The sequence below is a fragment of the Coffea arabica genome, chromosome 8c, assembly GCF_036785885.1.
Source record: "Coffea arabica cultivar ET-39 chromosome 8c, Coffea Arabica ET-39 HiFi, whole genome shotgun sequence".
NCBI classification, from domain to species: domain Eukaryota; kingdom Viridiplantae; phylum Streptophyta; class Magnoliopsida; order Gentianales; family Rubiaceae; genus Coffea; species Coffea arabica.
Window position 1 is genome coordinate 33,925,965 of NC_092325.1, and position 144,179 is coordinate 34,070,143.

A 144,179-nucleotide genomic window follows, 5' to 3' on the forward strand; every position below is an offset into this window, starting at 1 on the left:
GTTCATCACAAGGTGGTTGAACCTTAGATGTCCTAGTTCTGTAGGCTTTGAAGGAAAGAAAGATGAAGTAGAATAAATAAGTTAAGTCCCTGATTTAGTTGAATTATCATATCTCTGCCAAATAAAAATAACATAAAAGAGCAAGTAAGCATTATATAATGCTTTTAAGTTGTGATCCTGTTCTAAGATCTCATTATTGCATCATTGGATTTACCCTGTAGAGAAGAAATAGTACTTGAATTCGGGCATTAAATTACCCCACCTAGTTGGTATTTGTAATCAGTGTTGGTAGCAATGCCAGCAGTAAAAGCTCAGTGAATGAAATCAAAAGAGAGAAGGCTTCTTGGGTTATGAAATGATGATCATGCTATTTTCATGTTTTCTTCTCTATAACTAAACCCATTTTCCTATTTTTTGGAGGCTCTTGTTGTGGGGGGTTAATAGTTAATGGACCACTTCCGGAAAGTTTTTGAACTCCCCACTTGCAATAGAACTGAAATTATCTCCTATATGCACATAGTAGTAACCGCTAGAAATAAAAAAGCAACAATTAGATGCCCAGAGTGACATTTGATATTTAAGTTTGATTTAGTACTTGGGAATTAATAATTTTGTGCCTTCATTTATACCATCACCTTAAAATTTTTGTCAAATTGTAACTTGTTAATTTTTGGAAGGATTTGTGCTGGATGAAGAAGATAAGAGTGTTACACGATCTGATTCATACTTCAAGGAGCTGTTCAATCAATGTGGATTGCATATTTGGAAAATGAAGGTATTATCTGAATTGTGAACTTTAATGTGTGGTATGTTCTTTTCTGTGCAATATCCACACAAATCGTCAGAAATATACAGTTGACTGAGGTTTCTAATTTGTCTAACTAATATTCTGGATCAGAAGGTCATTTCCTGCATTAATTTATTAAGTTTTAAGAAGTTGCTGGACCACAATGCAATCCCTTTCTTGCACGTCAACCTATGGTTGATGCTGTTTAATCAATGAGTTCAACTAGAATTGAAGAAAGAGTTTGTTTGTGCAGCTTAAATTACCTGCAAGAAAATTAGTTTGAAGGGAGCCCTCTAAATTGGAAGAGTGAAATTTTGTTGAATGCATTTCTTACACTGGTGCAGGATCAGAAAGGATTTCCTGATGAATTATTTGCTGTGAAGATGTATGCGTTAACAACTGAAATACCAAAGATAGTTAATCCATCCAAAACGAGGAGGCAGTCAAAAAACAGGCCTGGCGTGATCAAATGAGGAGCATCATGGACCATGGGTTTCATTTTTGTCTTTTTGAGTTCTCAAGTTAGTTTCTCCAATGTATTTTAGAAATCATTTTTCCTTCCTCCCACACCTTCCCAACTGAAATTGTTAGGCTTAAGATTAGAACCTTGGACCTAACAGCGGGGAGCTATGTTACCCAGGATCAGCTATGGGAGACACGGCTACTCTAGTACAAAATGAAAAGTCAGACACAGGTACAGCAGGACAAAATGAAGAGTTTGGTTAACATTGCTGGAGAGGACTCTTAAGAGCCCTCTCCTCTCTCGGCAACTCTAGTTGTTGTTTCTTAGAATTTTTGACGACTTTTTATTTTTTCCCCATTACATTCATGCAACTCTTTTTCCTTTTTCGTTGTCCTGTGCTTAGTATAAATCAGAGAACATTTTTTGTAGCTTTTGAGTGCTTGGTTTACAAAATTCTGATTACTATCTGTGCTATTCACGTGTATATCTTCCATTTTTGTATACTGAATCATCTGTCTGAAACTTACTTTTGACTATGCTTTCATTATCCTCAGTTTTAAATCCTAATGTTGGGACTGCTCCTTCTCCTATTCTTTTTTTTTTTTTTTAAATCCTATTTGATTTGGTGAGTACATGTAAGATGTGCTAAGAAATTCTCTGAGTTGGTGAGTGCCAAGATGTGCCAGAAAGTTCGAGTTTGTGAGTGCAATGTAAGATATACTACTGCTAAAATGATATGGACATGAAGAAGAATTCAGAGTTCTATCAATTGCTTGCTTGTAAGTATCAAATCCCTTTAAGATCCAGAAAATAGAAATGAAGACTAAGATCCTAGTTGATAGTTAAACTTACTGGATTCAGATTTTAATATATTTAGACGCATTTGATAATAAAAATTGAATATTTGAATTAATTTTTAAGTGATATTGAATTTTCTAGGTAAAATTTGTTTTAAAAAATAAGTGAAAAATTATTCACTTATCGGTTAATGTGATATACATTTAAATGTATCAAATTCAGTACTTATTAATTCAATAATTTACTAGATTTATATTTCAATTTTCGAACTTCAATTTATTGAACGCGCCATAAGATCCTAGAGGCGTTGATACTTGGCCTTTCTAATGACAATAGTGGCACTACTTATTAGGTTACATAAGGGACACTTTCGCCTAATTAAGTGAAAATGCTTACCATTGATGGAGGGACTAGTTTCTGCTTTAAAATAGGTTCAGTAAGACTATGAAAATCTTCGATGACCCATGTGGAAATCTATCTTCTAAAACTTTTATAGAAAAACATACTGTACCAATTTGATATATGTAAGATAAAAAGGTGATTTAAAAATGCATTCATGAAAAATGTAAATATTTTTTGGAAAAAAAATTTGCAATGCAAACAAGGAAATCTGCTTTAAAATAGACTCGTTAAGACTGCTATAAAGAATATTTGATGGAGGGTCAGTGTTCTCCCAAATATTACAAAAGACGCTTTCCTCCGTTTAAGTAACAATGACTGTCACTGTTGGAGGAATTAATGTCTTTTCTAAAGTTTTGTAGGAATGTATAGAATTATGGAACTATAAAGAATAATATCCTCGACAGTACCCTAAAACTATAAGAATGATGGGACATGAGAACAATATTCTGATTACAATATATACCCTTGATATAGTATGGTGAAATAAAGAATGATAGGATCATAACATGATGTCTTTTTACATAAGGTTAGTCATCACAACCGCTTAATATATGCGATACTTTCACCATTAACAAGATTCAACACAAAATAATCTACTTGTAAGAGTCATCAATCTTTTGCCATTGACAAGATTTGACACAAGATAATCTATTAACTGGAGTCAGCAATACCATGCGTGTGATAGTACTTTGAAAAGTAACCTTCTCCAACTAATGTCAACAATGCTATGTGTATAACATCCAGTTATACGGGGCAAGGGACACCAAAATGAAAAAATAATGGTGGTTCTATTTGCTAATAAAAATTGACGTCCTTGAGAAGTTCGAAAAATATTTGATGTTTGCTAACAGGAGTTGATTCAATTAGCAAGGATAAATCACCTTTTTAATAAAAAGGTTGTTGCCACTGATGTGAAAATTATATTATGGGTAAGCACTCAATCAATAATCCCAACAATATGCCCCGTAATAGTAACTAGAGTAGAAACTAGGGTAAAAAATCGAAAAGCCTTCTGTGGTATATATAGTTATCCTATAGAAAACTCCCTTGTGATTTCGAATCATACGTGTCAGTACGTTATGATTTTAATTAATATGAAACATGAATGGAAATCATTAGAACAAACAATTTTGAGTGAAATGACAGAAATAGCCTAATAATATAAGTAAACAAGAGCTGAGGAGATTCATCAGTTTCATTCGAGCAAAACAAACGAGAGAGAGAGAGAGAGAGAGAGAGAGAGAGAGAGAGAGAGAGAGAGAGAGAGAGAGAGAGAGAGAGAGAGAGATCAGCCTTTATCTTGATCAAACAATAAGATCGTAGGGAAATAATAGGAAGTAAAAATTTGCTATGAAAAACTCAAAGAAAAATGGGTGCATATGTCATCTCTCATCAATTTCGATTAGGATTTTGGGATATTCATTATGATTTACTGATTTGGGATTCAATGTTGAGTTAATTATTTAATGAATTTTTAATGTACTGAGTATCATCTATGCCTTGAATTGCTATTTTGATTTTTGATTGTTAGATTTGTTAGGATTTTGTGTTTGGTTGATTGGTCCATGTCATATTTGTTTATGTTTGAATAATAATCAAGTAAGGAATATTTCTGTTTAAGTGGAACTCTCATGAAGTACTGAGTTTCACTATTAAGTTATTTAATGAGTAATTGGCACAAGTAATTTACTGTTAAATTTGTAGGCTTATCCATTTTCAGGAGATTAATATTGGTAGAGACGTTGTTTGTTGTACTTATGTTATGTTAGCTTTTTGTATCATTGTGAAAGATAAATTACTAAAAAAATGGTTACTTTATTGCTGCTCATGGAAAAGGAGGAGAAAGTCGAGTGTCGCGCCCCATTTTTTGGAAAAAACAAAATCTAAGTGGTTTTGTACTGGAGTGATCGAATGGTGGAAAAAACGGAAGACAAATGAGTGAAAAATGGCCAAGAAATGCTGCTGCAATTTGTACCAATACTCTTCTTCTTCAAAACCCGTGCAACTTTCCCCCCTTTTTTTTTATAAAAACTGATTTTGATTTTTGTTTTCTTCTCTTTTCTGCTTTCCTTTTCTTTTTCCGATTTTTCTAAAATGATTTTCCTCAAGAAATAGAAATGAAACAAAATAAATTAAAATAAAATAAAATATAACTAAAATGAACAAAAATATAGGAATAAAATGATAAAATTTTGGTGTCTCCATCGAGGAAAAAGTAGACATATTTAGATTTAAAGAAAAACCAACTCTTCACTACACAGGAATCCACATGGTCATTTTCAAGGAAAGAGTTGAAGACCAGTTATTCATAACAAACCTGTGCAGAATATTTAAAAACGTAGAAGAGCATGCAACTAGAGTTAGTTTTTGGTTTTGTACCCCAACAGTTAACTTAGATGGCGCCTACATCCAATTAGAGACATTGATGATATTAAATTAATGAATGTAGCTTATTGGAAGCTGCCAACAAGGCTAATTTATGCTTGTAGTAGGGATGAGCCATTTGAAAAAGATCCTGAAAATGATAGGGTAATTGTTAGTATAATTGCTACAAATGATGGTGGGGTAGGAACAGTTACAAGTGTTGGTAAGGTAAACGACACTAAAGGATCAACTAAATCAAGTTCTTAGACTCTCTAAAAATCCTCAATGAAGTCGTCAGCTGTCGCGCCCCATTGTTTGGAAAAAACAAAATCTAAATATTTAGGTGTTAGAAAAATAAATTTTTGATTATATTAGAGAATAAAAAAAAGAAAAAGGGTCTAAAATGGGATTTAAAAAGTGCGACGATTTTGATCTAAAATATTAGTTTAAAAAGGATTTTTAGGAAAAATAGGAGTCGTCACTTGGTATTGAATTAAGGTGTACCAAGTCACCCAAAATATGTATTTTTAATAAAAAAAATAGATAAAACCCTTTTTAGACGACTCAAGGTCTTTGAAAACAAGATAAATGAGTTCGGGAGTCACGGGAAAAAAGAGAAGGCAAAGATTTGATAGAATCAAATCTAAGGCATCTTTTCAACTTAACCAAGGCTAGTTGCGAGATTTAGTCGAAAATTTTCTTAATCTAACCTATAAAACTTGTCACATTTAGATGTTTCTACATGGATGCAAATCTAGAGTTAAAGGATATCGAGAGAGTCAAAATATCTCTTCAAAGTTTAATTGGTGCAAATCACATTAATTGTGATGCCCAAAAATGATTTTTAGAAGAGGTCACGAATATGCAAAAATAAGACTTAAAGAAAAGAAAATTTATAATATATAAATATTCGTGACCTAAAGGAGAGGAATGCAACATAACGGGTACGGGGAAATTAAGATTCATGACTTGATTTTCCTTTTTATAGAGGGGATACGAGCGTGCTAAGACTAAGAAGCCATATTCGTCCATTCATATTTAAAGGGTGATTCCCTTAACTTAATCAAGTAAATGAACTAACTTACTTCTAATTTTCAAAATGGAATGCAAATCTAAATGTCATGTTTCTTACACATAGAGGTAAGGGAGATAATATATAGAGAAAATATCATACAAGATGACAAAAGATCTTAAAAATGAAAAACATGCATGAAATACGATAAATGTCACGTAAAAAATGTGATTCTATCGCGGGACGGCCTAAAAGATCTAGCATTGAACTAACCCATTTCTATAAGTCTTCACTAACGTTGAACTAGTGAGAAATCGGAGAAAAATACCACAACTAACGTTGGACTAGTGTGGTAACGTCATGCATTTATTATAAACAAATAAATCATATAAAATATAATTAAAGCAAATAAATACATAATGCATATAAAACACATAACACATAAGCATAATTTCTAGATGCAAAACCCTAATGAAAGCAAAGAAACACGTAAACACATAAGCATACAAGCACACAAGTAAATAAATGCAAATAAAAACCTAACTATTACATTCGAGGTCCTAATTACAATCTAAGAGGGGAATTTTAAAAATAATAATCTAACTATTATATTTATCTAACTAAATACATTTTTAATAAAAATTAAAACCTATCTATTTCATAGGCTAGCTAGATACATGTCTTGAACACCTATCTATTACAATTTGGCATTTCAATGCCTCTCAGATAATCATCAAAATTAAATAAAATAAATGAAACTTAAAATGAATAATTAAAAGAAAAAGCACTCAAAACATGCAATTACACATAAAAAACACATTCGAGCACATAAAAGAATTTAAAATAATAAAAAAGGTTACCTCCTTTGAAGTTGTGGTTAAATGAGGTGAAATTTGCCCTATGTATACTCCAAAATCAACAAAACAATCAAGACACCAATTTAATTATAAAAAAATAAAAATAATTATGAAATCTACCAATTAAAACATTTAAATGAAGTATAATTAATAATTAAAGAAGATAGACAACTTATATTTAAGAAATCAAAACTACTAGGGATCTAATTGCAAAAATTAAGAAAGTTTCTATGGCCAAAGTATAATTATTATAAAAATTAGGGGCAAAATCAAAGAAAAATAAAATTTAGGGACCAAATTACAATTAAATTAGGAACCTAATTGAAAGAAATCAAAAGTATTTAGCGCCACAATAAAATTACTCAAAACTACGGGACCAAGTTGCAATTTTCGGATCTGGTTTCTTAAGGGAAAAACAGGCCATTGGGCCATTCTTTATTTCTTTGAGCCGAAGCTTCCTAAGCCCAATCACAAGTCCAAGACAAAATACATAGGGCAGCCCATAGTTTTACCCAAACAAACCCAACAGAAAAAGAATGGGCTTTGGCCTCATAGCCCAAGACAAAACCCAATTCGAAAAAACTAAACACTTCCAAAAAGCCAAACAAATAACATTACCCAAACTCCTAAACTAATTACTAAACCCAACAAGACAATAAATTACGCCAAAAAATTATTAAGGACTAATTATGCCCTACAACCTGGAAATAAAATGATTAAAAACATATTTAAAACATGAAAAGGAGGATAATGCTAAAAGGGGTAAAATTGCTTCATATTTTCCTGATTTTGTATCATAGTAGAATTATATAAAAATTCAGGGGGCAATATGCAAATTTTAGAAAATTTCCACGCAAACCCACGAAAGCTTTCTTCTTTTTCTTTCTTCTACAACCCTTTTTCTTTTGCATCTTATCAAACACAACAACACACCACAACCGATCCAAAATTTTAGGACAAAGCAGCAAGACCACACAACCACATCATCAAGATTCAATCTTGATACATTTAACATGAAATTGTGCAATAAAATGTGAACTATTATCCCATAAAATGAGCAAGAAAATGCAGCAAAAAGGAGAAGGAAAGTGCAGGCAGAATCCGGATGATTTTGGCACAAATTTAAGCTTAGATGAAAATGGGAAGAGATGAAAGACATTACCTTTGATGCTTCAAGAAGTCGAATAAATGCAGTAAACCTCAGGAAAAAGGGATCCAAGATCGGAAAGATGAAGTTGAAAATTTCTGAAAAACGGGTTTCAAGAGTTGATAGCGCTGCTATTTCGAACCCAGATTCGACGAGTTTAGAAATGTTTTCTCTGAAAATTTTCAACACAAAAGTTCTTCTCCTATATCTATAAAGTATCCAGAAATCAAGAATCGGTCCAAAAGAAGTCAAGAAGAAGAAGAAAATGGCCTCTGAATAGGGCCTCCCGCTCAACCCTGGCTCAAGAACTTTTCTTAAAAAATTCTGCTACTTTTCTATCTTTTTCCTCTTTGGTTTCTCTCTCTTTTGCTGTTTTTTCTTTCCCCCGCCGCTCTCTCTTGTTCTTGTTACCTAATGGCTGCATTTGGAGCCTTTTTATAGGAGCAAAAACGTCCTCCAACCCTAATGTCAATAGAGGAGATTTTGCTGCATTTTCTAGCCAATTTTTGGGCCATTAGATTGGCTTTTAATCCAGATTTTCTTGGTGTTTTAGATCAATGCCAAGTGGTTTTGTTCTGGAGGAAAAAACAGAAGAAAAATGAGTGGAAAATGGCCAAGAAATGCTGCTACAATTTGTACTGATACTCTTCTTCTTCAAAACCCAGCGCGCGTGCAACTTCCCCCCTTTTTTTTTTACAAAAACTGATTTTGATTTTTGTTTTCTTCTCTTTTCTGCTTTTCTTTTCTTTCTTTTCTTTCCTTTTCTTTTTCTGATTTTTCTAAAATGATTTTCCTCAAGAAATAGAAATTAAACAAAATAAATTAAAATAAAATAAAAATTAACTATAATGAACAAAAAAATAGGAATAAAAATGATCAAAGTTTGGTGTCAACATCAAGAAAAAAGTAGACATATTTATGCATTTCGATGGGAGATTCAAAAAAAAAAACCAACTCTTCATTACACAAGAATCCACATGGCCATTTTCAAGGAAAGAGTTGAAGATCAGTTATCCATAACAAACCTATGCAAAATATTTAAAAACGTAGAAGAGCATACAACTAGAGTTAGCTTTTGGTTTTGTGCCCCAACAATTGACTTAGATGGCGCCTATATCCAATTAGAGACAATGATGATATTAAATTGATGAATGCAGCTTATTGGAAGCTACCAACAAGGCTAATTTATGCTTGCAAAAGGGATGAGCCATTTGAAAAAGATCATGAAAATGATAGGGTAATTGTTAGTATAGTTGCTACAAATGATGGTGGGGTATGAACAGTTACAAGTGTTGGTAAGGTAAAGGACACTAAAGGGATATTTGATGATAATGAAGAGCCTGAATGATTAACGAAGGGTTTGAAAATAATAGAAGATGAAGAAATTTTTGCACCCAACAAAGATACTATAGGAGACATGGTTCGCCATCGCGAGTCGCGGTCGCGTCGCAATCTCGGTTGTTCCACATCCGTCGTAACATATCGATTGAATATCGGGTGATACGCACATTATAGCACATGAAATATTCCCAAAATTTTGAAAAAATTACTAAACTTAGAAAATATCAAATAAGGCACAATTTAAAAAAATATCCAAGTCGACTCCGAGTTGATTCGAATATATCGGCCGATATCATGCATCACAGATTCGAATCGGCCAATATCGGCCGATTCAGAGCGACTCGTTGTGGGTGTGGTAATATCCGCGATTTGAAGATCGGTATCGTATTGGTTCCTTCCGTTCCAGTTATGACTCTGCCGATACATATCGGTATCGGCCAATATGGCGAACCATGAAAGGAGACAACCAAAATTTTGATGGAGATAAGGAGAAATCTGATGGCATTAAACCTACCTAAAATTGTCTCTGCACATATTTTCATTTGTTGGGAAAAAAGATGAAAAGAGTCTTCCTAAGAATGGGGTTGCAAAGAAGAAAAAGGCTAGTAAAACCATTGTATGTAGAGGGCCTAATGTGATTCAACAAATTCCATCTCAAATTTTAGCTCAAAAGCTATCTCAAGTTTCATCACAAGATGAAGCATTAAGCACTGCCATAGCTCAAGGTAACTAAAAAGTTGAATGAGAAAAGGCAATAGTAGAAGAACTAGCTTTGGGAGAAAATAGAAAAAGGCTAGTGAATGACAAAGTGATTGAAGAGAATTGGCAAGAACCTGTGATTCCAGATAAAGAGTTGTCAGACAAGAATTAGATATGATGGCGGAGAAGAGAATGATTGTCTTGACTTTAATCTTGATGGTTGTGTAAGGATTCATATTTTTATTTTTAATTTAGTCTATTTTAAAATTATTTGCATTGGTGTTATTTCATTTTATTATTTTAGCATGAATTTTACTTAAATTATATTTTTATCGTTTACGCATCAAAATTTTTCAAAATTCGCACCGGCGCGACTAATCGGAGATTTGGAGAATTAATTTTAAACTAGTAAGAATGAGTATTTGTAGTGTTAGAGGAACTACCTTGGAGAATTAGTATTTAAGTGTAGCAAACAAGAAGGAAATTGGTAGTGCAGGGCACTATTACACCACTATTCAAAGTTGACTTTCTCACCAAACAAAAGATTAGCTTTTCTTCTTACCTTTACACCACAAATCAAAACCTCATCTTCCCTCATTCTCTCTCTCTCTTGGCCGAACTTGGAGCTCAAGAAGAAGGAAGAAAAAGCTTCAACTTTTGGCCTTAATCTTGCTCAAAAATTCATACCCAAACCTCAAGACCTTTGGATATTGCTCTAGCTAGAGGAAAGTTGTTGCCTTGTGGAGGTTTTTGGTGGATTGTTGGTGAAACAAAAACTTGTCTCCAACTAGGGTTCAAGAAGCTTGAAGAGGTAACAAGCTCATCTCTTTTGATCTTTAATTTTTACAAGAATTAGTAATGGTTAGTAGTTGTTTTGCATGGATTTGAAAACCCTAACAAAAAATCTAAGTTAGAGGATTTGAGGAAACTCTTGTTTCTTACTTTATATCCTAGGTAGTGGCCTTGAGGTAAACTTCTAGGTAGAGGACTTGAGAATTCTTGCTTGTTGGTTGCTAATCTTGTGAGTTATGGCTTGATATTTGGCTTGGTAGAGGAGAGAAAACTTGAAGAAATCAAGGGGAGGGGATGACCGAAATTTTGTTGTCTTGTTCCCTTGCTTTAATTTCGAATTTTGTTGCTCAAATGGCTGCAAAAATGCTTGTTGTATTGTGCATGTAAAAATTATCTTTCAAAAATTGTTTCCATTGGTTGGGTAAAACTTGAGTTTTGAGAAAAGAAAGAAAACTAAAAAGGTTGCCAGGCCAGCCGACCAGGGGCTCTTTGACTGCACATAAATCTTTGTACAAAAGTTAAAATCAAGTGTCATTTGCTGCATTTGAAACTAGACACCAAGAGCTTTCCAACGGTATAAAATTCCCCTAATAATTCATTTTGAGTGAGCCGTAGCGAACCGGCAAAGTGGACTGATTTGCTTCACCTGTTTACTCGAGAAAATTATACAGCTGCATCTTGTGGCTCAATTTCATCCCTCTTGTGAAAAGAATTTGAACACCATTTCTTCTGATGATTTATAGCATTTTGAATCTAGTTTTCAATTCCATAAACCATTCCCAATTTGGATTTGTGTAGCGTCAGTTATGGCCTGATTTTGAAATTGTGCTGAAGCTTTATGACTGAAAATCTGCGGAACAGGTTGCAAAAACTAGTTTTCTTAAAACTGTTATATCTTGGTGTTGAAAAATCCAAATTGAGTTCCTCTTGTTGCGTTTGAAACTTGATTTGAAGTTTTTTCTGTGTTATAAATTTCAGAGATTAATTCAATTCCTGTGAATTTTTCCGCATTTTCAAACTTTACTGAAAATCAAGACTGTTTCTGACCGGTTTTAATAAAACAACAAGTTTGAGCTGAGATTTGAATGATTTCTGATTGGAATCTGGGAAAAGTGTCTTCTGGAAAGTTTAAATACTTTGAATCTAGTTTCCAATGGTATTTTCCAATTTTTGGATTTACCAAACTCAAGATATGATTTTTCAAGTGTTGTCGCATAAAGCTGGAAATTTTTGGTTTCTAACAAAATGAACTTTTAAGAACTTCCAACTTTCTTATGAGATTGATAGTCCGTTTCAAACTTGATTTCATGGATGATACAAGTTTTCTTGTGACTTTAAACTTTCATTTTTAAATCCGATTTTTGATGAATTAAAACACTTTTGAAGCGTTGTCCTAAGTTCTAAGCAATTGAATTTTCTTTCTTGTATACCAAGTGACCTAGGATACCTGTGAGTGATGGTTGGTTAATATTGTCGCGCCCCATTTTTTGAAAATAAAGAAAAATGAATAAAGTCGTTTGGAAATCATGATGTGTAGTGTGTGTGAAATATGTGAAGGATGTGAATGTGAGAAATGAAGGAAAAGGCCATGGGACTTTTAAATGCGACGGTTTGGCCAAAATAATAATCTAAAAAGGTTTTTAAACGGAAAAAGCAGGAGTTGCCACTTGATATTGAGTTGGGGTGTACCAAGTCACCCAAAAAGTAATTTTTGAAAAAAGTGAAGTAAAAACCTTTTTAGATGACTCCTAACTTACGAAAATCAGAGAGACAAGTTCGGGGGTCACGGTTGATAAAAGGGAAGGCAAAGACAAAATTTAAGGCACCCTTTTACCCTAACCTAAGCTAGTTGCGTGATTTAGTCATAATTTTCCTTAATTTCTAACCAAAAAATGTATTGTATTTGGATGTAACTAATATGAATGCAATCCTAAATCTAATGAGTGGTTCGAATGGGATAAAATGTCTCTTTTGAGGCTCGATTGGTCCTAATCACATAAATTGTGATAGTTAATGGTGAAACCTCAAAGAGGTCACGAATAAATGCAAATGAATGCTCAAGAAATAATAAAAAAAAATGAGAGTCTGAAAATGTCTTTTAAGTGTAAAACGAGTGCCAGGTGCGAAAATGTGCAAAGTACAAGTGTGTAAAGTGCGAGGGTGCAAAAAGTGCACGTGTACAAATGAGAGAGAGTGTAAAGTGAAGTGAGAGTGTACAAAATGAGAATTTTTTTTAAGTGAAAGTGCAAAGTGATAGTGGGTAACGTGATAGTGTGCAAAGTGAGAATTTATAAGGTGATGGTGTGTGAAGTGTAGAGTGAGGGTGCCAAATGATAGTGGGTAAAGTGTGTAAAGTGATAATATGTAGAAAGTGAAAGTGTGTGAAGTGATAGTGGTAAAAAGTGGTAGTGTATAGAAAGTGAGAGTGTGTGAAGTGATAGTGGTCAAAAATGGTAGTGTGTATATGATAATATGAAATGCATGAGCCCTAAAGGAATGCAAAGCAAGACGGGTACGGGGAGACCCTAAAGTCGTGACTATTAATTTACCTTTTGATTAGAAAGGAAACAAGCGTGCTAAGGCTATGTGTAGCCATACTCGTCTATTTCCCTTACCAAAAGGATGACTCCCTAACCTATGCAAGCAAATGAGCTAGTCTAAAATGAGAATGCAACCCTAAATGTGTAGGGAAAAGGGTTAGGGGAGCATGTAAAAATGTAAAGTACTATAAGGAAAAATGAATGAAATGTAGTGAAGGCATGCGAGTATGTACTAGCGAGGGACGGTCCTATTGGGTCTAGCATTGGACTAGCCCTTTACTAACGCTCTCTCACAAGCATTGGACTTGTGAGCTCGAGGGGAAGACCATGACTAGCATTGGACTAGCCACGGTAACGTGCATTCCATCCACATAATCAGGTATAATACTAAAGCAAATAGACATGCAAAGCACATAGTTTCACATAGCACGTAGCACATAAGCATGCTTATCTAGATGCAGAAACCTAGGGAAAGCAATTGAACACATAGGCATATAGGCATACACAAGCACATAGCACACAAGCCCTATCTATTACACTTGAGAATGCTTACTACAATCTAAAGAGGGAGAGGAATAAAAAAACAAATAAATAAACTCCTAACTATTACAACTCTGGCATTCAAATGCCTTTCAAATGATTGAAATAAATACACAAAACTAAAGCCAATAAAGTGAATAAATAAATAAATGAAATAAATAAATAAATAATAAAAAAAACATTTAAGAGGCATGCAATTACACATAAAAAATCACATAGGAGCACGTAGGGAGATTTAAAATAACACGAGAATATACCTCCCTTGACGTAGTAACTAATTGGGGTGTGGATTTGCCCTATTTAACTCCAAAATTAACAAAAATCATTAAGGCACCAATTTAATTAACACATAATTCAAAAAAATAGAAATACGCATGAAATCAATCAATTGAAGTGTTCAAATGGAGCGTAATTCATAATTAAGAATGAAAAGCTACTTCTATTTAAGACAACAATTCTGTCAGGGATCTAATTGCAAAAATAAGAAAGTTTTAGGGGCCAATTAGTAATTATCATAAAGATTAGGGGTTAAAATTAAATAAAATAAAGTTTAGGGACCTGTTTGTAATTAAATTAGGGACCTAATTGAAGAAAATTAAAAGTTTTCAGGGCTGTAATGAAAATACTTAAAAGTATAGGGACCTATTTGCAAATTTATTTTCTGATTCCTTAAGAACATCAGGTCATTGGGCCATTTTTCTTTCTTTGGGCCAAAGGCTCCCTAAGCCGGATCAAAAAAACCAAGAAAAACGTACGGGCCAGACCATAATCTTACCCCAAACAAACCCAATTAGAAAGTGTAGGCTATTACCTCCTAAGCCCAAGCGAAAAACCCAAGTAAATTAAACCAAACCCATTTACTAAACCCAACCAGATTCTCAACATTAATCTGCCCCAAGAAACCCTAAGAAAGTATTAACCCAAGTCTTAATCTATTTTACTAATCCAAGAAAGTAATAAATCTAAAAAAAAAATGCTGGACCTTAATCATGCATTAAATCCCAAGATTAATCTACACAACAAGTCACATATCACAATCAGAAGAAGATTAAAATTTTAAAAGGGCAAAATTGGTGCAATTGTGAAAATATTTGGGCCATAGTGAAATTAATTAAATTTTGGGGGTCAAAATGTAATTTGAGAAAAAGAACATGCGGCCTGTACGAAGAAACTTTCTTCTTCAACATTTTTTCTTCTGCAACTTTCTTTTCACCATTTCTGGGTTTCATTTTCACCAAATGCACGAAACAAGTTCCCAAACAAGTTAGCTCTTATAACTTATGTACTTTATTTCACAACCCAATGCTAAACATAAACAGGAACAGGCCGTAATCACGAAAATAATCTGAAGTCAAGCATGGTAGAAGTATGAAACAAACCCAGCAGCAACAAAGTTCCAAACCCACGTCCAAAGGGTCTTGTTCTTCATAAAATGTGTTAAACCAAGCAAGAAAGAGAGTTATGGTTACCTAAGGAAGCCTTAGAACCAGATTTGAGCGGAAAAAACTCCGATGGAAGCAGATCTAACGGAGCTCTATACCAGGTTGCGGGTTGAGCCGCGTGTGTTGAAGCTGCAACTTTGGATCCGGATTCGAATAACTTACAGTCGTCTTTTCCACCGAGTCTCTGAACAAAAGTCGACCCTCTCACGTCGTAGATTTAGTAGAAATCAAAATTTTCTTAAACCGAGCTAAAATGGAGGAGATATTTGAGTCAAAAGATGGCTGAAAATCAGCTCTTTTTGCAAAAATTTTTCTGCAAAATTTTTTCTCTCTTTCTCCTACTCTTTTTCTTCTTTCTTTCTGTTTTTCTCTCTCAGTTCCTTGTTCCGCCGCCACTCTTACCTTCTGCGTTCTTTTTGGAGCCTTTTTATGGGCACTCAAATACCCCAAAACCTAGCACCTAAGGATGAGATTTAGAACTGCGTTTTTGGTCCATTTCAAGCCATTAGATGGCTTTTAATTTAGAAGCTTCTTGTCAATTGGGATTGGGTTATGTGGTTTGGTACTGAAGGGTTAAAAGGGAAATACAAATGCCCAAAAATGGGTGGAAAATGGCAGCTGGAAATCGGTACTATTTGCTGGTTTTTGTACCAGCTCCGTGAAGAAGGTGGTGCGCGCGTGGTGCACACGCGCACGTTTTTTTTTTTTTTGAATTTTCTAAAATGATTTTTCTCAAGAAATATAAAATGAAACAAAAATAAAATAAAAAGAAAAATATGAAAAGAATGAATAACTAAATAAATAAATAAAAACTGGTAAAATTTTGGTGTCTACAAATATTTCTTCAGGTGCTCAAGAGGGGTTCGAAAGGAATTCTGGCGAGGAACTTTAAAGGAATTTCTTGCTCACTTGCTTTTGAAATTGGTGAGTGTCAAGTGCATGACTTGTTGCATAATACTTGAACTACTTCTTGTTGAATATGTGAATTGGACTTGTCGAGACGAGTGTGTACTTTATCGCATTCGTTCTCTTTTACTTGACTTGATAATTGACCTGCTCGTACTTGACAATTATATTTGTGATTGAATCGGCGTCGATTTGAGAGCAATCTCGTCAACTTATACGTGAACTTGTGGAAACGCCTAAAACCAATGGCTAGCCATTCAACTCAAGCTAACAAGGGTTTGGTTGAGGAGTTTGGTGAACCTTGGACATATACTTGACTTGGATATACTTGAATAATATCAAAAAAACTTGTTTGACGTTCGGGCCCGGTAGGGGGTGTAACGGTGGACGGAAATTTGGTGAAAAGTGGGGTTCTACAGACTTGATACTTGCTTGGTTGACGGAGTGTCAATATTTGAAATTTTGGGATCATGACCTTGGCAAAGCAATGTGGAGTTAGCTCCTGAGAGCTTTCGTATCCTTTAATGACTGTGTCTTGTTTTCTTTTGTGAATTACATGAATATTATGACTGCCTTTCTTTTATAAGTTTAATACTTGTTGTACTTGCTTGCTTGCCTGTTTTTTTTTCTTGGCCTCACTGAGCGTTAACTCACCCTCGTAGTTTGTTTTTCTTAACAGAAACTGGGAGTGGAAAGATTTTGGAGAAGTTGGCTTGATTATATTTTGATTTGAATTTGGATGTAAATGATTTAGTCAACTTTGGGTAGTTGTATTTTTTTGGAAATTTGATGCATCTTTTGGAAACATTGTGATGTAAGAATTGAATGACAATTTGAAGGAAGCGACTTTTGTTTACATTGATTTTCTTATTGGTTGATTAACTTTAAGTTTAAATTCAACTTGTATCGAGTTCTAACGAGCGCTAGGCAGGCGGCCCGCCGAAATCCTAGGGTTCGCCCTAAGAAAAAGTGGGGTCGTTACAGGTTGGGCACAAGTTTACTAACTTTCGGGTGTTTAGGTTTGTGTTATGTGAATGGCTAGTTAGAGAGGGATATAAAGCTTTTGGGCGGAAAACTACTCCAAGAAAATTATTACCAAATATGCAAAGGGCTATAGCTGGAGGATTCGTGCAATACCAATTCAAAATGAATCAACCTTTCAAATAAATTTCTTGAAGGGTGACCATGTGTGCATTAGAGAATATAAAACGAGCATGCAACAGCAACATATCTGAGCAACAAGTGTCAAGATAAGATCAGGGATAATAAAAAAATTGATTTGATGGGGCTGAAGACTAACATCAGAAGAGATTTAATGATCAATGTATCAATTGCTAGGGTTGGTAGAGCGAAGAGAAAGGCAAAAGATTTCATGCTTGGCACGGACATGGAACAATATCAACAGTTGTGGAGTTATGTAGCCACTATTTGAGACATAAATCCTGGAAGCACTGTAAAAATTTAGATTGACAAACTAGCTGATGGTGTAAAAGGGACATTTAAAAGGTTATATTAGTACTTACATGCATGCAAACAGGGTTTCCTTGATGGTTGTATACCAATAATTGGTCTAGATTGCTATTTACTAAATACTGCTGGTGGCCAATTACTGACCACACTTGGCAGAGATGGCAATGACAACATGATACCTATAGCAGTTCTAGTGGTAGAGATAGAGAGATACAACTCATGAAAATGGTTTTTGGAGTTGCTACTGGCTGATTTGGGCCTAGGAAGGGATAACATCCCTCAGATAGACAGAAAAGGCTTGTACATGCCATGAATGAATTGTTTCTAGATTTTGAACATAGGTTTTGCTTGAGGCATATGTACCAAAATTTCAATGAAAAGTTTCAAAGGAAAGGAAATGAAAGACATGTTCTGGACTACTGCAAATGTTGGCAATGAAATGGACTGGAAAGTGACAATGAATGAACTGCATAGGCACATGCTTCTATTGTTACACATGCATGGGCATAAGAATAACTTGTTAATTGAAAATAACCATAGGTACATCTATTCCTACAAATCAACAACTACATATTTTCTTGGACCACAGTCAACCTCACACTTGTGACCACCATCCCATGTCACAACAAAAGGTCCTGCTCAACTTTTGATTTTTGTTAATCTTTTCTGCAATGTTAGGACAAATTTCTCCTTGAAACTTTTGCATTCCATATCTCTTCTTCTGAATCATGAGCATCAACCTCCTCCTTATCTATTCAAGCATTCCAATTCTTTTGCTTCTAAAATGTAGTTGTTGAATGACTTATTTAGGTTGTTCACCAAAATGTCACATTTACAACTTCCTTTAAAATGTGCTCTAGATAAAAAAGTTGGTAGAATTCTACTCAACCACCCAACAGCATCTTTGTTGGCTTTTTCCAGTTTATTCATTGCCACTTGCTGGTCCATTTCGTTGCCAGCACTTGCAACAGCCTAGAACATGCCTTTCATTTCTTTTCCTTTGAACTTTTAGTTGAAATCTTGATACATAAGCCTCAAGCAAAACATATGTTCACAATCTGGAAACAATTCATTCATAGCATGTACAAGCCGTTTCTGTCTATCTGAGGTGAATGTTCAAGGGATGTTATCCCTCCCCAGGCCCAGATCAGCAAGTAGCAAATCCATAAACTATTTCCATGAGTAGTACCTCTCTACCTCTGCCACTACAACTGCTATAGGCACTATGTTGTCATTGCCATCTTTGTCAAGTGCTAACAGTAATTGGCCACTGAATGCAGTCTTCGGAAAATAGCTATCCAGACCAATTATTGGTCTACAACTATCAAGGATACCCTGCTTGCATGCATGTAAGTAATAATACAACCCTTCAAATGTCCCTCTTACACCATCAGTTGACTGTCAATCTGAATTTTTACAATGCCTCGAGGATTAGTGTCTCAAATAGTGGTTGCATAACTCCACAACTTTCGATATTGTTCCATTTCCGTGTCAAGCATCACATCTTTTGCCTTAATTGATACATTGATCATTGAATCTCTTTTGATGTCAATGTTCAACACCATCAAATCAAATTTTGGATTATCCTTGATCTTATCTTAATACTTGTTTTTTAGATATGTTGCTGTTACATGCTGTAGACACCAAATTTTTGTCAATTTTTAATGTTTTCCTGAAATTTTATCTATTTGATAAGTTATTATTATTATTATTATTATATATATTAATGTGTGATTTTCTCATTTTTGTAGGTTTGTTTTTGGAAAAAGAAAAAAAAAACACAAAACAAAAGAGAAAAATCAAGAAAATCAAAAATCATTTTCATCATTTTCCCTACCAAAACAACTATTAACCCATTCCACACTCAATTGTCATGGACCTTTCTTTTCATTAGTTAAGAAATCATCATTTTTGGCAAATCCAACACACAAACTCCTCTCCTTCTCTCCTAATACTCACTCTCTCGGCTCTCTCGGGGCTAAAAAACAGAACAGACAAGAAGAAAAAAAAGGCACTCAATCTCCCTCACTCTAACTCTCGGCTCTCTCCCTCAAAAGAGGAAATAAACAAAAGAAGCATTCTCCACTCCCCACTCTCGGCCCTTTCTTTGGTTCCCAACACACTCACACACAACTTCAAACAAGAACAAAAAAAAGGGGGACAGCTATCGGTTGGACAATTAGAGCTTGGAACTTCCTCAAATTTTGGTCAAGGGACCATAACCCTCATTGAGGTATTTTTTCCAGCTTTTCTTTTTTTAATTAATTAGATTAAATACATTTTTGGTTACCTATTTGTCTATTTCTTTCACTGATTTTGTTGTTATTGTGGTGTTGTTGAAGTTTTTGGGACAAGCCTGCATAAAATTAAGGGAAAAAAAAGCGGTGCTGTGAATGCATGCCAAATATTTGAAAAAATGTCTTAATGAAAAAACGAATCAAAGGAGTGAATTTGGCGTGTATGTTTTGCTCAAATGGATGACCATTAGCTAGCAAAGATCTGAAAATGTTGGGTTATCTAAATATTTTGGAGTTTTGAGCTTTAAAGGCATTGAAGTATTTTTCTTCATTTAGGGGCTGTTTTTTGCTTTAATTTACCCTTTTTATGTTGTTTCTTGTCAAAAAAAAATCATAGTTGTATTGTAGAAGTTGTAAGAGTGTTGTAGTATAATTTTCATGATTTTTGGTGAAGGTTTAAGGGGTTAAAAAAAAAATAAAACCGTGACTATTTTTTGGCCATTTGACAACTTTTCTTTCTTTTTTTGTAAAAAATAACTCCGGAAATGAAACCTATGCGAAAAATCGAGTGAGGGGGTGTATTTTGAGAAAATTTGGTGATCGGAGAGGTCGCTGGCGGCGGTTCAGTGGTGGCGCCGCTGGAGGCAACCATGGCCGCCAGCAGGGAGAAGCTTCAGCTTCTCGGTAGAAGAAGAAGAAAGAAAAGAAGAAAAAGAGGAGAAAGAAAAGAAAGAAAAATGGTTTGGGCTAATGTTTTATTTTCGGTTGGGCCAAGAGTTAGTTTTGGTTGGGTTTTGAAAATGGATTTTGGTTTATTTCTTTTGGGTTTCGATTTGGGTTAGAAGGTCAGACCCATGCTTTATTTTTGGTTGGGTTTGAGTGATAGTAGACGTGCTGGCCTGTGTGTTTTGGCTTGGACTTTCGGCTGGGCTTAGGTAGTTTTCGGTCCAAAGAAATAAATAATGGCCCAGTGGCCTGTTTTCTTAAGAAGATCTGGTTACGATTTGTGCTTTAGCCCCTGATCTTTGGAGTAGTTTTACTGCGACCCAGAACATTTTAAATTTCTTTCATGTAGGTCCTTATAGTAATTGTACTTTGGTCCCTAAATTTTTATCTTTCATTTAATTTTGACCTCTAAACTTTGGAAAATATAATTTTTATCCCCAAAAGTTTTTTCAATTTTTTGCAATTCAGTCACTGATGAATTTTGACTCTCTTTATTATGATTGTTTCTTTTCTTTAATAGCTAATTATGCTACTTTTGAATATACTTAACTTGTAATTTTTAGATTTGCTTAAATTTCTTTACGTCTGACATATTAGTGTGAATTTAGTACTTGTAATATTATTTTCTTTTTCAATTAAATTGGTGTCATAATCCTTTTGTTTATTGTGAGTATAAATAAGACAATTTGACCCCATTTAGTCACCACTTCAAACGGGAGGTACTCTTATTTTTATTATTTCAATGTCAATTACGTGCTCTTATGCGTTCCTATGTGTTCCTATGTGTTTATATATTTTTATATACTTTATTTATTTGATTTAAATATTCATTCAAATTTTCTTATAAATGTTTTAGTTAATTTTTATAATGATTCGAGAGGCATTTAAATACCTCAAAAATGTAATAGATAAGATAATTAGATTTGTTTTATTATATTTTTCCCTTCTAGATTGTAGTTAGGCGCTCCCCGATATAATAGATAGGTTGCATGTTTATGTGGCTTATGTGTTATGTGTTTTATCCGCTTTTCTTAGAATTTTGGCATCTAGATATTATGTGTACGTGTTATGTGCTACGTGCTCTTATGTGTTTATTTGTTTTAATTTATGCTTTATTTGTTTCACTATGAATTGTTAATGCATGACGTCACCACACTAGTCCAACACAAGTTGTGGCTTCTCCCTCCGCTTACTTGCTAGTCCAACGCTAGTAAAGATTTTTAGAAATGGGCTAGTCCAATGCTAGACCCTTTAGGTTGTCTTGCCCTAGATTCATCTTTGTGTGCTATTCACTACATTTTCATGCATATTTTCATTTTTAGGATTTTTTCTCATTTGCATGATATTCTCAATTATATTATTCTTTATCCTCTATAGGTGCTAATCATGTCATTTATAATTGCATCTCATTTAAGCTAGTTCATTTGCTTGTTCATGTTAGGATAATTATTTTTCAAACATGGATATAGGTGATTATAACTTTTCAGTTTAAATATCCCATTAATCCCTGTATAAGAAAATTATGTCACGAGTTTTTGCCTCCCGTACCCTTTATGTTGCATTTCCTTTTTCTTTGCTCACTTATATCTATGTATATAATTTAATTTCTTTTCTTTACTTTTAATTTCATCATCTGCATACTCGTGACACCTTCAAGAAATTATTTTGGCCTTCGCAATTAATGTGATTGGTTCAATTAAACCCTTGAATGAACATTTTGTCCCTTTCGATATTTTTAAATTTGCATCCATGTAGGAAACATCCAAATATGATAAAATTAGGGGTTAGATTAGGAAAATTTTAACTAAACCTTACAACTAGCTTAGATTAGGTTGAAAGGGTGCCTTAGCTTTGAATCAATTGAACATTTGCCTTCCCAATCTTCAACCGTGACTCCCAAACCCATTTTCTCTTGTTTTCAAAGACCTGGAGTTGTCAAAAAGGGTTTTGATTTATTTTATTTTTGTCAAAATATTTTTTGGGTGACTTTGCACACCAAAACTCCATACCAAGTGGTGACTCCTATTTTTTCTAAAAAAGCCCTTTTAAACTAAATTTTTGGACCCAAATTGTCGCATTTTTTAAAGTCCCATTTTAGGTCCCTTTTAACTTGTTTTAAAATAAAATCACATCTTTTATAAACCTCACACTTTATTGTTATTTTCATCGCGAAAAATGGAACTCGACAACTTGGCGACTCCACTGGGGACGCTAGAGAGTCCAAGCACTTGGTTTAGTTGTCTTTTCTCTTTTTAACACTTTTTATCAAATTTTGATGTTTTAGGTTGCATTTTTCTTTTTTTAGGATGTTTTGCATTTCACACTCGTATTCGTTCCTCATATTTCGTGTATGTGATGAATGGTTTATTTATTTGCTTATTCGTATCACGCTTTGGATTTGGGATAGGAAATTTTACCTTAGAGCCTTCACGTGCATTTAATGTTAATCCCTCCACTCAAAAGGAAGCACCTCATACGTGCATGCATTGCTTTTTACCGTATTTTTATTTTCTTGTGGGTGCCATCCCACATTTCCTTGTAGGATTAGAATCGATTTCCTTAGGTATGCGGATGGTGTACGCTGCTGCGCCCATAGCGGTACCTAAGGGATCACTCAAGCCACCGATCGAAGGCCTTGAAATTGATGACCCTCCGCCCTTTTGTCTGAAGGTTTGGGAGTCTGAAAACTTATTAAGTTTAGATGCATTAGTAAGCCAAATCTCATGCATCCATATTAGAAATTACCTAAGATAGAGTCAACCTTACCCGATTAATAACACTAGACACGAGGGGAGGGATTCCACCCCTTTCTCTTTGCTTTTCATTCTTGTATCATTTATTGTCCCAACGTGTTATATGTTACTTGTTGAGTTAACATCTTCTTGTTTTTTCTTTTTCTACATACACAAATTTTAGAAATAAGAGTCCTGGCATGATACTCATTTAGGATAAGACCGCCTTCTATATCAAGCATGTTTAAATTTTAGTTAATTACATACGTATATGTACTGCACATCATTTTAGGCTTACCTCGGCATTTAAATGGGGCACTTTTAGGTCATATTTCAATTATTTCATTGTATATTTAATATGCTTTAATAAATTGTCATCATGCATTAACCATAGAAAGAACGCCGCACGGGAAATCCCCCGTTAGGAACAAGCCACCTTTTGTCTCGGATATATAATCCAATGAGACTTATACGTTTATATTTTGTACCATCCAAAGGGGTAGTGCACAAGGTAAGGTAGGATCTGGTCATTTCCATGTTGATAGCATTGAAGATGATGAAACAATTTTGTGTATTAGAATATGAGTCTCTAATAATCATTCTTTGGCTATTTTGTCAAAGTTGATAAAATTCCTTGCATAAAGGACATTAAATTGAAGAAATTCACAAATAATTCCTCATTATTGAGATGATAAATATGTCAAAGCCAAATCTTGACTTTAGAAGGCTCATAGACTAATGTATCACAATGAATTTTTTGAAACTACCAATGGGTTGACAATCTAGTCAACTTTCAAATAAACCATCAATTCCATTCACCCCCTTTTTTCCATCTAAGATGATTAAGTTGATTTTTTGGATAGACTATCCACTCCATACAATTTTGCTCATTTTTAATTTCATTTTTTGAGTAAATCATCAATTTTATTCAATTCATTTGACCAGTTTACCCCATTTTAGGGGTGATCAAATCAATTTTGAATAAACCATCAATTTCATTCGATCCGTTTCACTAAAAAAAAAAAAAACTAGTCGGGACATTTCAATTCTTAAAAAATAAGTTTTTCACACTAAATTGATTTTGATATCATTTTATGTGTCAATCAAAGCAATCAATCCATTCGGACTTTGTCCTCATTTTGTTAGGACAAATTGTCTCTTGTCACTCCAATTATCCAGTTTTTTTTAAAATTGTCTCTAATTGAATCTCAATAAGTCGATCGGACCCATCAGGTATTGTATGGTGCCTACCCCAGAGGATTGCATTTTTTATACTTGGTCAACCCTTGGCATAAAAGGGCTCCCCTATAGGACATGCATACCGATTTACAGTTTTGCTTATTAACTCTGGGTATTTTTCTTTTATTTTTCCCTCTCCCCTGCATTTATAAAAGTTGCTTCAACAAGGTAAAAATATTTTTCTTATATCTGATAATATTTTTGGGTCTGAAAAATTTTGAAAATTACAAGTGTTACTTGATTCTTGGGCAGATCCTACAATGTAAAAAAAAGAATGAAAAATCCATCTGAAAATGCCAGTCTAGAGCATTTTAAAAATCTTTTGATTCATTGTTTCTAATACATTTTGTCTCAAAAGATAGAAAGAGAAAAGTGTTTATATATTTGAAAGTGTATTCTTTAAAGATTTTTATTTTCTTACATGTATTATATTTGAGAAAAAAAAATTTCAAACATTTGAATAATAAAGTTTTTATTTAAACAATTATTGTTTTGTATATATTCATTCTTTATTTGCTCATTGGGAGATTTCATGATAGATTTTAAGAAATAAGGCTAAATTGAAATTTTTCGATCTCTTGTTTGAAAATTCATGAGTGTATGTCCAATCCCCAAAATTCTTTGCATACACTAGATTTGTGGTCTAAACTATTCAATGAGGGTAGTCGGAAATAAAAGGGGTCATTCAAATTTGATAGTTTGTCATAAAAAATCGATCCCAACACTTTTCTTTTTCATTTTTTGTTCACTTTTATTGAACCTCCAAGGTCAGTCGCATTGGTTGACTAACTTTAAAGTGAGACAATTTTTTATTGTGAAAATGTCCAGTGTATCTAATTAGATTAAATCCATATCTGACGGAAAGCAAAAATGTACATTACTTTTTATTTGATTTGAAAATTTGGAATGATACTTTAGGTTTTCGTTCCTCTATCCATACAGATTTTATCATTTGTTTTCCCATTTTAGACTTTAAAAAATAGAATTTCGTTTCAAATAAAAGCTTCAATGATCATGACCCTCCATGGAAAAATTTTCGAATGTCAAAAGGAAATGAATTTTTCCAACGGGTTATTCTTTACTTTGATTGTCATGAGAAATAAGAATGATACTTTGGCCATCGTTTCTACCATCTAAACACTTTTATCATTTGCATCCTTATTTGAGCCTAAATTGGTGGTTCGTTTCAAAAGCACTTATGATCGCACCCTCACTGGGGAAGGAGATTGAAAAAAAAAAGGGGGGGAAGAAAGGAGAAAAAGCTACAAGTTGGGGGAATTTGACTCTACCATTGATATTTGGTCTTCAATATTGAAAAGAAAGAAGGGCCATCTATACTCTAAAAAATAAGGAGTTTTCAATTCTATCATTTGACATTTGGGATCTTAGTATTGGTAAAAATAAAAGAGAGAGAGAGAGAGAGAGAGAGAGAGAGAGAGAGAGAGAGAGAGAGAAACAAAGAAAAATGAAAAAAATGATGAAGTGAAAAGAAAAATACAAAGACATCCAATGCTGCATTCCCCTTAGTGATTTAAAAAAAAAAAAAAGAAGAGGATTGATAAGAAAAGGGAGTCAAGATAGAGTCCCGAGTTTTAAGTCCAAAACTGGGGCAATTTTTGGGAAGGAATGCGATTTTAAGTGCGTTGTCCTTGAAAATTTTATTTCTTTTAACTATCGTTGTCAAGCCACATTACAAGCTCATAAAGTCTATTGCTGACTTATCTTTCATGACAATTTGAAGTGAAAATCTTGTCTCTAAGGAATCTACCAATCACTCATGATCATAAGGCCATAACTTGTTTTCATATGTTTAGCTATCGTTTCTACCCATATATTATAAGCCTATACATCTTATATGTTGATTGAGTTTTCTCAAAAAAATAAGAGTGATAAGCTATTTGCTTTCACCAAAATGTGATATTGAATGTGTTGGATACAATTTGGGGAAAAAAAAAAAAGAGACAGATCCTGACATACCATTCCCCTGAGCCATCTTAAAATCCTGAATAATATCCATTTGATTGGTCCTAAAAGATGAGTTCATAAGAAAAGTGATCCTTTTCCCTCAACACCAATCCTAAAACAAGGAAGAGATCTTTTTCAATTTGGTCTTATTTTGAGGGATTTATCATGGAATCTTCTACATGAGTTTGGATATGATATTTAAATCCTTCATTTGAAAAATGTAGTTTCTATTCACATTGTATGTGATTATTTTGCAACTAAAATAAGCCCAAATCAGGGCAATTTTTTTTTTTTGTAATATCTGTGAGATTTCACCAAATAAGTTCAAATTGAGGCAAAAAATGTAAAATACATTTGTAGGGTATATTCAAGATCAAGTATATATTTTTAAAATCTTGATAAGTCAATACTTTGCATGAATCTTAATTGTTACATCATTGCTCAAAAAAAAACCAAAAAAATAATTAAAAAATTGAAAAATTCAAGTGTTTTGAAAAATTCCCCTTATGCAGGTGTTTATGGTTGAGATCGAGGGAAAAGTGCAATTCAAAACTTGTAACTTTGGAGATTAATCACGAATAAAAATGGAGCAATAATGCTACATTGCAAAGTGTAGGGTCGGCTATTTGCTCAAAAGGAGTACATACTTCAACAGCCAACTTGAAAAAAAAAAGAGAAAAGAAAAAGGGGGAATAAAAAAAAAAGAGAAAACGAGGGGGGAATAAAATAAAAGAGAAAAGAAAAGAAAGGGGGAATGAAAAAAAAAAAGAGAATAATAAAAAGGGAGGAAAAAAACGGAAAAATGAAAAAAATGAAAAAAAGAGAGAAAAGAAAATTAAAAAAAGAAAAAAGAAAAAGAGAGTTTTTCCTTCGATTTTGCAAATTTTGCAATTGAACTCTGGGAGCATTTCATTGGAGATTACATTTCTAAGTTGGGGCAATACCTTGCCCTCTTATGCTGAAATGGAAATGGTAATACATGCCAAAACCGAGATCCCGTCCTTGCACATTTTGACAAAGGCTTAGGCAGAAGAAATCAAATGGATTAAGGAGCACAATGAGTTGTTATCTCTAATTGATAAAAAAGAGGTTGAATGTTTGTCATGGACAGTGCTATCATCAAAGGATGGTTCGTTAGTTATGACAAGAAAGACAAATCTCGCTTATTTGAAGTGAGGGATAAGGTTTTGAAGTAAATTCTTCCGATTCAAGAGGAGGTTAAAAAAAAGTTTGCTCCAACTTGACAAGGGCCATTTATTGTTCAAAGAGTGCTATCCGGAGGAACATCCATTCTTACAGAACTGGATGGACAGGTCTTTCCTCTGTCAATCAATTAGATATGTGTAATAAATTCTTTATCTGATTATGTGATTTTTCTTTTTGAAATACTATCTATGGCGGATCAAAGGCGAGTCTTATTCTTTTCTCTTTGAACATCTTACCCCTAGTTTTCCCCATTAAACCTCCAGAATAATTTAACCCTTCATTTGATAGCCCTCCTAAAGATTGCAAACCCCATACTGGGGTAAATTTTTATCTCCTATTTGTCATGAAAAAATAGAAAAAAGAAAAAAAGGTCAAAAGCCAAACTGGGGCAATTTTTTCGATTTTAATACCCTCATACTGGGGCAAATATTGATAGAATGCGGTCTTAGGGTTTTTGAAATCTCTTTGAAGCCTTAACACTTTTTCTACACCCCACATGGCCCCATCATAAAAATCATAAAGTCTCGACCTCCGCTTTAGTGATATTTCTAATAAAAATCACTTAATCAAATGGCAATTGATGTTAATACACCTTCACCATTTTTACATGGGAAGGGTTGTCGCGCTAATGCCATCCTTTCTTTAAATACATTTCTGAATTGATAAAGGTCGTTGACAAGATTTATTCATTAGGTGAAAACCTGAAAGAATGTCTTCTCAAAAAAAAAAGAGAGGAAAAAAAAGAACAAAAAAAAAAGAAGAAGAAAGAAAAAAAAGAGAAGAAAAAGAAGAAAGAAAAAAAGAGAAGGAAAACAAAAGGAAAAAATAGAAAATGAAAACAAAAATAAAATAAAAGGTGTGACCTTTGTGAAAATCCGAAAGGTTAAGGTCATCAAGGTGAGATTTTGGAGCACAAGAGAATCATGAACGAAAAGCAAGATGCCGACACTTCAAATACTGGCCATTCATTCAAATCTGATCATTAGAAAAGTTGATTTGTGGTACAAAGTGAGGTATGACTGACTGATGCTAGAAAATTGAGAAGACTCAAAACAAGTTGCAACACAACTCTTGAGGAGCAATTTTGACATCGAAAGATCATGCTTGCATGGTTTTCAGGGCCAAAAGGAGCACAAGGAATCACATGATATTGGTATTATATGATCACTCTTTCGGCCTCTCGAAGGCAAGAAAATGTGGCATTTGCTAAACATGATTTACATTGATGCAAGTATCAAAAAAGAGTGAGCTCCAAATTTGGAAATGTATTTCAAATCTGCTTTTGAAAAAAAAAAAAAAAGATGCCCTACACTGGGGCAAATTTTGAAAAATTGCAATTTAAAAAGTTATTTCAAAACCATTTTTTTATTCTCGGCAGGCTCGGGTTTTATTCCACTGACCATTTTTATTTTCGTTGGGCATGGGTTGTATCCCTCCAACCATTTTTATTTTCGTTGGGCATGAGTTTTATCCCTCCAACTTCGGCAGGCTCGGGTTTTATCTCACTAATAGTTTTTATTTTCGTTAGGTTTGGGTTTTATCCCACCAACCTCGGCAGGCTCGGGTTTTATCCCACTGACCGTTTTTATTTTCGTTGAGCATGGGTTTTATCCCTCCAACCTCGGCAGGTTTGGGTTTTATCCCACTGACCGTTTTTTTTTTTTAATTTTCATTGGGCAAGAGTTTTATCCCTCCAATCTCGGCAGGCTCGGATTTTATCCCACTGACCGTCTTTATTTTCGTTGGGCATGGGTTTTATCCCTCCAACCTCGGCAGGCTTGGGTTTTATCCCACTGACCGTTTTATTTTCGATGGGTTTGGGTTTTATTCCACCAACCTCGGCAGGTTCGGGTTTTATCCCACTGACCGTTTTTATTTTCGTTGGGCGTGGGTTTTATCTCTCCAATCGTTTTTATTTTCGTTGGGCATGAGTTTTATCCCTCCAATCTCGGCAGGCTCGGGTTTTATCTCACTAACCGTTTTTATTTTCGTTGGATTTGGGTTTTATCTCACCAACCTCGCCAAGTTCAGATTTTATCCCACCGACCGTTTTTATTTTCGTTGGGCATGAGTTTTATTCCTCCAACCTCGGCAGGCTCGGGTTTTATCCCACTGACCGTTTTTTTTTTATTTTCGTTGGGCAAGGGTTTTATCTCTCCAATCTCGACAGGCTCGGGTTTTATCCCACTGATCGTTTTTATTTTCGTTGGGCGTGGGTTTTATCCCTCAAACCGTTTTTATTTTCGTTGGGCATGAATTTTATTCCTCCAACTTCGGCAGGCTCGGGTTTTATCCCACTGACCGTTTTTATTTTCGTTGGACATGGGTTTTATCCCTCCAACCCCGGCAGGTTCGGGTTTTATCCCACTGATCGTTTTTATTTTCGTTGGGCATGAGTTTTATCCCTCCAACCCCGGCAGGCTCGGGTTTTATCATACTGACCGTTTTTATTTTCGTTGGGTATGAGTTTTATCCCTCCAACCTCAGCAGGCTCGGATTTTATCCCACTGACCGTTTTTATTTTCGTTGGGCATGGATTTTATCTCTCCAATCTCGGCAGGCTCTGGTTTTATCACACTGACCGTTGTTATTTTCGTTGGATTTGGATTTTTATCCCACCAATCTCGGCAAGTTTGGGTCGTATCCCACTGACCGTTTTTCTTGATTGTTTGATTAATAATTGTGTTTTATCATTCATTTTGTATTTCATGTTTAGAAGTTCTGAGAGTTCAGATTTTTTTCTATTTTTGTAAAGATCACGGATGGTCAATGTACTTGTTTTATTGGGGTTCATTTGTACTCGAACTACGTTTGACCTGATTCCCATGGCGGGATACGTATGCAACTCTACATGAGTTCGGTCACGTTTTCTGCAATTTTACTGCGTCCTTTTGCTCAATAATTATAGCCAAGTGTTGGCTTGTTGTTTTAGCTCAGGTGCAGCTAGGAGAGACAGGTAAGCAATTTGGTGTCTACGTCTTTGTCTTGAGTTTCTTTGAAACTCTAGACAAAGAAGGGTAAGCTGTAGACACCAAATTTTTGTCAATTTTTAATGTTTTCCTGAAATTTTATCTATTTGATAAGTTATTTTTATTATTATTATTTTTAATATATATTAATGTGTGATTTTCTCATTTTTGTAGGTTTATTTTTGGAAAAAGAAAAAAAAACACAAAACAAAAGAGAAAAATCAAGAAAATCAAAAATCATTTTCATCATTTTCCCTACCAAAACAACTATTAACCCATTCCACACTCAATTGTCATGGACCTTTCTTTTCATTAGCTAAGAAATCATCATTTTTGGCAAATGCAACACACAAACTCCTCTTCTTCTCTCCCAATACTCACTCTCTCGGCTCTCTCGGGGCTAAAAAACGGAACAGACAAGAAGAAAAAAAAGGCACTCAATCTCCCTCACTCTGACTCTCGGCTCTCTCCATCATCAGAGAAGCCACAAAAAAAAAAAAAGAAAATCTCCATTCATCTCGGCTCTCTCCCTCAAAAGAGGAAATAAACAAAAGAAGCATTCTCCACTCCCCACTCTCGGGCCTTTCTTTGGTTCCCAACACACTCACACACAACTTCAAACAAGAACAAAAAAAAGGGGACAGCTATCGGTTGGACAATTAGAGCTTGGAACTTCCTCAAATTTTGGTCAAGGGACCATAACCCTCATTGAGGTATTTTTTCCAGTTTTTCTTTTTTTAATTAATTAGATTAAATGCATGTTTGGTTACTTATTTGTCTCTTTCTTTCACTGATTTTGTTATTGTGGTGTTATTGAAGTTTTTGGGACAAGCCTGCATAAAATTAAGGAAAAAAGAAGCGGAGCTGGGAATGCATGCCAAATGTTTGAAAAAATGTCTAAATGAAAAAACGAATCAAAGGAGTGAATTTGGCGTGTATGTTTTGCTCAAATGGATGACCATTAGCTAGCAAAGATCTGAAAATGTTGGGTTATCTAAATATTTTGGAGTTTTGAGCTTTAAAGGCATGGAAGTATTTTTCTTCATTTAGGGGCTGTTTTTTGCTTTAATTTTGCCTTTTTATGTTGTTTCTTGTCAAATAAAAATCATAGTTGTATTGTAGAAGTTGTAAGAGTGTTGTAGTATAATTTTCAAGATTTTTTGTGAAGGTTTAAGGGGTTAAAAAAAAATAAAACCGTGACTGTTTTTTGGTCATTTGACCACTTTTCTTTCCTTTTTTGTAAAAAATAACTCCGAAAATGGAACCTACGCGAAAAATCGAGTTAGGAGGTGTATTTTGAGAAAATTTGGTGACCGGAGAGGTCGCCAGCGGCGGTCCGGTGATGGCGCCGCCAGCAAGGAGAAGCTTCAGCTTGTCGGTGGAAGAAGAAGAAAGAAAAGAAGAAGAAGAGGAGAAAGAAAAGAAAGAAAAGAAAAGAAAGAAAAATGGTTTGGGCTAATGTTTTATCTTCGGTTGGGCCAAGAGTTAGTTTTGATTGGGTTTTGGAAATGGGTTTTGGTTTATTTCTTTTGTGTTTCGATTTGGGCTAGAAGGTCAGACCCATGCTTTATTTTTGGTTGGGTTTGAGTGATAGAAGACGGGCTGGCCTGTGTGTTTTGGCTTGGACTTTCGGCTGGGCTTAGGTAGTTTTCGGTCCAAAGAAATAAATAATGGCCCAGTGGCCTGTTTTCTTAAGAAGATCTGGTTACGATTTGTGCTTTAGCCCCTGATCTTTGGAGTAGTTTTACTGCGACCCAAAACATTTTAAATTTCTTTCATGTAGGTCCTTATAGTAATTGCACTTTGGTCCCTGAAATTTTATCTTTCATTTAATTTTGACCTCTAAACTTTAGAAAATATAATTTTTGTCCCCAAAAGTTTTTTCAATTTTTTGCAATTCAGTCCCTGATGAATTTTGACTCTCTTTATTATGATTGTTTCTTTTTTTTAATAGCTAATTATGCTACTTTTGAATATACTTAACTTGTAATTTTTAGATTTGCTTAAATTTCTTTACGTCTGACATATTAGTGCGAATTTAGTACTTGTATTATTATTATTTTCTTTTTCAATTAAATTGGTGCCATGATCCTTTTGTTCATTGTGAGTATAAATAGGACAATTTGACTCTATTTAGTCACCACTTCAAACGGGAGGTACTCCTATTTTTATTATTTCAATGTCAATTACGTGCTCTTATGTGCTCCTATGTGTTCCTATGTATTTATATATTTTTATATGCTTTATTTATTTGATTTAAATATTCATTCAAATTTTCTTATATATGTTTTAGTTAATTTTTAGGGTAAAATACAAGAAACCCCCTTATGGTTTCGCGAAAAGACATCTTACCCCCTTATTGTTTAAAAACCTCCACATAAACACCCTAAATTTCATAATTAAATTGGAAATTACCTTCTGAACCGGCTGAGTTACTGGCTGACTTTGTCAAAATCCTATCTTTTTTATCTGTGAACTCCTTTGGCATCGATGCAATGTTCAACTCTCTCAGCATTTTAACGAATCTCAATCCATTCGGAACCATCTCCAGCTTTGGGCAATATACAATTGTCAATACCGAAAGGTTGGGCATGGCTCCTTCATCAACATTCCACTTCTCTAAGTTGTGTAGACATTTAAAACGAAGAAATCTAAGTTGGCCAAAACTTGTTGCCTTGTACCTCATCTCTTTCCCGAGAATATTTAGGTTTCGCAAGTGAAGTGACTGGAGATTAGGAAGCCTTTCCGGAGTTTCCACGGAATATTCCTCTATCCCCATTGTGGTTAGTTTCAATTTAAGAAGGCTTGCATACATGTATTGGGCTTCGTACTTGGGGAAATTGGCCAGTGGACTGTGTACCTCCAAGACTTGAAGATTGCGACTAGAGAAACATTGACCAATAGTATCTGACAATTTTTTCTTGGTTAAGGCGGCTTCAGGTTGTTTCGGGCCTTAGTTCAGAACTCGTAAATGTCAAGAAAGCTGCTGCTATGGATTTTGAAGTGCTTAATAGTGATGTCTTGAAGCTGTCGAAAGGAATTGGAAATATTGCTAAGGTTGTACGATCAATTGAAGCAGCAGGGTTAGCGGGGGGCAGCAGCCAGGAATTTTTAGAATCAATGAGTGGTTTCATGAAGATGGTTGAGGAGCTTATAAGAATTCAAGCTCAAGAAAGTGTTGCACTGACGCTGGTGAAGGAGATCACAGAATATTTTCACGGAAACTCAGTGAAGGAAGAGGCTTATCCTTTCAGAGAATATTCATGGTTGTGAGAGACTTTCTATCAATTCTTGATCGGGTATGCAAGGAAGTCGGAATGATAAATGAGCGAACAATAGTTAGTTCCACTCACAAATTTCCAATTCCAGTGAATGTGAATCCTAATCTGCAGCCAATTTCCAGTGCTTTTCCCGAAAGGCAACGGTATAGTTCTTCAGATGATGAGTGTTCTTCACTTAGTTCTTCGAGGAAGATGATGGCTTCTACTTGCTATCAGCGTCAAAATGCTAAGGTTTCTGGTCGATGAAATTCTTGTTGCTGCCTTATCAGAGGCATTGTTGGCTACTATGCTAATTAACAAGAACCATAAGGCAGCAGCAAACACAACAGCTCCAACTGTAGCCCGCAAAGCCTTCATGAAGGGTAGCTTGGGAATGAAATATAGCAATTGAAGGGTAGCTTGGGAATGAAACTCAATGTCTTTTCAAAGAAATCTTGCATATCCATCGTCACTAGGTCACACGCCCGGTTACAGGTCAATTTCCACTTTAGTTATGAAGTTTAGGGTGTTTATGTGGAGGTTTCTAAACGATAGGGGGTAAGGTGTCTTTTCGCGAAATCACAAGGGGGTTTCTTGTATTTTACCCTAATTTTTATAATGATTCGAGAGGCATTTAAATACCTCAAAAATATAATAGATAGGATAATTAGATTTGTTTTATTATATTTTTCCCTTCTAGATTGTAGTTAGGCGCTCCCCGATGTAATAGATAGGTTGCGTGTTTATGTGGTTTATGTGTTATGTGTTTTATCCGCTTTTCTTAGGATTTTGGTATCTAGATATTATGTTTACGTGTTATGTGCTACGTGCCCTTATGTGTTTATTGTTTTAATTTATGCTTTATTTGTTTCACTATGAATTGTTAATGCATGACGTCATCACACTAGTCCAACGCTAGTTGTGGCTTCTCCCTCCGCTTACTTGCTAGTCCAACGCTAGTAAGGATTTTTAGAAATGGGCTAGTCTAACGCTAGACCCTTTAGGTTGTCTTGCCCTAAATTTATCTTTGTGTGCTATTCACTACATTCTCATGCATATTTTCATTTTTAGGATTTTTTCTCACTTGCATGATATTCCCTATTATATTATCCTTTGCCCTCTATAGGTGCTAATCATATCATTTATAATTGCATCTCATTTAAGTTAGTTCATTTGCTTGTTCATGTTAGGATAATTATTTTTCAAACATGGATATGGGTGATTATAACTTTTTAGTTTAAATATCCCATTAATTCCTGTATAAGAAAATTAGGTCACGAGTTTTTGCCTCCCGTACCCTTTATGTTGCATTCCCTTTTTCTTTGATTACTTATATCTATGTATATAATTTAATTTCTTTTCTTTACTTTTAATTTCATCATCTGCATACTCGTGACACCTTTAAGGAATTATTTTGGCCTTCGCAATTAATGCGATTGGTTCAATTAAACCCTTGAATGAACATTTTGTCCCTTTCGATATTTTTAAATTTGCATCCATGTAGGAAACATCCAAAAATGATAAAATTAAGGGTTAGATTAGGAAAATTTTGACTAAACCTCGCAACTAGCTTAGACTAGGTTGAAAAGGTGCCTTAGGTTTGAGTCAATTGAGCTTTTGCCTTCCCTTTTTTCAATCGTGACTCCCGAACCCATTTTCTCTTGTTTTCAAGGACCTGGAGTTGTCAAAAAGGGTTTTGATTTATTTTATTTTTGTCAAAAATATTTTTTGGGTGACTTGGTACACCAAAACTCCATACCAAGTGGTGACTCCTATATTTTTTTTTTAAAAAGCCCTTTTAGACTAAATTTTTGGACCCAAATTGTCGCATTTTTTAAAGTCCCATTTTAGGTCCCTTTTAACTTGTTTTAAAATAAAATCACATCTGTTATAAACCTCACACTTTATTTTTATTTTCATCTCGAAAAATGGGGTGCGACACATGCTATTTTTATATTTTCTAGCACAGACATGCTCACCCTTCAAGAACTTTATTTGAAAGGTTGATTCATCTTGAATAGGCTTGCACGAATCATCCAGCTACAGCCTTTTGCACATTTGGCAATAATTTTCTTGGAATAGTTTTTCACCCAAGAAGCTTCATATCCCTCTCTGACTAGCCATTCACATAACACAAACATGAACACCCAAAAGTTAGTAAACTTGTGCCCAACTTTTAGCTCAAAGTGTGACTTCCTAAACTCAACTACAGGATTAAAGTCAAGACAATCATTCTTTTTTCCACCATCATATCTAAATTTGTCCAGCAACTCTTCATCTGGAATCACATGTTTTTGTCGATTCTCTTCAGCCACCTAGTCATTTACTAGTCTTTCTCTATCTTCTTCCAAAGCTGGTTCTTCTACTGTTGCTTTTTCTCGTTCAACTTTTGAGTTTCCTTGAGCTGTGGTAGTGCTTCATGCTTCATCTTGTGATGGAATTTGAGATGTTTTTTGAGCTGAAACTTGAGATGGAATTTGCTGAATCACATTAGGCCCTTTGGATACAGTGGTTTTACTAGCCATTTTCTTCTTTACAACCCCACTTTTGGCAAGATTCTTTTCATCCTTTTTCCCAGCAAATGAGAATATGTGCAAAGGCAACTTTGAGGTAGGTTTGGTGCCATCAGCTTCTTCTCGTCGTAATCAGATTTTTGGTTGTCTCCGCAGCATTTTTCTTGAGTGATGCAATTTGCTGAATCATATCAGGCTCTCTGGATACAGTGGTTTTACTAGCCATTTTCTTCTTTGCAACGCCATTTTTAGCAAGATTCTTTTCATCTTTTTTCCCAGCAAATGAGAATACGTGCAGAGGCAACTTTGGGGTAGGTTTGGTGCCATCAGCTTTCTTTTTGTCTCAATCAGATTTTTGGTTGTCTCCGCAGCATCTTTCTTGGATGCATAAATATATTCATCTTCTATTGTTTCCCCCCTCCTTTAACCATTCAGGCTCTTCATCATCATCAAACGTCCCCATAGTGTCCTTTACCTTACCAACACTTACAACTGTTCCTACCATATCATCTTTTGTAGCAGTTATGCTAGCAATTACCCTATCATTTTTATGGTCTTTTTCAAATAGCTCATCCCCACTGCAAGTATAAATTAGCATTGTTGGCAGCTTCCAATAAACTGCATTCACCAATTTAATATCAACATTGTCTCTAATTGGTTGTAGGCCACCATCCAAGTCAATTGTTAGGGCACAAAACCAAAAACTAACTCTGGTTGCATGCTCATCTACTTTTTTAAACATTCTGCACAGGCTTATTATGGATAACTGATCTTCAACTCTTTCCTTGAAAATGGCTATGTGGGTTCTTGTGTAGTGGAGAGTTGGTTTTACTCTGAATCTCCCACCAAAATACATAAGTATGTCTATTTTTTTTTTCATTTTTTTTTAGTAATTTATCTTTCACAATGATACAAAAAGCTAACACAACATAAGTACAACAAACAAGGTCATTTTAGGTGGGATTGGGGACCACATTTGACTAAAATAGCTCTACTTTAACCCCATATTAAGATAAGCAACGGATAAGCATACAAATTTAGCAATAAGTTAGTCTTGTGCCAATTACTCATTAAATAACTTGACAGTGACACTAATACTTCATGAAAGTTCCACTCAAGCAGAAATATTACTTACTTGAGTATTATTCGAACACAACCACTGGGCCAATGGCTCAGTGGCCACCAGGGAGGGACTTAAGTCCCTCCTTGGGTTGTTGGTGAGGCTTCAAACTTCACCAGCAGCGAAAAAAATCTAAGAGTTGTGCCATAGCACTCCCTTGGTCTAGTTGGGTCTGTATACCAACTAACCTCTACAACAGCCTCCTTAGGCTCCCCCTCCCCCTAGATTAGGATAGAGTAGGTTATACCAATGTATCATTGCTGACAAAAAAAAAAGAGTATTATTCGAACACAAACAAATCTGACATGGATTAGTCAACCAATCACAAAAGCCTACAAATTGACATCAAAAATAAAAATTGCAAATTCAAGCCATAGATGATACTCAGTACATTGAAAACATTGTCTTCATTAAATAATTAATGCACCATGGAATCTGAAATCAATAGATCATAATGAATAACCCTAATCGAAATAGATGAGAGATGATATACGCACCTATTTTTCTTTGATTTTTTCGTAGCAAATCTTCACTTCCTCTTATTTCTCTTCAATCTTATTGTTTGATTGAGATAAATGCTGATCTCTCTCTCTCTCTCTGACACACACACACACACACAGTTTTTGTAACATAGTTATTAAAACCAACCCGGCAAGAGGATCGGGTTGGCAGATTAGTGGTTCAACTGGCGGGTCACGAGTTGAACTGTGGGTCACACTATATAATAAAAAAAATATAATATAATTAAATAAACATATAAATTATAACATAAGTACAGAAATTCTTAAATGTTAACAAGTCATAACCTATTCATATTTCATAGTTCATGCATACAAGCCATACCCATACGTGTTTCTTAGTTTATGAATTCATATTGATATTATACACAAATATAAATGATAAATATAAGTGTAAAGAAAGAAAGAAATCCTAATTCCCAAATCCCTTTTCAATTTTCTCATCTAATTGTCAAAAAGATGACAATGCCCATGCTGGTATGGCTAGTCAAATTAAAAAATTGGGTAAAAAGGTTATTTCAGAAAAATTTTCAAAACCGATTGGGTTAAAAAAAAATCATTGGATTTAGCGGGTAATCGGTTTGACCGTTTAAATCAAACGTTTCAAAGCGAATCATTTGCAACTCCGATCTAATTGCTAAATTGGTCAGGTTTCATGGTCGGTCTACTGATTTGACCGGTTCAACTGCCTAATTGGACCGGATTTAATAACTATGGTTTGTAAGCCCCCTCTCTCTATCTCTCTCTCTCTCTCTCTTTCTTCATTTGTTTTACTCAAATGAAACTGATGAATCTACGCAGATTTTGATGTTTCATATTAATTAAAACCATGAAATACCGGCACAGGGGTTTTTTTTTTTTTTTTTTTTTGTTGTAGAATAGCCATACCATACAAGGGGCATTTCTGTTTTTAATCCTGGAAACTACCCAAAATTTTCTTTGCCATCCCGATGATCAACTCCTTGGAAGAAAAAAAAGAAGAGGAAGAATAGCTATACCATACAAGGGGCATTTCTGTTTTTAATCCTGGAAACTACCAGACGGACTTTCAGCAATCGTTTTTATTGTCCCGTCGACTACGCATTTGAGCTTCACGTGCTTTACCAAATTGTGAAGGAAGCAAATAACCAATTGGTAGAATAGAGACATTCCTTTGCTTCCACCAGCTGATGCAGCAGGGCTGGCTCAATTATGAGACCAACTACCAGTATAGATTCTGCAACACTTCAGCTTGCTTTTTTTTGAAGTTTCTACTTGCATTGACAAGCTTGTAACTTGTACAATAAAATCTACTGGCCCCAAGGTGGCCTAATGAGAAATTCAGCACCAAGAATGCTAGCCAGAACCACCACCGCCACAGCTTACGTAGCTGACCTTTTGGAAAACTGCATCAATAACAAAGCCCACATTGCTGGGAAGATCCTTCACGCCCACATACTTCGTATTGGGGCCTTCGCAGATACTTTTCTTGCCAACCGCCTTGTTGAATTGTACTCAAAATGTGGTCAATTAGTTAGTGCTCGTTTGGTGTTTGATCGAATGCCTCAGAGAAATATTTACTCTTGCAATGCAATGTTAAGTTGTTATTGTAAAGAGAACCAATTAGAGGATGCCCATGAACTTTTTGTTAGAATGCTCGAGAGGAATAGTGTGTCGTGGAACACGATGATTAGTGCGTTGGTTCGGAATGGTTATGAAAGAAGAAGTTTGGAGTTATATCAAATGATGAGGTTAGGTGGTTTTGAGCCGACCCGTTTCACGTTGGCTAGTGTTTTGAGTGCTTGTGGTGGCTTGGGGGAAAGAATGTGTGGAAAAGAGTGTCATGGAGTTGCTATTAAACTTGGTTTAGACACGAATGTGTATGTGGGGAATGCTTCGTTGGGGATGTATGCAAAGTGTGGGATGGTGGGGGATGCAGTTAAGGCTTTCTGGGACTTGACGGAGCCCAATGAGATCTCGTTCACTGCATTGATGGGAGGGCTAGTTGAGGCTGATCGAATTGAGGAGGCATTTGACATGTTTAAATTGATGCACAGGAATGGGATTAGAATTGATTCTGTTTCATTGTCTAGTGTTCTGGGTGTTTGTGCCAAAGGTGGGAGTGGGGACTTTGGAGCAATTAGTGATGATGATTGCGAACTACATATTGTACCAGGCAAACAAATTCATGGCCTTACTGTAAAACTTGGCTTTGAAAACAATCTTCATCTGAGCAATTCGTTGCTTGACATGTATGCCAAAAATGGAGATATGGACAGTGCTGAAATGGCTTTCGCTAATTTATCCGAGGTTAGTGTTGTTTCTTGGAACATTATGATAGGAGGGTATGGACAAAAAGACAAAAAAGAGAAAGCAATGCAATATATGGAATGGATGCAGAGTAGTGGTTTTGAACCTGATGATGTCACTCACATCAACATGCTTGTAGCTTGTATTAAGTGTGGGGATGTTAAAACTGCACGTATGATATTTGACAGGTTGGAACATCAGAGCTTAAGCTCATGGAATGCTTTACTCTCAGGATATACACAAAATGGCTACCATAGGGAAACAGTGAATCTTTTCGGTGAAATGCAATTTCAAAATGTGCAACCTGATCGAACTACATTGGCAATACTATTGAGTTCCTGTGCTGCATTAGGTCATTTGGAGACTGGAAGGCAAGCCCATGCCCGCTTGATAAAACCTGGATTCCATACTGACACTTATGTTGGTAGTGGACTTATTGGCATGTACTTGAAGTGTGGTAGGGTTGCTGGTGCAAAACATGTTTTTAATGGGGTTCATCTGTTAGACACTGTCTGTTGGAATTCTATGATAGCAGGGTTATCCTTCAATTCAATGGATGGAGAAGCTTTTAGTATTTTTATTGAAATGCTTAGAAAGGGAACATTGCCCACTGAATTCTCTTATGCCACTGTGTTGAGCTGTTGTGCAAAACTATCTTCTTTGTCCCAGGGGAAGCCAGTTCATGGTCTAATAGTGAAGGATGGATATACAGATGATGTTTTTGTGGGCAGTGCACTTGTTGATATGTATTCTAAGTGTGGCAACATTTGTGAGGCCAGACAGTTTTTTAATTTGATGCCTTTCAAAAATACAGTTACTTGGAATGAGATGCTACATGGGTATGCACAGAATGGGTGTGGAGATGAAGCTGTTTGCGTTTATAGACAAATGATTCAATCAGGTGCCAGACCAGATGACATAACATTTGTTGCTGTTTTGACTGCGTGTAGCCATTCTGGATTGGTGGATCCTGGGATTACTATATTCAATTCAATGCAGAAAAAACATGGAGTGGCACCACTTCCAGATCATTACACTTGCATAATTGATTCACTTGGTCGGGCTGGACGGTTTAATGAACTAGAATCAATCATTAATAAGATGCCATACAAAGATGACCCAGTGGTTTGGGAAGTTCTGCTTAGTTCTTGCAGGGTTCATAGTAATGTAAGCTTAGCAAGAAGAGCAGCAGATGAACTTTTCCGCCTAGACCAAAAGAATTCTGCTCCTTATGTACTTTTGGCCAATATGTATGCATCATTAGGAAGGTGGGATGACGCAAATGATGTTAGGAGTGTGATGATCGAACAGCAAGTGCTTAAGGATCCAGGTTTTAGCTGGGTTGAACAGGAAAAGAGTGATGTGCGCAGACTTGGCTAAAATCTGTACTAAATGAGGAATCCGATGGTTCTACAATGCTGAATATCATGCTTCAGTTTAATATCTGCTTAAATTGCAGTCTGGCCTGACAGGATGCTCTTCTTTCTCATTTTAGGGTGTGGAATCTGAGTAGAAAGGAATGTAAGGGCTTAATGGTTTAACCCTTTCTATGAAGAACGATATTGCCTGAAATATCAAGGAAAATTATGAGTCATTGGCTAAGACGCTTTCTTGAGAGTTATCAGTAGGATGCTTGTTGTATGTCAATTGACATAAAGTCCGCCCAAAAAGCTGTGTCATTATTTTTCTACATACAAGAAGGCACAGTAGAGCTCCGATTGACAATGACAACTGACGTCGAGAGGATAACAAAAGCCACTTTGGTATGTTTGACCCTCTGAGCACAAATCCCAAATTTTGCTTCATAAATGATTCAGGTACTTGTTCTGCTCCCGTAGCCATATTATGGTCTACCTACAGTTATGTATGAAGCGCTGAATTGGAGAATTTAGAGTTAAGACGGTCTGCAGTCTTTGGCATAAAGATTAGGAAATCCTAAAATCCTCTTTGCTGCTTTTCTTGAACTCTGATAGAATGTTTATTAATCTCTACAGGCAAAACAAGACTTGCATGTACAAGTAAAAGTTGTTGAAGCTGCACATAAGGCGATGTAACTGTAATGGATACATGTCATTTAGTTTCCTGCGTGGCAGAGTACTGCATACTCAGCTGTCTCATCCATTCTCTGGTATTATACTTGCTGCTTGAAAATCTTTATATCATATAAAGCTAATAATTAATTCATTAACATTTTAGTTTCTTCTAATTCTGTCTCTTTGATGTGCTAATATCAGAAGTGGTTTGTCATTGGGTTTCTCCATATCAGCTGCTTGCGTATTACATTCTGAGATAGCTTCTGATTATAGCTTTTCTCCATTGCAATGACAGTTGTTAAGCATTGATTTAGGGACATAAAGTTAAGCCAGGGTCCTGGGATAAACTTTTTATAGATACATGTGTATGGTTGATCTATCGATGTTTTTGTTCAATCTATTGGCAATTGCATTTTCCTATCTAAAAGAGAAATCTCCAGATGCTGGTTGCAATACCTTAGTTGGTATTGTTAATATGTGATAGAAATTATGTATTCTCAAGCATTTAGAGATTAGAAAAGATTTAATAGTGTTTGAACATGCAAGTGTATATAGCTCTCTGGGTGCATCTACTAGATATAAGAGGAACTTCTTTCCTGCTACAGATAGTACGCCGGGCAGTATTTTAGCTTATGATTTTCGTCTTTGACTAACTGATGGGGTTTGTCAGAAGAGAATCATTGAGTACTATTACCGATAAAAAAAATAATAATAATACTAGTTGCTGCAAAAACAAAAATAAAATCATTCCCAGCATCTTATACCCAACCTAATGAGCTGAAGCTGTAACATCTCTTGTCCATAACAGCATGCAACTCTCTCAATAAATGACTGCTGCTGGGATATTTTATTTTAAATGCCTTGTACAATCTCCAAATTCTGGCTACATCTTCTTTCTGTCTATGGATGATACTACATTTCATGTCTGTAGTACATATTCTTCTCTTTGGTTTCTGAGCAATTAAAGTGTCACCCTCCCTCAATTGAGAAACCATGCAAGATCTTTTGTCAATTGATGTGATCCGTCCCAAGTTGCTTTTAGCATGGCCTGACATTGGTTAGGTTAATGAAGTTATATCTCACAAATTGTGTTGGTGCAAGCCGCTGTAGCCTATTACATTTTAATCATCTGACACTCTGTTTAAGTCACTATATATGCAGGACATAAATTAAGTTTTTTCTGTTAAGAACCTACTTTTGTGAGATTCTAACCAAGTTTTTTTAATTATCAAATTGTTTTTGTTGGTGGATAACAAATTGGAGCTTTTCTAGATCTAACTTGTAATTCAAGTAGCTGTTCAATCTGTGTCAATTGCATGCTTGTTAAGTGAAGGCATCTGGTGTTTCAGGGAGATCATGAGTGAGAGTGGGCTTCGGTTGATGCGCAATTAGCACTATGGACTAAATTCCTGGTCTTGTTTCCTATTAATCTATCAGCTTGGTCTGCTTCGTGTAGTCTATGTTTTATTTACTAGTACCAGTTACATAGCGAGTACAGTGCCTTGCCTCAACATTTATACTTCGGCTGGTGTGTCATCTGAAATGGTTTGCATATAGAAAGGATCTCCTGTTGTTGAGGTTCCATTAGTTTTCATTTCTTCTTTGAACTGTTATTGTTTGTTTCATCTTTTATGTTGTTTAATTTTTGCTGAAAGGAATTGATAAAGGGGTTTACGGTGTCATGGTTGGCGTGCAGTATGAGAGATTACTACCATTAATATTGTAGATTTAACAACTGTAGCAGTTACAAGGAAGAATTATTGGCAACATGTTACAAACAGAAGACTTTTAAAATGAATGTTTTGCCTATGTTAAGCTATGTGCTCTAACGTTTTTGTTTCTTGTTTTTAGGTGAAATTGCCTTGAGGTGACGTATGATTGTTTGTTGGCAAAACCTGATTATTTCCAATGCTGGGTTAGTCCAACGATTCTTTCCACTACCAGTTAAGATGTGCTAAAGAAAGACAAAAATGCTGAAGTTTTAATTGTGGCTTTCACACTTTTTAGTCAATAATCTGTTCAATTTTGTGCTGAACTATAAATAGGAGAGGCAAGTCAGCTATATTGTGCCTGCCTGAACCTGCTAAGAAGATAAAGTTCTAAATTTGAATTTTTAACCAGTGGCAAAAGTAAATTGCATTTCCTTTCGTTTCCAGATGGACTTCTAGGAAAATAAATCTATAGCTTTTATTGAACACTGTTTTCCATTTGTTTTCAGTGTTATTGTGATCACTCCAAGTTGTAACTTATGCTTCAAAAAGTTGACAAAGGGCACACTTAACCTAGTAGCATTATTCACAAAGTTTCAATGGATGTGTAGTGTTTCAGCCTAAAATGTATAAGAATAAAATGATCATGGAAAAAATTTCAGAGGCCTTTTCACCATTTGAGCCAAACTAAAGCAAACAAAACTGTTAGTGCTTTTATTAATACTATGACTCTAACATAACTACTAACATGACAAACAATTGTGCAATGATCATTCTATGTATAAAGAATTGTGATGTTGGCACTTCACTTTTGTTACTGGTACTTCATTCTTTCTGTGATAGTTTCGAAATGAAGAAGTGAAGTTCCACTAACAAAAGGTGGAGTAAGTAACAACATCTCCTCTGCAAAAGAAATATATAAATGTTCCAAATGTGAAAAGGCAAAAACAAGATTTACGGCAAGTAAATGCCTAACATGACAACCTGCAGACAGACTTGATCTCTTGTTATCTCACACATTATACTTTGACACAATCATCGACCTCTCAGGTTGACAGGCTCCAAATCAGACCGGAATGGGAAAACATCAGCAGCAAAACAGAGGCCATCAAGCAGCTCAATCTCATTGTAACTAGAATCTTGCAGCTTGTAGAATATCATTTTTCTGAAGGCCTTCAGAAGAGCTATATCTGCATTGTAGAAACCAGCTGGGGAGGGAAATGATACCTCCTTTGCAGGCAAATCAATATTCACTTCTTTTATCAATTTCCATCTGGGATGTTTCCGGTCTAAAACACCCCATAAGTGTATATGTCCTTCCGGTGTCTTGCAAATGAATCCAAGTTTTCCTTCATACTCTACAAGTTGCTTGCATGAGTACTCGCAATTCTTGCATACAAGCTCAGGCAATGGAAAGGTGTGGTAAGTTTCTTGTTCATGATTGAAGGCAAGGACGTTATCCTCAGTTGTGAGCCAGTATATCAATCCACTTGCATAAACAGACTGGTTATTGTCAAACATTTCCCCATGCGGCAACAAGATGTCCTCTGCTCTCCTCCATGACCATCTCTCTGAGTCAAAAATCTCGCAGTGGTAATTATAGAAATCTGGTCGCCTAAAACGTGGAAAATTGAAAGAAACCATGAGAATACGTAATCATTTTAGTTGATTACTGTGAGTGATGCATGAATTCTGATAGAGACTGAAAAAGTAACAAAACTTTTAAAGAGAGGGGAGAACAAAAATTTGCAGCTCATAGCTTATTTGCGCGTGGAAGTTTATCTGGAGATAGAAATCAACAACATCATCAGAGTATCACTTGGTTGTTGGAAGGAATATATAAGGATTATTAGTTGTTGGAAATTGTGTGACTTAAAATAGATAATGCAAGCAAATCTTCCCAATGTTATTATTTTTCATAAAATTTTACAGTTAACATATGGGAAAAAAAAAGTTATTTCACTATCCTAAAGCAAAGTGATATATGTGTTTCAAAATAATTAACGTTAAGGAAGTTAATCAGTAATGCTTGATATTTTTTCTTAATTTCAGAAAAGCAACAAACAATCGGAAAATATTTTATCGAACGAAATCTAAGAATGAGCTGATGAATTCATTCAAGTTTTTCAGAACTTCGATTATCTAGTCTACTACGGGGACAATTTTATTTTCTCTGACCCATGTACTTGACAGTTTGTCAATTACTAGTCAAATTCCTCCAAAAAAAAAAAAAAAAAAAAAATCCTAGTCAATCAACGGTAACAGATTATTAACATTAGTGTGACAGAAAAAATGGAAAGAATTCATCAATACTTACGAAACTCGTGGGCGTGAAATCCTGATAATTTTGTACCATAAAGGGTTGGAACGTAGCACCACCAAAGCAACTTTTAGAGTTGTTAGTCGCAGCTTTGGATTAGGTAAATCTTGCCATTGTTGTGTACTAGGTTTGTACACGTAGTATCGATATTGTTTACCTTTTCGTCTCACACAACACAAAATTCCTTGCTTCGAAGAAGCTTGAATATTCATATCATCATCCGGAGTTGGGGTTGATATTCTGATGCAGGTTTGATCATGCCCTTCTGGCGGCTGAGAATTGAACGACACAAACCGGAATTGATGCCGGTTTGCAACAAGATTTTGAATGAAGTAGCCATAGACATTGGAGGTATTTTTGCAGTAGCTAGGCATGAAATTTGACTCGTAAACAAGTCGATTCCAATCTTTGGATACCAATTTGCAAGTATCCAATGTGTTTAGTGAAGCTCGAGCAAGGATTTCGAATATTAAATCGGAATAAAGATTTGAAAAATCCATAATTGCAATGCCAAAGAACTTTTTCCCTGCCAGAATAGCCTGATTGTTGACGGTATTTATAGACTTGAGAAGCAGAAGCTTCAAGTTCAAGTAATAATAGACTATCTGCTAATTATTCTTTTTGCAGCCTCAGACCCCGCTTACGGTAATTTATATGGGTAGACTAGGTTCAATTGTTGTGTTTGAATCCACTTTGGAATGGGATCAATTATTTTCCAAATTAGAAACGCTATAAGCTTGCTTTTATTACTTTTGTTTGAATCCAGTTTAGAATTGGATGAAATATTTCCCAAGTTATTCCTAACCGCCGTAAGTTTCCCACGTTATTCCCAAGCTAACCCACTTTGCATATTACCAAATACAAATATGTGAAATTGTGTCAATTAGTATTACTGATCAATAATTTTATATTTACCACTCTTTACGATTAACACAATTTTATATTTATCACTCTTTAATTTGTTCTTGGAAAATAGCCTCTCTTTTTTTTATCCTCTCACCCCTCTCCGTACTCCTCCCCCCCAAATTGTCAAGCAGCCCTACCTTAACCACTCTTAACCCTAGCTACTGGAATCTACCTTAACTCCCCTCGCCTTGACTACTTCAAATCCTGAACCTAGTTGTGAGTGGAAAGGATTCTAAGACTTCTTCTGACTCTCAATTACCATGTTCATATATGATTCGAATTCTAAACTTAGTAGCGAGAAAGGTTTCAAGCGTCTCCTACCTTGGATAGTTCTATTGGACTACAAATAATCAATTGAATGAATCTTTGAGGCAACCATCAATCTCCAATTGTTCTTGCACCATCATCTATTCAGATAGTTGTTTTTTAGGTAATCTATATATATCAATTTTTGTTCAAAAACACACGTGATTATATTATACGAGGTATTTTCTGGAATCATGTTTATGAAAAATAGCTCTGGTCAGGTCAATTGGTGGAATATTGTTGATATTTTTTATGTACAAAATCGTTACGTGATTTATCAGAGAAAAGAGAAGGTTTTTTTTTTTTTTTGGGTGTAAGTATTATTGCCATTATAATCTCAAGAATTGCCAAATTCGAACTATTCGATATTTTATAACAGTGCCAAATAATTCAATCAAAGAATTTCCCAACCCCGAAAATGCAAAAAATAAAGAAAGGACAAAAAGGTTCTCAAATCAAATCAAATCAAAACAAGCCCCAAAAAAGCACAGCCCCCAAAGCAACCATAAACAAGCTGCCTTTGAACCCTGAAGCAGAGCTAGTAGGAGCCACAGCTGGACCTTGAAGAAATTCCTCCGCAGGAGAAGGAGCTGGAGAGATGAATTTTCTTGTATGCCTTTCAGATATAACCACCACAAGCAATTTCTGGCCCTTTTCGCAATGCCCCTGCGCTCCACTGATGAAATAGTATGGTCCAGAATGGTCTAGCTTAATTTTGGTATTCCCATCATTGTGTGCTTCAATTGGACTTGATGTGTTGCAGGTCACATAATCCTTCTTGTTCACCAGTAAAACAGAGTCTTTTGTTCCATCATAATTCCATACTGCACCAAATTAAAAGAAAAAAATGAATATGATGGGAAAAAAAAGAGAAGGGGTTCCTGTCCTTTTTTCTTTCTTTTTCAAAAAAAATTCAGTCTTTAATAAAAATCAGCAGGATAAAAATTCAATAAAACTACAAAAAGGGATGTTTTCTCTTTGTTTTTTTGCCAAAAAGGAATTTCAGTGTTGATAAATCAATATGACTAAAAAATAAGTAGGGTTGGGGTTGGTTTTTTTTTTTTTTTTTTTTTAAATTATCAGTCTTAATAAAAATCTATAGGATAAAATATTCAATAAAACTACAAAAAAAAATGCATGTTTTCTGTAGCCATTTTTGTCACACTGGAATTTCAGTGTTGATGAGAATCGAATAAAACTACAAAAGGGCTGTTTTTCTTTGTGCAATAGTAATATTACACGGCAATAAAAAATTCAAAACGATATAAAATTTCAGTGTCAGTAGATCCAGATCCGTAGGATGAGAAGTTGAATAAAACCATGAAAAGGGATGTGTCTTTATACTTTTAATATCTCAAGGAATTTGAAGAGAAATTGATTAATTACCTAGAGAATCACCAATGACGAAACGTGCTTTTTGAGACCAATTGTTGAGATGATCTGATTTGGAAGAAGGGATTTGCCAGGAATCTGGCTTGCCACCAACAAGAAGGTCTCTGTCAGCTTCAGAGAAGCTGAAGAAGAAGAAGCAGAGGAGGCAAGAACCGGCTAGTATAGTTGATGATGAAGAAGCCATTCTCAGAGTTCCTTTTTACTACTGCAGAAAAACACGCACAACACACACTAAAAAGAGACACAGCGAGAGAAAGAGATAGAGAGAAAGAAAGATGATTTTCTGAGGCAGATGGAGATGGCTGTGGTGGTGGGGCGGGGAGGGGCATCTGTTTAAATAGAGGAGAAGGAAATCTAGCCGTTAGGAGGATTGTGGAGTTTGCAGTCTTTTGTCGGTTATGCGTAACGGTAAAATTTGCAGTAATTCATTTCTCGGTTTTCAGGACATAACGGTAAGAAGTTGGAAGGACGATTACCGATTTTGCTGCACTTTGCAATAATGATGAAGAATAAAAAATTTGAAGCATGCTTGCAAAATTATGTGGTAAGATAAAATATTGAAAATGTCCTGTTCGACGAAGAGAAATATTATTTGTACTCGATTTTTTGTTATTTACATTCATACTATTTGTTTTATCAGATAGTTTAATAAATGAAAATTATATGATTAAAATAATATTGGAAGTGTGATTAATAAAAATGAGAGTACAAATACTTTAACGAAACACGTTAGTACTTTTTTTTTCCCACTTTTCTTGTAGTGTTTTACATGGCACTGCAATATTCTAATTACATCATCAAGCAAAGCAATATCTCGGTTTTGAAGTTAATTTAATACACTAAATGAGACGAGGTGTATAAAAGGTTAAGAAAAGGTTAATGAGGAAGGATATTGTAATTAACGTATTCTTGGGTAGGTTAGTGGATTCTTTTGAGGTCATCTTGTTTTCATCAGTTTCTCCATCAATCATTAAGGCTAATGATATTAGCAGTTCTTAGCTAAGGCATTTCATAATAAAATTTTTTAAAATATGATATATGTGAACGAAAAAGAAAATTGAAATTGTGTAAAAGGAATATTTACTAAAAAACATAAAAAATTTTCTCCTAAAAGATCATAATCCAAATAAGGTCTTAACTTTTAAAGGCTGCACCCCTGGATAGAGATTTCTTGTGTATAAAATACAAAGCTTCTGTTATATCAAATCCAATCTAAACTACTACAAAAGTGAGAGTTTGCAATTGGAAGCTCAGATTTCGTCCCCTTATTTCTATGGACTATGGTGTAATTTCATTTTGTTAGAGCAGGGGATTACTGGTAGGAATTTGGTTCCTTTCCAGTGAATTCTCTCTCTATTTCTTATGCATGATATGTGCCTTTACTAGAAAGCAAAGGAGCATGATTATTTTAAATTTGACTAATCCTAACTCTTATTTTTTATTAAATAAAGACACGTGTTACATATTTAGATACCCATTATAGAAAAATGGAGAGAGAATCCACTATGCAGTGGAGCCAAATCCCTACTGGTGGGTGTCAATGTTTTGTGTGTGTTAGGCAAGGGAGCGGTGGGGATGACTTTTGTATTTGTGTTCAATTACGATTTTGCCCCCAAGTTCATCTCTCAAGCTTTTTACACCCAGCCATGCTGTCTCCTCCTCCTCCTCTTGTGCATTTCTTTCTATTAATGAGGTCCTCTCTTTCCCAAAAGTATAGTAATTTTTTAAATGAAATTATATCTAAAAGTCTATTTTTTATGTACCGTAATGATTTAATATATACAAGATAAAAATATAATTAAAAATATAAAACTTTCTTTTAGGGAAAAATAGCTTTTCAAACAAGGCCTAGTGTCCATCTGCTCTCTTTCTTAAATTGTCTAGATATACCATAAACTCAAGTAATCGTCCGTGTGGTAATTAATTTCGTTTCTACTACCTTTGTTGATGAAATGGACTTTTTTATGCTTTCCTTTTCTTGGGGTTTTGGTTGGATTTGTCATTGTATTTGGGCTCCTTGTGTGCAGGTACGTTTACTAGAATATGGTGCGGAGATGGATGAATGAAAGTGTAACAGCCCCACCTTCCCCTAAGGCGAACCAAAGGGGTTAGCGGACTGCCTGCCCAACTCTCGCCAGGACTAACGGATCAGTTTATGTCGAACTCATACGTCCCGGAACATACCATTGCGCGCAAACAAGTCAAAATCACAAAATAAAAAAACGAAATTCGAAACCGAAGATGAACAGCGCTGGACACGTCAGAATCCAGACACTAGGCCGAGAGTAGCCAAAATTTTTCTTTTGCCGTTTGAAATACGAGTTGATCCGAAATTCAACCAAATATCCACCAAACATATGTACATTAAAATACAACGTTTACAAGCCAAACGGCATACCAAAATATCCAACTAGTCCATACATGTGCAAATAGCCAATTACAAACCAACCATTGGTGGGAAAACAAAACACTTAGGGTTTTCACTCTCAAGGAACTATTCAAAAATACATTTACAAGCTCAACTTGACAACCAACTAGCACAACCTTTCCCAAAATAGTCATTTTCCTGTAAGGAAAACAAATGGAACGGAGTGAGATAAATCTCAGTGAGTTACTACCACATAAGCATCTAAAATCACGTAAGTGTAACCGTTCAGTTCAAGCATGCAAATAAGAAGTAAATCAAATCAGTGAAAGGATACGGACGGCTCTCAAGAGCCCATTTCCACGCTTGCAATCTTGATCCAACCTCATTGACCCTCCGTCAATGTTTAAGAATACACGACCGTAGACCTCACTTCACTTCCATTCCTTCCACCCAACATGCCCCAACCGGGCCCGCACTCCAATTCAGTAGCTTTTGGTAATACTCGAGTATACCGAAACCAAGAGTCTCATTACTACAAGGTTCCCCAGTACAGTCCCCGTGGCAAGTCAATTTTCACGACCAATCCCTCGCCGGCTCGATTCAATTGACCACCAACGAGGTTGAGCTCAGTAATACAGTAAGGCCGTTGGATATTCGTCCAAACGACACCAAATCAGTTTTCATGGAAGGAATTCAATATCTCATATATCAATTGCAGTATTTCAGTAAACGGTAAACAGTCATGAATGAGATCACAAGGGGTGAGGGCGGTTAAGTACACCCTCACCTCTATCAATTCCAATAGCCAAGTAAGCCTTCAAGGCATCAAATTCACATATAACAAAGCCACATTGTAACAATTAAGTGAGTAGTATACTCACCAATCAATTAAGTGCTATTTCATGCACTTCCGTCAGGAGAATGTCGTGAACCACCGTCACGCCCTAGAACACGTAAGCAAGTACAATGAGACTCGATAACGAGTCATAAAGCAATGTCAATCACAACCCCAATAGGGTTTTACAAACATATACAAGCATTATAGCAAACCAGAAAATCAGGAAATGTAACTCATTTGACCCAACAACAAAAACAGTTTTGGCCTCCTAATGCGGTAATGACACAAAATGCTCTACGCTTATCGGATGATGGTGTAAGACCCACCATCTCGAAGCTAAAAGACAGGGCTACAACAATGTAGAAGGCCACTCAGTCCAAATCCTAGTACAACTAGGTCAAAAATGCAGAATACCAAACCAGAACTGTAATTGCAGGTTCACAAATCACACTATGCTGTAATTCGTACAACTCAGTCTATACAGGTCCAAATGCATTGATTCCAAAGGCATATGGTAGCTAAGACATCCAGCTACATTTCATCAGAAGACACCAACAACAAAATTCAAACCAATCCCAGCCAAAACAACCCATTTCAGACGCAGTTTGCGCATTCTGATCACCCAGAACAGCAACAGTAAAATCGACATATCTCACTCTACACTACTCCAAATGACCTGAAATTTTACAGGCACCTCAAACACATCCATACCTACAACTTTCATGTTTGAAGCAAAGGTCAATTCGGCCTCTAACCATATAATCCAAAACCGGACAGAAGAGGGGGTTATGATATCCTAACTTTTCTCATTTCAATCCAAACCCAAAATTGGCTGCAATTATCAATCATTTACATCCACTAGAGTCATAACCCCTCATTATCAACCATCATAAACAACCACAACACCATGATCACATTAAACTAGAAAATTCCTCAAAAAAATAAAAACTTCACCAATTCATTTCAAATCAAGAAATAAATCACACATTCCATCACTTTAGCCACCACTAAGCACGAATTAAACATCATTAGGTGTAGGAGGATGTTCAATCATCACTTACCTAATATACAAGAGAAGAGGAGTTGTAGACCACCTTAGCTCTTCCAAAAACTTCACCAAACTCACCACTAACACCAAATGGAAAGGTTGTATGGAGTAGAAACTAGTTTAAGCAATTGGTTTGGATGATTTGAGCTAGTGGAAAGCTTGAAGATTGAAGAGGTTTTTCCTTCTTTGTTAGAGAGAGAGGGCCGGCTATGGAGGAGAAGAAATGACTGAATTTTTAGTGAATTTTGGAGATATTTACTCAATTTGGTCAAAAGTCAAAAAGCATGAATAGTAAATCATAAGTCATGTCCAATGAGATGGTGACACTTGTCACCTCTTAAATGCATTCCTATCCCTTTCTTTTCCTCTCACATCAATCAAATTTCACTCTCTACTTATCTCTTAACACCCGATAAATTTTACACAGTGTCCGAAACTTAACCTTATTGGCCGAATTTTTCCGAACTTTTCGCACTAGTGGGTCCCACGTCCATTATATACTCTTAATTTTTCAAAAACTCTCCAATACTAGAAAAATCACCTAAAAACTATAATTACTCACAAAATTTATCAGGAGAATTTTTCTAAGCCAGAAAATGCAGAAAACATGTCTTTAAAGGGGAAAAATCCTAGGAGAGTTATTAGGGAATTTACGGGTTCTCACACTCTCTCCCCCTTAAAAGAATTTCGTTCTCGAAATTCCTTATCATTGACTACTCCGGGATTAAATTGAGCATTATACTTAGCTAACAAATCTGTACCCCCTTTACTGGCCAAGTTCAGTAAATTTTTACCTTCCACGTCCTCTAATGGGTCAAAGACTTGATGTTGTTCTAAGGAGTACACCCGAGAGGACACTTTCGATCCATCCTTGTCTCCCTTCGACTGGTCAGGGATGGTCGTAGTTGGTGGCAGAGTCCCTTGCAGTTCGCGCAGGCGAGGTGGACAGTTAGCAATTTGATGTTCGACACTCCCACAGAGCAAGCATTTTCCTCCTTTCTTCCAGCAATTGTCCTCCGAGTGGTTTAGTTTTCCGCAATACCCGCAGGGTCCGCGTGCTGCAGAAGTCGAGCCTCCTCTTGACGGGCTCTCTTGTGACACTCCCGGCATCCTTACTCCTCCCGTTCCCCGCCCAAACTTGGGAGGGGTACTTTCATCCCCCTGCCCCGAACTACTTCCAGGAAATCCTCTCTTTTTCGCCTGGAAGTTTTTCACTTGGAGCCTAGCATTCTCTACTCGTTGTGCCTTCTCCACTGCTTCGCTGAAGGCGTTAATTTGGGCTGCCGCGAGGTCCTTCTGGATTTCTACGTTCAGGCCCTGGACAAATCGCCATATTCTTCGTTGCTCGGTCATGATGAGTTCGGGCGCAAATTTGGATAGGCGGGTGAATTGGCTCTCATATTCTGCCACATTTTGAGCTCCTTGGCGGAGTCGAATGAACTCGTCTTCCTTCCTCTCCTGAACTAGAGGAGGGAAAAACTTCGCATTGAACTCTCTGATGAAGTTCACCCAAGTCCTAAGTGTCTGTTCTCGTTCCCACTTCTGCCGAATTACGTTCCACCAGGAACGGGCTGTCCCCTCAAGTTGAAACACGGCAAAAGTCACCTGTCGTTCGTCAGGGTAGTGTAGGGCTGCAAATATATCCACCATCTTTTCAACCCATCTTTCGGCAACGTCTGGGTCGGGTTCCCCAACAAACTTTGGCGAAGCGAACTTTTGGAATCGTTCGAGAGCTCTGTCTTCGCTCTCGATATGGTTACCAGGGTTTCCAGGGTTAGGGTTTGGGTTTTGGCCCTGCTGTTGCACTACTTGTGCTAGTAAGTTTGTCATTTGCTGCATAGCAGCAGCTATTTGCACATTAGGGTTTACTTGCGGTTCCAGATTGGGTCCAATAGAGGTTTCCCCCGTACCCCTAACCGGTGTGGGTTGTCTAGTTCTGCGTTCACGGTCTCGACCACTCCGAGTGCCTTCCATCAATCTAAGTCAATCTAGGTCACCAAATAAATATACTGTTAAAGGGCACCTAACCCTCCTTTCCGTAGCACCAGACAGGAACAATGAAACAAGAATAAGTAACTCAAACAATTACCGCAAAGAGCATTTAAACACATAACACGTATACATAGATCACATAACCAGGTTAAGCAATTATACGGAACAGTCAGTCAAGTACATACGAAGTCATTCCATGAAACAAAAGGGTCCTCCAAAAGTACTATAGACACCTAGGTCACAAGTGCAAAAGAACTCACGAAAAGCTTTTCCCCTTCTAGGGTTTCGTCCAAATATTTATATCTTAATCAAGGTCGATCACGCTTAACCACACCTTCTCGAACAAACCACACGAAATTCCATAGAATCGCCTTTCTAGTTCACCAAATCCTTTCTAACCTAGGCCCTCATATCTTTCGTATCCGGGCGCAAGAATCTCGTCTAAGATAATTCACATCTCGAGCCGGCCGGTCCCAAGAGTAAACCATCCTTATTAAAGATTCCTACCCGACATACATACCTAGCTTCCTCGAGTCCCATGATAATGATTCGTACACTTATCACATGCCCGGTTCATAACTTACGCTCAAACGAGCACTTAAACATATTCATGAAATTAGGACCACAACACCACTTGGCCCAGTCTCACTCCGCGCAGAGACTACGCGAAGTGGCTCTGATACCACTTGTAACAACCCCACCTTCCCCTAAGGCGAACCAAAGGGGTTAGCGGACTGCCCGCCTAACTCTCGCCAGGACTAACGGATCAGTTTATGTCGAACTCATACGTCCCGGAACATACCATTGCGCGCAAACAAGTCAAAATCACAAAATAAAAAAATGAAATTCGAAGCCGAAGATCAACAGTGCTGGACACGTCAGAATCCAGACACTAGGCCGAGAGTAGCCAAAATTTTTCTTTTGCCGTTTGAAATACGAGTTGATCCGAAATTCAACCAAATATCCACCAAACATATGTACATTGAAATACAACGTTTACAAGCCAAACGGCATACCAAAATATCCAACTAGTCCATACATGTGCAAATAGCCAATTACAAACCAACCATTGGTGGGAAAACAAAACACTTAGGGTTTTCACTCTCAAGGAGCTATTCAAAAATACATTTACAAGCTCAACTTGGCAACCAACTAGCACAACCTTTCCCAAAATAGTCATTTTCCTGTAAGGAAAACAAATGGAACGGAGTGAGCTAAAGCTCAGTGAGTTACTACCACATAAGCATCTAAAATCACGTAAGTGTAACCGTTCAGTTCAAGTATGCAAATAAGAAGTAAATCAAATCAGTGAAAGGATACGGACGGCTCTCAAGAGCCCATTTCCACGCTTGCAATCTTGATCCAACCTCATTGACCCTCCGTCAATGTTTAAGAATACACGACCGTAGACCTCACTTCACTTCCATTCCTTCCACCCAACATATCCCAACCGGGCCCGCACTCCAATTCAGTAGCTTTTGGTAATACTCGAGTATACCGGAACCAAGAGTCTCATTACTACAAGGTTCCCCAGTACAGTCCCCGTGGCAAGTCAATTTTCACGACCAATCCCTCGCCGACTCGATTCAATTGACCACCAACGAGGTTGAGCTCAGTAATACAGTAAGGCCGTTGGATATTCGTCCAAACGACACCAAATCAGTTTTCATGGAAGGAATTCAATATCTCATATATCAATTGCAGTATTTCAGTAAACGGTAAACAGTCATGAATGAGATCACAAGGGGTGAGGGTGGTTAAGTACACCCTCACCTCTATCAATTCCAATAGCCAAGTAAGCCTTCAAGGCATCAAATTCACATATAACAAAGCCACATTGTAACAATTAAGTGAGTAGTATACTCACCAATCAATTAAGTGCTATTTCATGCACTTCCGTCAGGAGAATGTCGTGAACCACCGTCACGCCCTAGAACACGTAAGCAAGTACAATGAGACTCGATAACGAGTCATAAAGAAATGTCAATCACAACCCCAATAGGGTTTTACAAACATATACAAGCATTATAGCAAACCAGAAAATCAGGAAATGTAACTCATTTGACCCAACAACAAAAACAGTTTTGGCCTCCTAATGCGGTAATGGCACAAAATGCGCTACGCTTATCGGATGAGGGTGTAAGACCCACCATCTCGAAGCTAAAAGACAGGGCTACAACAATGTAGAAGGCCACTCAGTCCAAATCCTAGTACAACTAGGTCAAAAATGCAGAATACCAAACCAGAACCGTAATTGCAGGTTCACAAATCACACTATGCTGTAATTCGTGCAACTCAGTCTATACAGGTCCAAATGCATTGATTCCAAAGGCATATGGTAGCTAAGACATCCAGCTACATTTCATCAGAAGATACCAACAACAAAATCCAAACCAATCCCAGCCAAAACAACCCATTTCAGACGCAGTTCGCGCATTCTGATCACCCAGAACAGCAACAGTAAAATCGACATATCTCACTCTACACTACTCCAAATGACCTGAAATTTTACAGGCACCTCAAACACATCCATACCTACAACTTTCATGTTTGAAGTAAAGGTCAATTCGGCCTCTAACCATATGATCCAAAACCGGACAGAAGAGGGGGTTATGATATCCTAACTTTTCTCATTTCAATCCAAACCCAAAATTGGCTGCAATTATCAATCATTTACATCCACTAGAGTTATAACCCCTCATTATCAACCATCATAAACAACCACAACACCATGATCACATTAAACCAAAAAATTCCTCAAAAAAATAAAAACTTCACCAATTCATTTCAAATCAAGAAATAAATCACACATTCCATCACTTTAGCCACCACTAAGCACGAATTAAACATCATTAGGTGTAGGAGGATGTTCAATCATCACTTACCTAGTATACAAGAGAAGAGGAGTTGTAGACCACCTTAGCTCTTCCAAAAACTTCACCAAACTCACCACTAACACCAAATGGAAAGGTTGTATGGAGTAGAAACTAGTTTAAGCAATTGGTTTGGATGATTTGAGCTAGTGGAAAGCTTGAAGATTGAAGAGGTTTTTCCTTCTTTGTTAGAGAGAGAGGGCCGGCTATGGAGGAGAAGAAATGAGTGAATTTTTAGTGAATTTTGGAGATATTTACTCAATTTGGTCAAAAGTCAAAAAGCATGAATAGTAAATCATAAGTCATGTCCAATGAGATGGTGACACTTGTCACCTCTTAAATACATTCCTATCCCTTTCTTTTCCTCTCACATCAATCAAATTTCACTCTCTACTTATCTCTTAACACCCGATAAATTTTACACAGTGTCCGAAACTTAACCTTATTAGCCGAATTTTTCCGAACTTTTCGCACTAGTGGGTCCCACGTCCATTATATACTCTTAATTTTTCAAAAACTCTCCAATACTAGAAAAATCACCTAAAAACTATAATTACTCACAAAATTTACCAGGAGAATTTTCCTAAGCCAGAAAATGCAGAAAACATGTCTTTAAAGGGGAAAAACCCTAGGAGAGTTATTAGGGAATTTACGGGTTCTCACAGAAAGCTTCGAAATCAGCTTGCATTTTCTCCCGCCTCAGGAAGATGATTAAGTAGCAGGAGTCTGTCATGTGGCCGCCACTAACCCGTAGGCAACAACGTAATCTTGTGTTTTGATCAGTAAAGGTATTAAACGAGCTCCTTCCCTATCTTGTCTCAATTTGACAGAATTTAGGAAAGTGGAAACAATCAAGTAAATTGATTGAAGTTTCCAACTTTTTCCTGGCATTCTGCATCGTTAAGTAAGAATAAATGGATTGATTGTTGAGGTCAAATAAGATTCTTGCAACGTTGTGATGAGATGTTATCTAAATTGGGTAAAAAATTTGGAGCTTTATTCTACTTCTATGTTGCTTCTGTTATGATTATTTTAGGTAGGATTAAATTATGAATTCACAGACGTGGCTGGAGAAAGGGTTAGAACATTAACTCCATGACTGGCTTAATGTGGATAAACCCATATTGGTGACGTATTATTTTTAGAAAATTTAGTGGTAAGAGTATGTCATATGGGGGGAATTATCATGTGTATGTTCTTCTCTCGTATTATATACCTGATAATTAGATATTGTTGCTCCAGTAAAGGGGCCCCAGAAGAAGGCTGCAATAGGGAAAATAGTGTAATGTGAGGAAGATCAAGAGACATCCTAAGTAAGCAAAACTACTTGTTGGCAACAAATGGAGAAAGTGATTGAATTGATTACAGAATTACTCACGTATATGATAATCTGATAGGGGCATGGAATCAGTTGGATGTGAATGTAGGAGAGAAGATTGAACTGATTAGTAAGTTACATGGATATCATGATTAAAGTTTCAGTATGTAAAGGTGACAGCTATTCGGTAGTATTCACATTTGAGTTAGTTTGAAAGCTACAATAAGTACTCTATCAATTGGTTTCATTATATAAACGAATGTTATTGCTATGAAATTTATACTATTTTCAGCCTTGTAATAACTAGCTTCAATTTCATTGGTTCAATGAAGTTCATCAAACCCTGATAACATTTTGCCAAGTAGTCCTGGTGCTTGAACTTTTTGCATCATTCTGTGACAATAATGTTATTAAAAGTTTTTTTTTTTTGGGTGGGGTTGGGGAGGGTGGGGGGGGGGGGGGGAAGGAGTGAGAAGTTAGAGTCGAATTAAGAAATTTGCATAGGTTTACCAGTAGGTCTGTGGCTATCAGAGAAAGGTCCTATTACCAAGAGAATATCGTTGTTAAAGAGATGGCTGGGATGGTTGTCCTTTGTAGTGGCAAGCATTAAACAAGCACAGTAGACAAGAATCTACGAGATTGGTGCTACTTTTATATTCACTTGATTTTAAGCTTTTAACAAAAATATAACTCCAATCAGATTTGGTGAACATCAGTTTCATTACAGTATAGTGAAACCACTTGAAGTGAAGTGAGGTAGAAGCACTTAACTTTTAATACCTTCTCCTGACTTGCAGTTGAATGGGATTTCAGTTGAATTTTTATTGGTGGTTCTGAGATTTTAACTTAACTTGTCTGTGTACTGATCTCAGAAGGAATCACCGAATTAGGGAATTTGCCCAATGGGATGCTGACATTATAATGTAAAATGAAGAGGGTTGAATTACTATGGACGATGAGTTGCAAAAGTTTACTATAGAAGATTAGATTGCCATATTGGTCAAACTCTAATTCAAAATGTTCACTAAGAAACATCCTAGAGGAGGGCCACCTAATCCACTTACTCATCCTCTAAGATTTGCTCCTGCTTCTATCAATTTGGATTTCCACACTTTCAAGTAATTCAGCAACTGTTTAACATGTTCCAGTCTTTGGTCGAGGTTAGACGACTTGATCAGCAGGGTGTTGGATGGAAAATTCTGAACAAGTTTATTTAGTTAAATGGAAGATTGAGGAGAGAAAAAATGACTAATATTGAGAAGTTAGAAGAAGAACTAAAGCATGGGCCGCGATGGTTCATTTCTTTTTAACTATAGCAAGCAGTACTTGTCGGAAATCGTTTTTTAGTATGGACCGATGGTCCAAAATGGCTTTGCCTGTGAGTCCCTACTGTTGTAAGACAGTTGTTTTTCCCAATCATTTCCACTTTAGTACCTTGTCAACATCCATCTGCACCTGGAAAATTGTCCAAGAAAGAATATAAAGCAACATAGATTTCAAAAATATAACTAATTGAGAATGGAAAATGAGTGCATGTTCTGCAGCTTGTGTTATTTCTGTGGATCAAAATATGGTTGTTCCAAATTTCATCCCTTGAAATGAGATTGGATTGTTGCTTTGTTCGCTACGCTAGCTGCATAATATCTTGTATTAGCAGTTCAATGTTGAGGTCAGAAGATCCCCCTTCTTCCACTGCCATCTTGGCCATCTCCCCTACTTGTTTCGCTCTTTTCCTTCTTTCTTTTCCATCTATTCCCCCGTCCATTACCTTGCTGATGGCCTTCTGGATTTCATGCCTTGTAACACTTACTCCGGACTTCTCTTCCTCTCCCAGGTGCCTTACAGCTTTAGCTCCGACACTGGCTCCAATGTCCAAGATTTGAACCACTAGCCTCTCATTGAAAAACTGCTCAGCAAACAAAGGCCATGTAATCATCGGCACACCAGCAGAAACTGCTTCAAGGGTTGAGTTCCAACCGCAGTGTGTCAAGAATCCGCCAATTGCTGGATGAGATAAGATTAGTACCTGAGGCGCCCACCCTGTTATCAGAAGGCCTCTCCCTTTTGTTCTTTCCTCGAATCCATCTTCTGCAATCCACCTCTCAGTATCTTCTTTCTTTTCTTCTTTTACAACTAATATAAACGGATGATTGGATTCTTCCAGTCCTAACGCAAGCTCTGTGAACTGCTGAAGAGCGAGGCGGCCGAGACTCCCAAGACATGCGTATATTACACTCCCTGGCTGCCTCGAGTCCAGCCATTTCAAGCACAGGTCTTCATCGAAAGAGCCAGCTTCACTTCCTCTCTGAATTTTATGCAAGTTTTCCTTGTTGCTCATTGATAAAGGCCCAATGCACCAAACTTTACCCCCCTTCACTTTTCGGAATTCATGTACATATCTTTGTTCCATTTCCTCAAAGCTGTTGACAACCACCCCATATGCTTCTACTTGAGCTGCTTCCACCCGCTCTCGAATACCTTTCAGATCTGCCATGGAGCTGCCCGGATTAAACACTCCTGGAAGCTGAGCTCTAGTAAATTCAATCTTGTCCGGCATATTAGGCACAACAAAAGGCTGCCCCTCAGAGATGCCCTCGTAAATTCTAGTCATCTGCAAATTATGAATGCACAGTTGAGTGAAACAACTCATGCCGTCGAAAGAAATCCATGGAATCCGGAATCTACGAGCTGTTTGTGCGGTCCAGGCGATATATTTATCACAGATGATGCAGCATGGACTTGGCTTAATTAGCTCTTCAATCATCTTTTCAACTGGCTGCTGCAGCATATCAATTGCATCGAAGAAGTTCCTTACTAAGTCGTAGGACGGTAGATTATCTAGACTCTCACATCCCCTGGGCAATCCAACCTTCTCACATGGAAATGGGACTTGAAGAAGTCGAATGGGGAGTCCGGACGCAGCTACACGATCGATTCCTGCATTGAAACGACCGGCGTTCTTGACTGTGGTAATGATAGTTGCTGTCACACCATGCCCTGCCAACACTTTGGCCATGTCAATCATGGGAATTATGTGTCCTGGTGACAACAGAGGTATCAACACCAAGTTCAACTGTTCCCTCTCTGAAGGCATTTTGTCTTTCAATACTTTTCCTGAGTAATTCGTGAAGGATCAGAAAATCAATACTTATATGCTGTTCTTGTTTACGCTACAATATCTAGGGAAAGTCATTCAAGATGTGTGTCACACATTGTTAAACGAATTTTTTGCCCTTTACTTTTAAAATATTAACTTTACATTTCTTATAAATTTAAGTTAGTAAAATTTGATTCCAATCTAAGTTTTTGATCACTTTTGGACTTGAAATCACTGTGTGACCCATATGTAGTCATTTTTTATATACAAAAGGATCAGATCTTATCTTTTAGTGGCCAAAATGAATATGAATTGAATCAAAATTTACTTTTTTAGGGAAAAATGAATATAGTTCACATTAGAACTTACTTTTTAGGGATAAAAATGAATATGGATTAAGTCATTTATTTAACTATAAATGAGATCTAGTCTTTTTGCCCCTGAAAAAAATAATCATGTATAGATCAGGTGATGGTTTGAAGGGAAAAAATGGTTAAAAATTTAGGTAAGGACTAAATTTTACCGATTTAATTTTATAAGGAATATAAAATTATCATTTTAAAAATAAAAAAAAATTATTTTACGAAATATGATGAATATTTTAAACTATTTCATCCAATATCTATTCATGCGCGGCGCTAGATCAGGATTTAAATCATTTCTGACTGTCATCACATTGACATACGTAAGTGCTGACCTTACTTTTGATGTAGAGGGCCATTATTGGCATGTGCGTTGTGCAGTTAGTTGTCATTATTGTGTTGACTTTTTTTGGGAAAATGCAGAATTACAAGAACACGAATGTTTTTTTTTTTTTTCAGAAACGATAGAGATAAACACGAATGCTTTCGTTTCTCATGAAAATGTCTTTCTCATCTTGCATGAAGAATTATAACTTTACACGTCTCATTTCTCAGGAAATGACGAAACCGCAGGCTATATTGCCACAAGGCCATTGCTTCAATAATGATTTTATATGTTTGTACGTGAGAAATGACAAATCCAATGGGTAAGGCAGCCTCGTAAGATGAAAATGATAGGTTTCATTTACATCAAAAAACAAAGAAAAAATAATTCTGGCACTTCAACCCCACATGCAAACAATCTTTTGATTTTGTTTTCGAATGTAATCAGTAATCCCTATTGTTTATTCCAAATGTGGATATGAAATTAATTAACAATTTGCCTTGAGCTTCTATTTCGATCAAACATGGATTTCACTCTATTTGCAGATGTTAAAAAGTTTTAGATTTCTACTTTCAATTCAATCCAATTGGGCATATATCAACTCGGTCCTATACGAGAAACCTTTCATTCAACACACAATAGAATTGCCATGTGGAAAAAAAAAAAAAGCAGCTGCAACAGGTAAATTTACAGTAATCAAGCAAGCTAGTAAGGATTATACAAAGTTACAATTTCTAAAAGGGAGCTGATGTTGGTACTCCCAAGTTTGTTAACAGCACACCCTTCACTTTTTTTAATCATATGAAAAAACAAAGATACCCCTATATTTAGCTCCAATTAGGAATACAGGAGAAAAATGGAGCGGAGGTGCAATTAAAGAAGATGCTGGGGGATTGCACGTCTCATGTGCTTAAATCTCATAAAAAAAAATTAAATCAAGCAATTAATTGTAGCAATTGATTAATGAATCTCTTAAGGAGGAAAAATAGAAAAAAAAAAACACTCGGACATTGAAATAAAACTCCAGTAAAATTAGTGTATTCAACAATTAGTAAGCATAGAAATCTTAATGCAAGAGATAGGAAAAAAATTTGCATGAGAGGACGGACAAGGAGATTTTTTTTTTTTTTTTTTTAATTATCGATTGAGTTGAAGTGATAAACATTGGTGGAGAGTCACTTATATTTCTAGTGTGATGTTAGTGATTGAGTTGAAATGATAAATATTAGTGAAGAGTTTGAAGTTGATATTAGTGGTTGAGTCGAAGTGATAAACATTGGTGAAGAGTCACTTAAAATGGAAGAAAAAGAATTTTGAAAAATAACAACTGATTAATTATGCCAGACCATCTGCCCCCGTTTTATTATGGTAAAATGATGAATTTTATATTTTCGTCAAATCATCATCAAGCACGGACAAGAATTATGTCATCTATATCTTTTATCTTTTAAATGCAGCCAAGCCCACGATTGAGGTGGAGTTGAACATTTATAGGAACGGAGGGATGTCAAATTTGTAGAAATCATTCCAAAATTTCAATTCTCATGCCAATGAACCAAATACAAATTATGGAGTTTATTCTATTTTTTTTTATTTCGATACCCTTTTACCAAACGTCCCTTGAAAAGTTAAGTTTGGTGACTCGGGCCCATAACATTGAAATGGGTCCCATTTGGTAATTGGGATTTGGGAGTTGGGGGAGCGATCTAATTGGTACCAAATTGGATTTGGAAGTTGGGGAAGTGATCTGATTGGCTGCTTAATCCATTCTATATTGCTGTCCTAGGTGACATTTTAAAAAAAAAAAAAAAAAAAAACTCTTCCACCGGCCATTGCACCCTACCATATCAATTGTTAGATTCAGGATTTGAATCGTGAACTTGACTGTAGGATAATTTTAAAAACTATCTTTCATCAACTGTCAAACTCAAAATTCGAACTCAAAATTCGAATTCTGAACTTAAGAGTACGAAAGAACCCTACAAGTCCTCCACTCATCACGATGACAGAGTTTAATTCCACTAATGCAGAATGAATATCAGAAGTGAGAAGACTCCATCCGAGTTTGAGAGTTGGTGAATGATAGGTCTCTCGCCGAAGACTGCATCTGTTATTTTGCAATCTCTACTTTTTTTTTTTCTCTTATTTAATCTTTGATTGGGATAAAAGTAAAAGTTAATTTTATACACATTAACGATGTATATATTATTATAATTGGACGTATGACATATATATATAATTTGAAATTTAAATTATATATCATATATTTAATAATAAAAGTATATACACTGTTAATATATAAAAGATTAATCGTAAAACTAATTGTTGGAAAAGTTGAAAGAAGCAAGAAAATCCACGTGGATGCATGTACTCGGCCTGGATTTGTATCTACTTCTCGAAGATTACAACTGGATTTGAGGGTTTGGTAGGCGGGCCAATGGACTTCACTCACTCTTAATCCCGACAAATAAGAGTTATCTAACATGGATCCGAGACCTCAATAATGGAGTCGGTGATAAATTAGTTACGAAAAACTTATTAATCCCGACAAATGAGAGACTGTTATCTAACATGGATCCGGATTCGGGACCTCAATAATGGAGTCGGCGACAAATTAGTTATGAAACTTATTAATCCCAACAAATAAGAGTTGTGTAACCTGGATTCAGGAACTTCTAGGTTCTTGTCAGGTAGCACCAAATGACCTCACTTTGGTCATACAAAGCAATTGGAGCACAAGTTGAAAGCAAAGACCTCAACTGGTGGGGACTAGAAACTTTGACGAACTCATCGGTTAGAGAAAACTTACGAACAAAAAGTAGCAACTCTGTATTGAGAAATAAATAATGAAAATTGACCTGTTACTGTTTTTTTATGTGTATTCATCTCAAGTCTACAAATACTTCTTCTTCTTCTTCTCCTTCTTCTATTGAAGAATTGCAGCTAGCTGAGCTTCACCTTTTTTTTTTTTTTTTCTCCATGCTCCTAACGACGCAATAATGTATATTCTCATCTCATATAAGCATTTACTTTCTTGGGTATTTTGCAAATTTTGACAGTTTATAAGGAAGGATCTTCGGTTTTAACAAAGACAAGATATTGGAGAGCAATTTTTCTTGGGCACTTCTACCTTACGGGGGAAGGTTCTAATATTTTTTTTTTTTGCATCAAAGTTTTGTCGAAATTTATCTGATACAAGTAGGAATAGCAAAACCATTGTTGGAATAGCAAAGCAGCATTCCGATCACAGCCAGCTTTTCTATTTCCTGTGAAGTAAGGAGAAAAATACGAATGGTTCACCAAATTTTGTAGAGCAATTTTCCACGTTAAATCAATTAAACCATTTGCTGGGAAAGGGAAGGATGGATGGTTTGTCAGATTAATAATTTCTTGATCCGTTTGCCACTGCAAAAGAAAGCTTGGAGGGTTCAATTCCATTAATGCCATATATTTCACAAGAATTAGATTGCACGAGTAAAAAGTAGAAAAACACACAGATTGTATAGATCCGTGCAATGAAGCAAAGCATCGGTTTATAAACTAGTTTCAATAGGAATCGAATTCTGATAGTTGCGTTGGGACACAAACTAGGGATAGTTTCGGAAACCTCCCTTGAGGTTTCTGACAATTTCACCTAGTACCCTTGAAATTTTTAATATTATATTTATTTTCCTTAATTTTATAAAATGACCATAACAACCTTAACATATCAACATTTTTCATGAAATTAAATAATCTGCTCCTAATCTTGTGTATATAAATGCATTTCACACAATTAGGCATTAAAAGAAAACAAAAGCAAAGTTCACTCATGGAATAACCCTATGTTATAAAGTATAAACACAATTTTAAACATATTACAAAGTTATTTTAGTTTTTTTTGGAGGATCTAGAAATAAATAGAAGAAGATGCGAGATGAATGTTTAAGAAGGACACGATTGGCATTTATACTCCAACTTTTAAGAGATAGGGTGTTATATTAATCCAATTGGTGAAATTTTTTTGAATTTAATAGTGCTGATTTTTTTACATTTAGTTTGAGGTTTTAGAGCTTAGGTACTGATAGTGGTGGTGGTCATGGAGATAATGATACTAATTTGCGATGTGGAAATATGGAAGGTTTAGAATAGTAGAGATGAGGGTTAAAAGTGGTTTTGTGATGTTGTATATATTCCAAATTTTTTAAAGAATTCTAAAAGAAAGTGAAATGAATTTCATAATTTTATGAGGGCATTTTAGGTTATTGATTCAAAATTTTGGTCAAAATTTGACCACTGAACAAATTTTTTACCAAAATGGTAATTTAAAGGGAGGTAATTTTTGAAACTTCAAGAGAACTAGGTGAAATTGTCAAAAACCTCAAGGGAGGTTTACGAAATTATCCCTACAAACTAAATCGGAATCTGATGGTTGCTAGGATCAGGATTTCGGACTTTGTAGTAGGGGTGCCCACGGTTTAAGTTTGGACCGGAACTAGCCTGATAACTAGCCTGATAATTTTTTAAACTAGAATCGGAATCGAATTTTGGAAATTAGAACCATAACCATAACTGTGACTAAAGGTTTAGTTTCAGGTTAACCGATATTTTGAATCGGAACTGGAATCGATAGTTTAGGATCCATTCAAACCGTCCAATAATACGTTTGCTATATAAACTTATTTGGCTAGTTTAGTATATCAATATGTCAACACCTAATACCAGCAACTCCAAGCCCAACCCAACAATCTATTGTTCTATCTATTAGTAAGTCTGTACCTTCTAACTAGTCTAACTTCAAGACTAAAATAATCTAATCAACAATGAAATATTTTTCATAAAATTTGTATGATTTTCTATTTTTCCTTGCACATGATAATATAATAAATCTCTTTTTTTTTTTTTTTTACATTCATTGTCATATTTTCTTAGAATTAATTTTATAATAACAAGTATTTAAACATAATTAAAAGAACTAGAACCGTAATTAGAAGAAATTAGAACCGTAACTAAAATAAAATTGGAATTGAAATCGGACCGGAACTGAAAGTTCAAAAATCATAACTATAACCGTCTTTATAAGGGCCCGTTTAGCTTCCACCTTTTAGAAGAACTAAAATCATCGAATTTTAAACCGAAACCAAGGGTTTTGGAACTGTCATCATTCATGCTCTGTAGTATTTAAGTCCATCACAACAAAATCTTTTGCTGCTACTAGTTATATGGAATTTTTGCCCCTTTTTGCTAGTTTAAGATCTCCTAGTCACAAATTAGATTACAAAGATATGTCAATTTCCAGCCTCCTCTCGAGGATTTGCTAGAGGATGTGCTTGCGAGATTGCCTGTGCTGTGACTGCAGTCTCCGTTACAATTCAAGTGCATATCAAAATCATGGTTTGACCTAAGTAGTCCTGTTAATTGGGCCATCTGAGCGGGGCTTTAATAAATTCATATTCAACTCATATAGTTAGTATCACTTCGGCTTTCAACCTATGAGTTTCAGGTTGATAAATGTGAAGTTCATACTTGACTTACAAAATATTCGAGTTATGAGATTAATTTGGATTTAGTTCAAACTCACTTATGGCTGTTTAATTTCCTTAACATAATTATTATAACTATTAAGTTTTAAAGTTAATTTAATATCCACATGACTACAACATTAAAACTATATATGAACCAATAAAAATTCATTAAAATGTACATAAACCAATATTTTTTTAACAATAATATATCCAATTACTTCAAAACACATGAAAAATAAAAATAAAACATGATTAATAGTCAATACGCCTTCAAATGCTCTCAATTTGCTCGTACTAAGATTTGTCCACTCCCTATGTTCACAATGACCAAGATTTGAACAAAAAAATATTTTTATCAAATCCAAATAGAAGGAAACAAATTGATTTGTCTCATAAGTCACATAAGAATCTATAAGAAAGAAGAAAATAGAGCAAGAAATGATGGTAGTTAGTTCAAGTAGAGTTTAAACTAGTGGGGTATACAAAATGCATGCTTTGTCATTGAAATTATCCATGTATGCTTAATCAAAATATAAGCAGTCATTACAAAAAAAAAAAAAAAACAACGAGTCAGAGTTTCGCCCCCTCAACTTAAAATTTCAGGTTGCGTCCCTGCACATATCCTCAAGTTTCTCCAGGCATCACCAGGGGAATTGGTACCATAGATTAAACTATAATGTACTATAAAGATCCGCTAAAAATATAAAAAAAAAGTCACCAGTAGATTGTGACTTACAATTTCAAAAAAAGTTTTTAACTAAAACAAGAAGTAAATTAAGTATTAAAAAGGATGGTTGAAATATAGAAAAGAGTAGATTGTTCAAAGATAACTCTTAGTCTTAATCAGGGGTGGGATGGTTTGGGTGGTATGGGAGACAGAGTATAAGTGGGAGATTCCGAATTCGAAACCTCTCACTTTCACTAAAAAAAAGTTTAAGAAAAAACTCTTAGGTTCCGTTTGATAAAACTAAATATGAATTCTGAAATCTGAATACTGAAACAATTAATTTGCTGAATTTTAAGCATTGAAAAGAAATATATGAATGTCTGAATTTTAATGCTAAATTTATTTATACTGTTTGATAAATATTTATAATTGAATGCTTAATAAGTTTAATTTGATAATTTTGCCCTTATATCTTTTCATTCAAAAAAGAAATAAAACCTATGATTTAATTAGCTGAAAATTGTTAGATATGAAAATGACAATATTTTCTTTTAAATCAAATTAATATAAAAGATGAAATATATTATATGAAGAGTGTGGAGAAGATGTGAAAGTCATTAAAAGGGAGAAAAGAAAAACACAAAACCCTTAGATAGAGAATATCAAGTTGTTTAATTAGATAAGAATTTTGAACATAATTAACAAACAAGGGTACATTTGGTTGATAAGATAAGGTAGTTGAAATAATTCTATTGATTTTCATCAGAATTAAGTATCCAGTTAGGATTCTCGTGTTGAAAAAAATACATATAAGTACAACATTGCTTAACAAGTTCAGCAGATGGATTTTTATTTATCAAACATTCAAAACATCTGAATATCTGAAAAGGTTCAGTTTCAACACTTTTTTATGTTATCAAACAGAGCCTTAGTTTTAATCCGAATAGAAGTATTTATACTAGTGCTTAGGGTACACCCAATGTGTGTGCACATTAGAAATAATTATTAATTTTTATGAATATATTAATTTTATTTTTACAAAATTAAATTTTATATAAATTCTTCATCGAAAAATTGCAATTTATTAGTAATTTTTTCTTTAATCCAATTATAGCTAATTTGGTAGTTACAATATTTAAGGGAGTTATGAGAGATTATATTAGCAATGAGATTAGGTGGTTAGGATAAAAATCAAAATTTTAAGGAAAAAATTGGAAGTTCAAAAATGACACAAAATATGTATCCCATTTGCTACCTCCCTCCCTTTATTATTGTATAGATATCAAAAAACAGAATACATGATTTTGGTATGCAATGGTCGGGAGGACAAGAAGGTTAACATACAAAGGTAAAAAAAAAAAAAAAAAGAATCAAAGGATAAAAGAAGTATTTGCTAGAAGGTTGCTGATGTATTTGTGTATTAGAGTAATTCCGTATTAACTTCCCATGACAAAAATAGACAGAATAACCGTTTTAAAAGAAAATAAATTATAGAAATACTAACATAGTTTGAGCTGGTCCTGTCAAATTGAGTTGAGAACAAGAAAAAAACTAATTTCAGCAAAAACCTAAAATTATGCGAGGATGTTTAGCCAAATCTCAAGATGAACAAATATAACCAACCTTTAATACAAGAAAACAAAAATAATCATTTAATGGAACATAAAATATTATGGTGGTGAGTCCAGTCGGTTAAACCTTCAAGGAAATACACCTAAATTTCCTCAAATATGACAGATGTCCACAAAAGCCAATGAATCAGCATGTACAAGCCATATTTGTTAAACATGTCACCACAAAATCCTCTCTAAATTGACACATGTCCAACTCGAATCTCATCACCCCAAAAACCGTCAATATTCAAAAGAACGTGGCTCCCCAAAAAAAAAAACCCTCCCTCCTTCCCCAATTACACAAAGTCACACACTACAAGTTATAGACCATATAATCAAATCCCAACTTCAGATTTTACAAAATTCCCAACTTTGTAATTGTGAAAAACAAGAAGAATAAAGAAAGAGGTTCAAAAATGGCAGGAGGTGAAGATTGGAGGAACAATGCAGACACCCACAAAATGAGCCCGGAAGATGTGAGAAAAGCAGGAGTAGACAACTCAAAAAGGCCACCAGGCCATAGCCCTGGTGGTGTTTTGCATCAAAGGAGAAATTTGCCGTATAGTCCTACTACTATGGCTGTTATTGGCTTTGCTATTGCTGGTTCTATCTTTTACTTCACTTTGTATGCTAAGAAAAAGGCTGAAGCAAGTGCTAGGGATGTTGCTAGGGTCAGTACTAATACTGCTGACCCTCATGATACTCGTCCACGCAAATAGAGACAATTTCTCTGTTGTAATAGGTTTGTAGAATCTTTTGCAATACTAGCTACATGTTTTGTTTGAATTATATATAGTCGTTTGCTATTTGTTTTTTTAAGTGAATCTTGATTTGTAACAGGAACGAAATTGAGAGAAGTAATTCATAACTGAATTAAATTTGTTGCACACTTCTATCCAAATTGGTTCTTGGGGAGAATGGTAATTAACAAACACATACAACAATTAAACCTTTAAAAAGGTCAACAAGAATTTGGCACAACTGTGGAGATGAAAATTTTGAAACAAAATTTTTGGACCAAAATCTGTTATTGTCATAGGTTCGTAGAATCTTTTGTAATACTAGCTACATCTTTTGTTTGAATAATATATAGTTGTTTGTTTTTTGTTTTTTAAAGTGAATCTTGATTCGTAATGGCAAAAAAAAAAATTGAGAGCAGGAACTTAATATCTAAATTAAATTTGTTGCACACTTCTATCGAAATTAGTTTTTGGGGCGAAAGGTAATTAACAAACTCATACAACAACTATACATTTAAGTCAATCAAGACTTGGTCACAACTATATGGAGATGCAAAATTTGGACCAATTAAAATCTTTCAGAATTGGTGAATTTTCTTAGTGTTTACACAAAGTTCAATGATGAGGAGTGATAACCTTCTTGATATCATCCATCGCATCAACCTTTGTAGTTTAATTCCTGATTTTTGTGATAAAATGGTTCCACGATAAAATGATGAGGAGCTGCAATGGGACGTTTGTACGTAAATTGGCTAGAAATCTTTACACGAAAAAAAAAGAAAGAATGAAATTACCCAGTTATAGAAGATTTGAGAAAATTATCATTCAGTCCTTCATCTTTTAGGTGTTGCTGATGTGGTCCGAGATTTATCATCGCGCATCAATATGATCCCTTGTCTTCATAATTCACTATTGTACCGGATAATTGAGGGAAATTAAAAGAAGAAGCCATCGAAGCTGCACATGCATCATTAAAACAATACATCGGTGAACAATTTCGATTTTTTGAGGTTTTAGTCAGTATAACTCCCTGAATTAAATTTTAAAAACTTGACCAAAGTAGTCATTTACTGCAAATTGAAGGAACACATTTAATGAAAGTTAATGGTTTATGACTATAGGATTAGAAAATATATTAATTCAAATAATCCTGATTTTTTAAAACTTCTAAACCTCAACCAATTTACAAAGGAGAAAGTAGTTTATATTCAATGTTTACAACATTTTGTTTAGTGCTCTTACCTAACTCTCATTTTGTTTAGTACATTGCATATCCTTTTCAAAATTTGGCTCATTTTAAGTTCTACATGTAGCATATTCTTTTTTCATTCTCCAACTATATTTAAATAGTTAATCAAAAAAATAGTTTATCAATTTAAATGAATATTTGGATTTTTAAATTTTATGTTGCAGTATTTAATTGTACCACTGAATGCAAAATGACCAGTGCATAGGAACTAGTTCTCTTAATAAAACCAGATCCTTATGGTCATTAACGAGCAACTACAAAAGAAAAGATTGTATCGAAGTTAACTAATTCTAACAAACTTGTTTCAAGGGGACAACAAAAAAGAAAAAAAGGGAAACCATTGCATTAATAAATCCTATCTTGGCCCAAAAAACAAAAAAACATGGTGTGAATGCATTTATTCTGGCCTGGGTTTTGAAGACGTTCTGGCAGGTTCCGCACTTATTCTTGAGGTACTTGGTGTGAATGCATTTATTGTGTTCTTTGAGGCCATTTTCAGTATGCTTGTTTTCAGAACAGAGAAGGCAGTAGCCGACCTCAAAATCAGGGTGTTTCTTGGGAACTGGTTTCTTGGGTGTTGGTGCATGTAGTTCATGATTGGGTGGTGGTGCATGCTCTTCGGTGACTTCTTCATGGTCCATAAGGCGGTGCAGGGTGATTGTGGTTCTAGGTGGAAGCAATGAAGATCAGGCAGTACAGAAGTGAAAGGGGAGGGAAAAGGAGCTATCGGTTAGAGGTTTTGTTTAGCAGAATAATATATGAGAAATGGTTTGTAAAGAGGGCATAAGTTCTAATTTTTATCTTCATGTCCAGATTGCCAAAGTTTATCAAAACGGCTTATTACATCCTATTTTCCAATAATATTATTGCTTATCAAAATTTTCATAAAAATTTGGACAAATCAATTTTTAGCCATTGTGGCTTCGCATTATATTACTCAATTCCATTAGGGTTCAAAAGTGTTCCCTTACACTACTAGAAAAATAGCTTTTAGTGACACTTGTATTATGACATTTTTTCCTAAACGTCATAATAGGGTGTTAACATGACAGTCAGTAAAGAGTGTCATTAAAAAGGTGCCAAAAATAGACAAAACTACACCGTATCATTCTTAATTTTGAAAATTGGCTCTATGTTTTAGCGCGTGATGATTTTCACCCAAAATTCTAATATTTTCTCCCTTTTCTTACTTACCACATCTCTCCTCACCCGCTGCATTTTCTCTCTTTTTGTACTGTGACCTTTCCCTCCCTCTCTTGTTTCTCTCAATTTAGGGCAAATTTAGCCAATTTTCTTGCCAATCTGCTAATTTTTCGAGAAGGAAGCAACTAGGATTCATCCCACCGATGGAGGTACAATGATTAAGATGTTTGTTTAGTTTATTGAATATCAATGATTCAATTTTTTGTTAACATCAAGATTGTTTTCTTTTTGATTTCTTGTATTTAAGAGATAATTTTAACTTTAGGTCTAAATGGATGCCGTCGAAAGATAATTGTTTTTTGGATGCTGTCGAAAGATTCCAAGTAAATGTTATAGCCTTCTTTAGCATCAGTTTGGTAGAATCTGTGACCCACCACATGTTTGATAAATTGACTAAACAAGTTTTTCATTGCTTGCCAAATGGATTTGCTCTCTAGTTTACTCAATTCTTCCAAGCAACATGCCCTTTATTTTTGCCAAGGCTCTGCCTTCTTTTCTTGAAATTTATTTTATAAACTAATCTTGAGTTGAATAGAGAACTGAAATTCTGCAACATGGTTGAATGTGTCTTTATGTTTTCTCTTCGGATCTTTAGTTTGAACATGCATTTTCTGTTTGAGATATTTAGCTATTTTTGTCTCAGACCATTGCCTGATGAAGCAGTAGCTTGGCAACTCTTGTCATGTGATATTATTGTTTGTTCATTAAGTATTTATGCATGATATATATTGAGTGAAGACAATATTGATGAGGCCATATCTCCAATCCCTCATCGCATTCTTTCTTTTCTTTTTCTCATTTAATTTATTCCATATTTTTCTCTTTCTTCTCGTTCTTTCCTTCAATTGCCAAGAAGGGTGCGTTTTCCTCGAAGATGACAGTGGCCAACACCGAAGACGACAGCAATCGGAACCAATTTTTCGGCGAGAACAACAATGAATCTCACCAAGCTGGTCTAGAGCTGGTCACATCAAACACAAGCTCAGGCGATGTTGTGGCTCGTCGGCCAAGAGGCCGGCCACCTAGCTCTAAAAACAAGCCTAAACCTCAGTGACAATCACTCAACAGAGCGCCAACACTCTCCGAGCACAAATATTAGAGGTCAGCAGCGGCTGTGATGTGTTTGAATTAGTTGCAACATATGTTAGAAAAAGGCAAAGAGGTATTTACATATTGAGTAGTAGTGGCACAGTCAACAATTGGAGCTTGAGGCAACCGGCTGCTGCCGGCTCAGTCGTGACGTTACATGGCCGGTTCGAGATTTTATCATTGTCGGGCTCCTTCCTTCCACCACCAGCTCCACCGGGTGCCACCAATTTGACCATATATTTGGCTGGTGGATACGGTCAAGTTGTTGGAGGAAATGTTGTGGGAGCTTTGATTGCTTCTGGACCTGTGGTTGTTATTGCTGCTTCTTTCACTAACGTAGCATATGAAAGAATGTCTTTGGATGAAGATGATCACTCACTTCAGATGCAGCCACCTATGGCGTCTCAGCCCTCCATTGGTGGCGATGGCAGTGGCAGTAGTGGTACTGGTGCTGGTGGCTCAAATAATAAATTTTCTGATCCATCCTTAGGGCTCCCCTTATTCTAAATTAGTATGTAATTTGTAGACACTTTTGGTGTGGATTGTTTGGATGATGTACTTTTATTCAAGTTTGGATGATTGTATTGCTTCTTTTATATTATTGTACTAGCTACGTTACAATCCTTCAAAATTTAGGATTGGAGATGCTTGTGTGGCACGATGAAATGTGGTTTTTGCCGTCATATGATATGCAGCAGGAAGTTGGAACACTTTAATTTGGATGCTACATTGACAAGTAGAAAATGTCATAAAAGCCTGATCTAGTTACTCTTCAAAAGTGTCATAATATTTCTATCTACTTATACTAAAAAAGCGTCGTGATATGTTATTGTACCCCAACATTTCTTGTTATTTGAAAGTGTCATAATATGCATAGATAATGACATTTAATAGTGTCATAATAATGATAAATTGGGACACTTAAAACTATCATAAACCTATCGTGACGCTAGAATGGATGATGCTTCTAATAGAGCGTCATTAGAGCCTAAACGTCATGACATAGATCTATAATGATGCTTTTGAATGTCATAAAAGGACACTTTTGTAGTAGTGTTATAGTTTTATGTAATGTGATTAGAGTCTTGTAGTGTCTAATTATTAAGGCTGAGACTTCAGAAATTAAATGATCTGGATTCAAATCAACTCTGTTCCCCCTTGTTTAGATCCCACTCTTAGAACCTCATAATGATCAGTATTAGACAACGATATAATTGGAATTTTTAGCTAAAGCTGCTACTTGAGGGCTTTCCATCAATTTCAATTTTGTGTACAAAATGATAGGGAGTTAAGTAGATATTTTTTAAACTATAAAAGGATTATGTGATAAATAAAAGGGCAAAAAATCGCGGTGATCCTCTAACTTTCAACTTTGTGCACTTTTAGTCCTCCACACCAAAATGGTATTCTAAATGGTATTGGACGGATGGACGGGCGAGACATCACGGACTACTCTCATAACATTTGTTGGGGGCAATCTCGTACAAAAAAACAACAAAGTCCCCTCGAAAACAACAAAGTCCCTCCAAAAGGGTCAAAGTTTGGACTGTTAGTGGAACTCCTTCTTCTCCAATTAACCCTAAATTACGCCTTCCAGTGACGAGATTTGCAGCAGAGAAAAAGATAAGAAGCGTTTGAAGTTTGCCCAGAGGAATGGTGGAATGGAACATTAGGAAAATGGGCATCTACTTCGATCCCCAGTTAGTATACGATATGTGCACTTAAACTGTACAAAGTTTTGCAAAAATGAGCAACAATTGATGGTTATTTGTGTTACAGTGATTGCTAAGTACATAGGAAGTTTTATTTTGGTTGTGGGGTTGAATGTGAGGGTGTTTTGTCTCAAATATGAGAGGAAAGTGGTCCCATATTTGGGTTCACTGTCTCTGTCTATGAATAAGCACTAGTGGTCCTGAAGCATATTTTTTAAATTACTGGGCCATGACTACTTTGTCTTGTTGAGCTAGCCAAATTATTTAATTTCTAATATTGATTAGTTTAGTATATAGTAGTACCTATTGACCTAGGTTTGGGATTAAGGTCTTTTATATACAAAATTAAAGAGTTAATTAATTAGTTACCAAATTAACTCGTAATTGTTAATGTAGATGCAGGATCTGAATGGTTTACTATAAGAATGCATCACGGGGGAAAGATTCGTTGGGGAAGTTACATAAGTTATGTTGGTGGTGATGTGGACGAGGTAGACTTATATGATTGTGAACGGATGTCAATTCATGAACTGAATCAAATGGTAGAGAAGCTAGGTCATGCTCAGGAAACCATAATGTATTACTATCTTGAACCAACTGAAGATCTTAACAATGGGTTAAGGGATTTATGTACAGATGCTGATGTAAACAAATTTTGTACCTTGGCTTATGAATATAAAGTGATGGAGGTTTACTGTAACCACTTAACGATTGAAGAAATTGATCAAGTTTTGATGGAGGCTGTTGGTAGGGGTAATTCAGTAGAGCAGAAAAAATGTGGTGTGGTAATCGAAGAACTAGATGATGAAGGTAGGGTGGTTGCAGAACCTTGTTTACAAATGGTACCTAGTAGAGGTGGGGCATCACAGTCAACTTGGCAAACTGTTGACAATGAAACTGGGCAGACTTCAGCAGAACCATTAAGGGACAATGGACCAACTGCTGAAAATCCAAGGAATGAACAGGGCACTACACATGAGGGGCTTGGAACTACACATGAGGGCACTATACATGAGGGGCCTGGAACTACACATGAGGGGCCTGGAACTACGCATGAGGGCACTACACATGATGGTGAAGTTGCATCTGAATCAGATGCTGAAATAGAGAGATTTCGTTGGGATAATGATTATTGTGGAGATGAACAACTTCTTTATAACCTCATTAGAGAAGGAGACCAGCAGCAACTAGATACAAGAGGTGAACAACAGCATGATACATCTGAGAGGTCTTTGCAGCATCAATAGTCTAAAAACCAAGTAGGAGCTGAGCAACAACCCCAACAGCCCTCAGTTCAGCAGAAAACCAACAATTAGCAACCATAGCAGCCAAAAAAGGGAAAGAAACAAGTGAGAAGAAGAAGAGAGAAACCTGTAGATGAAGGTCCTCAGAGAAAGACAAATGCATTGGATGAAGATTATGTACCGGATCACTTAAGCAGTGATTACAGTTCATCAGAAGAAGATGAGAACCAGTTCGAAGGCAGATACAAGAGATTTGTATGGGATAAATTCATGATAGACCCCAAGTTTGAATTGGGGATGAAATTTGAGTCAAGGCAACAATTCAAGACAGTAGTGACCAAATATGGTATCAAAAAAGGTAAACCAGTCTGGACATGTAAAAATGATACCAAAAGGGTGAGAGCTATTTGTAGAGACCCGTGTCCTTGGTTTGTCTTTGCATCAATTGAGAGAGCACTTGGTACAACTGATTTGGTGGTAAAGACAATGCATGATGTGCATGAGAATTGCAATCACGCTTGGAAGAATAAAAGCATGACTTCTACGTGGCTATCCAATAGGTATATGGAGAGAATCAGGTCTAACACAAAGATGCCTGTTAGGGAGCTTAGGCAAATTGTTCATGAGAATTATGAGGTTGAGATTTCTAAATGGGTGGCTATACAGCTTATTAAGGGGTCTGCAGAGGCACAATACAAGAAGATTTGGGAATATTGCAATAAGATAAAGAAGACACATCAGGGAAGTACTATGAAGGTTATGTTTACCCCATTCAACCTACCTACAGGTAATCCAAGATTCATGCGACTATACTGCAGCCTTGGGCCACTTAAGAAAGGCTTTAAGGATGGTTGTAGGGCTATTATAGGCTTAGATGGATGCCATCTGAAAGGCACTTATCCAGGACAATTACTTACTGCTCTTGGAGTGGACCCTAACAATGGTTATTGGCCAATTGTGTGGGCAGTTGTGGAGAAAGAAGCTACGGAACAATGGACTTGGTTTCTAAAGTTGTTGAGTGAGGATTTGGATATACAAAACCAATACCACTACACTTTTATATCTGACCAACAAAAGATTATGCACTACATCATTGTAATCTGGTTTCTAACATCTAGATGAAGGTGTTTATTTTTCTATTTATATTGCAGGGACTGGACAGAGCATTAGCTGAGGTGCTTCCAAACTGTGAGCACCGATATTGTGTGCAGCATTTATATAGAAATTTTAAGAAAAAAACATCCAGGAGAGGTGTTGAAGGAGAGATTCTGGAATATTGCATGTTGTACTACACCTGAGCACTTCAATGAGGCAATGTCAAACTTGGAGACGTATGACAAGGAAGCACACAGCTGGGTGAAAAAGGCACCTCATCCTCGGCATTGGTGCAAGGCATTTTTCCCAACTCATACCAAATGTGATACGTTGGTCAATAACTTTTGTGAATCTTTCAAGGCTCATATCCTTGAAGCCAGAGATCAGCCTGTAATTTCACTACTGGAGACTATCGGAGAGCATATTATGGATAGGATTCAACAAAGAAAGACAGCCATGGAGAAATGTAAAGGTCCTATTGGACCACTGCCCAGGGAAATTGTTGATGAAAGAGTGAAGTGTTCAACTCACTGGAATCCTATTTGGAATGCTGCTGTTGGTTATCAAGTGAAGGGCCCTAAAGGAGACCAATATGCTGTAGACCTAAAAAAAAGGCATTGCACCTGCAAATTGTGGGCAGTAAGTGGAATTCCTTGCTGTCATGCAATAGCAGCAATTCATAATCCTTATAACGAACTTGAAGGTTGCTACAGTACAGATCTATTTTTGAAGATATATTGTAATGTCTTCCAACCAATTAGTGGTGAAATTCTATGGCCCCCATCCACCATGCCTATATTGGACCCACTACTCATTGTTGCTTAACCTGGGAGGCCAAGAAAGGCTCGAAGGAGAGACATCATAGAGGGAAAAAATCATGGTAGAAAACTGAGAAGGAGAATTATTATACATTGCAGAAAGTGTGGGAAGGCAGGTCACAATGTAGCTACATGCTGCAAAGAAGGGTCTACTCAATCTAATCAAGTAGAAGAGGGTACTGATATTGGTGTACATACTCCACAGGGTGCAGAAAATCCTAGAAGTCCAAAGTCCTCTACGAGGCCATCTAAAAGGTAGACTGTAAGTGTACAGAAATTGTGGTATGCATGAAAAGGCAGATTAAAATCTTACTTTTTGTTATTTGTTTCCATTGACAGGTTAGAAAGGACCAGCAAAGGAAGAAAAAAAGAAATGTGCAGCAACAATCTCCTCAAGTTCACGAGGCATATGAGCACTAGAATGAACACCAACATGAGGCATTTGAATCTGAACACCAACATGAGCATTAGCATCAGAATGAGACATATCAATAGCAAGTGGATCAGCAAGACCACCAATCATCATTCGAGCATAGCGCTAATTTTCAAGAACAACAGGCCTCTTGTAGCACTCCCTTAACACAGAAACTACCTCCTAAGAGGCAGAAGTAGAAAAATTCAACAAACTAGCCTTTAACAGTTGCTGATAAAGGATTTATCAATCTGAACTACGCATATTTGGGTAAGTAACCTCCCTTCACTGTTGGGAATTGGAAGGGAAAATGGAGTGGCAGGGGCAGAGGAAGAGCTGGTAGAGGAAGGGAAACTGGAGGTACAAGAGGATAGACAGTTGTTTAATCCAATAACAGCCACTGTTTTGCAAACCAACAGTACTTTATTGTTGGATCTCTTTTGACTAGGAAACGTCTTTTGTCTTTCTTTTGTAATAGACAGCTTTTGACCAAGTAATGGTTTTGTCCAACTGCTTAGCTTTTCGTGTATAAGTTGATTAGTTTTTTCCTACTAATTGTTAAATGGTCAAGCTTGACTATTGTATACCTTTTGACTGCTATGTTGGATGGTATCAAGGAAATGAATGAATGAATATAACAGGGCATTTTGTTTTGTTTTGTTTTGTTTTATTCTGGTTACTACTATTATTTTTAGCACACAGTTGGATGGTATCAAGTAAATGAATGAATGAATATAACAGGTCATTTTGTCTTTTCTTTTTGTTTTATTCTGGTTTCTACTATCTGCATTCATTCATTTTTCCTATTCTAATGTCGTCTTCATGTGTGGCTGCCAGCCTGCCAAGCACAATGGACCACCAGTTCAGATTCATTCTATTACTTCCATTCTTCCTAAAGCATACAATACAATTCAAAGGCCAATACAATATGGCAGGATTACAACACAATTTTTATAGTTATGTTAATGTCAGATTACTCCATCAGCATCTTGCTAAATTGTATTTGGTCAGCCAACAATTTTCATAGAGCTTCTTCAATTTGTAGCATTCCAGAAGTCCATCTTTCATCTTGAGGCCAAACCACCATTAATAAGATTAAAACCCAAGAGAGTACCAGTAGTCTTAGAAGCCACTTCCTAATATGCTTTTGCCTCGCCAATTCATGTTCCATGTCCTTCACTTTCACCTTCAACTTTGCAGCTTTTGACTCCAATTTGGTTAGTACAGTTTGCAATTCATCCCTTTGTTGCTCAATTACATTCACCCTTCTTAGAAGACCGGGTATCACCTCAATTGACCGACGACACATTTCCCCATCGATCCAATCCCAAAAGTCACAACCCCTATCTGCGTATACTGCATACCTCCTACCAGGATTTCGAGATGTCCACGAAGTCACCATCTTTGTCGATTTACCGCAAGGGCACACAGGGAGAGTTGGAGTGTTGAATCTCCTCATTTTCGGCTCAATTGAGACCAAAAATGTACTGTCAATTGGACTGAAAATGGAGAAGAAGGGGATTTACCAATCCTACAAGCTTCAGATGTCAATTGGAATGAAAATGGAGAAGAAGGAGATTTTTAATTTAAGATAAGTCCTTCTGCTGTGCTGATGAGATTGCCCCCAACAAATGTGATGAGAGTAGTCCGTGATGTCTCTCCCGTCCATCTTAACGTCCAAATTGGACAGATGGACTATAAAGATACAAATTTTTAATTCGAGGACTACATTTCCGCAATTATTAGTTGGAGGACTAAAAGTGCGCAAAGTTGAAAGTTAGAGGACCACCGCGATTTTTTGCCCTAAATAAAATCAAGGGGATGATCTAATTAGCAATTCATGCAAAATTGCCCTCTCGAATTTGTCACATTTTTTCATTCGTGGATAAAGGCAATAGAAAAGAAGTGGAAATGCAATTTAATTATAATCATAAAAAAGATTCAAGAAAATAAGCAAACAACGTCGATACTTCATTTCCTTTAATTTCAGTGAAAAATTACTATTTCAGCCCTTTTTATTTTTGCGTATTACCAAATAGTCCCTATTATCCAAGAATATCTATTTAACCTCTTGTGGATTTGCACAAAATGGTAAATGGACTAAAATCTCCTCTAGTTACAGGGTTAGTTAAAATTTTTGTCACGTCCTTTTTTCACATACTAGACACAAGAATGCCTAACCACTTTATATAAGGGTATAGGGAAACTATATGGTCGATTGAAAAACCATAACAAGGATAAAGTGATATTATAATCTTACCACAGAAGCCAATCTGAGCCACATATCTGGCTTTTAAGCTCAGACTCATTTAATTAATAAATGTCAGGCCTCTGGATCCATTTCTGTCTAGATTGTGAATTAATTCCGAAATTGGGGAAGATTGGGGAAGAAGGGGAAGATTAGGAACGAAGAGAGCAAGAAAGAGCAGAGAGAATTGAGAGAGAGAGGGAAATAGAGAGAGAAAGTAGCAAAAGAGGGAAATTCTGTTATTCTCGTCTGATGCCTTTTTCCACCAATCAAATCCGTACAAATAGGATGAAGAAACTGACTTACTAAATTGTTAACTAATTCTGTTATGCAATTCACACAACATCGTCCTACTTACTTCAGCTTCCCACGACGTCATCCTACTTATTGCTAATTCTACTGGCCTCAAAGTGAAACGACAACGTTTGCAAATTTGGGAACAAATTAATTGGTCCAATTTCAATTGATCAATTGTGGTGCCTGACATTGCCTTCCTCTTTTAATAGTCTTGTCCTCAAGACTTGAACTGAGGGAACTGAGCCTATATGAAGTCCTTATCTTCCCACGAAGCTTCCTCCTCATTGAGCTGACGCCATTTGATCAAGTACTGGATCACAGACTGGCTATTCCTCATGATCACCCTCCTCTTCAATATGAGTTCAGGTTGCAAGGGGCACTGATCATCTATGTCAGGTTTAGGCAGTGTAGTTGCCACAGACTGCAGGAATCAAATCTTCTTTTTGAGCAGCGACACATGGAAGACTAGATGAATATGTGCTCTAGCAAGTAGTTTGAGGCGATAAGCAACTGGGCCAACCTTGGCTTCGATCTAAAATGGACCATAGAATCTGGCAGACAATTGAAGGCACTTCCTGATGGCAACTGATTGTTGCTTATAAGGCTGCAGTTTCAAGAAAACCCAATCACCAACTTCAAAGGTCCTCTCTATGGGCTTCTGATCAGCAAAGTGTTTCATTCGTTGCTGTGCTTTTGCAAGGTGGTCTTTGATGCTACCGGAAATCCTCAACTTTTCCTGAAGTAATTGAGATGCTGCTGGGATGATGGTGTCAAGGTAAGGACCAAGGGTTAAAGGAGGGGGCTTATAGCCATATAGTGCTTTAAAAGGAGTTACTTGTAGGCTGGAATGATAGGAGGAGTTATACCACCATTCTGCCATAGGAAGCCACCTACTTCAGTTGTGAGGGAACTCTCCAGTCATGTATCTGAGGTAAGTCTCCATGCACTGGTTAAGCCTCTCGCTTTGCCCATCTGATTAAGGATGGTAAGCAGAGCTATACCTCAGTTCTGTTCCTGCTAATATGAAAAGCTCCTGCTAGAATGCACTAGTGAAGATTCTATCTCTGTCAGTCACAATGGACGCTGGGATTCCATGTAGCTTGAAGATGTTTTCTAGGAAGAGTTGAGCCACTTGTTTGGCTGTGAAAGGGTGAGCTAAAGCAAGGGAATGTCCTACTTTGGTCAGTCGATCAATGATGACCAACACTGTATCATATCCTTGGGATTCTAGGAGGCTTTCTATGAAGTCCATAGTAAGGTGAGTCCAGGCTAAGTGAGGTACAGGTAGGGGTTGTAGCAGACCAGGATAAGGGACATGTTCAGATTTAAATCTTTGACATGTATCACAGGCTTGAATGTACTTGATGACATCCTGCTTCATGTTAGGCCAATAAAATAGAGCCTTCAACCTTTGCCAGCATCCTTTCTGACCCGAGTGTCCACCAATTGCAGAGGCATGGAGAGCTTGAATCAGTTTCTCGCTTAATCCATTGGTAGCTCCCACATAAAGCTTGCCACTGTACTTTAGCAACCCCTGATCCCACTCATACTGTGACTGAGAAGTAGGATCTAGTACTCGTTGGGATATAATACTCTGACATTGAGGGTCAACATCATAACTCCTTTGAAGCTCTTGAATCCATAAGGGTGTAACAGAAGTAATGACTAAGCAGGATCCTTGCTAAGTGATTCCATCTGAATTCCTGTTATATAGTCTAGACAGTGCATCCGCAACCTTGTTTGTTGATCCTTTCTTGTATTGGATTTCATAATCTAATCCAAGCAATTTAGCCAACCATTTGTGATGTAGTGTAGTGGTAAGTTTCTAATCTAGCAGGTACTTCAGGGACTGATGATCTGTCTTGATGACAAAGTGATAGCCTAGCAGAAAATGTCTCCATCTGGTCACTGCCATTACTAGTGCCAACAAGTCCTTTTCGTAAGCTGATAATCCCAAGTTCCTAGGTGATAAGGCCTTGCTGAGGAAGGCTATAGGGTGACCTTCCTGCATCAGCACTGCCCCAATCCCTCCACTACTAGCATCAATCTCAATAGTGAAGGTCATTCGAAAATCTGGTAGTCTGAGTACAGGAGCCTGGCACATAGTCAAAGGCCTTCTGTGCTCCCTTATTCCAAACAAAGTTGTCCTTCCTGAGTAGTTCTGTCAGAGGTTTGCAGATGATCCCATAGTGCCTGACAAACCTTCTATAATATCCAGTCAGCCCCAAAAATCCCCTTAACTCTTTTATATTTTTAGGAGTAGGCCAGTTCACGATGCTCTCTATCTTGGACTGGTCCATGGACACTTCATTTTCAGTTATAGTATGACCAAGATAATCCACCTTCTGCTGTGCAAACAAGCATTTGGATTTTTTTGCAAATAGTCTATGCTTTCTCGAGACAGTTAAGACTATTCTCAGATGTTCCAAATGCAACTCAATGGTAGAATTGTAAATCAAGATATCATCAAAAAATACCAAGGCAAATTTCCTCAAATATGGCTGTAATATCTGATTCATAAGAGATTAGAAAGTTGCTGGTGCACTGATCAGTCCAAAGGGCATGACCAAAAATTCATAGTGACCACAATGCGTTTGAAAAGTAGTTTTGTGAGTGTCCTTAGGCTTGACTCTGATCTGGTGGTAACCAGAGGTGAGGTCCAACTTAGTTTTGTACTTTGATCCTGCCAACTCATTGATGAGTTCATCTACATTTGGGATAGGATACCTGTCCTTAATAGTCATTTCATTCAAACGTCTGTAATCTACACAAAAACGCCATGTTCCTTCCTTTTTCTTAACCAGTAACACTGGGGAGCAAAGGGACTATTACTGTGTATAATTATACCATGCAACAGCATTTCTTTTACCTGCCTTTCAATTTCACCTTTTTGAGAATGAGGATATCGATATGGCTTCATCTTGAAAGCCTGTGATCCCTGTTTTAGAGGGATCCAATGGTCGATCTCCCTAGTGGGTGGCAACTCAGTAGGTGTCTGGAATACATCCTTAAAGTCTTCAATGATCTGCTGAACCTCAGCAAACACCATAGGCTCCTCTAACAACTTCTGCTGTTCCATCCTCAGAGCTAAGCACATTTGCTTCTTGTATTCAACGAAGTGTCTCAGGTCCTTCCCTCTAATAAGATCCAAGTTACAGTTCTCAACTTGTCCCCTCAGTTGCACTACTTCACCTTGATTGTACAGGGATATAGTCAACTGATGAAAATCAAACGTGATGGGCCTAAAGTGAGTCATCTAGTCTACTCCTAATATCATATCCCAGCCATTTAAGTCCATTACCTTGAGATCAAAGCAGAACTGATGCTGGTTAATCCCCCAGGTTACTTTGGGACATATGGCTTTGCTAGTCACAAATGCTCCATTCCCTATAATCACAGAGAATGGTTCCACTAGTTGATAGGGAATATCAAATGCAATAACCTTTTCACTACTGATATAAGTATCGGAGCTCCCTGTGTCAACTAATATGAGCATCTCCTCCCCATCCCACTTCCCTATCAGCGTTACTATTTTTCTCTTCATAGCCTCAGATAGTGCATGTAATGACATTTCCATTACTTGTCCTGGATTCCCTGTGGATTCATCCTGTTCCCCTACAGCATCTTCAAACTCAATTTCCTCTTCCTCATCAGTAACTAAAAGGTTCAAATGGCTAGGTTTGCACTGATGACCCTATCCAAACTTCTCTCCACATTTAAAGCAAAGTCCATTGTTCCTTCTGTATTGTAACTCTTCAGCTGAGAGTCTTCTAGGTTTAGATCCTGAGGTGGTCAGTGTGGTTTGCCTTTGAAAGGAGTATTCCTAAAGATGCTGGTGGGAGGCACCCTATACTGAGAGCTCTGGATCTAGTGTTGGGAAGAGTTTCTAGAGATTTCAAACCTATTCTCAGATGCAGCCTTCCCTCCCTCCTTGTAGGTTCTTGTCTGAAGCCTCAATGCCTCTTCTTGTAGTGCAGCCAATTCAAATGCTTCTGACAAATTCATAGGTCTTAACATTTTTATCATAGTTCTAATTTCATCCTTAAGTCCACTGATAAAGCTAGATACATAATACTCCTTATCTAGATATGGATTCCTAACCATCATCAGAGTTTTAAGCTCCTCAAACCTTTCCTGGTACTCCTCTATCTTGCCAGACTGTCTTAGCTTGTTGAATTCCTCCACTACATCTCTTCCGTTTCTACTATCAAACCTTCTATACAACAATTCCTCAAATACGCTCCAAGTCATTCCAGGTTGTTCCAACTTAATCCCCTGGAACCAGTTATCTGCCTTTTCTTCCAAATATATTTCTATAACTTCTACTTTTTGATCTTCAGGAGTCTGGTAATTTAGGCAGTATTTATTACATTTTCGGATCCACTCCCTCGGATTCTCACCAGTAAACATAGGTAGATCAATTTTTGAAGGATTTGGTACCAGAATCTTACTTGTTTCTTTCCTTGCTGTTTTACTATTGTCTGATCCAATGTGTAGTCTCTGGTTCATTGGAGGAGTTGGTAAGAGTGGTGCTTGTTCCGTTCTCTACCTATCATCGTCAGGAACAGCTCTCTCCTTGCTGATCATTGCTCTTATGAAGGCACTGAGCTCCTGCTTTATCTCAGCTACTAAATTCTCCACTCTCTTACTGTTTTCTTCTAATTCTGCACGAAATTCCATCTGCATTTGCTGTTGTTGTAGCCACGAGCTTTGCAGACCTTCCACTACCTCCTGGAGTCTGGTCTCTTGCTTCTTGATTTGCTCCTCCAAAGTCTTGAATCTGGTACTTTCTGCCATGGATTCGGATATTGTTCCAAGGATTCAGCCTGCTTTGATACCACTTGTCAGGTCTCCGGATCCATTTCTGTCTAGATTGTGAATTAATTTCGGAATTGGGGAAGAAAGGGAAGATTGGGGACGAAGAGAGCAAGAAAGAGCAGAGAGAATTGAGAGAGAGAGAGGGAAATAGAGAGAGAAAGTAGCAAAAGAGGGAAATTCTGTTATTCTCGTCTGATGCCTTTTTCCACCAATCAAATCCGTACAAATAGGATGAAGTAACCGATTTACTAAATTGTTAACTAATTTTGTTATGCAATTCACACAACGTCGTCCTACTTACTTCAGCTTCCCACGAAGTCGTCCTACTTATTGCTAATTCTACTGGCCTCAAAGTGAAACGACAACGTTCGCGAATTTGGGAACAAATTAATTGGTCCAATTTCAATTGATCAATTGCTGTGCCTGACAATAAATCAATATCAAGCTTGACTTATTTCTTAACCAAGCTTAAATCATTTTTGAGCTCGACTCATTAAAAAGAGTTCCACGTTAGAGCTATAAACTTGGTCTCAACTCTTTTAATAAAAAAGAAAAAAGATGAGTTGGAATGAGTTCAAGCTTGGTTCTTATGCCGTATTGCAACTCACAAATTAACAAATTTTACCAATCTATTCCATAATAAAAATGTTACTGAATAAAAGTTGTCTAAATGCATTTTACAAAATGACCTTTAAGCACCAAAGAAATCAAGATAAGACTTATATTTTTGTTATGCAAAAAAAAAAACACATATTATCTCATCCACATATTCTTCGATGTAATTGATTTGATCAACAATTTCATTGTTCTGCTGCATACGAAACTTGTGGAAGAACCTTGGGCCAGTTTGGCAAATGGGTTTTACCTAAGTTTGTCTGCTACTAGTTTTTTACCAATTTTAACTACAGTAAATTCAAAAAACTTTTCAAAACATTTTACCTACATAGTTTAAAATACCCAAAACACACCAAAAAAAATTCCTTTCCTCCTTTCTTCTTCCACCTCAACCCACCACCACCTTCGCCGCTGGCCAAGACCGACCGGCAACCTTTTTCGGCACTTGTTCCAGTGCCGGTAGATGCAACTTTTTTTTTTTTTGCTTTTTCTCTCCCTCTCTCCTCCCCTTCCCCTTCCCCCTTTCCCACCACCACCACCATCTCTCTCCCCCTTTACCCGATCTAGTCGCGAGACCAGATCACAGCCAAGAGAAGGGGGAAGGGAAGGAGAGGGAAGGGGAGGGGAGAGGGAGAAGAGAGGGAGAGAAAATAAAAAAAAGATTCCTATTTCTATTGTTGCAACTTCCAACAGAGGGAGGGAGAGGAAAAGGGAGAAGAGGTGGAGAGAAAAAGCCAAAAAAAAAATTCCCTTTTCTGGTGCTGCAACCTCTAGCGGAGGAAGGGAAAAGTGGCGGGGGAGGGAGAGGGGAGGAGAGGTGGATAGGAAAGAGAAAAGAAGGGGAGAGAAAAAGCAAAAAAAAAAAAAAATCTTGTTTCTGGTGCTGCAATTCTGACGGAGGGAGGGAGAGGTGGCGGGGGAGAGGGGGAGGGGGAAGAGAAGGAGAGGGAGGAGAAGGGGAGAGAGAGAAAAGCAAGAAAAAAATTTGCATATGCTACTTTTGTCTGGCTGGGAAGGGTAGCGGGGTGGCGGGGGAAAGAGGGGGAAGGGGGAAGGGAGAAGAAGAAGAGAGGAAAGAAAAGAGAACAGAAAGAAAGAAAAAGAAAAACAAAGAGAAAAAAGAAAAGAAAAAAAAGTTTTCTATTTAAAAATTTTTTCCTACTACTTATAGAGTAAACTACAATAAAGTTTTAAATAAACATCTAAAAAACTCATTTATCAAATGGGGCCTTTAATATGAATTAAATGTAGGACTACAGCTTGATCCATAAATGCATAAAATGAATTCAAACAAGCTGTTCATGAGCTGAGCTCAGCTCAATTGGTTCAAATAAATTGAGTTTAATTTTGTGGTTAGGCTCGACTAATCTAGTTAAATAAATGAGGCGATCTTGAACTTATACAATCTGAGTTCGCAAACAAGCTCAGCTCATTTAAGGGCCCTATTTATTATATTCCATATTTCATGCTTTATAAGCACGTTTAGGTTAAAGAGAGCATTTTTGCTTATCTATTGTTTCCTATTACTAAAATGCATTGCTACAAATTTACCAAGCACTCCATAGATTTTTATCAAGTCGATTGTTATTCTCATATTTATCATACCATAGTGATAGTGATTATGAAAATTGAACCAAATGGTCTTTAATATTCAAATGCTCTCTTAATCATGCAGTGGAAAGATTTCTCATTTTTCACTTCAATTTTCAAAACTCCAACCTCTCTCAAACTCCCAATTGGATCATTTTCTCTATCCACAAGTAAAAGCTTAACCCTAGCCCCATTGCTTGCAATTCTATCTTGATTACTCTTATCTCTCTACCGCTTTTATTCACCGTCACTCCAGGTTTATATCCGCTTTTCTATCAGGTTCTGAAATAAAAAATGATGTGGTTTATAGCCTAGTGTGATGCACAGAAGCACTTGAGATTCAGGAATCGTGATAAATGAAGAACACAGTTCGAGAATCAGAAGAAGATGAATGAATCAAGATACCGAATTCACAACTGACCCTTTCTCCACTCTTTTTCTGCTAATATAGCAGTTATTCACTTATTCTCAATTAACTCCTGCAAGATTAACAAACTAATTCCCTGCTTACATCACTCTAATTAAGCTAGTAACTGACTCTTTCTATACCGAGCGGAAATGCAATTTGGAATCTGGATATTACAAGAGTTTTTCCGAGAAATTAATACCCAAAATGATGAATTCTCATTGTATCATCTGCCCCTCCTTACAAAGTCCTTGTCCTCGAGGACTAAAAGATGAATATCTCTGCTGAATACTATTAATGGACTATTAATGGAAATGATTATTACAAGGTAATTCATAAAGTGTAGAATTAACATGTGCTGAATACCATTAATTCTCAACAAGAACAATAAAAAGCGGTTTTATATTAGAAAAACAAACAGTTACCAGTACAACTTCTGCACTAGGTCCCGAACTAGGGAAGATATGGAGAGCAGTAAATCACTGAGGGGTAAAACACATACTTCAAGATTCGCACGAACAGATTACAGGGTAATGCTACAAATGTTAAAAATTTGGTGTAATCCAAATAGTTGGGCAGGTTCGGCTAAGCCGCAAGGGGGCATCATACAAGGGCGCAGTTACTCCTTTTTCCAAGTTGTAGACTCCCATGTCCTTGCCGCCGCCTTCAGGAATTTCAACATATGCTGCCCATGCATCGTCCGTGAAATATATATGACCGGGTTTGATTCCGGGGGCCAATTTGTTGTTTTGCAGGCACATTGAAGAACTATGGCCAAGAAAAATTGATCTGCTTCCCAAATTCTTGATTTCTTCCCAACGGGAAGTAATCTCTTTTTCTCGTCCTGCTGTAGAAACCAATTCAAACACCTGGAACTCGGTTGTGCCATAGATCGGTTTATCCAATTCAAAGCCTTGTTCGTCCTCATAATTGGGGATGTTGTCTCGTGTGACAACCAGAAAAGGTTCATCATCTGTAGATGAAGATTTTACTAAGTATAACTCTTTTTTGTCCCATAATTCGGGGCTAAACCGAGCAATTATTCTAGCCTGATCAGTAGGGTTTGCCTCGAAAACGTCACAAACCACTACATTGCCCATATGATCAATTGCGTAGAACTGGCCATTGGTATATATGACATCCGCATAGGGAGAGTTTCTGGTCTCGATCCTATTCCACCTAAGATCCTTTGGCCTCCAGAAAGCCAAGAATCCAACCCCTCCACAGATGATCATCACCACAAAGTCATCGTCCTCTGGGGACTCGCGACTTGGTCTCGATGACAAAACCATCCTACGTACAAAGATATCAGGATCCATCTCATATAAATCATATTCAGGAAAAGTATTTTGATTTGGTAACTCAATTTCAACACCAGAGAAGGGATTCAACAGGCTCATCTCCCCTTGTTGTCCTATAGTCAACAACCATCCTAGAGATTCATAACACTTCTTGCCTTTAAGTTGACGCAAGCTCACCTTAGCAACGACTTGTTTCTCCATCAAACTATAGAACTCCCGATTGAAATCATCCTTCGCAGCAAGCATGAGGCAGGGAATCTGTTGCCATAGTCGCAGGCCCTTGAAATTTTTCTCACTGGCCGCTGCTCGCCATGACTTGCAAACTGCGCCAAAAGCCACATAATCTTCAATCTTGTCGAGGTGTTGGGCTATCAATCCCAACATATCATGTTGTAGATCGGACCAGTTTGCCATTGGATGAGTATGATTTAGTTTGCAGAGGTTCGGCAGCTGGGATGATGGATTAGGGTTGTAGGGCAATTTTAAGGTTAAAGGCTTGGCAATATGCCTAAATATCAACTATATATACACATGGCTATTGGTATTGGATTGGCGAATTTCCATATCCTAATCGGATCTGAAAGTTGGGTGGATGTGTTGTCGAATGTCGGGAAATCCTGTCCGATTACGAATAGAACTTGGAGAAAAGTTGGATGTTATACACGTTTCTTCAACCCACTTTTAGTGCCACTTAGCCATCCGGCTATTAAAGTTTCATTTGGTTCATCGAAGGATTGGATCCATGATTGATGGTATTAGTCAGGGATGACTAAAAAATGTCATGATAAAATTTTAGATCAATTTATCTTAAAAATGATACAAATTTATACTCTCATTATTATATAATCCTATACAAAAAAGATAATAGGATCTTGGTATTGGATTGGCGAATTTCCATATCCTAATAGGATCTGAAAGTTGGGTGGATGTGTAGTCGAATGTCGGGAAATCCTGTCCGATTACGAATGGAACTTGGAGAAAAGTTGGATGTTATACACGTTTCTTCATACCACCTAGTCATCCGGCTTTTAAAGGTTCATTTGGTTCATTAAAGGATTGGATCCATCCTTGATGATATTAGTCAGGATAACTAAGAAATGGGATGAAAAAATTTTAGATTAATTTATCTTAAAAATGATACAAATTTATATTCTCATTATTATATAAACCTATATTGAAAAGATATTATAATATGAATGCACTCATTTGTCCTTGCAAATAATATAAATTTACACCCACTATCATACAACCATACTCTCACATAATAATACGATTAAAACATGGACTAATTTGCCACTATTAATTCTGTACATGTACATGTGTCATATGGTGGCATACATATTGTTGTTCTGTGTGTACGAATTTGTTGTTAACAAAATTATCTAGTATAATTGGTCACGTGGAATGTAGTAATTTGCACTATTGATTAAAGGGCACATTCCACTTTATTCCCCTACGATTTAGTATTTTTTTACATAACCCCCCTATGATTTCAAAAGTTATGCATAACCCCTTCATGGTTTGAATTAAAGTGTCAAAGTGACGGAAATGATCATTCATAATGAAATTACCTAAAATGTCAAAGATACCCTTATGTAAAATTAAAAATTATTTATTAATCAAGGGGGTTATGTGTATATTTTGAAAATCATAAGGGAGTTATATGATAAAATATAAAAAACATACGAGATTAGTGTGTCATGTATTTATAAGGGTAATTTTGATATTTTTAGAAGTTCCATTCCGAATGACTATTTTCGTCACTTTGATACTTTAATCCAAATCATAAGGTGGTTATGTATTGTTTTTGAAACTATAGGGAGATTATGTAAAAAAATACTAAATCACAGGGGGTAAAATGTAATTTGCCATTGATTAAAAGAAAGAATTGCACTATTGGGAGGAAGAAAGGACTCACAGTTTGTCAAATGAGTATACATGACAATTTTAGCCGATTCAAAAACGCCTGAGGATTGAAAGCTCTGTCTACAAGAATGCCTAAAATTTTCAGATACTGATTTTTTTTTATCAGAATGATTACTGATTACAGTCAAGAAATCCCACCAACAATACCAAATTTGAAAGATGAAAACAGCAATCTTGAGGCCTAAAACAACATGCATATGCGAATTCGTGTTGCTTCCTCTCACTGAAATGTAACCCATGCAAATCCAGGCTCTGAACGATAGTTTCCAATGTCTAAACCAGCACTTTCGTTTGCAGGCCTAAACGTCCACAAGCGCACTTTCTTTCCCACTTTGAGCCTGTGTTTCTTCACAAATTTGCTCCAGTCACCGCCATCTAGGGAATACGCGCCCCGATGCTTCAAATTGACCCTAAATTCTTCATCGGCTGATGATCCAATCAAAACCGCCTCAATCGTTGCTCTGTTGTACAGGATCCTGAAAGGTTCCTGTTCTTCTTCCTTCAAGAATTCGTTCTTCCTTCCTTTCAACGGTATTGAAAATAGATGCTCCGTATCAGTCTTGACCAATTTCTTTTCCACCACAAAAAGTGGTTCTGAACCTCCAATGGAACTGATGCGATGCTTGATGTCATCGGGAAGAACTTCTCGTGCCTTCGTCTGATGTTGAATCTGTTGGTAAAAAAAATCGTTCAAAAATTAGGAATACTAATCAACAAGAAGTAGCTAGCTAGGATTCCTTAATTAGTGCAAAATGATACCAAAATCAAGACTATGAATTCACATAGTCAATCCAACCTCTTGACTGTCATCTTCAAGTAGCATTATAAATCCCAGCTGTATCTTCTTGAAAGACCATAATTGCATCTGGGTTGCTGTAGTCAGAATCAGCTTGTGAGTCTCGACAAGGTCTTTCCAACCACTCAATGCATAGTTGGAATTGTCATGTTTTGAGATGCTTATCTCGGATTTAGCCGTTGCTGGTTGGATACAAATTGCACCCACTTCCGCATCTCCGTTTTCAAGAGAATTCCTCTGGGCTTCTGTCAAAATTGGGTGCTTATTGATTTCTTGAATTGATATCAAGAAATAGTCATCATTCATTCTGTCCGCAATGTCCGATGAAGTCAATTCCGCCAATAACACTGGCTCTGAACCTCCCAAGTTTGTGATGGCCGTTTTGAAGTTCGGAGGGATTTGTACCGCTGCTGGTGGTGCTGGTGCATTGGGATCAAGAATTCTGTCGCCGGCTTCAGGATCATTCACTTTTCTCTTTATACCCCTTGTATCCATCTCTATCCCTGTTGTTCCTCTCTTTTTTCTGCTCAAATTCTTGAAGGTCTTCTTGAAGATCAATCACCAATTCTACTTACTACAGGGGATTCCTGAACTATTGATATCCAAAGAAAAAATGAAAAGACTAAAACATCTTGGAAGCGAAAAAAAATTGATTCAGCAATTGTACTTTAAAGTCTCCAAGATGAATTCCTGGGACGGTATGTATATAATTTTTGATAGTGAAAGGAAAAAAAATGAAGAAACTAAAGCTCATGGAGTCGAAAAGCAATGAAGAGGCGGATTTTATACTAGTATGGGTTGTGTAAGGCGGTTAATATGGGGCAACATGTAATTTGGATAATAGAAATCATTTGCACTCTTGAGTGTTTTATGCTTAGCATCTTACGGGGAGAAAAGTGGATTCTACCTAAGTTTACTGCAAAATAAAGACAGTTAAAAGATAATGGTAAACTCGTGTAACTCTGTTTTGGACATGCTCCGCAGAGTGTTCAATATTCCATGCAACACGGTCTCTTTTGATGCCCATAAAATTGTTCTTTTAATTTGAATTTTATAAATAAGATCTTTCGGGTAATTCTTTCGTGTTATCTTCGAAATTTCCAAAAGAAACCATTTCAATGGTGTTATCAGGTGTATTGAATAAGGATCAAACGGGACTTTTATTAGGTATTTTTATTGGTAAATTTTACTTTATCTCCTTGATTAATCTAGCACTTTTTCAAATAGGCCTTATATAGTTTCAAAAGTTATCTGAAAAAAAAAGACCGTAGTATGAATTAAAGTGTTAAAATGATGGAGATCATTTTTCGTACTGAAGCCAGATGAAATATTTTAGTGTACTCCAATGTCTAGATGAAAATAATATTTAGTAAGCTAAACTAATGTGTTTCCCTTATGATTTTTTTTTATTGCCGCACTACCCCGGTATGGTTTTGTTTTTATGGGGTAATTTTACTTGTAAACTCTACTTTTTCCAAAGAAGTCTAGCATTCTTTCATATAAAGATCATATAGTCTTAAAGGTGAAAAATAATCATGTACACCTCACTAAAGTTAAGAGGTCTAGAGTACCCAAGTTAGGATGGAAATGAATAAACTTGCAAAGTGTTGGGAGGAGCCAGAGTGAATTTAAGATGTAACACTTTTGCGTCTTATGCCTGCATACATTGTACCCACAAACAAATATCATGCTACTCGGCAATTAAGTGCAGATGGCCCAAAAAAAATAAAACCCAAACCATGTTTTGAACTTCATTCTAGCATCAAAAAGTCCATGCAGTGCATATGTTGTACGTTCACTTAATGTAAATTGTGTTATATGACTTATATCCTATATTTAAAAAAGTATGGAATTACTAATCGTATGTCAAAACAAGTCCTCGACACGTTATTAGTGAACTAATTGTGATTTGTAGCGACACTATAAGCCGACACAGTGTAGTTATTAGTAGATCACCCTGTATAATTGCGGCTGCTTTTTCAACTACATATTTTTTGTGCAATTTTCAGAATTAACTTTACCCTTCTTTTGTAATCTTTTTAATCCATGTCACCCCTTTTCGTACTTTTCCTACCCCCAACAATCATGTCCAAGATTCAAATTTGCATTTAGCAATGAAGACTCTAAGAACTCTTCCTTCTTTTTTGTATTTTATTTTGTCTTCCTATTTGGAAACTGTTTATTTGATTTGGATGGAGTTGGATACTAGTTTTGTATAAGTTCCTCCTTTCATAGTCAAGCAATTTAATTTTCAAGCGGAAAATGCTCGCAGGTTTACAGTTTCACATGAGTGGAACAAAGTACGCATAATTATTGTTGAGGCAATTTGTACAAGGGGTTGAGGAAGGACCAATAGGTAGTTGAAATGCAGTTGGGATGTTCTGCGCTACTATCTGGTGCCAAATTCAGTGTCAATTCCATTTATCACGCGATGGTAAAGAAAAGTTAAATAAACAGTACATGATAACTTAAATAATAGAACACTTGATATAAATATAGAAGCTGGTACTGAATTGTTACTGGAAAGTGGCGCTGAGGATCTCATGTGAGTTCAAATGAGAATTAATCCCATGTTTTAGGTAAACATTTGAACTTCATAACCAGTAGACGGTTTATAATTTGAATTATAGAGTTCAAATTAAAGTTTTATCTACAATCTTGTGCAAATAGAATAGGATTATTATCACTTTACCGTCTTAACGTTTGGCGTAACTATCAATTTCCCCCTTGACGTTATCTTTTAGTCACTTTACCCCCAAGACTAACGGTCAAACTTTACTGAAAATCACATTTTATCCCCTCAAAGAATACCCCATTTTTCAGTTTACCCCCTAACCTTTAATTTTGCTCACTTAACCCCCTTTAGGACAAAATTGCCCTCGCGTTATTTTAATTTTTCATTTACCTTGTTTTCCTTTCTTTTATTTCTTTTTCTCTTTCTTCTTTATTTAATTCTTCATTTTCCCACAAAAATCTTCACCGTAATGATTGAAATTAAAAAAGAGAAATTGCAGAGATCTATCTTCTCCTTAAATGATTAAAAAAATATTCAAATCACTCTCCTAAAATACAATTTTTTTAGCCTTTCAATTCTTTTAATTTTGGGTTTTCCTCTTTCCTTTCTAGTTTCTCATTTTATTCACATTTTAAAAGAATAAAATGTGAATAAAATGGAATTTTCATCTTATGATATTTTCTTGAGAATAAAATGAGAAACTAGAAAGGAAAGAGGAAAATCCAAAATTAAAAGAATTGAAAGGCTAAAAAAATTGTATTTTAGGAAAGTGATTTGAATATTTTTTTAATCATTTAAGGAGAAGATAGATCTCTGCAATTCCTCTTTTTTAATTTCAATCATTAAGGTGAAGATTTTTGGGGAAAGAAGAATAATTAAATAAAGAAGACAGAGAAAAAGTAATAAAAGAAAGGAAAGCAAGATAAATGAATAGTCAAAATAATGCAAGGGCAATTTTGTCCTAAAAGGGGTTAAGTGAGCAAAATTAAAGGTTAGGGGGTAAACTGAGAAATGGGGTATTCTTTAAGGGGATAAAATGTGATTAACCCTTTGTTAATTAAAGTGAAAAGACATGTTTAATTCTTAAAATTATCATCACTTTACTCCCATAAAATATAGTCTCATTATTAATCTACCCCCTAGAATTATTTTTTAGACAATTTGTCCTACCATTAAACCAACTTAATAAGTTAAAAAACTTTAGAAAAAATACCCTCCTCTTTGCGTAATAAAAATAATAAAAAATTTAGAGTGACTCTTCTCTTTTTTAGTATCAAGAAAACAAAAGTATTAATTTCTTTCTTCTTGGCAATCTTATTAATATTGAAAAAAATAAAGAGATAGAGATGGGGGAGAAGGAGAGAGAGAGCTTAATTCTTTTTTAAAAAATTACAAATAAAAAGAATTAAATAGTTTTATTATTTTAAAATTATTTCACTTTTTTTTTACTATCAAATTCCAATCCTAATCTCAATAACCTTAAAGTAATACAATAATGTTAGATTTTTCTTTATTTTCTTTTTTTGCAAAATCTAATTTTTTGTCTCCTTCTTTCGTATCTCTTTTTCTTTTTCTAGTATTAATAAATGTGAAAAAAGAAATTTGAGAAAACTCTTTTATTTTTATGTTTTTCGATCTCTTAAAGTGAAAAAAAAAAGGAAGAATAACCATTCTAACTTTTTTATGTTTCATTATATATAAAAAGAGGGTAAACATATTTAAAATTTTTTGACCATACTAGTTAAATTAATAATGAGGTAAAATGTCTAGAAAATAATGTTAGGAACTAAAGTGATTGTATCACTATAATTTAAATGAATAAAGTGATAACAACAATGTACTAATACTATAAAATAAAAGGGTTTTTTATCCAAAATTTTTTAACATGTTGAGTTGAATTATTTATGGGGGTAAAATGATTAAAAGATAACATTAGGGGATAAACTGATAGTAGTGATATAGTTTAAGGGGGTAAAGTGATAATAATCCAATAGAATAACTCAATGTTACTGTGTCAATTCAGATGAAAACAGAACCCCACCATCGGACACAAATTTTTACTTTATAACTTAAATAATTTGGCATAAAATAAACTTAAAATCTTCTAGGCTTAAAATGAAAAAGTATTTTAATGCACCTAAATTGCTCTTTTTTTTTTGTTGTCTAAAACTGGTATAGAAGCTCAGGGCAGTACGTGTATATTTGGCACGTAACCCCATATGAGAAAAGATAATTTCAAAAACGTCCCTTGAAGTTTTTTACAATTTTGCAGAGCGCTTTTCACATCTTTTTTTGTCTTTGAAGAAGATCCTTGGTAAACAAATTTAGCTGCAACAAACAAAAAGAGAAACAAGTTATATTACTACCAATATTAGTTGGTCTAACGCCTAAGTCTGTTTCTGTTTGTCATTGCAGACGACAAACCAACAGGCCTGCAAACATGCTATGTATCTATTGTTGACTGAAAGCATCCTTGGAGGTTGGGATCCTCTATGCCACTATTTAGTTCCAAATTTAGTGATAATCCCACTTACCATATGAGAGTAGAAAAAACTTAAATAAACACTGCATGATAAGTTAAATAAACAGGACTTTTATCATAAATATAGAAGCGGAATTGAGTTACTACTGGAAAAGTAGTACTGAAGATCCCATGTGTATTTTTGGAGGCCAGCTTAAGAGTTCTGGCAGAATTTTGTTTAAGAGCACTGATAGATTAGGATTCCCTTTTTTAAAATTTAGTTGAAATAGATCCACTCTTGTATTTTAAAGAAGGTATTGGTTTTTATCGCCTTCTATCTACCATTTCTTGTTTAATCAATAGAACTTAGAGCTAACTCCCTCTTGTTTCGCTGGGGAAATTTTTTTTAAAAGAAAGTGCAATATAAAGGCTGACAAAATAAATAGTGCAAGAAATAGAAGATTGAGCAACGGTTAAAAGAATTATTCTAAACATGTTAAATGATAGGAGATTGTAGAAAGCAAGACAAAAAAATAAAAGAATAAAAGTAGGAGTATATGCTTTGTATGCTAAAGGGGAGCTGACCAATAATGCTCGGCCTTTAATCTTGGGGGCAAAGGGCAACATAACTATACTTACAGGGGGATTACTATACTGAGCTCTATTTAAGAACAGTGACGAAAGCAAGGCCAAAACAACCAATTTAAAAGTGCTGAGAACCAAATATCAAACTATTGATTATCTACTTCATTTGCATCAATTTTGTTCAAACTCTTTACAAATGAAATTAACATTCTTTGACCAATACAAAAGCAAGAATTAATATGTTTAATTAAAATGAGTGAACGAAGACTAATAGACAATACTCTAACAAACTAAATATCCTTAATTCACAAGACTCTAATGAACAATTAACCTAAGTGCAAATTTAGAAATAAACAAATCTTAATCAAACTAAATTAAGGCAAATCCAAGCTGTAAATCCCACCTAAATGCCCACAGGTGCACTGCCATTCCTTGTCTAAGTTCATTCTTCTACACAACCTTAGTCCATTGAGTGATCAATGCAAAGTTGTAACTCGTATTACCATTTTTTTGTACCCATCTCCCAATGTCCCAGGTTCATTCTGCCTTCATCAAGGAATGGATCAACAAAATGGCATCAATTTCAAGCTTTAGGATCGTGAAAACAAGCCTGCTCTTCTTCAGTCAGAAACCCATTCATGATCTGCTCAAATGGCACCAGCAGCTTGCTGAAATGCATGCTCACATCAATCTGTGTTAACACCTTCTGAAACACAAATTCATTGCTTTCCTCTGACCTCCCAACTTCCAAAATTCTGTTCTTCAGTTTCTCTGGAATAGTATTGATAATTGATGTTGATGGTCCATCAGGATATCTAGGCTTCCTTTCTGCTTTCTTGGAACGTGGCATCTCTTTTTCTTGATGATCAGTGCAATTTTCTTCAATCAAACCTTGGGGGAGGAGGGCCGGGGGAGGCCGCATTGCTGAAGGAAGCTCCTTGGACAATAATGTGTGGTTCGTGCCAGTCTTCTTTCTCAATGATCTTTTCCCTTTTGTGAAATTGACATCAATTTTTGTTAAAAATTTTTCAAAATTTGATCATTTGCATGATGGGGCCGATCGTAAGATCTGACATAAGATCCATCATTGACTGATACTTATAATGATCAGAAGTTGTTCAAGTTTATCTAGCATCTTTTCATATTTGACAATTAATTGTTATCCAAATGGTGTCTAAACATTCAAAAATTGTTTGACCACTTGCATTGATGTTGAGGAGCATTTTCATCCAACATAATTCAAGGAAAGTCAGACATTAGTGGAGAAAGGTTGCAACTTGACAGGTTGTCGAAACCTGTGCAATAATAAATACCTGCTCAAATTAAAAGTAATTTCTGTAGATAGTGGTGAGCAGGGTCGAATCCACAAGGACTGGCAGTAATTGTTTCTTTTCAAATTCACAGTGACAAGGGGGTGTTTTTATATCAGAGGTGACAATTTAAGCAATTCAACTAAAAGTAAAATAATAAAAATAAAAATAAAATAGCCAATTAGAAATTAAATAACAAATTACTAAAATCTAATGAGTGATAATTAAGGATCTAGCCAAGGAATAACTTCAGCAATGGTTCACCTAATTGATCATCGATAAGCAAAGGCAATTCCAATTATTTACTAATAAATAGGTTATAACTGCCAAACAAGCGATGACAATCAATCCCTCCTTACTGTGTCGATGATTAAGGTACGCCCGTTAATCACTGCTCTAATTGAGAAATAATCCTAGGTACGCCCATAGAATTTAATTCCCCAATTGCCTTACGTATTAGAGGAGCCCTATTCTAATCAAATAACGCACTACTAGGGTTATTTTAGATTAGCCCGCGTATTCCCCTGACACAAGTCTAATTGTGCCAGTTGTCACTATTTTGAGGCAATTAAACAATTACGGATACAATACCTCAATTGACAATAGATTATTAAATTGATTAATTATCCGGATCCAAGACAGTCAATTAATTAAATAACCATAAGCACTGCAATCAAAGAATATGCAAATACCAATAAATAAAAGAAAAAGATAAAATTAAATCGATCTCACAAATTTAGGCCAACCAAGACCTCCGTTGTTCCTTGACTAGAGCGGAGAAATTAGTTCATGTTGGATGTGAAAAACTCACAAGAAATAGTAAAGAGAGCCGCAACCACAATCCCTTGAAATTGGGGAAATTCAATTCGGAGCAATCAAGAAGAAAGACAAGCTACAGGAAGGAATTCAATGTTTTCACTTGGTCTGTACATGCGAATGTGAGAAATCACAAGAAGACGAAACGGAAAAGTCAAAAGCAAAGCTCAAACCATAGTGCTCATTCTCTGTTCCTCCTAATTTGCTACCTAAGTCCTATTATCATCTTGGTGTGCGGCGGCTCTCCTTCCGGAGAGGAAGAAGATGTCCAGCCTGCGTTCCTTTTTCTTCTTTTTATACTGTCTTCCGTGAATTATCAAATAGGACTTGTATCTCCTTGTTCCAAAAATACCCCCGGACGCCTGCCCTTTGAGCTCTTTCCTGATAATCATCAAATTGGCTCTTATTATGGTATTTTCGATCTACTCCCTGAAATAAATGCAAATTACGAAAAGTGAGTAGAATCTAATAATTAATCCATATCAAGTCAGGTAATAGGGAAAATTAATAATAAAATAAATGACAAAATTGCAACCTATCACAACTCTTGATCATTCTCAATATCAACTCTATAAAGGTTTAATGGGGATGAATTGCTGCAGAAGATTATTTTCTTACTATTAGAATTTTCTCAAAAACACAACATAGTTCAAGTTGATTTGTCTAACTTTGTGCAAGAGTTAAAGGCCAATACCCTTCAAATGATCCTAAAGGATATTTGTCCAACATCTTTTAGCACTAAATTCTAGATAAATAAAGGCCAAATGAAAGTGATATTGATTCACAATTTGAAGTCTTTTCACGTCATTTGCTTTGTAATTTTTTAGCCATTTTCTTTTATATTATCCCCAATAATTTTATCAGAAAGAAGCTGCAATCCAATGACCCCAGTTGAATCATTCTTGATCAATGATGCCTTTCTTTTCTTTTCACAAAGAAGCTTCAAGAAAGCAGAAATATATCACCTGAGTTTCCTCCTCCTCCAGCCTGATCCTCTACTTCTGCAACTGCAACTTAGGTAACAAATTTATCCCAGTTGGTATTGTCAGAATTCATTACTGACTTCGTTGACAAAGAGCCATACTAGGCCATAGTCATTTATTATTGATAGGGTGCGTAATTGTTAATAATTTGTAAATATTGTTCTTGATATTTGCCAAACATTACATTATTAGGTAGATTCTACTTATATTTGGTTATTAATGTTAATTGCAGAAAAGTGAAGCAAAAAGTAGTTGAAGGGGCAATTTTCCAGCAGATCATGAACCAATTTGATGTGGGCGCATTTAGAACCTACTATCAAATACAAAAGGCTCGGGAATTTTTTCTTTTTCTAATTAGAAAAATATGCTTTATTATTAGTAGTAGCTATAAAGTAGGAGAAAATAGAGAATTGGAGTCGGCTGGCTTCCTGCTTGATTAGTTCTTCCGGAGCAAGAAACAATTCCTGGAGGGTCGCGACTCTTTACTTGAAAAAGGAGAAAAACCACGGATTTTTGTTTTTTGCTTTTCTCGGTAGTGGCATGACTATTGAAATTGTTCAAACTTTTGCATGGGATTTTATCAATGATGAGCAACTAATTTTCTATTCTATTCAAGAGATAACGGGGGTTTGATTTAGTTACAACTGTGAGATCTAATAGTTTTTATTTAAATCTTTTATTCGTTATTATTCGTACGTTTTCTAATTTAATTTTTTATGGTTGTTTTATTATTTGAATAACAAGAATCTAATGCTAGTTAGGACAATTAAATCCATAATTATTTAATTGTCTTAAATTAGTGGTAACTAACGTGATTGATTTCATATTAGAGAAATATATTATCTAAATTAAATAAATCTCAGTAGCGTGTTTGTTGATCAGAATAAAACTTTTATAGTTTCTAATTCAAGAAATTAAATCTTATGGACGTACTTAGGGTTATTTCTTGATTAGGGAAGTAGTTAACGGACGTACCTTAACTATTGACACAATAAGGAAAAGTAGATTGCCAATGCTTATTTGGTAATTATAACCTATTTATTAGCGAATAGAAGAAATTATTATTGTATCAATGAACAGTTTTATGAACCACTTTCTAAGTTTTTCCTTGGCTAGAGTTTGCATATTATTGAATTAATTTAAATTTCTTTCATTTGACTGATTTTCTTAAATTGGTATTTTGTTTATGTTGATTTTGCAAAACCCCTACTTAATTCTCACTTAAAAAAAAATGAATATCCCCTAATCCCTATGGAGACGACTCTACTTACAATTATACTCTATCAAATATTTTTGTGGATAGGAATTTATTATTACACAAGATCCAAACCTATCAATTATGCCTACTAAAAGCTTGTGAAATGCAAAGTCCAATTTTGTAGTAGGATGTCGAAATTGAGTGCGGCAAATCATGCTTGTTTTTTAAGCCAGATTTGGTCCTGTACTTCACTGGATCACTACAAGAAAATTGCGTTTCTGTGACAGGCGAAAGTCGTCACTAAAAATTCAGAAGTCGTCACAAAAAAAGTCAGTGACGACTTTTACTGCTGTCACAGAGCTGTCACTAGTTCTATGTCACAAAAGGGGGTCCATGTGACGACTATTGAAAGTCGTCACAAACGATTTCGCTTTTGTGATGACTCTTGTTGTCACTCATTGTTGTACATTGTGTGACAACTTTTATTGTCACTAAGCTGGCTAAATTCTTGTCATAGTCAACCCTTGGAGTTGTCACATTATGCTTCCGTTCAGTGATGACTTTTGTTGTCATTGTTTTCCATCCATAAAAAGTGACGACTTTCTGGTGTCACTAGTGAAACTTATTGGCAGTGACAACTTTTTTATTGTTATTTATTTTTTTGTAAAAAGCAATAATCTAATGTTAATTACGCAACATAGCTGCCAACAATCACAAAACGTTTATTGAGTAGCAAGGAGAAAAAAAAAGCCAACATACGAAAAGAAAGCCAACATTCATTTCCAATAGAAGATCAACCCAAATACATATATATATATATATAAATGTTGCCTCAAATGAGTCATAAACCATGCACCATCCAAAATAAGCCATTCAGTTACAATACTAGTGATTTCCCATCCACAATAGAGAGTAGTAAAGTTCTATACAAAAATATGAGCACGATTCCCATCTAGAACAAAACATGAGCACGATAGGCCTTGTAGTCTTCAATTCAAAAACCATCTTCACAGCAATGACTGGCTTCTTCTTCTTGGGAATCGTGTTAGGACCTACACGTTACCAAAATTGAAGCAATGAGCACTGGTGTTAAAACTGGAACTACACTTCTAGATAGGCACCATATTATAAAAACTAATGTCACTCTAATTTGAAATTATAGCAATCTAAGTAAATTGCTTAACACAAAAATAAAGTGAAATTATAGCAAATAAGACATTGAATGTATATTCTGTGAAATATAGAATAACAATACAAACACAATAAATATCTGCATGTTCACAAATATATATGCAATAACAATAACAATAACAACAATAAAATCCTAAAATCATTGAGAGCCTAGATGATCGTGAACCACACATATATATGCATCATATGTTTCAACACCAAGCCACATTTCATTCAGTTCATCTATTAGAGGCTCCATGTAAACATCAATCTCATTTCCCGGGGATTTAGGCCCAGGAATTAGCATTGATAGGAAAAAGAAAGGATCTCTCATACACTTCCAAGGGGGCAGATTGTATGGCACTAGATAAATAGGCCAGATGCTATAAGCACTACTCATGGTCCCAAAAGGATTGAAACCATCGGTTGCAAGACCTAACCTCACATTTCTAGGATCAACGGCGAAGTCCGGATGCAACCTATCAAAGTGTTTCCATGCTTCACTGTCTGCTGGATGCCGCATGATGTTATCATCATGCACACACTTTTCTTTATGCCATCTCATATCTGAAGCTATTTCTTTGTGGGTATATAATCGTTGCAGCCTAGGCTTCAAAGGAAAGTAACACAAAACTTTGCGTGGAACTCTTGAACCTGCCATCTTGTAGCGAGGTTCTTTACAATTTAGGTTTGGACAAGTGTCAAAATTTTCATTTTCCTTGCGGAAGAGAACACAATCATTGACACAAGCATGGATTTTTTCAGATTTAAAACCCAAGTCTCGAATGAGAAGACTTGGGAACTGTGGCTTCAGGAGGTAGTGCATGCCTAAAAATTTCCAGCAATGCATTGAAGGACTTTATAGTCCACCCGCTCATTGTTTTCAAATGGAGCAAAGTGACTACAAAGGATAGCTTTGAGTAAAAATGATTCCCTGGATACAGCTCCTTTTTTGCATCTTCTAACAATTTGAGAAAGTTATTTGTGTCACTATGATTCGCATTTAGACTATCATCCGTTGATTCTTCCCTACCAACCCAATTGTCCCCCCATTGTGTTGTCCCAATGTCGTGCAACATGTCATTTAAATCTTCAGTATCACTATCCTCCTCTCCATCCCCATGTTTAGTACTATCCCCACAATTTTGGTGTCGAAATTGTTCCCCATGGTGTATCCATCTTGTGTAGCTTTTACGAATGCCTTGAGTCAATAAGTGATCCTCCACAACTGTTTTAGTTTGGTTACAAAAATTATTGCATTGTGTACAAGGGCATGGGATTTTCTGATTTTCAACTTTTTGAGAATATGCAAACTTGAGGAAATTTTTGACTCCGAGTTCATAAGCCTTGTCCTTACTTTTGCTAATCTTCATCCAAGTTTTATCCATGTCCTAGATATAGACACATCAGCCTTTAGTACAAAATACTTTCTAATATCAAACTAAAGAGAATAATTTGTTAACTAGCCTTTTCAAAAATTAAGGCTACAAGTCATATGAAAAGCAGCCATAAAAGTAATATGAAAATTCATATGAAAAGCCATGAAATCAGTATCATATATCAAGAAAAGTAATATGTAAAGCAGCCACGAAATGAACATGAAATTAACCATGAAAGCAGTTTCCTAAAATCCAAATAAGCCATATATAAAGCAGCCATGAAATTAACCATGAAATCAATAGAAATTAAAGAGGAGAGACTTCAACAAATGCACTAGCAATCAACAAATGTTAATACCAACTGATGGTTAATACCAACAAATGCACTAGCAATCACTTGGTGCAAGTTGGAACTGCAACAACTGCATAATCCCTATTCTTTTTGCTTCCTTTCTGTTTCTCTCTATTTGTCATTTTCTATTTTCAGAGACTTTGGTTAGGGAATTAAAGGCCCCATTAGAGAGGGGATTTGGTTACACTTATGAGAGAATCTAATACAGACTGGATGTATTAACCATATATATAAAATAGACCATTTTTTTTATTAGAATTTGTTCTTTTCGGTTTTTGACCATCTATAAGACTATGAAATGAAAGATAACCACCCCTGAATGTATTATATATATAAACTAGAGAACTTTTATCATACATTGTAAAAAATTTTGGATTTACCTTTAGTCTTTGCAATTTTTACGAAACAATGGCTTTCTCCAGTGGCTCCAAAAGTTTTAATAACCATTTCTTTTTTATTTTTTTGGTCCTTTGGGGGAAAGAATAAACCATTCTTTACAGCCATATAAACCCAAAAGGTCAAAAGAAAAAGCAAAATTTCTGTTCGCTGGCATTCTAACATCTTGATAACAAAAAATTGAATAATCAAGTTAAGAGAATAGAATAGCAAAGAATTTATTCCTTTTTCTCTGTTTTGCTGTGGTATATATTAAAACTTTGCTGTTATATATTTCATATAAAATGTCATGCAGTTCTTTTTCTTACCTTTTTCAGAGCAGTTTGAAAATCATGTGCCATATTTTGAGTCTTGGTTCCAACAAAAAAAGGAAAAAAATTCCTTTTTGTAGTTAAAAATAATTGAGAAGTAATGATGTAGCTGCAATTTCAGCACCTGAACTTCAACATGTTATGTTATCCTTTGTTTCTACATTCATTTATTGATGATTGAATATTATCTGCTGTTGCTATAAACTCACAAAAGAAAAAAAAATACAATTAATCTGCTGAGATGGAAAAGAAATTGCTCCAGTATTTAGTTTTAGGGTGAAAATGATAATTATTAAATGGATACACTTGATGGAAATTTGTTCATCTTTCATTTGAGTCAATTTTATTTTGAACTTTTCCCCTCTAAAAATATCCCTCCATGTAGTAACATCTTCTCAGGTTCTTTCTTCTTTATATTTTCTCCCTCCTAGATAAAATTTAAAGATGTTAAAGCCAGATACCTCTACGATGTTATGGAACAAAGTCAATAAAAGAAGAACCGTACACAGAAATTTCTCAAGATACAAACTGAAAATGCAACATTTCAGAAGCCCAAATTGCCTCGGATAATGGCAAGGAAATGAAGCCTTTCGGGGGCAGGACAGAAGCCATTGGATAATGAGCTAACAAAAACAGGGGAAAATTAAAATGTAGGTTCGAAAATGGCAAGGAAATGAAGAACAAAGGGGGAATACAGATATGAAAATCTTAACTATTACAAAAGATTAACCATTGTATGACTAAACACACATTGCACAACAACATGTTAACGGCAATTGAAACCCCAAAATAGTTTTCTGGCCAGTTCCCAAACGTGCAAAATTCTAGTAAAGTGCATGCTTGATTACCACAGAGAGAGAGAGAGAGAGAGAGAGCGAGAGAGAGAGAACCAGAGAGTAAATTACATGGTATGGCATAAAGTACATTTAAAACAGCCAAATAAATTAGGCAAATCAGTCAAGTTCTCTTCCCCTTAAGGAAGCAATTAAATGGCACGACAAATTGTTTAATTTCTCTTTCATCCAACCAAATTAATGCAGTCAAAAAATGTTCGCATTTCATAACTCCTCAAAGAAAGCCGGTTCTGACCATCCTAATCACAAAAAGGTTCCATCAAAATATAAAGCAAGCAATTTTTGGTTTAATCAGTCCAAATTTCTCGAAAACAGTGAAAAAATCCACAAAAGAAAAAAAAATTCTTGGATGAACCCTAACACTGTTCATACTCCAGATCGCAAGTGTTTCGGATGCGATTTGGCCAAGAGTATTACCTTCCCCACTGCTAATTAACAATCTAGTTCATAAATTAGTCTTTACAATAGAAGGCTGAGCAGCTTTTGAAAGAAAAAAAAAAAAAAACACATACCGCACAATTAGCTGAAGAGGGGGTTGGAGAAAAGTCTAAGCTGAAGTCGCGGAATGAGGAGGGAGCTTGGAAGTGTTCTGACTTCGCTTCTTCGGCGAGCTTGACCTGAAGATTGGCACTCGTCAATGGTGCTTTAGAGGAGCATTTTGCGGAAGCAGAAGGTGTTTGAGGTCCAGAGTTTTTCGGTGTTCACCATAGGAAGGAAAGACTGAGAATGAAATTTGTCTAAGTGTTGGAAGAGAGAAGCGGCGACACTTTTGTTTGTCTGTGAACAACCAAAAACGACGTCGTTTTGTAGAGATTTCAGCCACCCGTCTCGCGCCTCTTTCAGATTTCAGACTGGCGCTCTTTTTTTTTTTGGCATCTAAGCACGTCTTTGAGATTCCAGGATTCACGCCTTTAGCTTCATACATCTTTTTTCTTTTTTTTTCCCCTGGTCAAATTTTTTTTTTCAGGTTTCTTTTTTCATACTTAATCTCTTTTTTTTTTCCTTAATCTCATCTATAAATATCAAATAAATTATTTGATATTGGATTCTTTTTTGTGCATGTATATATATGTGTGCTTGTTTGTGTCTATATACATCTTTTTGGGTTTGGACAACTCAATATACAAATTATTTAAGAAATTACCTTACAATAAAACTTACACAATAAAACATGTTTCAAAAATTTAACATGCATAGAATTGCTTATATACAGTATAGCACTTCTTACTCATGCTTATCCTACTCTTTGTCTATTACTTAGTTTTTATAATAAATTCAAAGAAACATGTAATCAAATATTCTGTTAAATGTGTTACAACTCTCAATCTTATTGCACGACAGATATTTTACTGAATAATTTTAATTTCGTATATACCCATTCCATATGAAAATAATTATTACTTATGATGTATTACACGTTATACTAATCTTTCACAGTGCTAACATTAGACTACAAATTATATTCAATTACACTTTTTCAAATTATTTCAGTTATTGATTTTTGGGGGTTGTTATAAGTAATAATAAACAATTCATGAAAAAATTTTTATGCTCAGACATGTCTATTATGTCAACTTAGCAAAAATTACAAATATCTAAAACTAGTTTGTTATTATATCATTTGCATTTTGCTAATACGTAATGAATAGGGGCTAAATTATAAAATTAGGGTGTCATATCTTCTGTGCTTTTGCTCATATAAAAGAATTGGGGGCTAAATAATAAAATTAGGGTGCCATAGTAGAATTAGTGAAATTTGATGAAAATACTATAGAATTGCTTATATACAGTATAGCACTTCTTACTCATGCTTATCCTACTCTTTGTCTATTACTTAGTTTTTATAATAAATTAAAAGAAACATGTAATCAAATATTCTGGTAAATGTGTTACAACTCTCAATCTTATTGCACGACAGATATTTTACTGAATAATTTTAATTTCGTATATACCCATTCCATATGAAAATAATTATTACTTATGATGTATTACACGCTATACTAATCTTTCACAGTGCTAACATTAGACTACAAATTATATTCAATTACACTTTTTCAAATTATTTCAGTTATTGATTTTTGGGGGTTGTTATAAGTAATAATAAACAATTCATGAAAAATTTTTTATGCTCAGACATGTCTATTATGTCAACTTAGCAAAAATTACAAATATCTAAAAATAGTTTGTTATTATATCATTTGCATTTTGTTAATACATAATGAATAGGGGCTAAATTATAAAATTAGGGTGTCATATCTTCGGTGCTTTTGCTAATATAAAAGAATTAGGGGCTAAAAAATAAAATTAGGGTGTCATAGTAGAATTAGTGAAAGTTGATGAAAATACTGTAGTATACAGTGATGCAAAAAGTTGTCACAAAATTGGAACCGGGTAGACTTTCAATGACAACAAGTTATGTTGTCACTGTAGAGAGAGCGTTTGTGACGACTTTACTTGAGTTGTCATAAAATTATTTCCCGCGGCATCAAATGAGATGCGCGTCAACTATTTCGTGACGAGTTGAGAATGACAACTTCCAATGTTGTCACTGATTATGCTTGTGTTGTACTCATCTGTGATGACACCTAATGTCGTCACTGAATTAGGTTATCTGTGACAAGATTTTTGTTGTCACATAAATTTTTGTCACTGAAAAATATATTTCTTGTAGTGGATTTTCTGGCAGTATTTAATTGTACCACTGAATGCAAAATGACCAGTGCATAGGAACTAGTTCTCTTAATAAAACCAGATCCTTATGGTCATTAACCAGCAACTACAAAAGAAAATATTGTATCGAAGTTAACTAATTCTAACAAACTTGTTTCAAGGGGAAAACAAAAAAGAAAAAAAGAGAAACCATGCATTAATAAATCCTATCTTGGCCCAAAAAACAAAAAAACATGCAAATGCGTTCATAATTAATCATTCAAGACAAATTAATTATAATAAAAAATGGCATCACAATAGCATAACTAACCACCCAATATCCTTAGGACACATGTCCTTACAATCTTTCTGTGTTCTTTGTGAATAATAGTGTCTAATTTTGGCTCCAAAAATCCAGTCATTCACAGTTATACAGCCAATTATAGCTCGGAAAACTCACTACTTCTCTGTTGCTCGTGGCCGTGTTAAGCTAAACCATCACCATCCAAAAATTCCAAATTTCTATTGCCAATTGAAGATCTATGATGTGCAGTTATAGCATTATCTAAGAAGGAACTTAGGCACTTGAAATAACGGAAAAGATCAACCATAAGCAAATTGGACAACCCACAAACAATCTACAGAACGTTAACTATCATTAGTCAATTATTAGTCTTCCCATTATCTCCAGCTGAGTCCTGATCAATGCACAACTCCCTAACGTTCATCCAATTCCAAAACCAACAACCAAACTTTAACAACATTTCAACATGCAACAGAGCAGAATCGATCACAGTAAAGAAATCAACGTTTGTGCACATATATATATATGTATATATGGATGACAAACATAAAAGTTAAGATTTTTTCTTATAAAGACCAAGAAAAATTGAATCTTGAAGATTGATATCAGATTATCACCTGAAGCCCTTAAAACCAAAGATCATAATCAAGATTTTCTTTTTTATATTCACCTTAATGAAATCAACATCTGTGCACAGTTGTTATGGATTAAAAGCAGAAAATTCTTCTTTATATTCACCATAAAGAAATCAACATCTATACGCATATTTCGACGGACTAAAAGCAAGAATTTTAGATCTTTCCGATAAAAATTGATTCTTGAAAAATTTCAGTGCTCCTTATCAATTAATAACCCGAAGCGTAACAAGCAAAGGTTGCAATCAGACGCGCCTGAATGGAGTTATCCTTTAAGTGTAACGTAGCAGCAACTTTGTCCTTGGCTTCTCCCAAGAATATTAACCATCCCCTTCGCCTCACATGATTGATCAATTTTCTCACAGGGGATGAATCAGAGAAAATGTTACTGATCAGGTGGCCCAGGCCTTCTGTGCAGCCGCAATGAGGCCTGGGTTTCGAAGACGTTCTGGCAAGTAACGCACTTATTCTTGAGGTACCTGGTGTGAATGCGTTTATTGTGATCTTTGAGGCCATTTTCAGTATGCTTGTTTTCAGAACAGAGAAGGCAGTAGCGAACCTCAAAATCAGGCTGTTCCTTGGGAGCTGGTTTCTTGGGTATCGGTGCAGGTAGTTCTTGATTGGGCAGTGGTTCATGCTCTTCATTGATTTCTTCATGGTCCATAAGGCGGTGTAGGGTGATTGTGGTTCTAGGTGGAAGCAATGAAGATTAGGCAGTACAAAAGTGGAAGGGGAGGGAAAAGGAGCTCTCGGTTAGAGGTTTTGTTTAACAGAAAAATGTATGAGAAATGGTTTGTAAAAAGCGCATAAGTCCTAATTTTTATCTTCATGTCCAGATTGCCAAAGTTTATCAAAACGGCCTATTACATCCTATTTTCCAAGAATATTATTGCTTATCAAAATTTTCATAAAAATTTGGGCAAATAAATTTTTAGCCATTGTGGCTTCGCATTATATTACTCAATTCCATTAGGGTTCGAAAGTGTTCCCTTATAGTTTTATGTAATGTGATTAGAGTCTCGTAGTGTCTAATTATTAAGGCTGAGACTTCAGAAATTAAATGATTTGGATTCAAATCAACTCTGTTCCCCCTTCTTTAGATCCCACTCTTAAAACCTCATAGTGATCAGTATTAGACAACGATATAATTGGAATTTTTAACTAAAGCTGCTACTTGGGGGATTTCCATCAATTGCAATTTTTTGTACAAAATGGTTGGGAGTTAAGTAGATATTTTTTAAACTATAAAAGGATTATGTGATAAATAAAATCAAGGGGATGATCTAATCAGCAATTCATGCCAAAATTGCCCTCTCGAATTTGTCACATTATTTCATCCGTGGATAAAGGCAATAGAAAAGAAGTGGAAATGCAATTTAATTATAATCATAAAAAAAGATTTAGGAAAATAAGCAAACAACGTCGATACTTCATTTCCTTTAATATCAGTGAAAAATTACTATTTCAGCCCTCTTTATTTTTGCGTATTACCAAATAGTCCCTATTATCCAAGAATATCTATTTAACTTCTTGTGGATTTGCACAAAATGGTAAATGGACTAAAATCTCCTCTAGTTACAGGGTCAGTTAAAATTTTTGTCATGTCCTTTTTTTCATATACTAGACACAAGAAGTGCCTAACCACTTTATATAAGGCTATAGGGAAATTATATGGTCGATTGAAAAACCAAATAATAGGGATAAAGTGATATTATAATCTTACCACGGAGCTATTAACAAGCCAATCCGAGCCACATGTCTAGCTTTTAAGCTCAGACTCATTTAATTAATAAATCAATATCAAGCTTGACTTATTTCTTAACCAAGCTTAAATCATTTTTGTGCTCGACTCATTAAAAAGAGTTCCACGTTAGAGCTATAAACTTGGTCTCAGCTCTTTTAATAAAAAAGAAAAAGGCGAGTTGGAATGAGTTCAAGCTTGGTTCCTATGCCGTATTGCAACTCACAAATTAACAAATTTTATCAGTCTATTCCACAATAACAATGTTACTGAATAAAAGTTGTCTAAATGCATTTTACAAAATGACCTGTAAACACCAAAGAAATCAAGATAAAACTTATATTTTTGTTATGCAAAAAAAAAAACACATTATCTCATCCACATATTCTTCGATGTAATTGATTTGATCAACAATTTCATTGTTCAGCTGGATACGGGACTTGTGGAAGAACCTTGGGCCAGTTTGGCAAATGGATTTTACCTAAGTTTGTCTGCTACTAGTTTTTTACCAATTTTAACTACAGTAAACTCACAAACTTCTCAAAACTTTTTACCTGCACAGTTAAAAAAACCCAAAACACACCAAAAAAAATTCCTTTCCTCCTTTCTTCTTCCACCTCAACCCACCACCACCTTCGCTGCTGGCCAAGACTAACCGGCAACCTTTTTCGGCACTTCTTCTGGCACCGGTAGATGCAACTTTTTTTCTTGTTCTCTCCCCCTCTCCTCCCTCTCCTGCTCTCTCTCTCCTCCCCTTTCCCACCACCACCATCATCTCTCTCCCCCTTTACCCGATCTAGTCGCGAGACCAGATCACAGCCAGGGGAAGGGGGAAGGGGGAAGGGAAGGAGAGGGGAGAGGGAGAGGGAGAAAAGAGGGAGAGAAAATGAAAAAAAATTCCTATTTCTATTGTTGCAACTTCCGGCGGAGGGAGGGATATAGAGGGAAAGGGAGAAGAGGTGGAGAGAAAAAGCCAAAAAAAAAATTCCCATTTCTGGCGCTGCAATTGCCAGCGGAGGAAGGGAGAGAAAAAGCCAAAAAAAAATTCTCATTTCTGGTGCTGCAACTTCCAGCGGAGGAAGGGAGAGGTGGCGGGGGAAGGAGAGGGGGAGAGGGAAAGGGAGAAGAAGGGGAGAGAAAAAGCAAAAAAAAAAAATCCCGTTTCTGGCGTTGCAACTTCTGACGGAGGGAGGGAGAGGTGGCGAGGGAGAGGGGAAGGGGGAAGGGAAGGAGAGGGGGAGAGGGATAGGGAGAGAGAGAAAAGCAAGAAAAAAATTTGCATATGCTACTTCTGTTTGGCTGGGAAGGGTAGCGGGGAGGCGGGGGAAGGAGGGGGAAAGGGGAAGGGAGAAGAAGAAGAGATGAAAGAAATGAGAAAAGAAAGAAAGAAAAGAAAAAAAAAGTTTTTCATTTTAAAAATTTTTCTTACTACTTTTACAGTAAACTACAATAAAGTTTTAAATAAACACCTAAAAAACTAATTTACCAAATAGGAACTTTAATATGAATTAAATGTAGGACTACACCTTGATCCATAAATGCATAAAATGAATTCAAACAAGCTGTTCATGAGCTGAGCTCGGCTCAATTGGTTCAAATAAATTGAGTTTAATTTTGTGGTTAGGCTCGACTAATCTAGTTAAAAAAATGAGGGGATCTTGAACTTATATAAGCTGAGCTCGCAAATAAGCTCAGTTCATTTAAGGGCCCTATTTATTATATTCCATATTTCATGCTTTATAAGCACGTCTAGGTCAATTATTGTAAATGGAGGTCAGTTTTAGTCATACCCATACTAAAATATTTGTTTTACATCAAACATATTCTGTTGACGGGTTTCATAAACCCTTTTTATGAGCTTCATGATTAATTATTAAAGAGCGGCATTTTTACTTATCTATTGTTTTCTATTACTAAAATGCATTGCTATAAAGTTACCAAACACTCCATAGATCTTTATCAAGTCGATTGTTAATCTCATATTTATCATACCATAGTGATAGTGGTTATGAAAATTGAACCATATGGTCTTTAATATTCAAATGCTCTCTTAATCATGCAGTGGAAAGATTTCTCATCCTTCACTTCAAATACCCTTTTTATGAGCTTCATGATTAATTATTAAAGAGCGGCATTTGTACTTATCTATTGTTTGCTATTACTAAAATGCAATGCTATAAAGTTACCAAACACTCCATAGATCTTTATCAAGTCGATTGTTATTCTCATATTTATCATACCATAGTGATAGTGATTATGAAAATTGAACCAAATGGTCTTTAATATTCAAATGCTCTCTTAATCATGTAGTGGAAAGATTTCTCATTCTTCACTTCAATTTTCAAAACTCCAACCTCTCTCAAACTCCCAATTGGATCATTTTCTCTATCCACAAGTAAAAGCTTAACCCTAGCCCTGTTGCTTGTATTTCTATCTTGATTACTCTTATCTCTCTACCGCTTTTATTCACCGTCACTCCAGATTTATATCCGCTTTTCTATCAGGTTCTCAAATGAAAAATGATGTGGTTCATAGCCTAGTGTGATGCAGAGAACAGTGAATGTCTTGCACTTGAGATTCAGGAATCGTGATAAATGAAGAACACAGTTCGAGAATCAGAAGAAGATGAATGAATCAAGATACAGAATTCACAACTGACCCTTTTTCTACTCTTTTTCGCCTAATATAGCAGTTATTCACTTATTCTCAATTAACTCCTGCCAGATCAACAAACTAATTCCCTGCTGACATCACTCTAATTAATCCAGTAACTGACTCTTCTATACCAAAGTGAAATACAGTTTGGAATCCGGATATTACAAGAGCTTTTCCGAGAAATTAATACCAAAATGATGAATTCTCATTGTATCATCTGCTCCTCCCTTCCAAAGTCCTTGTCATCGAGGACTAAAAGATGAATATCTCTGCTGCAGACCATCCCAATGGACTATTAATGGAAATGATTATCACAAGGGAATTCATAAAGTGTAGAATTAACATGTGCTGAATACTATTAATTCTCAACAAGAACAATAAAAAGTGGTTTTATATTAGAAAAACAAACAGTTATCAGTACAACTTCTGCACCAGGTCCTGAACTAGGAAAGATATGGAGAGCAGTAAATCACCGAGGAGGAAAACACATACTTCAGGATTCGGCTAAGCCGCAAATGTTAAAAATTTGGTGTAATCCAAATAGATGGGCAGGTTCGGCTAAACCGCAAGGGGGCATCATACAAGGGCGCAGTTACTCCTTTTTCCAAGTTGTAGACTCCCATGTCCTTGCCGCCGCCTTCAGGAATTTCAAGATATCCTTCCCATGCGTCGTCCGTGAAATATATATGACCGGGCCTGATTTCGTGGGCCAATTTGTTGTTTTCCAGGCACATTGAAGAACTATGGCCAAGAAAAATTGATCTGCTTCCCAAATTCTTGACTTCTTTCCAACGGGATGTAATTTCTTTTCCTCCTCCTGTTGTGGAAACCAATTCAAACACCTGAAATTCGGTTGTACCATAGATCGGTTTATCCAATTCAAAACCTTGTTCGTCCTCATAATTGGGGATGTTGTCTCGTGTGACAACCAGAAAAGGTTCACCATCTGTAGATGAAGATTTTACTAAGTATAACTCTTTTTTGTACCATAATTCAAGGCTAAACCGAGCAATTATTCGAGCCTGATCAGTAGGGTTTGCCTCCAAAACGTCACAAACCACGACATTGCCCATATGATCAATTGCGTAAAACTGGCCATCGGTATATATGACATCCGCATAGGAAGAGTTTCTGGTCTCAATCCTATTCCACCTAAGATCCTTTGGCCTCCAGAAAGCCAAGAATCCAACCCCTCCACAGATGATCATCACCACAAAGTCATCGTCCTCTGGGGCCTCTCGACTTGGCCTCAATGACAAAACCATCTTACGGACAAAGATATCAGGATCCGTCTCATACACATCATATTCAGGAAAAGTATTTTGATTTGGTAACTCAATTTCAACACCGGAGAAGGGATTCAACAGGCTCATCTCCCCTTGTTGTCCAATAGTCAACAACCATCCTAGAGATTCATAACACTTCTTGCCTTTAAGTTGAGGCAAGCTCACCTTAGCAACGACTTGTTTCTCCATCAAACTATAGAACTCCCGATTGAAATCATCCTTCGCAGCAAGCATGAGGCAGGGAATCTGTTGCCATAGTCGCAGGCCCTTGAAATTTTTCTCACTGGCCGCTGCTCGCCATGACTTGCAAACTGCGCCAAAAGCGACATAATCTTCAATCTTGTCGAGGTGTTGGGCTATCAATCCCAACATATCATGTTGTAGATCAGACCAGTTTGCCATTGGATGAGTATGATTTAGTTTGCAGAGGTTCGGCAGCTGGGATGATGAATTAGGGTTGTAGGGCAATTTTAAGGTTAAAGGCTTGGCAATATGCCTAAATATCAACTATATATATATACATGGCTATTGGTATTGGATTGGCGAATTTCCATATCCTAATAGGATCTGAAATTTGGGTGGATGTGCAGTTGAATACTCGAATGTCGGGAAATCCTGTCCGATTACGAATGGAACTTGGAGAAAAGTTGGATGTTATACACGTTTCTTCATACCACTTAGTCATCCGGCTTTTAAAGGTTCATTTGGTTCATTAAGGGATTGGATCCATCCTTGATGATATTAGTCAGGATAACTAAGAAATGGGATGAAAAAATTTTAGATTAATTCATCTTAAAAATGATACAAATTTATACTCTCATTATTATACAATCCTATATTGAAAAGATATTATAATATGAATGCACTCATTTGTCCTTGCAAATGATATAAATTTATACCCACTATTATACAACCATACTCTCACATAATAATACGATAAAAACATGAACTAATTTGCCACTATTAATTATGTACATGTACATGTGTCATATGGTGGCATACATATTGTCGTTCTGTGTGTACGAATTTGTTGTTAACAAAATTATTTAGTATAATCGGTCACGCGGTTTGTAGTAATTTGCACTATTGATTAAAGGGCAAATTCCACTTTATCCCCCTACGGTTTAGTGATTTTTTAGATAACTCCCTATGGTTTCAAAAATTATATATAATCTCTTCATGGTTTGAATTAAAGCATCAAAGTGACCCAAATGATCATTCATAATGAAGTTACCTAAAATGTCAAAAATACCCTTATGTAAAGTTGAAATTTATTTATTAACCAAAGGGGGTTATGTGTATATTTTGAAAACCGTAAGGGAGTTACATGGTAAAATATAAAAATCACAAGGGTTAGTGTATCCTATATTTATAAGGGTAATTTTGTCATTTTCAGAAGTTCCGTTACGAATGAATATTTTGGTTACTTTGACACTTTAATCCAAACCATGAGAGGGTTATACATTGCTTTTGAAACTATAGGGAGGTTATATAAAAAACACTAAATCACAGGGGTTAAAATGTAATTTGCCCCTGATTAAAAGAAAGAATTGCACTATTGGGAGGAAAAAAGGACCCACAGTTTGTCAAATGAGTATACATGACAACTAGTGTGAATATCCGTGCTACGCACGGTGCTGATATTATTGAAAAAAATGAAAATAAAATGGTGAATTAAAAAAGGTTAAAAAATTATACCAATACAATTAAAATATAATAGCTGTCTAATTATAGTTTGAAATATGATAGAATGTGTATATTATTCAAAAATTATCTTTTTCAAAAGATAGATCCTGAAAAAATAATAGAAATTTATATTAGAAAATAAATGATATATGAATAAAAATAAATGTAATTAAATGTTGTTAAAATGAAATACTTACAAATATTATGCATTCGATTTGAAAATCTTGCATGAAGGTGCGAAGACTCTTCACACCAATCAACTTTTAGTACGAAAGCCAAAATCGGTGATTTAATTAATTCTGTTGAATTTTGTGGAATGCGTACTACAAATGAAAATGCACGATCTTTGCATGAATTGATTCGTTGGTTGAACAACTTATCACCATTGTCCTGAGAATTAAGTACGTGCGAAATTCAAAATTAGTGTATGTTTTTTTACATAGCTTATAAATAGCATCATAAAAAATAAACATATATCAAGAAATTCTACCTTCCTTTGTAATTCTCTGAGATAAGAAGCATCACAACCAAATACGAATCGTGCATGTCTGTCATGTAGATTAAGATGCATGTTGCTACTGGAATCTTTGATTTGTATGTTAACATTATACCTGTTTGACAAATAAAATATTATATACAATACAGAAAAATTTGTTAAAAGTACAGGTACATGAAATTAATTACCTAACAACAATGTCGACCACGTAATTACAATACATACATACTGTTTTTGAAAAATGACCTTCACATAGTTGTCCGCAATTATTGCATAGATCATAGAACATGTTTTCTATGTTAATGCTTTGAATGTAAGCAAGTATTCAAAAATATTTAATCTAGTAAGAATGAAAGAATGTATATGTTATGATTATAAATTTAAAAAATTTGTACAGTAATTAAATTAAATAAAGTAAGTTTACCGTATGCATGATTGTATATTCAGATATCCATATTCTCTTTGAATTTGCTATCAACAATGCTTGTGATGTTGTAAAATTGATTGATCTCAACCACGTAATTAACTTTCGAGTACATGTATCATTTTCAAACCTACAGTTTTTTGAAATACATGTTGATAAGAGTATGAAACAACATTAAAAGTTTGATGTAGTGTTACTGATGGAACTCACCAACTGCGCAGAGCAAAATCTAAATTGTAATTGATATACAATTTGCTAGTTCCAATTGAACAAAGTGATGGTCCTGTATAGTATGATTATATTCGCTAAAAAACTATTCAAATTATATAGAGTATAAGTAAAAGCATTTGATTTACCTCTGAAATTTCATACGCAAATACCACATGCTAGTAAAATATTAATTTTTATAGCAGACTGATATTATAGGATTTGTAGTATATTCAATAACTTGATACTCAAATCACCGATGAGGCAAAATTTGCCTAAATAAGCTTTACAGTATCCTAACTCTTTGCAAAAAAAAAAAACGCTAAATAGTCCTAATTGGCAATGCAAGTTACGACAACGTGCCAGTGGCATCTAGACCTAATTTTGTTTTGGGTCAAAACCTGGTCCTAATTGGTTCTGCTGTTTCTTGATCATGTTGTATGCTTCCAAATTAAAATTGTATTAAAATAGCATGTGAATGAGCATTTGTCTTTAATGAAGGAGTAAAAAGGATTTAAAATATAAATAACAAACTATAAACGGTTGTTATAACCCACTACTTTTTATGTATTAAAATAAATACAAAAATCTAGACAAAAATTTATAACCCACTACTTGTTTCGTTCTTGGGATTTTTTTTAGAGTTAAATATAGTAAACCCCTTAACTTTACATTTAACAACACTTTATCCCCTCAACTTTACATTTAGTTGCACATTTGTGATTTTTTTTGAAACGTGATTGTAATTTGCAAAGCTCATTTGTAGGGGTGGTTATAGGGTTAGTGTGGTGACAAATATTTCTTAATTATAAAAATGTAACATTGTATTAAAATAGCATATGAATGAGCATTTGTCTTTAATTAAGAAGTAAAAAGGATTTAAAGTATAAATAACTTTCTATGATTGCTAGTGTTTATTATTTGGCTATTTGATGCCATTATTTCGAACAAATTATTTAGCACTTTAGCTTTTCGAAATCATGATTAATCTAGTACTATTAATTATGATTATTTAAGGTATTATTTCTACAATGAAAATTGAGATTTAACACTAGTTCAAGAAGTGCTAAACATAGGAAGTACACTCATGAAAGTAGAAGTGCACCTAAATGGTTTTAGGTGATTAATTTCATGTAATTTCATTGAAAAAAATGAACTTGTAGCTAATTTCATAACCATGAGAATAGGTTGGATTAGTTATGAGTATAATTGATTCACTACAAAAGTAAGATTCATATGCATGAGAAAATTACACCATAACTAGCCTAGATAGTAGTACTCAATGATCCAAAAGTGGCAATTGCACAAGTAGTTAGGGATACCATAACCTGAGTTTCCATTTGTTATTTTACAAAAGTTCAGTAGGATTCATTTCTTATAATACATTGATAGTCTAAATAATAGAGAAAGTTTAGTAGTGCCAGTAATTGCAATCTTCCTTGTGGGATCGACCCTTAATACCCTATACTCGCTCACGATTCATATACTTGCGATAAATCGCGTGTGGGGTATTTAGGGGTTTATAAATGTAAAACTTGATTAGGATGAGTTTAATGTTATATGTATACCCTACGCCCATCAGGGGGGACTGGAGGAATCAAAGAAGGGATGAAAGGAAGGTCTAATACTGGTGAGGAGATAATGAGTATGGAAACTAATGAGAACAATAACAAAGAAAACCAGGGAGAGCTCAAACAACAAGGAAAGAGATTCAAGAGAGTGAAAGCTGGACCTAGAGAGTTGAGAGCTCTACTGAAGGAGGTTAATGGAACAAAAAGGAAGTTTCAGCTTAGAGATAAAGTCATGGAAGAAGTAGAGGTACCGGATCATATAGACAAAAAATATAAGTGGGGAGCGACTGTGGAGATTTACAATGAGTTGCATAAGGGGGAAGGGATCAGCCCACACTGGTCCCCAAAGGATCAATGAGAGCTATGGTGTGGAATTGCCAAGGTGCAGGGAGCCCCTTGACAATTCCCCACCTGAAGGAGGTTAACAGCCTTCTCTCGCTGAACATGAGATTTCTGAGTAAGACTAAGAACAAAACTAAGTAAATAAAGAAGCTTAAAGAATTCTGAATTTTGATCATTGCTACGTGATAGATGCTATGAATAGATCTGGGGGTATGACTCTGATGTGGAATGAGGAGACTAAAGTTAAGGACATTAAACACTCAGCTTTCACTATTGAAGTGTTGATTGAAGATGAAGAAGTGAAACAGGAGTGGTGGCGAATAGGGATTTATGCCAACTGTGACAACCAAGTGAGCAAAAAATAGTGGGAAGTTATTAGTAGAAGGAAGTTTTTGTGGGGTGATAACTGGTTAATTATGGGGGACTTTAATGATGTTTGCTCAAATGAGGAGAAGTGGGGTGGTAGAATGAGGGAGGAATGGAGTTTCCATGATTTCAAGAACTTCATTCAGGAGACCCAGATGATAGATATTGGATTCGAAGGCAATCCCTGGACTTGGTGTAATCAGTGGAAAACTGGTGAGATAAAACAAAGGTTGGATAGGGGTCTTAGCAGTGGAGGATGGCATAATCTGTTTGAACATACTAAATGTACTCATATAGAAAGCTTAGGCTCTGACCATAGTATGTTGATTTTGGATACAATGCCGGGGGAACATAAGAAGAGGAAAAAATTCTTTTTTGACAAAAGATGGACTCAGAGAGAAGGAATTGGAGAAGTGATAAAGAAAGCCTGAGAGGAGGATGTTAGAGGATCTAGGATGTTTAGGGTGGTGAATAAGATTAAGAGGTGTGGAGTTGCATTGCTGAAGTAGAGAAATGGGTTCATTGAGAACTCTAGAAAACGGATATCAAACTTGAAGCAACAACTGATGGTAGAGAAAAGTTCAGAAAATGAAGGTAGGAAGGGGAGAGTTGGAGCACTGAAAAATCAATTGGTGGGAACTTACAAAGAAGAGGAGCAATATTGGAGTCAGAAAGCTAGACTAAGCTGGCTTCAGGAAGGAGACAAAAATACCATATACTTCCATGCAGTGGTGAAGGGGAGGAGGAAAAGAAATAAGATAGGAAACTTGCAGAGAGAGGATGGTTCGTGGACTACAACTGATGAAAGATTGCAGATGAGGTAGCTAATTATTATAAGCATCTCTTTAAGTCGACTAGGATAGAGTGTTTAGATGAGATTTTGGATGCCATGCCTAGTACCATTACTGACCAGATGAATGGTAATCTGACTAGACCTATGGAGGAAAACGAAATAAAGGTAGCAATTTTCTCTATGAATCCCAATAAGGCACCAGGGCCTGATGGGACGACACCACTCTTTTTACAAAAATTTTGGACCATCATTAAGGATGAGGTGGTGAAAGCTATCAAGTCATTCTTTTAGTCTGGTCATATGCTTAAATCTTTAAACTATACCATCATTTCTCTCATTCCTAAGGTAGAATTACCTACTGATTTGAAACACTACAGGCCAATCAGTCTTTGCAATGTTCTCTACAAAGGCATGTCCAAAATTCTAGCCAATAGACTAAAATCTATCCTTGAACATTGTATTAGCAAAAACCAATCTGCCTTCATTCCTAACAGATAGATTCTGGACAAAATAATTATATCACATGAATGCCTACATTTTCTTCAAAACAAGAGACAAGGCAAGGATGGATATACTACAATTAAACTGGACATGTCCAAATCTTATGATAGGGTAGAGTGGGGTTATCTGAGAGCTATGACGGAAAAAATGGGATTCAGTAAGCTGTGGGTGGAGTGGACTATGGAGTGTATTACCTCATTGTCTTATTCCTTCAATATAAATGGAGAGAACAAGGAGCATGTGATACCATCTAGAGACATTAGGCAAGGTGACCCACTGTCACCTTACCTGTTCCTATTGTGCTCTGAAGGTCTCTCAAATATGCTAAGGGAAGCAGCAAGGCAGGGATTACTAAGTGGACTAAAGATTAGCAAACAAGGGCCAGCTATCACACATCTTCTCTTTGCTGATGACACCCTGGTATTTTGTAAAGCTGCGGGAGAAGAAACAAGGAAGCTAAGATATATTCTGGATCAGTATGAAAGAGGGTCTGGCCAGGTAATCAATCTGGAGAAATCCTCTATATGCTTCAGCAAAAACACTAAGGAAAACGACAAGGTGGAAACCTATGAACCACTAGCAAGTGTAAGGGCAGTGAATCAAGGGAAATACTTGGGACTTCAAATGGTGGTTACAAGGACAAAAAGTCGGGTCTTTGGATTTATAAAGGACAGCATCAAGACTAGACTAAACAGTTGGAAGAACAAGTTTTTGAGTGCAGCAGGCATGGAGGTGATGCTGAAAGCTGTTACAATGGCTATGCCAACTTATGCTATGTCATGCTTCAGGTTACTAGTTAGTTTGTTCAAAGAAATCACAAGGTTGATGGCTAAGTACTGTTGCGGTGAATTAGAAGGGAGAAGCAAGGTACATTGGTGCTCTTGGGACAAAATGATAAAGACAAAACTGGATGGAGGCTTCAGGTTCAGGAACTTGCAATGCTTCAACAAAGCATTATTGGGAAAGCAGATCTGGAGGATGATACGATTCCCAAACCTTTTGGTCAGTAAAACACTGAAGGCTAAATATTATCCCAAGGAATACATACTGAACTGTGAGATCCCCAAAAATTCCTCATGGTTCTGGCAAAGCATAATGTCAGCAAGACAAGTATTTAAGGGGGGGCATATTGAAGAGAGTTGGCTTAGGGAAAAGCATAAAAATATGGAAGGATGAATGGATACCAAACAATCCAAATGGAAAGCCAACAACAAGGGTGCCAGACAGTGGGGAGGAGCAAAAAGTGGAAGAGTTGATCTCAAACTTTAGGTGGAATAGAAGTGTAATTTTCAGAAGATTCAATAGAGAGGATGCTGAGAACATTTTGAAGATACCTATTAGCCTTTCAAGGACTGGAGACAAGCATTTTTGGATACACAGTAAGCACGGGGAGTACTCAGTTAAGCCTTGCTATCAAATTCTGTTGAAGGAAGAGAGGAAGAAGGAAGAAGGAGCAAAAGGGGAATCAGGTTCTAGTTATGATGACTCCAACAAGCAAATTTGGAAAACTCTTTGGGGGCTGAATATCAAGCATAAGATTAAGCTATTCATATGGAGGTGTATCACTAATACATTAACAGCAAGGGAAACAATATTCAGGAGAACGAAACAAGGATCACCATTCTGTTCAAGATGTGGAGATAAGATAGAAACAGTGGAACACATTATGTTACACTGTCCACAGGCTCAGAAGGTATGGAAGCTTGCATCAGTACAATGGGATGGGATCCAGAACCAAACAGGTTGCTTTAAGCAGTGGTGGGCAGCTTGAACTCAAGCTAGGAGTAGGAACGAAGGAAAACAGCATATAGCTTTGACTGCTAACATACTTTGGCAACTATGGAAAGATAGGAATGAGCTGGAATTTGAAGGAAAAGAGAGGGATGGAATAAGAGTAGTGCAAAAGGGCAGTACTGAGTGGATGGAGTTTGAGGAAGCTGGTACAGGGAAGGAAGCTAGAAGTACATCTGAAACAGATGCAGCAAATGCAAGTCAAGGGGAGGAAGGAATGGAGGGAAGAGACCTGATGGAACTTCAGATTGCAACACAGAAATCAGTAGAGGACACAAGATGGGAATTGGCATCATGGCCAAGCAGAATGGACGAAGAATCAAAGCTGAATGGGCGTTAGTGGACAGAAGCTCGCTAATGCACATCCAAGATGAAGCTGTAGCAGTGAGACTGGCACTAATGAAAGCAAGACAGCTTGGCTGGCAAAGGATCAAAGTCATAAACGTCAATACACATCTGATTGCCTTGCTGGAAAGTGGGAAAGGAGACAACCCGAACATAGTCACATTGGTGGAAGACATACTTGCTCTAGCTAATCTGTTTCAAATGTGCTTTTTTGAAGTAGGAAAGTCTAGTAATATGACTCTATGTAAACGCATTAGCCATTATGCTCTAAGTATATTTATGGATGAGGAGAGAATTTTCGTTTCTCCTTAGTGTCATGGTGCACTTTGTATAGGTGGTTGAACCATTGCTCAAATATTGTAAAGTTTGGTTTGTTATAAAATTCATCTCTAACGTTTCCGGAAAAAAAAAAAAGACAACTCAAAAAGGCCACCGGGCCATAGCCCTGGTGGTGTTTTGCATCAAAGGAGAAATCCGCCGTATAGTCCTACTACTATGGCTCTGATTGGGCTGGTTCTATCTTTTACTTCACTTTGTATGCTAAGAAAAAGGCTGAAGCAAGTGCTAGGGATGTTGCTAGGGTCAGTACTAATACTACTGGCCCTCATGATACTCGTCCACACAAATAGAGACAATTTCTCTATTGTAATAGGTTTGTAGAATCTTTTGCAATACTAGCTACATGTTTTGTTTGAATTATATATAGTCGTTTGCTATTTGTTTTTTTTAAGTGAATCTTGATTTGTAACAGGAACAAAATTGAGAGACGTCATTTATAACTGAATTAAATTTGTTGCACACTTCTATCCAAATTGGTTCTTGGGGAGAATGGTAATTAACAAACACATACAACAATTAAACCTTTAAAAAGGTCAACAAGAATTTGGCACAACTGTGGAGATGAAAATTTTGAAACAAAATTTTTGGACCAAAATCTGTTATTGTCATAGGTTCGTAGAATCTTTTGTAATACTAGCTACATCTTTTGTTTGAATAATATATAGTTGTTTGTTTTTTATTTTTTTAAGTGAATCTTGATTCGTAATGGCAAAAAAAAATTGAGAGCAGGAACTTAATATCTAAATTAAATTTGTTGCACACTTCTATCGAAATTAGTTTTTGGGGCGAAAGGTAATTAACAAACTCATACAACAACTATACATTTAAGTCAATCAAGACTTGGTCACAACTATATGGAGATGCAAAATTTGGACCAATTAAAATCTTTCAGAATTGGTAAATTTTCTTAGTGTTTACACAAATTTCAATGATGAGGAGTGGTAACCTTCTTGATATCATCCATCGCATCAACCAAAATGGCCCAAACTAACATTGGATAAACATTTTTTTTGTACAGTGCAATCATTAGTTCAGGAGAGAAACCTTTGTAGTTTAATTCCTGATTTTTGTGATAAAATGGTTCCACGATACCTGCAAATTGAGCTGCAATGGGACGTGTGTACGTAATTTGGCTAGAAATCTTTACACGAAAAAAAAAGAAAGAATGAAATTACCTAGTTATAGAAGATTTGAGAAAATTATCATTCAGTCCTTCATCTTTTAGGTGTTGCTGATGTGGTCCGAGATTTATCATCGCGCATCAATATGATCCCTTGTCTTCATAATTCACTATTATACCGGATAATTGAGGGAAATTAAAAGAAGAAGCCATCGAAGCTGCACATGCATCATTAAAACAATACATCGGTGAACAATTTCGATTTTTTGAGGTTTTAGTCAGTATAACTCCCTGAATTTTGTTTAGTGCTCTTACCTAACTCTCATTTTGTTTAGTATATTGCATATCCTTTTCAAAATTTGGCTCATTTTAAGTTCTACATGTAGTATATTCTTTTTTCATTCTCCAACTATATTTAAATAGTTAATCAAAAAAATAGTTTATCAATTTAAATGAATATTTGGATTTTTAAATTTTATGTTGCAGTATTTAATTGTACCACTGAATGCAAAATGACCAGTGCATAGGAACTAGTTCTCTTAATAAAACCAGATCCTTATGGTCATTAACCAGCAACTACAAAAGAAAAGATTGTATCGAAGTTAACTAATTCTAACAAACTTGTTTCAAGGGGAAAACAAAAAAGAAAAAAAGAGAAACCATTGCATTAATAAATCCTATCTTGGCCCAAAAAACAAAAAAAAACATGCAAATGCGTTCATAATTAATCATTCAAGACAAATTAATTATAATAAAAAATGGCATCACAATAGCATAACTAACAACGCAATATCCTTAGGACACATGTCCTTACACATATCATTCACAGTTATACAGCCAATTATAGCTCGGAAAACTCACTACTTCTCTGTTGCTCGTGGCCGTGTTAAGCTAAACCATCACCATCCAAAAATTCCAAATTTCTATTGCCAATTGAAGATCTATGATGTGCAGTTCTAGCATTATCTAAGAAGGAACTTAGGCACTTGAAATAACGGAAAAGATCAACCATAAGCAAATTGGACAACCCACAAACAATCTACAGAACGTTAACTATCATTAGTCAATTATTAGTCTTCCCATTATCTCCAGCTAAGTCCTGATCAATGCACAACTCCCTAACGTTCATCCAATTCCAAAACCAACAACCAAACTTTAACAACATTTCAACATGCAACAGAGCAGAATCGATCACAGTAAAGAAATCAACGTTTGTGCACATATATATATATATATATATATATATATATGGATGACAAACATAAAAGTTAAGATTTTTTCTTACAAAGACCAAGAAAAATTGAATCTTGAAGATTGATATCAGATTATCACCTGAAGCCCTTAAAACCAAAGATCATAATTGCAGAGGCCCTGTCCTGGGTCTAGACACGTGGCAGCCCAGGTATGGCTGAGTTGGGCCTCGGCCCCAGGCCCTTGGCAGCCGTCCTGGGCCGCGCTAATGCTAGGGCTCCAGAAGGGGCAGGGCACCATCCCGCAGAGGTCCGAGGGAATCCTCCTCATCGGGGGATAAGGGCTATGCCGGGCAAGTCCCGAAACGTACGGAGGTCGGACTCCCTTAGTAGGTATGAAAGGTAACGCATACCAGGGAAAAAAGGTACGCTCGCTAATTGGCAAAGGACTCTCGACTGTTGACTCCCGTGAACTTGACTCACCGGAAAACTAATTTGACCGTCAGAGTGCCCTCGGGGACAACCCTCGGGCCCCCTTTGCTAGTTCATTCTTGTTTGTCTTGCAGGCTTGGGACCAGCTCTTCCATCAGCACACCGAGCTCGTCAGGCCAGTTCAGTCCGGGGAAGCTCAGCGCTTCTTCAGTTGGCGCCGTCTGTGGGAAACGAGAGGTAAGTGCAGTTGCGTTGATGGCACGGACTCGTTCCAAGCGGACCGTGGATAGCACCGGCCCTGGAGCCGGTGAGGGCTCCCGGCGGATGGCGGCTGAGGCAAATCCGGGCGCTGGGGGCTCAGCCCTGTCAGGGGAACGGAGGCAGCAGATTTTCCAGTTCGTGACGGAGAACCTCCCTATGCTGGAAGACATCATTCGGCAAGCAAAAGAGGGGGGCGAAACCAGTGGCGCACAGACCTCCAAGGCGAATGGGAAAGAGAGAGAACCACTCCCTGACCCCTCGGAGGATGAGTCGCGCGATCAGCCCCCCAGAAGGAAACGGCCGCAGACTCCATCTTGCCTCCGAGCCTCGGTGGTCGGGGACAGCGAGAGGTACTCCTGCGATCGGTCCGCGAGGAGCCGTCCTGGAGACCCCTTCCCACGGAAGCCCACGCGGAATGGGCTGGAGCGTTCCCCTGCTCGGTCTGTCAAGAGCCGGCCGCGCGACCTCCCCCAGTGGAAGCCTGTCCAAGACGAGCTCGAGCAGATCTTGCGGCCGCAGTTGTACGAGAACAACTACTCCACCTCGCCCTTCCCCCGGGAGATAGAGGATTACCTCCTACCCCGGAGGTTCAAGATCCCGAGCATTGAAATGTATGATGCTTCAACCGACCCGAAAGACCACCTTTCGGTCTTCCTGACGCACATGCGTTTGCAAACAGCCGCGGATGAGATCCGCTGCAAGACCTTTCCCATGTTCTTAAAGGGGAAGACTTGGCTTTGGTTCCAAGGCCTGGCCCCAGGGTCTATCCGGAATTTCCCTGAACTGGCCAGACAGTTCGTAGCCCAGTTCGTTTCCTCGAAAACTTACTCAAAGAATGCGACCCACCTGATGGCTATCAGGCAGAGGCCTGACGAGTCCCTGAGGAATTTCATGACCCGCTTCAACGCGGAGAGTCTACAAATCAGGGACAAAGACGAAAAGGTGATCATGGCCGCCTTCGTGAATGAGCTCAGGGTAGAGGAGCTCTTCTACAAGCTGGCTGGGAAGCCACCTAAAAATCTGGATGAACTCTTGACCCGGGCGCATGCGGCCGCTAATGCGGAGGAGGCAAGCCGTCTGAAGAAAGAGTCAGATCGGGAGCTCGGAGATCGGAAGGGGCGGACAAACTCCCTAGAGGGCAAGGATGTTCCGGCCAAGAAAAACGTTTATGACCGGCTCTCGAGGGAGAAAGCCCCTGCTCCGCCGCCACTCCCGGAGAAATGTTACACCCCCCTGACACGGTATAGAGCCCAGATCTTGGCTATTATGGAGGTGGAAGGGCTGGGAGATCGGCCGCCCAAGATGGGGACACCTCGGAACAAAAGAAACCACAACCGGTACTGCGCCTTTCACCGCGACGTGGGACACGACACGGAGGGATGCTGGGCCATGCGGAAGAAGATCGAAAATTTGATCCAACGCGGTTTCCTGGGACGGTTCGTGCGGCAAGGTCGTTCCGGCCAGGAGCCCGGACGCACCTACCGCTGAGATCGGGGTGAAGGCCAGCGGCGCGATCGCCCTGAGCGGCGTGACGAGTGTCGGGGCCCCTCCCCCGACCAGGACGCCCAGAACCTGACTGGAGTGATAAACACCATCACTGGAGGCCCCACCGGGGGGGACAGTCACACAGCTCGGAAGAACGGGCGACCTCCCCCCGAGGATGACGACTCCTTGAAGCGGCTGCGCATGGACGAGGAGATCACTTTCGGATCAAGGGATGCGGTTCCCCTAGCGTCTAGGAACCATGAGGCCATCGTGATAAACATTGTCACCAACAACTACCGGGTAAAAAAGGTGTACGTCGACCAAGGTAGCGCGGTGGACATCATGTTCTATCGGGTGTTCAAGGAGCTCGGCTTGGAGGACGGGCAGCTGACCCCAGTTCGGACACCACTGATGGGTTTCACCGGACCCCCCATCAACCCGGAGGGGATGATCACCCTGATGGTCACGATAGGGCAGGCCCCCAAATGTCGGACCATCCCTGTCAACTTCGTCGTGATGAAGCAACATTCTCCGTACAACGTGTTCCTGGGTCGGCCTGCATTGAACGCTCTCCAAGCTATCCCCTCAACGCTCCACCTCAGCGTCAAATTCCCCACTCCGGGAGGAATAGCCGAGGTACGCGGTGATCCAGACGTGGCCCGAGCTTGCTATCTGGCCATGCTTCAAGGACGGGAGAAGGTGGTCGCCCAGACGACCTGCCTGGAACCCTACATTCCAGGGGAGGAAGTTCGGCAGTTGGGCACCCAAGATGAGATAGAGGAATTCCCCTTGAGGGAGGACCGGCCCGACCAGCTAATCCGCATTGGCAAGCTGCTACCCCCTGAGGAGAAGAGGGATTTGAAGGCCCTATTGAGGGAATACTCCCAGGTCTTCGCCTAGTCAGTTGATGACATGCCCGGGATCCCAACCGACCTGGCAGTCCACCACCTCAACGTGGATCCCCGCTTCAAACCAGTAAAGCAGAAAAAGAGGAGTTTCGCCCCAGAAAGTAATGAGGTGATCAAGAAGGAGGTCGGGAAACTGCTGGAGTCCCAGATCATCCTGAAGGTCTACTACCCGACCTGGTTAGCCAACCCGGTACTGGTAAAGAAGGAGGACCAGACTTGGAGGATGTGCGTGGATTTCACGGATCTCAACAAATCTTGCCTAAAGGACTGTTTCCCTCTACCGAGAATCGACAAGTTAGTAGATTCTATTGTGGGATTTGACGTTTTATGCTTTTTTGATGCCTTTTAGGGGTACCACCTGATAAAAATGATTGAGGAGGACCGGGAAAAGACCTCCTTCATCACAGAGGAAGGAATCTACTGCTACCGGACTATGCCGTTTGGCTTGAAGAACGCGGGAGTTACATACCAGCGCTTGGTCAACAAACTGTTCCAGAATCAGATCGGCAGAAGCATGGAAGTCTACGTGAATGACATGATCGTCAAGAGCCGAACTGATCGGCAGCTCGTCCCCGACCTGAGGGAAATCTTGGGTATCCTGCGAGAGAGTCGGATGCGGTTGAATCCGAAGAAGTGTACCTTCGGGGTCAGGTCGGGAAGGTTCCTGGGATTCCTGGTTTCTCGGGACAGGATCCGGGCCAACTCGGATATGTTCCAAACTATCATGGACATGGCCCCCCCAAGGAGCGTGAAGGAGGTCCAGCGGCTCACAGGAAGGATGGCCGCCCTGAACAGGTTCCTCTCGCGCTCTGCGGTCCGGGGGCTGCCCTTCTTCCGTGTCCCAAAAGCGCCTAAAGACTTCCAATGGACGGAGGAGTGCCAGAGAGCCTTCGCCGACCTGAAGGCATACTTAGCAGAGCTCCCCACCTTGACCGCCCCGGAGCAGGGGGAGACCCTGTTCTTATACCTGTCTGCTTGCAACGAAACCGTTAGCGCGGTTTTGGTGCGGGAGGACAGGGGGGTTCAGAGGCCTATATACTATGTCAGCCATGCTTTACAAGGGCCGGAAACGCGATACACGCCGGCCGAGAAGCTGGCCCTGGCCTTGGTGCACGCTGCCCGCAAGTTTCGACCTTATTTCCAGGCCCACAGCATCATTGTCGTGACCGATCAACCCTTACGGCAGATACTCGCCAAACCCGAGGTCTCCGGTCGGATGACCAAGTGGGCCATCGATCTAGCCAAGCATAACATCGGCTATCAGCCTCGCACAGCCATCAAGGCCCAGGTCTTGGCAGATTTCTTTGCTGAGGGGGCCAGCTTGACCCTAACCGAGCTAAGCTCTCCGCGTGAGGATGCAGGGCCGAATGAGCCATGGGTGCTGTTCGTAGACGGGGTTTCCAGCAAGGAAGGAAGCGGAGCAGGTTTGCTGCTCATCTCGCCAACCGGGGAAGAACTGACCTATGCTCTCCGGTTTGACTTCCCCGCATCTAACAATGAGGCTGAGTATGAGGCCCTATTGCCGGGGTTGCGGATAGCCCATCAGATGGGTATAACCGCGATCAAAGTTCGGAGCGACTCTCAGCTCGTCGTCCTCCAAGTTCGCGGGGAATACGAGGCCAAGGAGGAGGTCATGAAGAAATATCTGGCCAAAGTGCAGAAGGCAATAGCCCTGTTCGATACCTTTAAAATCGAGCGGGTGCCAAGATCGCAAAACAAGCGTGCAGACGCCCTATCAAAGCTGGAATCCTCCTCGTTTGCGCACCTGAACAAGGAAGTTTTGGTGGAGGTGGTAAAACAGAAAAGTATCGACCAGGTCCAGATTCTGGCTATAGACAGCTCGGCCACCTGGATGACCCCCTTAGTAAACTTTCTCAGCTCGGGTGCCCTCCCTGAGAACAAAATCGAGACAAGCCGAATCCAGCTCAGAGCTGCCAAGTAAGCCTACGCTGGGGGAATCCTCTACAAGAGGTCATACTTATCCCCCTAGTTAAAGTGCGTGACTCCCGAGGAAGGTGACCACTTCCTTCGCGAGATCCATGAAGGGATATGTGCGGCACATGTGGGGTCACGGGTATTGGCCAAAAAGTGCTTTCTCTTGGGCTACTATTGGCCCTCCGTCTTCCAAGATGCCGCGGAACTGGTACAGAAATGCCGAGGTTGCCAGGTGCACGCCCCACTGCGCCACCAGCCAGCTCGGGAAATGATCCCCATCCACAGTCCCTGGCCCTTCGCTCAATGGGGGATAGACCTTTTGGGTCCTTTCCCCCGAGCCCCGGGGAGATATGAGCACTTCGTGGTGGCCATAGACTATTTCACGAAATGGATGGAAGCAGAGCCCCTGGTCTCTATCTCGGGGAGGGCAATTCAGAAGTTCTTCTGGAGGAACATAGTCTGCCGCTTCGGAATTTCGCATGTCTTAATATCAGACAACGGGCGCCAATTCGCAGATAACCCCTTCAAGAGCTGGTGCGCCGAGCTCGGGATCAGTCAGCACTTTACATCGGTCGGCCATCCCCAGGCCAGCGGCCAGGTGGAAAATGCCAACCGAACCATCCTCCTAGGACTAAAAACTAGGCTGGAACTGGCCCTGTCTAATTGGCTGGATGAACTCCCTAGTGTCCTTTGGGCTTACCGCACTACGCCCAAGACGGCCACCCACGAGACCCCGTTCTCTCTGACTTACGAAGTAGAAGCGGTGGTGCCCGCGGAGATTGGTCTCCCCTCGCCCCGAACACAGCACTTCGTTGCGTCATCAAACGAGGAAGAGCTGAGGTGCAACTTGGACATGATGGAGGCTAAGCGTGAGGAAGCGGCGGTACGGATGGCTAAGTACAAAAGCCAGCTCGCCCGCTATCATAACGCCAGAGTGAGGACCATACAGTACCAGCCGGGGGACCTTGTCCTAAGGAAGAACTCAGTCAGCCGAGCTCATGGCTCCAACAAGCTCGACCCGAACTGGGAAGGCCCATACAAGGTTCTTGAAGCGAGCCGAGCTGGTTACTGCAAGCTCGCGAAAATGGATGGATCGGAGTACCCCGCACTTGGCACTTCTCCAATCTGCGACTGTTTGTAGCGTAGGTTAGACCAGGGTGTTCGGTTGTCTGTTCTTTGGAATCCGAATTTCAGTTTCATCATTCAATAAAAGCTCGACTTTCAAGTTTTAATTTCATTTGTACTTGTTTGCTTTTTAAGTTTGAATTTTACACTAGCACACTTAGCGTTCCCTCACTAAATGTCCTAGTGGGGGGCTAAGGGTTAGTAATGGATGCGGGAGTGCTCGACCCCAAGAGGTCGGCGCGACTGGAAAACTTGGAAGGATGATGCGGGAGAGCCCGACCTAGGAGGTCGGCGGTCGCCATCGGCGGGCGCCATGGCGAGGCGCGATGCTCGACCCCGAGAGGTCGGCAGTGTTAAAAACTTTCCGATGGATGCTTGACCCCAGGAGATCGGCAAGGGTTAAATCTTGGGAATCTGAGAGCTTGACGCTCGGCCACGAGAGGTCTGCATGGAATGGACTATTCGGGGTCAAATGGGATCCAAGGTTCGACGCTCGACCCAGGAGGTCGGCGCGAACACCTTCAAGGCCAGACGCTCGACCCAAGAGGTCGGCGGGAAAAATCCTTAAGATTTGGTGTTCAGCCCCGAGAGGCTGGCACGTTGCCTTGGTAGGACGGCGTGGTGCTCGGCCCGGGAGGACGGCACACGGCTTCGCCAATCTGATTGTCTTTGATAATTTGGTTGTCAGATTAATGAGGATGTACGTTTGGTGCTCGACCCAGGAGATCGGCACATGGCTCTGGTTGATGGAGTTGGGCACGAGCAAGAGTTGCAAGGAAATCTCCTTCAAATTTCGTATATGCATTCAAAGCCTATCTATTACAAAGTTTCCAGCCTGTCTATTACAAAGCCTACCGGGCTACGAAGGAAAGACACCCTCGTGCTGGTGACCCGCCTGCAGTTGGAGCTGAAGGTACACCTTAAGCATAGGGGGAGGCATATGGTGAAGGCTATTCAGGAACCCAGAAGCAGTGGAGCCTTTCCGTCTCAGATGGACCTGCAAGAACATTTTCAACTGGAGCATGGTCACATCCTTATAAGGAGACAGAAAGGGTTTCTGGAGTGGTCGCTGCCCTAAGCCACCGGCTCCTTCCCGGAAGCTCTACCAGGAGACTCGCCCTCCTCCAAGGGAACCTCCGCCAGCTCTGCTCCAACGTCGGTTCGGCCCACCAAGCTCTTCAGGGCATGCCCCTTGCGGTACCCGTCGAAGAGCCAGTCCAGCCTCTCCTCGGCTGCGGGATTGTAGTCCTTGAAATCTGCTAAGTTGAAACCAGGAAGGTTGAGACTCTTCACCTGGTTCAGGGCCCGCGTAGAGCCGACCTGGAGGATGGGATGGTTGAGGAGGACGACGTCCTTTTCAAACTGCTCGGAAGAGATAAACTCCCGGACAGCCTTCTTCCGCTCCCGGCTGACGGTGCCGGAGAGCTCGATGGCATGGTCCTCCTTCAGCTTGGCCACGCCGGCCTTCTCCTGGTCAAGCTCCGACCTGGCAGAGGCGAGCTGGACTTGAGTCGTCTCCAACCCTTTCTCGGCCTTGCCCAGTTTGGCCTTAAGGGAGTCCGCTTCCTTAAGGGCCTGGGTAAGCCTCTGCTCTGTCTCCCGATTCTTCTTGCGCAATTTCTCCAAGTCGGGAGACTGCTCGGAGAAGCGGGTCGCCAGGGCGGCACCAGCGGCGTTGGCCTGAGCAGGAGGGAAAACAGGTCAGCATGTTACGCCAAAACATAGAGGTACAACTGGCCATGGGATAGAAGACTTACTTGAGTCTGGGCGGTGTAATACGCGTCCAGGAGCTCGGGAGGGTTGGCTAGCTCCATCCACCTCCTATCGCGGGGGAGGACCGAGCCCACCATCAGCTCGCGAGCCACCTCGAAAAACTGGGCCCGGTCGTTGATGGAGAACTCCCAGGACGGACAGAAGCGGTGGGGGTCGTGCATAGTGGGGGTCTGGCCCGACTTCAGGGGTGCTATGTGGCGGAAGTGCCACAAGCTCGGTAGAGGCGACTCCCGGGCATGTTCCTCGGCCGAACCGACGCCCAGGTGGACTGGCCCCCCCGATACTAGCGAGAGGGGAGGGGGCTGTGCTGGGACCAACGCGAGTTTCTTCCCGAACTGGGAGGGCTCGTCCCCTCGAGCCCTCTTCTGCCCGGCCGCCTTCTTCTTGTTGTTGGCGGCCTTCTTGGAGGGGGAGGAGGTATCCTGCACTTCCTTCTGGGGGGCTTGGTCACCCCCCAGGGTCGAGGCCGCCCCAAGGGCCTCCTTGGCAGCTTCTGGTTGGGGAGTGGGGGTAGCCTCCTCAGTGGGTGCGCCTAGCAGTTGGGAAAGCTTCCTCACTGCGAAAAGAAAAAAAAAGAAAAAACATCGCTGGATCAGCCAAGACAGGACGGTAAGAAGATATAGATGTATGCAAATGCAATGAGCTACTAGGTCAGGGTCAGCGTTACAGGCGTCGAGGTCGATAGGGGAAGCCACCACCTCGCCAGGGGACCCGGACAACGTCCCCATCAGCCCGGCCGCAGAGATCTGCTTGCTGGAGAACTTGGTGGCAAAGAGCTTCACCTTAGAGCTCAGCAGCTGGATGAGGGTTTCAGAGTCCAGGTCCTCCGGGTAGGGGTCAGTCTTGACCTCCCCGACCTTCCACACGGTGGCGTCGAAACCAGTGGGCTTGACAAAGAAGAAATCCCCTTTCCAGTTCTTGATGGAAGTGGGGAATTTATGGAACAAGTCCTGGCAGCCCTTGTCCCCCCGACCTTGGTTCTCGGTCCGGCGGGAGAAGTAATACCACCCGGTAAGGGCTGCCTTGAGGACGAACGCAGCTCAGAAGAGGGAGAGGGAGTAAGGAATGAAGCAGAGTTTGCAATAGATCAGAAATCCTATGATGATCCTGATCGAGTTAGGATGGACGTGGGTGATCTTGAACCCCCAATAGCTTAGGATCTCGCCCAGGGCCGAAGGGATTGGTAGGCGGAGCCCCCCGATCAGCTGCTCATTGTAGACGGCTACGAAGCCGGGGGGAGGTCGGCTGGCCCGGTCGCGGGGCCCGGCAGCCCTTGGCTCGAAGGCCGGGGGGATAGAGTAGGACCTGACCAGCTCGGCCACCGCCTCCGGCGAGATGGTGACCTCCTCGTGGTCGGTGTAGCCGTAGCTGAATTCGGGATCATCTCCCTGCTCAGGGTCAGGGGTCCCCTCGGAGGAGTCCCTATCCTCTCCAGCTCCCCCTTGGGCCCCACCAGGAGAGTCATGGGGGTCCTGGGGAAGGGGGTGGAGCCGGCCCGCCGCTCGAGGTAGGCATCGAGCTCGGGCGCCTCCTCCAACTCCCGGGTTGAAGGGGAATGGGCAGAAGAAGAACGGTCGGAAGAAGAACTATAACATCTATGGGGTCAAGCAGGTCCGGGTTAGAAACAGAAGAGGAAGAAGGAGGAGGAGGAGAAGGCGAAGGCGAAGATGAGGACGAGGAGGAAGAAAAAATGAAGATCCTGGTGGCTCTACGACGGGCCGGACTCTAGGACGCAGTGGACGCGGTGGAAGTAACGTCGGAATAACCCGACATAAAAAGCAGGAAGGGGCAGAAGGGGAAGAGACACTGTGAAAGGAGGAAAAAAGGAAAAGGAATCGCAAAGAGACTTACTGATGATCAAAGCAGGGGGAGGATGGAAGACTCGCCGGAATCTGGGCACGGGGAACCGGAAGTTGATGGAAAATGGAAATGCAAATGCACAAGGGGAAGAAAAAGTGGCAAATGGAGCGGATGGAAATCTGGTGACCCCTATTTATAAGGGGAAAAATGGGGGGAAAACGGTTGCTTGAAATCGAACCGTCCCATGTGAACGCATTTAATGCTGGTACGAAAACTGAAGAGGCATGACAACTGAAGGGACGCGGGCACAACGTCCCTGTGACAGTACTGTACCAGAGGTGACCTTGGCAGAGTAGTGCGCAGCGCTGGCCTCCCACGTGACAAGGGTAGATTAGGTCTGCCTGACAGCCCTACCTAATCTAGGGGGCTAGTGCAGAGGTCATGTCCTGAGCCTAGACACGTGGCAGCCCAAGTATGGCCGAGTTGGGCCTCGGCCCCTGGCCCCTGGCAGCCGTCCTGGGCCGCGTTGATGCTAGGGCTCCAGAAGGGGCAGGGCACCATCCCGCAGAGGTCGGAGGGAATCCCCCTCATTGCGGGATAAGGGCTATGCCGGGCAAGTCCCGAAACGTACGGAGGTCGGACTCCCTTAGCAGGTATGAAAGGTAACGCATACCAGGGAAAAAAGGTACGCTCGCTAATTGGCAAAGGACTCTCGACTGTTGACTCCCGTGAACTTGACTCACCGGAAAACTAACTTGACCGTCGGAGTGCCCTCGGTGACAACCCTCGGGCTCCCTTTGCTAGTTCATTCTTGTTTGTCTTGCAGGCTTGGGACAGCTCTTCCATTAGCACACCGAGCTCGTCAGGCCAGCTCGGTCCAGGGAAGCTCAGCGCTTCTTCAATAATCAAGATTTTCTTTTTTATATTCACCTTAATGAAATCAACATCTGTTGTTATGGATTAAAAGTAGAAAATTCTTCTTTATATTCACCATAAAGAAATCAACATCTGTACGCATATTTCGACGGACTAAAAGCAAGAATTTTAGATCTTTTCGATAAAAATTGATTCTTGAAAATTTTCAGTGCTCCTTATCAATTAATAACCCGAAGCGTAACAAGCAAAGGTTGCAATCAGACGCGCCTGAATGGAGTTATCCTTTAAGTGTAACGTAGCAGCAACTTTGTCCTTGGCTTCTCCCAAGAATATTAACCATCCCCTTCGCCTCACATGATTGATCAATTTTCTCACAGGGGATGAATCAGAGAAAATGTTACTGATCAGGTGGCCCAGGCCTTCTGTGCAGTCGCAATGAGGCCTGGGTTAAAAGACGTTCTGGCAAGTAACGCACTTATTCTTGAGGTACCTGGTGTGAATGCGTTTATTGTGATCTTTGAGGCCATTTTCAGTATGCTTCTTTTCAGAACAGAGAAGGCAGTAGCCAACCTCAAAATCAGGGTGTTTCTTGGGAGCTGGTTTCTTGGGTATCGGTGCATGTAGTTCTTGATTGGGCGGTGGTGCATGCTCTTCATTGATTTCTTCATGGTCCATAAGGCGGTGTAGGGTGATTGTGGTTCTGGGTGGAAGCAATGAAGATCAGGCAGTACAGAAGTGGAAGGGGAGGGAAAAGGAGCTCTCGGTTAGAGGTTTTGTTTAGCAAAAAAATGTTTGAGAAATGGTTTGTAAAAAGCGCATAAGTCCTAATTTTTATCTTCATGTCCAGATTGCCAAAGTTTATCAAAACGGCCTATTACATCCTATTTTCCAAGAATATTATTGCTCATCAAAATTTTCATAAAAATTTGGACAAATCAATTTTTAGCCATTGTGGCTTCCCATTATATTACACAATTCCATTAGGGTTCAAAAGTGTTCCCTTATAGTTTTATGTAATGTGATTAGAGTCTCGTAGTGTCTAATTATTAAGGCTGAGACTTCAGAAATTAAATGATCTGGATTCAAATCAACTCCGTTCCCCCTTTTTTAGATCCCACTCTTAGAACCTCGTAGTGATCAGTATTAGACAACGATATAATTGGAATTTTTAACTAAAGCTGCTACTAGAGGGCTTTCCATCAATTTCAATTTTGTGTACAAAATGGTAGGGAGTTAAGTAGATATTTTTTAAACTATAAAAGGATTATGTGACAAATAAAATCAAGGGGATGATCTAATTAGCAATTCATGCCAAAATTTCCCTCTCGAATTTGTCACTTTATTTCATCCGTGGATAAAGGCAATAGAAAAGAAGTGGAAATGTAATTTAATTATAATCATAAAAACAGATTCAGGAAAATAAGCAAACAGCGTCGATACTTCATTTCCTTTAATATCAGTGAAAAATTACTATTTCAGCCCTCTTTATTTTTGCGTATTACCAAATAGTCCCTATTATCCAAGAATATCTATTTAACCTCTTGTGGATTTGCACAAAATGGTAAATGGACTAAAATCTCCTCTAGTTACAAGGTTAGTTAAAATTTTTGTCATGTCCTTTTTTTCATATACTAGACACAAGAAGTGCCTAACCACTTTATATAAGGCTATAGGGAAATTATATGGTCGATTGAAAAACCATAATAGGGATAAAGTGATATTATAATCTTACCACGGAGCTATTAACAAGCCAACCCGAGCCACATGTCTAGCTTTTAAGCTCAGACTCATTTAATTAATAAATCAATATCAAGCTTGACTTATTTCTTAGCCAAGCTTAAATCATTTTTGTGCTCGACTCATTAAAAAGAGTTCCACGTTAGAGCTATAAACTTGGTCTCAGCTCTTTTAATAAAAAAGAAAAAGACGAGTTGGAATGAGTTCAAGTTTGGTTCCTATGCCGTATTGCAACTCACAAATTAACAAATTTTATCAGTCTATTCCACAATAACAGTGTTACTGAATAAAAGTTGTCTAAATGCATTTTACAAAATGACCTTTAAACACCAAAGAAATCAAGATAAGACTCATATTTTTGTTATGCAAAAAAAAAAAAAAACACATTATCTCATCCACATATTCTTCGATGTAATTGATTTGATCAACAATTTCATTGTTCAGCTGCATAGGGAACTTGTGGAAGAACCTTGGGCCAGTTTGGCAAATGGGTTTTTACCCAAGTTTGCGCTACTAGTTTTTACCAATTTTAACTACAGTAAATTCAAAAACTTCTCAAAACTTTTTATCTACACAGTTTAAAAAACCCAAAACATACCAAAAAAAATTCCTTTCCGCCTTTCTTCTTCCACCTCAACCCACCACCACCTTTGCCGCTGGCCAAGACGGACCGGCAACATTTTCGACACTTGTTCCGGCGCCGATAGATGCAAAATTTTTTTTTTGCCTTTTCTCTCCCCCTCTCCTCCCTCTCCTGCTCTCTCTCTCCTCCCCTTTCCCACCACCACCATCATCTCTCTCCCCCTTTACCCGATCTAGTCACGAGACCAGATCACAGCCAGGGGAAGGGGGGGAAGGCGAAAGGGGAAGGGAAGGAGAGAGGAGAGGGAGAAGAGAGGGAGAGAAAATAAAAAAGATTCCTGTTTCTATTGTTGCAACGTCCGGCGTAGGGAGGGAGGGAGAGGTTGCGGAGGAGGGAGAGGGAAAGGGAGAAGAGGTGGAGAGAAAAAGCCAAAAAAAAAAATCCCATTTCTGGTGCTGCAACTTCCAGCGGAGGAAGGGAAAGGTGGCTGGGGAGGGAGAGGTGGAGAGGGAAAGAGAAAAGATGGGGAGAGAAAAAGCAAAAAAAAAAAAATCCCATTTCTGGTGCAGCAACTTCTGACGGAGGGAGGGAGAGAGGGAGGGGGAAGGGAAGGAGAAGAGGAGAAGGGGAGAGAGAGAAAAGCAAGAAAAAAATTTGCATATGCTACTTCTGTCTGGCTGGGAAGGCTAGCGGGGTGGCGGGGGAAGGGAGAAGAAGAAGAGAGGAAAGAAAAGAGAAAAGAAAGAAAGAAAAAGAAAAAGAAAGAGAAAAAGAAAAGAAAAAAAAAATTTTCCATTTTAAAAATTTTTTCTACTACTTATACAGTAAACTACAATAAAGTTTTAAATAAATACCTAAAAAACTCATTTATCAAATGGAGCCTTTAATATGAATTAAATTTAGGACTACACCTTCATCCATAAATGCATAAAATGAATTCAAACAAGCTGTTCATGAGCTAAGCTCGGCTCAATTGGTTCAAATAAATTGAGTTTAATTTTGTGGTTAGGCTCAACTAATCTAGTTAAATTTTCGAGGGAGAAGGGTGTTAGGGGTATAGCTGGGACGAGGTTATCGTTTGTCAACTAATCTAGTTAAACAAATGAGGCGATCGTGAACTTATACAAGCTGAGCTCGCAAATAAGCTCAGCTCATTTAAGGGCCCTATTTATTATATTCCATATTTCATGCTTTATAAGCACGTCTAGGTTAAAGAGCGGCATTGTTGCTTATCTATTGTTTTCTATTACTAAAATGCATTGCTACAAATTTACCAAGCACTCCATAAATTTTTATCAAGTCGATTGTTATTCTCATATTTATCTTACCATAGTGATAGTGATTATGAAAATTGAACCAAATGGCCTTTAATATTCAAATGCTCTCTTAATCATGCAGTGGAAAAATTTCTCATTCTTCACTTCAATTTTCAAAACTCCAACCTCTCTCAAACTCCCAGTTGAATCATTTTCTCTATCCACAAGTAGACGCTTAACCCTAGCCCTGTTGCTTGTATTTCTATCTTGATTACTCTTATCTCTCTACCGCTCTTCTTCGCCGTCACTCCAAGTTTTTTTGAGTCTCTATCAGGTTCTCAAATAAAAAATGATGTGGTAGCCTAGTGTGATGCAGAGAACAGTGAATGTCTCGCAGAGAACAGTGAATCGTGATGAATGAAGAACACAATTCGAGAATCAGAAGAAGATGAATGAATCAAGATACAGAATTCACAACTGACCCTTTTTCTACTCTTTTTCTGCTAATATAGCAGTTATTCACTTATTCTCAATTAACTCCTGCCAGATCAACAAACTAATTCCCTGCTGACATCACTCTAATTAATCCAGCAACTGACTCTTTCTATACTGAAGTGAAATGCAATTTGGAATCCGGATATTAAAAGAGTTTTTCCGAGATATTAATACCCAA

The 144,179-nt window shown here is 37.4% G+C and overlaps 11 protein-coding genes, 1 long non-coding RNA gene and 1 pseudogene across 15 annotated transcripts in view; 7 read left to right on the forward strand and 6 right to left on the reverse strand.

The window, feature by feature from the left end:
* The window catches only part of LOC113705584 (alpha N-terminal protein methyltransferase 1), a 10,096-nt gene extending 8,418 nt beyond the window's left edge, over window positions 1–1,678 (forward strand). The window contains exons 7-9 of one of the 2 annotated variants that reach the window (XM_027227491.2): window positions 678–775; window positions 1,132–1,308; window positions 1,428–1,678. In XM_027227491.2, the coding sequence (XP_027083292.2) occupies window positions 678–775; window positions 1,132–1,260 (227 nt within the window). In that variant the 3' untranslated portion in view covers window positions 1,261–1,308; window positions 1,428–1,678. Of the gene's footprint in view, window positions 1–677; window positions 776–1,131 lie in introns of both variants that reach the window. The other variant, XM_027227492.2, reaches the window with a different exon arrangement.
* Window positions 1,679–30,814: 29,136 nt separating this feature from the next.
* LOC140013699 (uncharacterized) lies at window positions 30,815–32,808 on the forward strand. Its single transcript, XR_011820527.1, has 2 exons — window positions 30,815–31,347; window positions 31,454–32,808. It is a non-coding gene; the product is annotated as an uncharacterized lncRNA (long non-coding RNA).
* Window positions 32,809–33,006: 198 nt separating this feature from the next.
* Window positions 33,007–45,430, forward strand: LOC113706380 (pentatricopeptide repeat-containing protein At4g20770-like). 3 transcript variants are annotated; one of them, XM_072063477.1, is made up of 4 exons: window positions 33,007–42,151; window positions 42,329–42,462; window positions 44,219–44,310; window positions 45,127–45,430. In XM_072063477.1, the coding sequence occupies exon 1, from the start codon at window positions 39,357–39,359 to the stop codon at window positions 41,712–41,714; it is 2,358 nt and encodes a 785-aa protein (XP_071919578.1). In that variant the 5' UTR covers window positions 33,007–39,356; the 3' UTR covers window positions 41,715–42,151; window positions 42,329–42,462; window positions 44,219–44,310; window positions 45,127–45,430. The 3 variants fall into 3 exon arrangements, with proteins under 3 accessions (XP_071919578.1, XP_027084084.2, XP_027084086.2); XM_027228283.2 differs by having other exon boundaries at window positions 44,219–44,282; XM_027228285.2 differs by having other exon boundaries at window positions 33,007–42,097; window positions 44,219–44,282.
* On the reverse strand, window positions 44,793–45,720 carry LOC113705908 (uncharacterized). Its single transcript, XM_027227812.2, has one exon. It carries the CDS (start codon window positions 45,718–45,720, stop codon window positions 45,112–45,114), a length of 609 nt encoding a protein of 202 aa, XP_027083613.2. The 3' UTR covers window positions 44,793–45,111.
* A 2,232-nt stretch (window positions 45,721–47,952) lies between these two features.
* Window positions 47,953–49,315, reverse strand: LOC113706315 (early nodulin-like protein 15). The gene is made up of 2 exons (XM_027228189.2): window positions 48,995–49,315; window positions 47,953–48,432 (listed from the first exon to the last, which is right to left on the reverse strand). The coding sequence occupies exons 1-2, from the start codon at window positions 49,182–49,184 to the stop codon at window positions 48,074–48,076; spliced, it is 549 nt and encodes a 182-aa protein (XP_027083990.1). The 5' UTR covers window positions 49,185–49,315; the 3' UTR covers window positions 47,953–48,073.
* Window positions 49,316–60,956: 11,641 nt separating this feature from the next.
* LOC113705504 (UDP-glycosyltransferase 73C3-like) lies at window positions 60,957–62,686 on the reverse strand. Its single transcript, XM_027227379.2, has one exon. It carries the CDS (start codon window positions 62,529–62,531, stop codon window positions 61,062–61,064), a length of 1,470 nt encoding a protein of 489 aa, XP_027083180.1. The 5' UTR covers window positions 62,532–62,686; the 3' UTR covers window positions 60,957–61,061.
* An 8,522-nt stretch (window positions 62,687–71,208) lies between these two features.
* Window positions 71,209–71,791, forward strand: LOC113705851 (uncharacterized). The gene has a single exon (XM_027227760.2). The coding sequence runs from the start codon at window positions 71,422–71,424 to the stop codon at window positions 71,722–71,724; it is 303 nt and encodes a 100-aa protein (XP_027083561.1). The 5' UTR covers window positions 71,209–71,421; the 3' UTR covers window positions 71,725–71,791.
* Window positions 71,792–75,011: 3,220 nt separating this feature from the next.
* LOC140013900 (AT-hook motif nuclear-localized protein 21-like) lies at window positions 75,012–75,929 on the forward strand (annotated as a pseudogene).
* Window positions 75,930–84,148: 8,219 nt separating this feature from the next.
* LOC140013494 (uncharacterized) lies at window positions 84,149–87,621 on the reverse strand. The gene is made up of 6 exons (XM_072062792.1): window positions 87,014–87,621; window positions 86,414–86,786; window positions 85,982–86,329; window positions 85,386–85,622; window positions 85,031–85,273; window positions 84,149–84,793 (listed from the first exon to the last, which is right to left on the reverse strand). Exons 1-6 carry the CDS (start codon window positions 87,619–87,621, stop codon window positions 84,149–84,151), a joined length of 2,454 nt encoding a protein of 817 aa, XP_071918893.1.
* A 3,465-nt stretch (window positions 87,622–91,086) lies between these two features.
* LOC113705907 (putative F-box protein At5g55150) lies at window positions 91,087–92,256 on the reverse strand. The gene has a single exon (XM_027227811.1). It carries the CDS (start codon window positions 92,254–92,256, stop codon window positions 91,087–91,089), a length of 1,170 nt encoding a protein of 389 aa, XP_027083612.1.
* A 25,140-nt stretch (window positions 92,257–117,396) lies between these two features.
* LOC113705906 (putative F-box protein At5g55150) lies at window positions 117,397–118,566 on the reverse strand. The gene has a single exon (XM_027227810.1). It carries the CDS (start codon window positions 118,564–118,566, stop codon window positions 117,397–117,399), a length of 1,170 nt encoding a protein of 389 aa, XP_027083611.1.
* Window positions 118,567–123,306: 4,740 nt separating this feature from the next.
* LOC140013495 (uncharacterized) lies at window positions 123,307–123,687 on the forward strand. Its single transcript, XM_072062793.1, has one exon. It carries the CDS (start codon window positions 123,307–123,309, stop codon window positions 123,685–123,687), a length of 381 nt encoding a protein of 126 aa, XP_071918894.1.
* A 135-nt stretch (window positions 123,688–123,822) lies between these two features.
* LOC113705905 (uncharacterized) lies at window positions 123,823–126,681 on the forward strand. Its single transcript, XM_027227809.1, has 4 exons — window positions 123,823–124,076; window positions 124,661–125,552; window positions 125,653–126,292; window positions 126,398–126,681. The coding sequence occupies exons 1-4, from the start codon at window positions 123,823–123,825 to the stop codon at window positions 126,679–126,681; spliced, it is 2,070 nt and encodes a 689-aa protein (XP_027083610.1).
* The last annotated feature ends 17,498 nt before the right edge of the window (window positions 126,682–144,179 follow it).

Excerpts from the sequence above, each read along its gene's own strand:
- LOC113706380 (XM_072063477.1), top strand. The coding sequence starts at position 39,357 with ATGAGAAATTCAGCACCAAGAATGCTAGCCAGAACCACCACCGCCACA.
- LOC113705908 (XM_027227812.2), bottom strand. The coding sequence starts at position 45,720 with ATGGTTTCTTTCAATTTTCCACGTTTTAGGCGACCAGATTTCTATAAT.
- LOC113706315 (XM_027228189.2), bottom strand. The coding sequence starts at position 49,184 with ATGGCTTCTTCATCATCAACTATACTAGCCGGTTCTTGCCTCCTCTGC. Across the intron at positions 48,433-48,994 it reads CGTCATTGGTGATTCTCTAG|TATGGAATTATGATGGAACA; the intron begins GTAATTAATCAA and ends AATTTGGTGCAG.
- LOC113705504 (XM_027227379.2), bottom strand. The coding sequence starts at position 62,531 with ATGCCTTCAGAGAGGGAACAGTTGAACTTGGTGTTGATACCTCTGTTG.
- LOC113705851 (XM_027227760.2), top strand. The coding sequence starts at position 71,422 with ATGGCAGGAGGTGAAGATTGGAGGAACAATGCAGACACCCACAAAATG.
- LOC140013494 (XM_072062792.1), bottom strand. The coding sequence starts at position 87,621 with ATGAACCAGAGACTACACATTGGATCAGACAATAGTAAAACAGCAAGG. Across the intron at positions 85,274-85,385 it reads AGTCCAAGATAGAGAGCATC|AACTACTCAGGAAGGACAAC; the intron begins GTGAACTGGCCT and ends AACCTCTGACAG. Across the intron at positions 84,794-85,030 it reads AAAAGGACTTGTTGGCACTA|CAAGGATCCTGCTTAGTCAT; the intron begins GTAATGGCAGTG and ends GGAATCACTTAG.
- LOC113705907 (XM_027227811.1), bottom strand. The coding sequence starts at position 92,256 with ATGGCAAACTGGTCCGATCTACAACATGATATGTTGGGATTGATAGCC.
- LOC113705906 (XM_027227810.1), bottom strand. The coding sequence starts at position 118,566 with ATGGCAAACTGGTCTGATCTACAACATGATATGTTGGGATTGATAGCC.
- LOC140013495 (XM_072062793.1), top strand. The coding sequence starts at position 123,307 with ATGGGGGACTTTAATGATGTTTGCTCAAATGAGGAGAAGTGGGGTGGT.
- LOC113705905 (XM_027227809.1), top strand. The coding sequence starts at position 123,823 with ATGGTAGAGAAAAGTTCAGAAAATGAAGGTAGGAAGGGGAGAGTTGGA. Across the intron at positions 125,553-125,652 it reads TACGATTCCCAAACCTTTTG|CAAGACAAGTATTTAAGGGG; the intron begins GTCAGTAAAACA and ends GCATAATGTCAG. Across the intron at positions 126,293-126,397 it reads TGGGATCCAGAACCAAACAG|ATAGGAATGAGCTGGAATTT; the intron begins GTTGCTTTAAGC and ends AACTATGGAAAG.